This window comes from Ranitomeya variabilis, chromosome 6 (assembly GCF_051348905.1).
Source record: "Ranitomeya variabilis isolate aRanVar5 chromosome 6, aRanVar5.hap1, whole genome shotgun sequence".
Taxonomy (NCBI): domain Eukaryota; kingdom Metazoa; phylum Chordata; class Amphibia; order Anura; family Dendrobatidae; genus Ranitomeya; species Ranitomeya variabilis.
The window spans coordinates 523,821,615-523,965,793 of NC_135237.1; the positions used below are offsets into that span (position 1 = coordinate 523,821,615).

At 44.7% G+C, this 144,179-nt stretch overlaps 1 protein-coding gene across 6 annotated transcripts; it reads left to right on the top strand.

Annotated features, from left to right (window-relative positions):
• The first annotated feature begins 52,826 nt into the window (after positions 1 to 52,826).
• Positions 52,827 to 114,280, top strand: EMC2 (ER membrane protein complex subunit 2). 6 transcript variants are annotated; one of them, XM_077271077.1, is made up of 12 exons: positions 52,827 to 52,935; positions 56,282 to 56,324; positions 65,999 to 66,112; positions 77,518 to 77,582; positions 80,610 to 80,695; positions 82,926 to 82,983; positions 96,704 to 96,789; positions 96,948 to 97,007; positions 99,656 to 99,737; positions 100,504 to 100,614; positions 101,391 to 101,495; positions 113,614 to 114,280. In XM_077271077.1, exons 2-12 carry the CDS (start codon positions 56,285 to 56,287, stop codon positions 113,698 to 113,700), a joined length of 894 nt encoding a protein of 297 aa, XP_077127192.1. In that variant the 5' UTR covers positions 52,827 to 52,935; positions 56,282 to 56,284; the 3' UTR covers positions 113,701 to 114,280. The 6 variants fall into 6 exon arrangements, with proteins under 6 accessions (XP_077127192.1, XP_077127189.1, XP_077127193.1 ...); XM_077271074.1 differs by lacking the exon at positions 113,614 to 114,280 and adding an exon at positions 107,579 to 107,724; XM_077271078.1 differs by lacking the exon at positions 52,827 to 52,935 and adding an exon at positions 52,970 to 53,092.
• Positions 114,281 to 144,179: the final 29,899 nt, after the last annotated feature.

Consider the following 144,179-nt stretch of genomic DNA (forward strand, 5'->3'; position numbering starts at 1 on the left):
ACACATATAATCCCCCATGTATAGCAAGATGGTCCCACACATATAATCCCCCATGTATAGCAAGATGGTCCCACACATATAATACCACCATGTATAGTATGATGGTCCCACACATATAATTTCCCCATGTATAGTATGATGGCCCCACAAAGTACGGATTGATATATATATACACCATATATACTCGACTATAAGCCGACCCGAGTATAAGCCGAGGCACCTAATTTTGCCAAGGAAAACTGGGTAAGCTTATTGACTCGAGTATAAGCCGGGTATGTATTGTCCCCTCATTCTTATCCCGGTATGTGTAGCTCCCCCCATCCTGTCCAGCTCTGTATGGCTCCACCTGTTGTATGCATGGCTCCCCCGGTCACATCTTGTATGCATGGCTCGGCTCCTCCCCTCCCATCTTGTATGCATGGCTGGGCTCCACTGGGCTTCCCCGTCTGCCTCCATCCTCCCCCGTCCTCCTCCATCATACTTACCCTCTTTGCACCGTCGCTGAACGTCCCTGCATCTCTATCCGGGCACGTCAGCTTCTTCCTGTGCCAATTGGTGATGTGGTACCGCTCATTAAGGTCATGATTATGTGCTCCACACCTATGGGAGTGGCGTCACGTCCATATTCATGACCTTAATGATCGGTACCACGTGACCGCTTGGCACAGGAAGAAGCTGCCGCGCCGGGACAGAGATGCAGAGAGATGGAGATGCAGTGATGGAGGGTGAGTATTGATGTCATCTCGAAGCCGGCGGCTGGAGCTGTCACTGTGCTACTATTGCTGGCTCCCCGTGTGTCACAGCATTCAGATGATGAACGCTGAGTGCGTACGTGTGACCCGGTGATAATGAACCACCAGGGCAGTACAGGCAAAAAAAACTCCAACGGCCACGTCCTGGTCCGCGGACCGGTGGTTGGGGACCTCTGATGTAAGCAAAGGGGGCCACCGCCACAGTGCTGCTTACTGTGTAGTGGTCGGTTTCAGGTACTGCAGCTCTGCACCTATTAAAGGGGTTTTCCGCCAATTTGATATTGATGACTTATCTCCACTATAGACCATCAAGATCAGATCAGTAGTGCATTCCACACACGGCACCCCTACCGATCAGACATGTACAGCTCTGGCAGGGGTTGGATGTAAACAGTGTGTGGTGCTGAACATCACAACTTCCTATACTGTCTAGTGACCACTACCAGGTACTGCAGTTATGTTCCTATTTGTATACTGTTTACATGCAGCCTCTTCCACCAGAGCTGCAAACAGCTGACCATTCGGGGGTGTCAAATGTCGGACCATCACTGATATGATATTGATAACCTATCTTAAGGACAGGCCAACCATATCCTAAACATGGGAAACCCCTTCATTAACACACTTTTTGTTTTGTTTTAGCCAGTATATTTTTTTTCTTATTGATGTGGCTTTATATAACTTATGTAGAAAATAATTATTAAAAGAATGTATTTTTAGGCACTTTGATAACCAACCTTGCTAAAGCTGAACTGAGCATTGCAGCCCAAAGCTGTCAGTTTTACCTGGCTGGTTATCAAAAATACAGGGGATCCCAAGCCGATGAATACTCCCTTCAGCGGCAGCAGGCGTAAGCTGATGGGAGCAGTAGTCCCATCAGCCGATGCCAGTGACCCAAGGTAAACTTTTTAACTCCAATCACAGCTGTGGGCTCTGTTATTTGACAGCATGGAAATGGCGGTTGTCTGCCAGGCGGTGATGATTTTAACACCGATCAGAAGCAGTGTTTGCTGCCCCGTCATGCACATCACAGCGCAACAAATAACCCGAATAGTAACACGGACTTCCTGGTGAAGTCTGTGTTCGGTGTCCGTGCCCGAACAGTAGGTGTTCAGTTCAGTCGCCGAACTTTACTGTTCGAATTCGCATGTCTCTACCCAGCATGCCCGTGCATTCTATAGAGCTGCTGAGCTATCACTCACTGCGTCCTTAGGGCCTTGTGAATAGCAGTATCATGTCAAGTACAAGTCAGATAGCAAAACTAATTGACTGGCAGTGGAAGCTAGAGACCTAGAGGTTTACATAGCAGGCAGCTCCACACTTGACTGTCAGAAAGGAGAAATAAAAAAACAGACAATTATCCTCATAGCTCCATAGCTGCACAAAAAGTCTGAGGAATTAAACAGGACTGTAGATGCCACGCATCCCACCCAACAAAGGCATTGTACTTAAAGGGAACCTGTCACCCCCAAAATCAAAGATGAGCTAAGCCCACCAGCATCAGGGGCTTATCTACAGCATTCTGTAATGAGAAATGTGGAATGAGAAAAAGAGGTTAGATTATACTCACCCAGAGGCGGTCCAGGTACGATGGGCGTCGCGGTCCGGTCTGCGGCCTCCTATCTTCATAGGATGACATCCTCTTCTTGTCTTCACACTGCGGCTCCAGTGCAGGTGTACCTTGTCTCCCTGTTGAGGGCAGAGCAAAGTGCTGCAGTGTGCAGGCGCCGGGAATGGTCAGAGAGGCCCGACACCTGCGCACTGCAGTACTTTGCTCTGCTCTGCTGGAGCCGCAGCGTGAAGACAAGAAGAGGACGTCATCCTATGAAGATAGGAGGCCCCAGAACGGACCGCGACGCCCATCGGACGGGACCGCCCCTGGGTGAGTATAATCTAACCTCTTTCTCTCATCTTTCAGGATACATCTGGGGCTTAGCTCACCTTCAATTTTGGGGGTGACAGGTTTCCTTTAAGTTTTACTCAGGTCTCCAGCCACTATTCCATTATGTAGCCAGTTTAACTTGCTCATGCTGGGGAAAGGTCTTCTTTAAATCAATACTAAATTGATGTATGATAATAGTAGATGATTCCACAGGGGTTATGTGTAATTCCTCAACATTGGCTGGGATCCGATGCGCACATAATAGTGATAGAGGCATCTGGTCTCTTATAATCAGAGAACTTGTCCATCATAAACATAATATATCATTGGTGAGGCTTCTGACTGAGACTGTACATCTGTATGTAGAGGGCTTTGAACTTTATAGTCTGTCTATACTACAGTTTATTTTTCTCTGCAGAATCTGGAGTGGCCCAGGCACACAACATCAGATTGTAGTTTTGGGACATCTGTTCTAGGAATCAGCTAAACCTCCTGCAATCATCCATTTGTCACCTATCCTGGAGCAGTGTGGATGCACAGCACTTAGCTCCTCATTGTATTTACTAAATCGAGAGGAACCCTTGACCCCAGTGCTAAAAAGCACAGAAAAACATCATATATCATATATATGAGGAGCATTACAAGCTGAGTTTTGCTCTACACTGAGACACCTTAGTGTTGCAGCCATTTGCGCATTGTGCAGCTTTGGCCTCGGCTTGGAAAGAGTGAAGGCAATGTAGAAGGGAGCTGAGACTGACACAAAAGACCTGATAGCATCAGGCTTAGCTGGAAGCTAGATATTGGCACCCAGACAGGGAGTGATATGGTGCAATGAGAAACTCTCAAAAAGTTACTCCACCTTGTTAAACACCTCACTGGTGATACAGGGGTGAGTAGCTACCTGCACAGCAGCATAATACTTCTATGATCCAATCATATAATAATACAGTCTGGACTCCTGTGAAAAGGTTATAAATGTTTTTTTATGGGACAACTGCTTCAATATTATCATATTACCAATTAATCAGTAAGCCCAAAGCAGGTAGGTGTCACGCTGTGACAGTCTTAGGTAAGGAAAGGGGGCTCAACCTGTCCCTGGATCTCAGACCCTAACTATCCCTGTCCCGGGGATACTATTAAAGGTAGAGAGGCCCGAGTCTCCGACCTTTCTATGCTCCTGTTAATGTCCTCAGCTATTGAGTCGCCCGCCAGGGCTTGGGGTACTCGGTACTGGGTCCCGGTCATACTTAAAGGTGATGTCATGGTGGCTGTGACCCGGTCCGTGCCCTGGGACTCAAACTGATGGGGACGATCTTTTAAGGGGAATTGTGACTAAAGTCTATTGCTCGTGATGCCACCTGTGGTTCTCGGTCAGTAGGGACCGACGTCACTTGAAGGGGTCCTCTGGGGGGATGGTATGGTGGCTGGATGGTGATGCCTCCCACACATGAATCTGGGTCGCCAGGGCTCCCAAGGTGTATGGCAGGGATGATGTGTTGCCGGTGAATAACGGAAGACACGGGGTGGCAGTCTTTACCTGGTTTACTGGTGGTAGCAGGCCGCTGTCCAGAGTACCAGCAACAGGTACAGAAGGCGTCCAGGCAGCTTGGAAACAAGTGGAAATCCCCTTGGCAGGTCAGGTTGGGAGCCTTCCACTTTGCGCTCAGTATTAGTTCCTTGCTACCTAAAGTATCCTAACAAGGTGCTCATTCTTTCTTGTCCTGGGACAGTACCTGTATGGAAGGCAGCTTGAGCCATTCCTTCTGGGGTCTCTGCATGGTGACTCCAGGCTCCAGAATGCTGCTGCACCACAGGTGTTGTACGGGCATTTTACATATAGTCCTATGCCCTCCGGGTCTGTCGTGGACCTTACAGTTATCCACAACCTCGGGCTCCCAGTGCCCGGTTTCTGCGCTCTGGCTTACAGGAGGCCCACTCAAAGCCTCCCTGAGCTCCTAATCTCTCCTCTGCTCCTTTCCCTTCACTGTCTGCTCCAGATTAAACTTGTCCATCCTAGACATTTGCTCTCTCTGGTCTCCCTGGACCAACTGGCTAGCTCCTCCTCCAGACCAGGATGGATATAGGGAAGTTCCCCTAAAACCAGGTTTTGAGCTCCCCCTCCTGGCCTGGATTCAGAATGTGTTGTGTGTGCGATTTACATGCCAAAGGGATCTCTCTTGTTTCCCGGCATAGCACTACTGTGGTACCCTAACTCCTGGGGTGCCACACTATCCCCTCCCCCAGGACGCCTGGGATCGATATGGTAGTGTATATAAATTATACACGCAAGACAAACAGGGATAACAAAAATAAACTTACATACAAAAACACTCACCAAGTGTAGAGAGGAATAAAGGAAAGGATAGGAAAGAACAAACCAAATGGGAATAGGATAATGGAGAAAGCATACATCCAAAAACAGCAGACAACAATCTCCAGCAACAACTACGAACTCCAACTTCAGCACACCAACGCCATCAAGCCAGGAAGTAAACTTTCACGGGCATGGATGAGTAGGTCTGGCCAGGTTTTACAGAGAAAACGAGCAGGTCAGGAGCAGCTATGAGGTGAAGCTGCATGTCTCTAACCAGCATACAGAGAGTCGTTAACCTCTTCAGCGCCAAAGGAAATAATGTCCATTTATTATGAGGAACAAAACACACAGGCTAAATGGAAGCCCTGCAATTCACAGTATGTAAAGATCACCCAACCCCAGATCTCCTAGGACAACGTGACACATTCATGACAGTAGGCTCCTCTAGAGAGGTGCTTTAAGTTGTCTGGACACAATTTTGTTGGATTGTTCTTTTTTTGTAAGCATAAATATCACTTAAATAGCACCTATCACTGGACTTTGTTTATTTAACAGAGTACCTCCTCTAATTGCCACTACTCTACCAATTCTGGAACAGTTTTTCTTTTTCTTCTGTGCCCTCCAAAAGTTATTCTCCCCAGAATTAAAGATGCAAATTTTCCCTTCAACCAACTGGATATGCTTAATTGTAAAGTGCTGCGGAATATGTTGGCGCTATATAAATAAAAATTATTATTATTATTATTATATGCACAACAGAACTCCTCTGTGAGTGTTTGCCCTTGCCCAGAGCATGGCCACACCCTCAGAAAAGTTCTGTGTTATACACCCAGTTGGTTTCTAGGAAAATTTGCACAATTTTTACCCAGGGTAATAATTTTGGAACAGAGGGGCATAGAAGGAAAAGAAACACAGTTCTAGAATCAGTGGAACTACGGCAATTGAAGCAGGTGCTCAGTTTAAATAAAGAAAAAAGATCAAGTAAAAGTTTATTTTTAACATCTCTTCATATGATCTCTCACAAACTACAGTAGTGCTTACTACCACAACGCTGCCACCTTTATCATCTTTGCCTTTATTGGGAGATCCATGTTTTGACTGCAGATGCCACGCATGTATTAACTGCATGAAATTGCGTCTATTAGCATGTGGACCTGTGGCAGTTCAAACAGCAAAACTACAGCAGAAACCACCATTATCAACACGGAGTTTCTGCCGCAGATTCAGCTGAAAATACAGTACATTTTGGATTTTTATTTGACTTTTAATGTCAGTGTGGAAAACATTGAAGCTTTTTGTCACGGTTCCACCCCTCAGGGTGTCTGGGATGTAGTTACTGACAGCTCGGCCATCCAGTCTGGTACAGGGGCGTGCTGAGCTGTTGGTGTGTTGATTGACAGCTCAACTAGCCAATCTGTGACTGGGAGGCGTTGGCTGTCTCAGGTGTTCACTATCCCGGGTAATGGCCATGCCTACTTAACTGTGCATCTTCTCCCAGACCACTGCCAGAAGTACATTCTGTTTGTGAGGTTTATGCTTTGTGCTCCCTGTACCGTGAGTTCTGCTTGCTTGATCTGTTGCCTGATCTTGGACTTCTTTCTGACCATCCGCCCGTTTAACCCCTTCAGGTCTGAACCATTATCCTCCCGGTACTCTGATCTTGGTAAGTTACCTGACTACGCTTTTGTCTCTTCCTTCTGTTTATGACGTACTCTCCTGGCTTCTGACCTTTGACTCTCTGACCACTCTGACTCACGGCTTAGCCATGAGAAATGACTAGCGTCACACTTTTATCTGGACCACACCTTCCTGCTGATTTCCGTGTTTACAGTGTACAATGTTGCCATCTTGCCTCATTAAGAATTTTGACAATGTTTTGGCTCACCAGGTACAGTCAATCCTTCAAGGCCCAGGTCCAGGTGGGCACACATGCCATGGTGCAGCATATAAGGTGCCAGGATAAAAGGACTGGAAGCTCTTGAGGTTGCAGAAGGACAGGACACCGGAAAACAGGTATGGAAGAGGAGCAGGTAGTGGAAGCACAGGAGGCCGCAGGCAGACAGGGCACTAGAAAGCAGGTAGGGATAAGGAAAAGGTACTGGAAGCACTGGAGGTCACAAGCAGACAGGACGCTAGAAAGCAGGTATGGATATGGAGCAGGTACTGGAAGCGCTGTAGGCCGCAGGCAGATGGGACACCAGAAAGCAGGAATGGAAATGGAACAGGTTCTGGAAGCACTGGAGGTCACAAGCAGACCGGACACTAGAAAGCAGGTATGGATATGGAGCAGGTACTGGAAGCACTGTAGGTCACAAACAGACAGGACACTAGAAAGCAGGTATGGAAATGGAGCAGGTACTGGATGCGCTGTAGGCCGCTGTTAGACAGGACACTGGAAATCAGGTATGGATATGGAGCAGGTACTGGAAGCACAGGAGGCCACAAGCAGACAGGACACTAGAAAGCAGGTATGGCCATGGAGCAGGTACTGGAGGCGCTGTAGGCCGCAAGCAGACAGGACACCAGAAAGCAGGTATGGCTATGGAGTAGGTACTGGAAGCACAGGAGGACACAGGCAGTACACTAGAAAGCAGGTATGGATATGGAGCAGGTAGTGGAAGCACTGGAAGCCAAAGGCGGACCAGACACTAGAAAGCAGGTATGGATATGGAGAAGGTACGGGAAGCACTGGAGGCCACAGGCAGACCGGACACTAGAAAGCAGGTATAGATATGAAGCAGGTACTGGAAGCACTGGAGGCCGCAGGCAGACCGGACGCTACAAAGCAGGTATGGCTATGGAGCAGGTACTGGAAGCACTCTAGGCCACAGACAGACCTGACACTATAAAGCAGGTATGGATATGGAGCAGGTACTGGAAGCACTGGAGGCCACAGGCAGACTGGACACTAGAAAGCAGGTATGGATATGGATCAGGTACTGGAAGCACTGGAGGCCAAAGGCAGATCGGACACTAGAAAGCAGGTATGGATATGGAGCAGGTACTGAAAGCAGTGGAGGCCACAGGCAGACCGGACACTAGAAAGCAGGTATGGATATGGAGCAGGTACTGGAAGCACTAGAAGCCACAAGCAGACAGGACACTAGAAAGCAGGTATGGTTATGGAGCAGATACTGGAGGCGCTGTAGTCTGCCAGTAGACAGGACACTGGAAAGCAGGTATGGATATGGAGCAGGTACTGGAAGCACAGGAGGCAGGAGGCAGGCAGGACACTAGAAAGCAGGTATGCATATGGAGCAGGTAGTGTAAGCACTGGAGACCACAAGCAGACAGGACACTAGAAAGCAGGTATGGCCATGGAGCAGGTACTGGAGGTGCTGTAGGACACAAGCAGACAGGACACTAGAAAGCAGGTATGGCTATGGAGTAGGTACTGGAAGCACAGGAGGACACAGGCAAGATACTAGAAAGCAGGTATGGATATGGATCAGGTACTGGAAGCACTGGACGCCAAAGGCGGACCAGACACTAGAAAGCAGGTATGGATATGGAGCAGGTACTGGAAGCACTAGAGGCCACAGGCAGACCAGACACTAGAAAGCAGGTATGGATATGGAGCAGGTACGGAAAGCACTGGAGGCCACAGGCAGACCAGACACTAAGAAAGCAGGTATGGATATGGAGCAGGTACTGGAAGCACTGGAGGCCAAAGGCAGACCGGACGCTAGAAAGCAGGTATGGATATGGAGCAGGTACTGGAAGCACTGGAGGCCACTGGCAGACTGGACACTAGAAAGCAGGTATGGATATGGATCAGGTACTGGAAGCACTGGAGGCCACAGGCAGATTGGATACTAGAAAGCAGGTATTGATATGGAGCACGTACTGGAAGCACTGGAGGCCACAGGCAGACCAGACACTAGAAAGCAGGTATGGATATGGAGCAGGTACTGGAAGCACTGGAGGCCACAAGCAGACAGGACACTAGAAAGCAGGTATGGCTATGGAGCTGATACTGGAGGCGCTGTAGGCTGCCAGTAGACAGGACACTGGAAAGCAGGTATGGATATGGAGCAGGTACTGGAAGCACAAGAGGCAGGAGGCAGGCAGGACACAAGAAAGCAGGTATGGATATGGAGCAGGTACTGTAAGCACTGGAGGCCACAAGCAAACATGACACTAGAAAGCAGTTATGGGTATGGAGCAGGTACTGGAGGTGCTGTAGGCCGCAAGCAGACAGGACACTAGAAAGCAGGTATGGCTATGGAGAAGGTACTGTAAGCACAGGAGGACACAGGCAGGACACTAGAAAGCAGGTATGGATATGAAGCAGGTACTGGAAGCACTGGAGGCCGCAGGCAGACCGGACTCTACAAAGCAGGTATGGATATGGAGCAGAGGAACAGATACTGGAAGCACCCTAGGCCACAGTCAGACCAGACACTAGAAAGCAGATATGGATATGGATCAGGTACTGGAAGCACTGGAGGCCAAAAGACAGACCAGACACTAGAAAGCAGTTATGAATATGGAGCAGGTACTGGAAGCACTGGAGCCCACAGGCAGACCAGACACTAGAAAGCAGGTATGGATATGGATCAGGTACTGGAAGCACTGGAGGCCACAGGCAGACCGGACACTAGAAAGCAGGTATCGATATGGAGCAGGTACTGGAAGCACTGGAGGCCACAGGCAGACCAGACACTAGAAAGCAGGTATGGATATGGAGCAGGTACTGGAAGAACTGGAGGCCACAGGCAGACCGGAAACTAGAAAGCAGGTATGGATATGGAGCAGGTACTGGAAGCACTGGAGGCTGCAGGCAGACCGGACACTAGAAAGCAGGACTTATATATATCTTCACTTTTATTACCCTTCATTTTTATCCATATTTATTTTGGGTGGGATGCCTTTTTCATGATACATAGTATAAAATGAATTTCTTTGGTATGGGTTTTATATCCAGTCTTGGGGTCAGGGGTAAGAAGAACAGGGCGTGTGAATATGACACTAAATACTAGGAACAGACAGTAAAAATGCCGTTTGTTATAATGATGAATTGGTTATAAAAGGTTATCTGATAGAAGACAAACACACTATCTGTTGATGATTTGTAATATATGCCAAAATATAATAGAATTGTTATGGGGCTGAAAATATGGGATAGAGACAAATGTTCTTTATTAATTTGATGCAATGTCCAGATATTATACTGACTCTTCACATGTGTTCAAAAGTCTTTGAATTTTGGCTACAAAGGGGATGAAAGGTGAGGCTACACTTTTACTATATTTGTCTGTAAAAGGGGCTTGCCTGAATAACACAGATATTACACTGACCTTCCAGAGCTGTCCTTAAGCAAGGGTGAAGGATCTGGATCTCCACAGTAGTTCCCAACAAGATTACTGTCCTACTGTGATGCTACTGAGTCCAACATAAGGCAAAGGGGTGAACTGGTCACAGTCTAGGTCAGAATTAACAGAAGGTAGTGGATCAAGACAAAGGGGCAAGGCAAGTGGATGGTCAAAGTCGGGTAACAAAGATCAAATACTGGAACAGAGAACACAGCAAGTGCACACCATTTGAACAAACCTACAACTGGCACTAATTGGTGGCAGAGAGCCAGGTACATAGCCATGTAATCACTTGAATAGCAGGCACATGGAGGAAGCCCTAACTGTGCGTTGGTCAAAGCTGCATTACTAATGTGAACATTTTTGGCTATGTTATCACTAATAGTGATGAGCAAATATACTCGTTACTCGAGATTTCTCAAGCACGCTCAGGTGATAGAAGATTTAGGAGATTTAGTTTTTCTTGCCGCAGCTGAATGATTTACATCTGTTAGCCAGCATAAGTACATGTGGGGATTCCCGAGCAACCAGGCAACCCCCACATGTACTTAGCCTGGCTAACAGCTGTAAATCATTCAGCTGCGGCAAGAAGAACTAAATCTCCGAGCACTAAAAAATACTCGGAGGACCCCCGAGCATACTCGAGAAATCTCGAGTACCGAGTATATTCGCTCATCACTAATCACTAACAATCATCAGCACTTGTGTGGGCACTTCTCCTTTAATTTCCATGCGCCATATTTTATTATTTGGGTGCTACTGTAACTGTTAACCCCTTCCCGACCCATGACGCCACATAGGCGTCATGAAAACCCGTGCCAATCCGACCCATGACGCCTATGTGGCGTCATGGAATGATCGCGTCCCTGCAGATCGGGTGAAGGGGTTAACTCCTATTTTACCCGATCTGCAGGGAGAGGGGGAGTGGTGCTTCAGCCCAGGGGGGGTGGCTTCACCCCCCCGTGGCTACGATCGCTCTGATTGGCTGTTGAAAGTGAAACTGCCAATCAGAGCGATTTGTAATATTTCACCTAAAAAACAGGTGAAATATTACAATCCAGCCATGGCCGATGCTGCAATATCATCGGCCATGGCTGGAAAACCTGAAGTGACCACCCCCCACCCCACCGATCGCCCCCCCACCGCTCCGTTATGGGGTCCGGTCCCCTCCGTCCTGTGCTCCGCTGCCCCGTGCTCCTGCCCGCTCCCCCGTCCTGCTGTCCGCTCCCCCCGTCCTCCGATCACCCCCCCTGTGCTCAGATCCACCCCCCCACCACCCCTTCATACTTACCGATCCTCCCGGTGTCCGGCCGTCTCCTCGCTGGGCGCCGCCATCTTCCAAAATGGCGGGCGCATGCTCAGTACGCCCGCCGGCCGGCAGATTCCTTACAGGTACATTTTGATCGCTGTGGTAGGTTCTACCACAGCGATCAAAATAAAAAAAATAATAAATAAACCCCCCCCTTTATCACCCCCATAGATAGGGACAATAATAAAATAAAGAAAATATTTTTTTTTTTTTTTCCCCACTGTGGTTAGGGTTAGAACTAGGGTTAGGGTTAGAACTAGGGTTAGGGTTACGGGTAGGGTTAGGGTTATGGCATGTGCGGATTTGGCAGCGGATCTGCAGCGGATCGGCGGCGGATCCGCAGCGGATCGGCGGCGGATCGGCCGCGGATCCGCAGCGGATCGGCCGCGGATCCGCAGCGGATCGGCCGCGGATCCGCAGCGGATCGGCCGCGGATCCGCAGCGGATCGGCCGCGGATCCGCAGCGGATCGGCCGCGGATCTGCAGCGGATCGGCGGCGGATCCGCAGCGGATCCGCGGCGGATCGGCCGCGGATCCGCGGCGGATCGGCCGCGGATCCGCAGCGGATTGGCCGCTGCGAATTCGTAGCAGTTTTCCATCAGGTTTACAGTACCGTGTACACCTATGGAAAACCAAATCCGCTGTGCCCATGGTGCGGAAAATTCCGTGCAGAAACGCTGCGTTGTATTTTCCACAGCATGTCAATTCTTTGTGCGGATTCCGCAGCGTTTTACACCTGTTCCTCAATAGGAATCCGCAGGTGAAATCCGCACAAAAAAACACTGGAAATCTGCTGTAAATCCGCAGGTAAAACGCAGTGCCTTTTACTTGCAGATTTTTCAAAAGTCGTGCGGAAAAATCTCACACGAATCCGCTACGTGGGCACATACCCTTAGGGTTAGGGTTGGAATTAGGGCTAGGGTTGGAATTAGGGTTACGGGTGTGTTGGGGTTAGGGTTGTGGTTAGGGGTGTGTTGGGGTTAGGGTTGGGATTAGGGTTATGGCTACAGTTGGGATTAGGATTAGGGGTGTGTTGGGGTTAGTGTTGAAGTTAGAAGTGAGGGGTTTCCACTGTTAGGGCACATCAGGGGTCTCCAAACGCAACATGGCGCCACCATTGATTCCAGCCAATCTTGCATTCAAAAAGTCAAATGGTGCTCCCTACCTTCCAAGCCCCGACGTGTGCCCAAACAGTGGTTTACCCCCACATTTGGGGTACCAGCGTACTCAGGACAAACTGGGCAACAACTGTTGGGGTCCAATTTCTCCTGTTACCCTTGCAAAAATAAAAAATTACTTGCTAAGACATAATTTTTGAGGAAAGAAGAATTATTTTTTATTTTCACGGCTCTGCGTTGTAAACTTCTGTGAAGCACTTGGAGGTTGAATGTGCTCATCACACATCTAGATAAGTTCCTTGGGGGGTCTAGTTTCCAAAATGGGGTCACTTGTGGGGTGTTTCTACTGTTTAGGCACATCAGGGGCTCTGCAAATGCAACGTGACGCCCGCAGACCATTCCATCAAAGTCTGCATTTCAAATGTCACTACTTCCCTTCCGAGCCCTGACGTGCGCCCAAACAGTGGTTTACCCCCACATATGGGGTATCACTGTACTCACAACAAACTGGGCAACAAACATTGGGGCCCAATTTCTCCTGTTACCCTTGTGAAAATAAAAAATTGCTTGCTAAAACATCTTTTTTGAGGAAAGAAAAATGATTTTTTATTTTCACGGCTCTGCGTTGTAAACTTCTGTGAAGCACTTGGGGGTTGAATGTGCTCATCACACATCTAGATAAGTTCCTTGGGGGGTCTAGTTTCCAAAATGGGGTCACTTGTGGGGTGTTTCTACTGTTTAGGCACATCAGGGGCTCTGCAAATGCAACGTGACGCCCGCAGACCATTCCATCAAAGTCTGCATTTCAAATGTCACTACTTCCCTTCCGAGCCCTGACGTGCGCCCAAACAGTGGTTTACCCCCACATATGGGGTATCACTGTACTCACAACAAACTGGGCAACAAACATTGGGGCCCAATTTCTCCTGTTACCCTTGTGAAAATAAAAAATTGCTTGCTAAAACATCTTTTTTGAGGAAAGAAAAATGATTTTTTATTTTCACGGCTCTGCGTTGTAAACTTCTGTGAAGCACTTGGGGGTTGAATGTGCTCATCACACATCTAGATAAGTTCCTTGGGGGGTCTAGTTTCCAAAATGGGGTCACTTGTGGGGTGTTTCTACTGTTTAGGCACATCAGGGGCTCTGCAAATGCAACGTGACGCCAGCAGACCATTCCATCAAAGTCTGCATTCCAAAACGTCACTACTTCCCTTCCGAGCCCCGGCATGTGCCCAAGTGGTTTACCCCCACATATGGGGTATCAGCGTACTCAGGAGAAACTGGACAACAACTTTTGGGGTCCAATTTCTCCTGTTACCCTTGCAAAAATAAAAAAATCTGGGCTAAAAAAATATTTTTGAGGAAAGGAAACACATTTATTATTTTCACGGCTCTGCGTTATAAACTTCTGCGAAGCACTTGGGGGTTCAAAGTGCTCACCACACATCTAGATTAGTTCCTTGGGAGGTCTAGTTTCCAAAATGGGGTCACTTGTTAGGGAGCTCCAATGTTTAGGCACACAGGGGCTCTCCAAACGTGACATGGTGTCCGCTAATGATTGGAGCTAATTTTCCATTCAAAAAGCCAAATGGCGTGCCTTCCCTTCCGAGCCCTGCCGTGTGCCCAAACAGTGGTTTACCCCCACATATGGGGTATCATCGTACTCAGGACAAACTGGACAACAACATTTGGGGTCCAATTTCTCCTATTACCCTTGGAAAATTAAAAAATCCTGGGCTAAAACTCATTTTTGAGGAAAGAAAAATTATTTTTTTATTTTCACGGCTCTGCGTTATAAACTTCTGTGAAGCACCTGGGGGTTATAAGTGCTCACTATGCATCTAGATAAGTTCCTTGGGGGGTCTAGTTTCCAAAATGGGGTCACGTGTAGGGGAGCTCCAATGTTTAGGCACACAGGGGCTCTCCAAACGCGACATGGTGTTCGCTAACGATTGGAGCTAATTTTCCATTCAAAAAGTCAAATGGCACGCCTCCCCTTCCGAGCCTTGCCGTGCACCCAAACAGTGGTTTACCCCCACATATGAGGTATCAACATACTCAGCAGAAATTGCCCAACAAATTTTAGGATCCATTTTATCCTGTTGCCCATGTGAAAATGAAAAAATTGAGGCTAAAAGAAATTTTGTGTGAAAAAAAAGTACTTTTTAATTTTTACGGATCAATTTGTGAAGCACCTGAGAGTTTAAAGTGCTCACTATGCTTCTAGATAAGTTCCTTGGGGGGTCTACTTTCCAAAATGGGGTCACTTGTGGGAGCGCTCCAATGTTTAGGCACACGGGGGCTCTCCAAACGTGACATGGTCTCTGCTAGCGATGGAGATCATTTTTCATTCAAAAAGTCAAATGGCGCTCCTTCCCTTCCGAGCCTTACCATGTGCCCAAACAGTGGTTTACCCCCACATGTGAGGTATCAGTGTACTCAGGAGAAATTGTCCAACAAATTTTAGGATCCATTTTATCCTGTTGCCCATGTGAAAATGAAAAAATTGAGGCTAAAATAATTTTTTTGTGAAAAAAAAGTACTGTTTAATTTTTACGGATCAATTTGTGAAGCACCTGGGGGTTTAAAGTGCTCACTATGCTTCTAGATAAGTTCCTTGGGGGGTCTAGTTTCCAAAATGGGGTCACTTGTGGGGGAGCTCCAATGTTTAGGCACACGGGGGCTCTCCAAACGCGACATGGTGTCCGCTAAAGATTGGAGCCAATTTTTCATTCAAAAAGTCAAATGGCGCTCCTTTCCTTCCAAGCCCTGCCGTATGCCCAAACAGTGGTTTACCCCCACATATGAGGTATCAGCGTACTCAGGACAAATTGGACAACATCGTTCGTGGTCCAGTTTTTCCTTTTACCCTTGGGAAAATAAAAAAAATGTTGCTAAAAGATCATTTTTGTGACTAAAAAGTTAAATGTTCATTTTTTCCTTCCATGTTGCTTCTGCTGCTGTGAAACACCTGAAGGGTTAATAAACTTCTTGAATGTGGTTTTGAGCACCTTGAGGGGTGCAGTTTTTAGAATGGTGTCACTTTGGGGTATTTTCAGCCATATAGAACCCTCAAACTGACTTTGTATAGCATGCGGTTTTATTACTGTTTTTTTGCATCCACCTTGTGATGTTGTGAAACCACAGCCTTAGATAGCAATATCTCAGCTGTTGCTCTGCTGCTTGGATAAACCAACATCGATATGTACCACACGGAAAACTGCGGGTGTGCTGAGCTGTTGGAAAGGAATTCACAGAGGACAGTTGAATAGAAATAGATTGTAGTTTATTTCCAATGCGTTTCTAGGTCAAACGGACCTCTTCCTCAGGGAAACCACAATAAAGATACAGACAGAATCGATGTCCAGCTTAAATACAGGTGCTTCTCACAAATTTAGAATATCATCAAAAAGTTAATTTATTTCAGTTCTTCAATACAAAAAGTGAAACTCATATAGTATAAAGAGTCAATAAAAAGAGAGTGATCTATTTCAAGTGTTTATTTCTGTTAATGTTGATGATTATGGCTTCCAGCCAATGAAAACCCAAAAGTCATTACCTCGGTAAATGAGAATACTTTATAACACCAGCTTGAAAAATGATTTTAAAATCTGAAATGTTGGCCTACTGAAATGTATGTTCAGTAAATGCATTCAATACCTGGACAGGTCTCCTTCTGAATCAATTACTGCATCAATGCTGCGTGGCATGGAGGCGATCAGCCTGTGGCACTGCTGAGGTGTTATGGAAGCCCAGGTTGCTTTGATAGCAGCCTTCAGCTCATCTGCATTGTTTGGTCTGGTGTCTCTCATCTTCCTCCTGACAATAAGGTCAGGCGAGTTTGCTGCCAATCAAGCACATTTTCAAAAACTGTATTTTCAATACAGATTTTCAAAAACTGCCACCTAAGCACATAAAAATGTCCCACAACGTCCAATCTCTAACAGTGGAACTAATGGCTGCCATAGTACCCCCTACTCACTTTTTTCTCCTGCAATGAGTGGGTGCTGATGGGTGGCAATGACAGTTGTGGGACAAAATGGCCCCTATTATTCTGCTCCGATAAAACCCAGTTATAGGATGACTTTCATAGCAGGCCGTAGGTTTCTACACTATAATGCAATGCTCAAGTGAGATTATTTGCGTCGGGGATTTGTTTTTACGCCTTTCATTGTGCGGTAAAAATGAATCCTGATTCTACAGGTCAGTATGATTGGGGCTATACTAAACTTCCATTAAAGTTTTTTTTATTTAAATGTAGAAAAAAAACCTCAAACATTTGTAAAGAAAAAAAATTTGGCTTGTGTTGCCATTTTCCGAGACCCGGAACATTTTTTATTTTCTGTCGATTGATACCAATTTAGGGGAGATATGACTTTTTTACAGTGTTTTTACCGATTACCGATTGTCATAATTTATTTTATATTTTGATAGACCAGAATTTTAAGGATGTGGCGATACTAAATATATATTTTTCTTTTTTAAATTCTTTATTTTTAATGGGGTAAAAGGTGGGATAATTCAGATTTGTTTTTTATATTTTTAAACCTTGTTTGCATTTTTTAGTTTTTTTTAGTCTTTCTAAGGGACCTAAACCTGTGATCGTCTGATCGCTTAGGCTACTTTCACACTAGCGTTGTGCACTGCACGTCGCTATGCGTCGTTTTGAAGAAAAAACGCATCCTGCAAAAGTGCTTGCAGGATGCGTTTTTTCTCCATAGACTTGCATTAGCGACGCAGTGCGACGCATTGCCACACGTCGCAACCATCGTGCGACGGTTGCGTCGTGTTGCGTTGGTCCGTCGCCACCAAAAACATTGCATGTAATGTTTTTTGGTGCGTCGAGAACGTCTTTTCCGACTACGCATGCGCGGCCGGAACTCCACCCCCGCCTCCCCGCACCTCACAGTGGGGCAGCGGATGTGTTGAAAAATTGCATCCGCTGCCCCATTGTGCGGCGCTTGCACAGTATGCGTCGGTACATCGCAACGTCGCATTGCGACGTACGTCGTACGACGCTAGTGTGAAAGTAGCCTTATACTATATATTCCAATACTACTGTATTGCAGTATAAAGGAAAAATTTTGTTTTCCTATCAAAGCTCAAACTGTGGCTGAGCAACACAGGAGTACCAAGATAGTGGTCTTCAGAACCTACAGCAAGCCCCACCTGTCATGATAGCCCATCGGAGCCCCACAATTGCATGATGGGGTTGACGGAAGCTAGTAAATACGAGCAGTAGAGTACATTTAATATAAATGCTGCTTTTGAAGTTTGACTTTGGCACTTAAATAGTTAAGAGAAGCGACTGGTCTTCCTCACCCCTGGCAGCTGCTGTTAGATACAGATGCCGGATATGTAATATCACTGGCATCTACTGTGCGTGTGGAGAAAAGTCAGCTCCTGTGCCTCTTCTACACATGCGCACCCCTACAATCGTGTATATGTGCGTGAATTTGTGTTAAGCGGTTATAAGATGAAATGGTGCAAAGGGTGATTTATAAGAGGGCAATCACAGGAGAAGGACATCATAGTAACATAGTAACATAGTAACATAGTTAGTAAGGCCGAAAAAAGACATTTGTCCTTCCAGTTCAGCCTATATTCCATCATAATAAATCCCCAGATCTACGTCCTTCTACAGAACCTAATAATTGTATGATACAATATTGTTCTGCTCCAGGAAGACATCCAGGCCTCTCTTGAACCCCTCGACTGAGTTCGCCATCACCACCTCCTCAGGCAAGCAATTCCAGATTCTCACTGCCCTAACAGTAAAGAATCCTCTTCTATGTTGGTGGAAAAACCTTCTGTCCTCCAGACGCAAAGAATGCCCCCTTGTGCCCGTCACCTTCCTTGGTATAAACAGATCCTCAGCGAGATATTTGTATTGTCCCCTTATATACTTATACATGGTTATTAGATCGCCCCTCAGTCGTCTATTTTCTAGACTAAATAATCCTAATTTCGCTAATCTATCTGGGTATTGTAGTTCTCCCATCCCCCTTATTAATTTTGTTGCCCTCCTTTGTACTCTCTCTAGTTCCATTATATCCTTCCTGAGCACCGGTGCCCAAAACTGGACACAGTACTCCATGTGCGGTCTAACTAGGGATTTGTACAGAGGCAGTATAATGCTGTCATCATGTGTATCCAAACCTCTTTTAATGCACCCCATGATCCTGTTTGCCTTGGCAGCTGCTGCCTGGCACTGGCTGCTCCAGGTAAGTTTATCATTAACTAGGATCCCCAAGTCCTTCTCCCTGTCAGATTTACCCAGTGGTTTCCCGTTCAGTGTGTAATGGTGATATTGATTCCTTCTTCCCATGTGTATAACCTTACATTTATCATTGTTAAACCTCATCTGCCACCTTTCAGCCCAAGTTTCCAACTTATCCAGATCCATCTGTAGCAGAATACTATCTTCTCTTGTATTAACTGCTTTACATAGTTTTGTATCATCTGCAAATATCAATATTTTACTGTGTAAACCTTCTACCAGATCATTAATGAATATGTTGAAGAGAACAGGTCCCAATACCGACCCCTGCTTTACCCCACTGGTCACAGCGACCCAGTTAGAGACTATACCATTTATAACCACCCTCTGCTTTCTATCACTAAGCCAGTTACTAACCCATTTACACACATTTTCCCCCAGACCAAGCATTCTCATTTTGTGTACCAAACTCTTGTGCGGCACGGTATCAAACGCTTTGGAAAAATCGAGATATACCACGTCCAATGACTCACCGTGGTCCAGCCTATAGCTTACCTCTTCATAAAAACTGATTAGATTGGTTTGACAGGAGCGATTCCTCATAAACCCATGCTGATATGGAGTTAAACAGTTATTCTCATTGAGATAATCCAGAATAACATCCTTCAGAAACCCTTCAAATATTTTACCAACAGTAGAGGTTAGACTTACTGGCCTATAATTTCCAGGTTCACTTTTAGAGCCCTTTTTGAATATTGGCACCACATTTGCTATGCGCCAGTCCTGTGGAACAGACCCCGTCGCTATAGAGTCCCTAAAAATAAGAAATAATGGTTTATCTATGACATTACTTAGTTCTCTTAGTACTCGTGGGTGTATGCCATCCAGACCCGGAGATTTATCTATTTTAATCTTATTTAGCCGGTTTCGCACCTCTTGGGTTAGATTGGTGACCCTTAATATAGAATTTTCATTGTTTCTTGGGATTTCACCTAGCATTTCATTTTCCACCGTGAATACCGTGGAGAAGAAGGTGTTTAATATGTTAGCCTTTTCCTCGTCATCTACAACCATTCTTTCCTCACTATTTTTTAAGGGGCCTACATTTTCAGTTTTTATTCTTTTACTATTGATATAGTTGAAGAACAGTTTGGGATTAGTTTTACTCTCCTTAGCAATGTGCTTCTCTGTTTCCTTTTTGGCAGCTTTAATTAGTTTTTTAGATAAAGTATTTTTCTCCCTATAGTTTTTTAGAGCTTCAATGGTGCCATCCTGCTTTAGTAGTGCAAATGCTTTCTTTTTACTGTTAATTGCCTGTCTTACTTCTTTGTTTAGCCACATTGGGTTTTTCCTATTTCTAGTCCTTTTATTCCCACAAGGTATAAACCGCTTACAGTGCCTATTTAGGATGTTCTTAAACATTTTCCATTTATTATCTGTATTCTTATTTCTGAGGATATTGTCCCAGTCTACCAGATTAAGGGCATCTCTAGGCTGGTCAAACTTTGCCTTCCTAAAGTTCAGTGTTTTTGTGACTCCCTGACAAGTCCCCCTAGTGAAAGACAGGTGAAACTGTACAATATTGTGGTCGCTATTTCCTAGATGCCCGACCACCTGCAGATTTGTTATTCTGTCAGGTCTATTAGATAGTATTAGGTCTAAAAGTGCTGCTCCTCTGGTTGGATTCTGCACCAATTGTGAAAGATAATTTTTCTTGGTTATTAGCAGAAACCTGTTGCCTTTATGGGTTTCACAGGTTTCTGTTTCCCAGTTAATATCCGGGTAGTTAAAGTCCCCCATAACCAGGACCTCATTATGGGTTGCAGCTTCATCTATCTGCTTTAGAAGTAGATTTTCCATGATTTCTGTTATATTTGGGGGTTTGTAACAGACCCCAATGAGAATTTTGTTACCATTTTTCCCTCCATGAATTTTGACCCATATGGACTTGACATCCTCATTCCCTTCGCTAATATCCTCCCTTAAAGTGGACTTTAGACAAGACTTTACATAGAGACAAACCCCTCCTCCTCTCCGATTTTTACGATCCTTTCTAAACAGACTGTAACCCTGTAAGTTAACTGCCCAGTCATAGCTTTCATCTAACCATGTCTCGGTTATTCCCACTATGTCAAAGTTATCTGTAGGTATTTCTGCTTCTAGTTCTTCCATCTTGTTTGTCAGGCTTCTGGCGTTTGTAAGCATGCAGTTTAGAGGATTTTGTTTTGTTCCAATCTCCTCGCTGTGGATTGTTTTAGAAATGTTCTTACCTCCCTTCTGAGTATGTTTTCCTGGGTCTTCTTTGTTCGAGTCTAATGTTTTTCTTCCCGTCCCCTCTTCTTCTAGTTTAACGCCCTCCTGATGAGTGTAGCGAGTCTTCTGGCCAATGTGTGTTTCCCAGGTTTGTTGAGGTGTAGTCCATCTCTGGCGAGGTGTCCATCATACAAGTAATTCACACCGTGGTCCAGGAATCATAATCCTTGTTGTCTGCACCATCGTCTTAGCCAGTTTTTCGCATCAAGGATCCTGTTCCATCTCCTGGTGCCATGCCCATCTACTGGAAGGATAGAAGAAAAAACTACCTGTGCATCCAGTTCCTTTACTTTCTTCCCCAACTCTTCAATGTCCTTGCAGATTGTCGGTAGGTCCTTCCTTGCCGTGTCATTGGTGCCAACATGTATCAGAAGAAATGGGTGGACGTCCTTGGAGCTGAAGAGCTTTGGTATCCTATCGGTCACATCCTTGATCATCGCACCTGGAAGGCAGCATACTTCTCTTGCGGTTATGTCTGGTCTGCAGATGGCTGCTTCTGTGCCTCTCAGTAGTGAGTCTCCCACCACCACCACTCTTCATTGCTTCTTGGCTGTACTTTTTGCTGTCACTTGTTGCTGTGTACCCTTTACTTTTTGCTTGCTGGTAGTGCTTCATCCTTAGGTGTGCCATCTTCATCCTCTACAAAGATTTGATATCGGTTCTTCAGTTGTGTGGTTGGTGATTTCTCCATGGTCTTCTTGCTTCATGGTCTGAAGAATAGAAGGAACAAGGCTAAAAGAAAGACCAGCAATCCAATGGCTTGATATTATCAAGATAACGGCAGAGAAGACCCTGGTGGACCTATCTAGGCTTGCAGGATCGAGATTGAGCTGATAGCCATTAATTAACAATAATAAATTCAGTAGCTTATGGAATCTATTAAAGGGAACCTATCACCCCGTTTTTTAAAGATTAGATAAAAATAGTGTGAAATAGGGGCAGAGCTGGGCTTTACATTACTGCTTTTTTGGAGACTTTATTCCCCCGTTAGGCCGCCGAAATACCTTTGTGAAGTGGCAGTTTTGTCCTTTCACTCAAGTTGGTCAGGTCGGATGGGCGTGGTTAAATAGCGGTTCCTCCCCCCTGCTTCTCGGCGTGGCTTTCGTAAACGCGATCTGTGAATGGCACAGATCGCGCTTTTTCTTAGCAGTTGCGCATTGAATTTGCCTCCGGTGCCTGCGCATTATGTTTTGCCCAACTGTGGGCATAGCATATTTTACATCACTGCGCATGCGCAGGTCGTAACTTTAGCCTTGGTGCCCCGGAAGTGATCATATGGGCATAGTGTTTATCTGGATGCCGGTAAAGTTTTCTCAGCCCGAACTGCGATTTTGGCACCAAACTTACGCTGCAACTGCTAAGAAAAACCGCGATCTGTGCCATTCACAGATCGCGTTTACGAAAGACACGCCGAGAAGCAGGGGGGAGGAACCGCTATTTAACCACGCCCATCCGACCTGACCAACTTGAGTGACAGGACAAAACTGCCACTTCACAAAGGTATTTCGGCGGCCTAACGGGGGAATAAAGTCTCCAAAAAAGCAGTAATGTAAAGCCCAGCTCTGCCCCTATTTCACACTATTTTTATCTAATCTTTAAAAAACGGGGTGATAGGTTCCCTTTAAGATAATACGTTAGTCAATTTTTTTTGTACATTTTTGCCAAAAATGAAGACATTTTTGCATAGTGCAAACTGGACAATCCATACTCAAAAGAAAGCAGGTGCCTACTAAAGCTACAGGTGGTCATACAAGTAAATGGATGACCATGTTTCTGCATGGCTATGTTGAGTCGGTCAAAGACTGAGCCACTTCTAGCAAGCAACTAACTGTTCTGTCTACTAGGAGGTGCAAATGTGCTTTTCTATATTTCCTAGGAACACAACTAGTACAGTAGTATTCAAGTCTATGAGAAATATTACACCATGCATGTAATTTCGGCAGATTTAGTGAGTGGTTTGCTGTCCATGACTCATTCCCCAGGACTTGGCAGTCAAGCAACAGCTAAAGCTGTCTTCTGCCCCAAGATACAGACAGGTCTTTCCACCACATCTTATGACAAGTCCACCACCTCCACACAGACAACCCTCCAGACATCTTCTATCTCAATGCAGAGGCATATCCTTACTCCTCCAGGTGATCAAATTCCTGTTTTACCTGTGCTCAGACCATATGAACCCTGGTCTTTTATCTGAAGCAGTAAATCTTCACTCCCTAACTGACACAAAACCTGACCACTCTGCCCATTAGACAGCTTAGCGATGAAGGGCACTAGGGTCACTATCTTGCATCTGCAAGCTAGCACTAGGCTCCTCATGGGCCTAACTAGTCAGCCATACTTCTCCTGTGACAGTTTACTAGATGCCTCTTACTCTTTGATCCAGTTAGTGTTGGAGATACAATAGAGCTAGAATTGTGTTCCTATTATAATGTTTTGAGAAAGACTGGAGGAATCCAAGGAAAAGCGGTTTGCATGCTACTCCAGCGTAGGATGGTGTGGGGTGCTAGAGTCATAGTATCAGGAAAAGTGATGGTGGGTACATAGAGTTTCTCGTAGTAGACTTGGGACAAGAGCTGACAGAATGAGAGTGGAACCACTGAAATGGCAGAGATGACCTCCTAGTTCACTCTTTGTGCTGAGGAAGACTCCCGCAAACAGGATCCAGTGTAAGGGTACCGTCACACAGTGCCATTTTCATCGCTACGACGGCACGATTCGTGACGTTCTAGCGATATCGTTACAATATCGTTGTGTCTGACACGCTACTGCGATCCGGAACCCCGCTGAGAATCATACGTCGTAGCAGATCGTTTGAAACTTTCTTTCGTCGTCTAGTGTCCCACTGTGGCGGCATGATTGCATCGTGTGACACAGGTTGTATACGATGTGCGCACAGTAACCAACGGCTTCTACATCGCAAATACGTCATGAAATTATCGCTCCAGCGCCGTGTATTGCAACGTGTGACCGCAGTCTACGACGCTGGAGCGATAATCATACGACGCTGCAACGTCACGAATCGTGCCGTCGTAGCGATGAAAATGGCACTGTGTGACGGTACCCTAACACTCTGGCTGTAGTCGGTTAGAAACTTGTATTGTTCACTGAGGGTTTGGGGCCAAGAAAAACTCGAAAGAGAATGGCTGAGATGGCAACGTCTAGCAATCATGGAAGAACCTCGAAGCATTGAGTGTGGACCTGGTCTAGGGCCAGACACAAATAATGCCATGTGCATAGTACATTTTTGAACAGTCTGTTAACAACAAAGAATAGATGGTAGTCTTCAAAAAAATAGTAAAATGGTGGGGGGTTCAAAGTTCACTCTCTTTACCTGATTGCTCTCCAAATTTCTCCAAAACATCTGTACCTAGTGAACAGAACCTTAACAAAGTGCTCCGTCATTCTCCACCACCTGGACTGGTGGATTGATAATCATTTCATATAAACTCTTCTTCTGAGGTTTTCATTTGAGTTTTGCACCTGACAATAGTTTGCTATTGTAAGCAGATGAGCTCTGTTTCCACTAGAGTTTAGTCCTAAAACTTAATGATGATGAAGGCAAGTTGTAAGGAAGCCTCATTGACGTCAACAATGAGGTCATTTATGCAACTCAGTTTAAGACCCTTCATTGTATTCTTGCTTTTTCGGGGAAGGTTCCCAGGGAGGCGAAGAGTTTTGATTATTTTTTTGGTGGTTACGGGATTGTTTTGGTTACCAGTAACATGTGATCCTATATATACTGAGAGTTTTCATCTTCCAGAATGTAAAGTTTGTTGCTTACTGAAGCGTACATGAAAAGAGACCTTACAGAAGCCATTTTGTTCTGCAAGTGTAAATGTGGTTCCATGCTATTTCATTCAAAGCTCAATATATCTCTTTCCAAGAAGAAGTGAAAAGTGCACTGTCCACTTGAATCAAGGTAATCCACAGAGGATAGCTCCGGATAAAGGCCTCAATTGTGCTGTGTAGCATCTGTGTTTATTTTACCTATGTAATTGCATTAGCGCAAATGACAGTCAGGAAACATTCCCGTGTTTAGTTATTCTGTAGGCTGAAAAAATAATTAATTTGATTAAGAATTGTAATTTATATGCAATCGTATTATGTGCTACTGTCTGAAAAATAAAGGGCGTATCTACCATAAAGGATTGTTAACTATTTCACAGAAAGGTTACTGAATGAAAAACTCAATGGCCTGTATGGCATTTTGGCCTTGACTATATTTATTTGGATCCAGCATAAGTGAAAATATGACCACATACGACTGCCATAACGCAACATATCATCATACCCGGCTCCTTCTTCATACAGAAAAAGACCATCATACTGGTCGAAACGTTGGAATTAATCTGTTTTAAATTATGCCAGATCATAATAAATATACTTACCTGACAGCCTCTTTGCTGTGTGAGTTCTCCCAATAAAAGCCATAAGTCAAGCGGGAAGAGGCGGCGCTGTGTGGGGAATAGAGCTGGAGTCACAGAGGCTTCAGATCTACCCTAGTCCTTCAGCCTTAACTGCACATCCATTCAAATGCTGGTTTCTCCATAATCGAGGAATGGACTGACCACATAAAGGTAATGCTGGATTTGTCTTTGAAAGAGCTACATGTACATATAAATGTTTAATATATCAAGAGTGACAGTAAATTTTAATAAGCTTAAATTAAAAAAGTTAATCATTATCTAACAATATCCATATAAGAAAATGGGAATAACTCAAAAAGGAGAACAAGTAATTCCTTCACTTGCCTCAAGGGCATTACATTCAGCCAGCCTGACTTTTCTCCACACTGATGAGGGGTAAACAGCCTGAAACAGCTGTCTGTAGAATCTGTAGCTCTAAGCTTGATGTTTACCCCTGGTCATGTCGCAAGGCTCAATAAAGGGGTGGTCCGAAGTCCAAATTAATTTTCATCCTAAATGCCTATCTATTTAGTGCCATAATCTAAACTATTTTCAAATATACTTAAATTAAAAATTCCCTATCCTTCTCTAACTACACTATCTAACTGGTTTTCTATTTTTTTCCACTTCCTTTTTGATGATGCTTTATTTGAGAATCCCAGTGCATGCTGGGATAGTCAAATGAAGCGTCATGAGGGAGCAGACGCTGCCGTCACTGTTGCAGCCCCTGTCCCCTCCCTGAAACGAAGCGTCATCAGTGACACTCCTTTCAGGGGCTGGGCTAATTCCTGCGCCATGTGCAGTGTGCGATGTACAGCGCTCTCTTGGTAGTTGGCTCAGATCAGCAGTAACTAACCATCAACAGAGCGCGTTATCAGAATACCCAGCAATCAAAGATCAGCGCCGTCCCCACAAGTAATGTCACTGGTCTCTGCATGCTGGGTATTCTGACAACACACTCTGTTGCCGGCTCAGATCAGAAGTAACTAATTGGCAACAGAGTGTGTTGTCAGAATACTTGGTGTGCAGAGATCAGCGCTGCTTCCGCAAGTGATGTCACTGGTTTCTGCACGTTGGGTATTCTCATGACGCGCTCTGTTGCTGGCTTGTTACTGCTCATCTGAGCCGGCAACAGAGAGCGCGCTGTCATTGTGCACATCATGCAGGGACTGGCTCATTTCCTGAAACTAGCGTCACTGATGATGCTTCATTTCAGGGGGGGACAGAGACTACGGCAGTGGCCACAGCCTCTACACCCTAATGAGGTTTCATTTGACTATCCCAGCATGCACTGGGGTTCTCAAACAAAGAGTCATCAAAAATTGAGTGGAATAAAAATAGAAATACAGTTAGTGTAGGATTTTTTAATTTAAGTATATTACAAAATATTTTAGATTATGGTACTAATTAGATAGGCATTTAGGAGGAAAATAATTTTGGTCTTCGGAACCACTCCTTTAAAAGGTCAGACTTTGGCTTATAGGACCTACTTCTCCTAGGTAGTACTCGCAAGTTTTTTTCTTTCACTGAGGGCTAATTTGCTCAAGAAAAGTAGTATTTTTTTTCTTTTACCAAATATCAGTAATAATTGATTCCATTACATGCATTTTTCTCATTCATTTACTATAGGTTCAGATTTTTTTTCAGTTTTTGCTGTCCTGTTTGATACAATCCTTATACCTGTCTACTCTAATCACAGCATCTGCCAGACATGTGATATCTGTGAGAAGATTGTCAATTTTTATTAGTCTGGCTTTGCCAAACAAAGATGCATTATAATGTTTTCTATCATCAAAGTCCTCATTTAATTTATTGTGGCTTCAATGTGCAGTCATTCGATATGAGAAATACCTAAATATTGTGTAACTCTTTTTGTGAAACTCTGTGTATCAAACTAATTGAAACGATATGGCCTCACAAAATGATGAAGAATAGATATCTAGAGTGAACGGGATGTTAGTGCTGCTGCTTTTGTGGTTAGTTGCAAAAAGAAAACAAATATCTCTTAAGCGACTCAGCCTGCACACTGTGTGCATTTAGACATTCAATTAAATTAATGTAAATTTTAGACTTGCTATCACATTATTTGTAAAGGAGGATGTCACAATTCCTCTGCTCAGTGTGTCTTGGATGAGGTGGATGACAGTACAATCATCCAATCTGGTACAGGGGAGTGCTGAGCTGTCTGTGTTTTGATGGACAGCTCAGCCATCCAATTTGAGTCTGGGAGGTGCTGAGCTTCTTTCAGGTGTTTCCTGTTCCAGGTGATTATTCAATTACTTAGCTGAGCTGTCAGTCCCATATCTCTGCCAGATGTAGCATCTACTCAGTGGTTTGCCTTGTATTTCGGTGCTCTGTATGTTGATGTATTGCTGCATGACCTTGGACCTTGTTCTGACCTTCTATTTGCCTAGCCCCTTTGCTCTGATCCGCTATCTTCCTGGTATTTTGACTCCGGACGGTGTCATGACTTCATCTTTGTCTTTTCCCTTTAGTTTTCTTCATGCTCTTCTGGTATCTGACCCTGGAACAATTGACTACCCTGCTTTATGGCCTGTCCGTGAATAGTGACTAGCATTACATTGTAGTCACTAGTGTCGCAAAGGAGGGGGACATTCACTTTCTGCTTCAGATGTCCCAGATATTTTGGAGCTCACTTACAAAGCTGTGCAAATCACATACATCACAAAACATAGTACTCAATGTGTCTGCCATATTTTATAGAGAACCTGTCATTTTCATAAATTGGTAATTTTTTTAACCTAATGTAAATGCTGCTGTTCTCCTGAATCCGGAGATGTTTTTCTTTTGTTCATGCTCCTCCCCGTTACTGAGATATGACCCCCTCTTCCATGTATATAAATCTAGTCTTTTTTTAGCCAAGTCAGCGTAGTCCTCATCACTTTTCTATGGGAGGTTTCTTAAAGACCACACCCAGTTGGCTAAACAGACCAGATTTATATACAAGGAAGTAGGGGCCATATCTCAGGAAAAGACAAGTGCAGGAACAAAAAGTAAACAATGTCATATTCAGGAGAACAGCGGCATTTATATTAACTAAAAAATATATATATATGGTAAGTGACAGGTTCTTTTTAAAGGGGATCTGTGACTACTTGTGACATGACAGTTTTAGTACATGCTGGCATTACCCAGTGCCATTTGTTATAATTCTGCCTTGTGCCATTCCTCTGTTATTTCTCCTTAGTTTTTATAGGTAAATTGCTCACTGGGTGCTTCCATTACCCTTGTCAAATGATAAGCGTCATTGTAAGTAGAGACAAGCCCCAACTGGTAACACCCAGTTGTCCATATTTTCATAGCTTTCCAATAGAAGATAAAACATACAATTCTAAGAAAAGATTCCCCCATTATATTCTATATTAGATATATTCTTAGCCAATTAAGCACTCACCCGATAATTGATGGTAAAAAGTCCTTTATTTCTTTATACGGATAATATCATAAAGTGCAGGTGACAGGGGAATTTCAACAAGGACAGACAATAAACCTGACAGACTTAGGCTGTTTCGCACTTAGGTTGTGCTTCCACAGGTTCACTGAATTCAATAGACTCGTGGAAATGCAAGCTGGGCGTAAAACGGCTGTATTCCGTCAAACAAGGGGGAAGAAACTTAGCTTCAATTGATTCCAGACAGGTAACAACAAACGTCCTCCAAGAGCACCAGAGAGGAAGGAAGCCTACTGCTATAGCTCCAAGACTTCACAAGGGAAAATGTGAAAATCACAGGTGGCTCCCTGAAGCAGACTGAGAGTCTATAAATACCCAGGTCCAGGTGAGTCAATTAGAGCCGGAGGGAGGTTGTCACTGGGTCCAAAAGTCAGAAGGATTAAAAAAGTGTCTGCAAAGCCAAACGCAGAGACCTTCTGCAGCCGGATGCAAAGCGACTGTCTGTAGCATCTGACACACCCACGAAAGCACCACGCTGGAGCGATCCTAACAAGAAGTTTATAAAGAAAACCAGGTTTACTGACATGTATTAAAGATGAAAATTGGTGCCCCTGTTTTACTTTTGGAAGACATATTCTTAGATTTTGGTAGATTATCAAACTTCAAAATTAATCTAGATAAATTGGAGGCACTAGATTATCCATACTGAATAAGATAAGATAAATTCTCAAAGCCTTATACCCATTTATATGGACACAGATTACATTACGTTCTTGGGGATAAACTTTGCCAAAAATGGTAAGGTCTCATTGATCTGATTTACTCAAAACCATCGACATAATTAGATCCTGATCTGAAACATTCATTTATGGATTGGTGTCAAAAATTTAGTGAAAGGCATCCTTCTTCCTAAATTCAAATATGTATTTCAAATGCTACCTAAGTCTCTAAACAATTCTTCTGAAACGCTAGTTCTATCTTAGTTAATTGTATTTGGAACTATAGCAGACCATGCTTAAACTTTAATACACTCTCACCTCCAAAACTTCAGGGTGGAAAGGGTGCTCCCAACTTGTTATTATACTACATGTTCCAATCTTATTTAAAATGGTTGCAACTCATACAGAGAGAAGTGCACGCCCCCAATGATAGCAGCTCATACAGGGAGAAGTGCACGCCCCCAATGATAGCAACTCATACAGGAGAAGTGCACGCCCCCAATGATAGCAGCTCATACAGGGAGAAGAAGTGCACGCCCCCAATGATAGCAACTCATACAGAGAGAAGTGCATGCCCCCAATGATAGCAGCTCATACAGGGAGAAGTGCACGCCCCCAATGATAGCAACTCATACAGAGAGAAGTGCATGCCCCCAATGATAGCAGCTCATACAGGGAGAAGTGCACGCCCCCAATGATAGCAACTCATACAGGAGAAGTGCACGCCCCCAATGATAGCAGCTCATACAGGAGAAGTGCACGCCCCCAATGATAGCAGCTCATACAGGGAGAAGTGCACGCCCCCAATGATAGCAACTCATACAGAGAGAAGTGCACGCCCCCAATGATAGCAGCTCATACAGGGAGAAGTGCACGCCCCCAATGATAGCAACTCATACAGGAGAAGTGCACGCCCCCAATGATAGCAGCTCATACAGGGAGAAGAAGTGCACGCCCCCAATGACAGCAACTCATACAGGGAGAAGAAATGCACGCCCCCAATGATAGCAACTCATACAGTGAGAAAAAGTGCACGCCCCCCAATGATAGCAACTCATACAGGGAGAAGAAGTGCACGCCCCCAATGATAGCAACTCATACAGTGAGAAAAAGTGCACGCCCCCAATGATAGCAACTCATACAGTGTGAAAAGTGCACGCCCCCAATGATAGCAACTCATACAGGGAGAAGAAGTGCACGCCCCCAATGACAGCAACTCATACAGAGAGAAGGTGTACACTCCCCCAGTGATAGCAACTCATACAGGGAGAAGAAAGACATGCTCCTAGTGATAGCAACTCATATGATACCATACAATTCACTTTATTGATCCCAAGGGAAATTACAGTATCACAGCAGAAGAACATAGACATGAATTACAACATAACATTAGAATATTGCAGATATAATCTCATACATTCCTATTCATGACCGTGTAGTACAATGTGCCATTAGAACATCAATAATACACCAGTCACTTGGAGAATTTCATCCTTAGGTAGTTGTTGTACATTCCCATAGGAGTCAGCAGAAATGATTTTCCGTATCTTTGCTTCTTTCACCTTAGTAGGATCAGACGATTACTGAAGGTGCTCCTCTGCATCATGAACAGATCATATAATGGGTGTGCGCTATTGCTCATTATCTCCAAACACTTCTTCTGAATTGCTTCCTACACTACCTCTCAAAGGTGTCAAGATGGCGGCCAACCTCCGAGCTTGCCTTCTTGATAAGCATATTTTACTTATTAACATCAGACATTCTACTAACAACTTCATTAACATCAGCTTCATTAACCCCATCACTCCCCAAGCCTGTTTTCACCTTCATGACCGGGCCAACATTCTGAGAATGTTTTTTTCATAACATATTGTACTTCATGATAGTTGTAAAATTTCTTTGATATGACTTGTGTTTATTTGTGAAAAAAACAGATATTTGGTGAAAATGTAGAAACTTTAGCAATTTTAAAACTTTTAATTTTTATGCCCTTAAATCAGAGTTATGTCACACAAAATAGTTAATAAATAACATTTCCTACATATCTACTTTAGATCAGCACAATTTTTTTTTTGTTCAGAAGTTATAGGGATTAAGAGATGACCAGTGATTTCTAATTTTTTCAACAAAATTTACAAAACCATTTTTTTAGGGACCACCTCACATTTCAAGTGACTTTCAGGGGTCTATATAATAGAAAATACCCAAAAGTGACACCATTCTAAAAACTGCACCCCTCAAGGTGCTCAAAACCACATTCAAGTTTATTAACCCTTGAGGTGCTTTACAAGAATGTTTAGAATGTGAAAGGAAAAAAATAAACATTTCACCTTTTTCACAAAATTTTTAATTTAGAAACCATTTTTTTTATTTTCACAAGGGCAACAGGAAAAAATGGACCCCAAAATTTGTTGTGCAACTTTTCTGTAGTATGCCGATACCCCATATGTGGGGTAAAGCCACTGTTGGCAGGACTCATAAGGGAAGGAGCGCCATTTGGCTTTTTGAAGGTAAAATTTAATGGAATAATTAGCGGTTGGTTTGGTTTGAAGAGCCCCTGATGTGCCTAGACAGTGGAAACTAGATACTTCAGAGAACTTAACTAGATGTGTGGTGAGCACCTTCAACCCCCAGTTGCTTCACAGAAGTTTATAACATTGAGCCATGAAAATAAAAAAAAAATCAAATCACATAAAAAAAAAGTTTTCTAGCCCCAAATTTTGCATTTTTACAAGGGTAACAGGAAAAAATTACTGATACTCCATGTGTGGGCCTGAGATGCACACATATGGGATATCAGCATGGCAGATCCCCATGTATCAGAGTGCCAAAGAGAAGACTGCCTTCTCAGCGCCTGATGGGTGTTTCCAGCACACCAGAATGCCCTTCGGACTGCAGGCGTTCCCTAGCTACCTTTCAAATGGCGATGGATCGGATCTTGGCTCCACATTAGAAGTATGTCATAGCCTGCCTTGTTGACGTTGTCATCTTCAGCACTGACTGGAGTAGTCATCTACCAAAGGTACAGGCAATCCTGGATGTGTTAAGACAAGCTGTGTTCACCGTAAATCCAACAAAGTGTGCCATAGGGAAGGAAGAGGCCAAATACATAGGCTACGTCATCGGGAGAGGTGAAATCAAGCCACAGTTAAGCAAGATCGAGGCAATTCAGAAGTGGCCGCAAACGCTTTCCAAGAAGTAAGTGAGGGCGTTTCTTGGAATTGTGCTGTATTACTGGCGGTTTATCCCAAGCTTTGCCATAATTGCCGCACCAGTAACGGATCTCCTTAAGGACACCAAGTCAACGATGGTTAAATGAACTACTGACACAGAAGTGGCATTTCAGGAGCTTAAGCGGGCTCTGTGCAAGCATCCAGTTCTGGTCGCACCAGACATTAGCAAAGAATTTGTGGTCCAGACGGATGCTTCAGAAGTCAAATGGGAGCCGTGCTGTCTCAGGAAATAAATGAAGAGCATCCCATCCTGTATCTGAGCCGGAAACTCTCTTTCTGCGAGAAAATCTATTTGATTGTTGAGAAGGAGTGCTTAGCCATAAAGTGGGCTGTAGATACATTGAAATATTACCTATTAGGCCGAAATTTCAAACTAGAGTCAGACCATGCCTCTCTGAGATGGTTAAGAGAAAGGAAGGTTAAGAATGACTGGGTGGCTAGGTGGTTCTTAGCCCTTCAAGATTTCAGTTTCCACATAGAGCATAGACCAGGCAAGTTACATGGTAACGAGGATGCTCACTGTTTGGTGTCTGAAGGTTCCAAAACCCCCAGCTTTGGGCAGAGGGGGGATATGTGACAGGGTCACTGGCACTGTATGTGAGGGGAGATATGTATCATGCAGATTGCTATCTTCCATGATCTACAAACCTATAAGTTTCTCTCCAGCATGCTATGTGCTGAAGGCATTAATCAGCCATGATAAGGGACGGGTTTGTAGGTGAGTAGGTCAGAGATGGGCGGAAAGCCTACTCACCATATCTCCACCTCAAGGGTGTGGCTGGGATGTTAAATGTACAGCCACTGTTTTTTTCTCTGTGATGGAGCTGAAGACACATGGTGGTCTGAGTGGGTGAACCCCTCAGAGATAAGGAGCTTGCTATACATTGTCTTTTGTTTTCCCTTATGTCAGAAAGGCCACGTTTACTTTACTGAACCCTGCTACAGTTTATGCTGTCTCATAATAAACCAGCAGGTGATTTACCACAAGAGGCATTCCTGTGCTTACCAAGCTGCTGAGCGAGTCAACCCCTCACACTCTTTAATAAATATAAAAATTATAGTTACCTCCTCAAGCTTTCATATATCACTAACTTTGCTGTAATGTTATACTCTGCATTGATTGTTTTCTCAATGAAAACAACACTGAAAAGAACACAAAAGATGCCCTATAATTGTGAACTCATGGGAAATAGAAATACCGTTTTTTTTCGGACTAGAAGATGCACCGGACCATAAGACACACCCCGAATTTTCCAAAGAAAAGTACGGAGAAAAATTAAAGCGTCAAATGAGGGTCAGTTTTATAGTGCGAATTATTCAGCTTACCTGGTGGGTAGGGTGTTAAAGGGAGCGCTGGTGGAGCAGGTTTACAGGAAGTGTTTGGTGGTCTGGCTCATCCCAGGCTGGTGCAGCAGGTTCAGTGGTGCGGGGGCTCCGCCATTTTGTGAAAGCCTCCACACATCCATCTCAGGCTGGTGCACGCACTTTTGTAGATGCTCCGCACCGCCGAGCATGTACAAAAGTGCATGCACCAGACTGGGATGGATGTGTGGGGGCTCCGGGATTTCCACAAATGCCAGCGGAGACCCCGCACCACTGATCATCTGCGAAACTGCCGCGCATCAGCCTGGGATGTGTCTCCTGGTAAGTGCATCCGGCCTATAAGATGCATCCCCATTTCCCCAAAAAAAATTTGGGGAAAAAAAGTGAGTCTTATAGTTCGAAAAATAGGGTATTCATTAAATTCACAGATGTACTGCTCTATGTAAAAAGAGAAGGTACCACCATCACTCCGTGCTCTTGGTAGTCATGCACTTTTCCAACATGACAATGATCAACAACACACATCTGTTGAATTACTGAAGAGACCAGGGTGAAAGTGATTCAGTAGCCATGTGTTTCCTGATCTAAATCTAGCCAAATACCTATGGGGAATTCTGAAGAGACCAGTTGTCCTCACTCTCCATCCACCGTCCAGGATCTAAAAGAGGTCGATTGTGAAGAATGGAAAAAGAGATCTTACAATATGTCGCTCCCTTGTACATTCCAGGCTTAGAAAACTTAATGATATCCTTAAAAATCATGGAGGTCATACAAAATACTAGATGTGGTAGTTTTTGATGTGAGGTGCATTTGAAACGCCCGCTAGGGCCGTGGGGTACTTGGTACCGGGTTCGGTACTTAAAGGATGTGTCACGACGATGGTGAACCGGTCCGTGGCCCTGGGCGCCCAAGTAAAAGGGACAATCTTTAAAGGGGTTTGTGAAATAATAGAAGTGACGCCACCTGAGGTACTCGGTCAGGGGTGACCAACGCTGCTTAAAGGGGTCCTCTGGGGTGGTATTATGGCAGCAGGGATGGTATGGCTTCGCACAGCTGGGTCCCCAGGGCTCCCGTTGTGTTTCACAAGGATGGTGTGGTGCCGGAAATAATCGGAGGACACAGGGTTGCAGTCTCTTTACCTGGTTTACTGATGGTAGACAGCCTCAGTCCAGGGCACCAGCAACAGGTGTCGATGGAGTCCAGGCAGCCTGAAAATGAGTGGGATTCCCTTAGTCAGGTCAGATTGGGAGCCTTCCACTATGTGCTGAATAATAGTCCCTTGCTGCCTGTGGCTTCTGTCAAGGTCCTCTCTTATTCTCTGTCCTGGGACAGTTCCTGCATGGTAGGCAACGCGAGCCGTTTCATTGTGGTCTCTATCCACGGTGACGCCGGGCTCTGGATGTTGCTGTACCTCAGGATGTAATGTGGACAAGTCACTTTCAATTTCCTGCCCTCTGGTTCTGCCGTGGGATATGTAGTTCCACACAGCCTAGGGCTCCCAGTGCCCGGTTTCTGAGCTACAGCGTAGAGGGAGTTTACTCACAGCTCTCCTCTAGCTCCTGACTTTTCCTGTACTCTTTCACTGTTCCTTGTCTGCTCCAGACTAGCTAACTCCTCCTCCAGACCAGAATGTATATCTATCTAGGGAAGCACCCCTGAAACCGGGTTTAGAGCTCCCCCTTCTGGCCTGGAGTCAAAAAGTGTTGCATGTACAGATTACCTGTCAAAGGGATCCTCCGCGTTTCCAGGAATGGCATCACCCTCTCCGAGAGGAATGCAATACCACTGTGCAGGGGCACGTTGATTATAGTTTCTTTCTTGTCTTTATCTTGCCTGGGGCAAGCTTCTTTCCACACATTCTTGTACTTGGCGGGATTTCTGCTGTCGCTCAGTATCCCAATCTTCATCTGATGAGGTTGCTTCTGGTGTTAGGACTCCCATATCAAGGTCAACAGGTAATTTGCTAGGTCTTCCTCTCATTAACCCTAGAATGCATACCTGGGGCCTCGCAGGCCTGCCAGGTTACTTGTTTTCTATTTTCTGTAAAAGTACTTTAGTTAGAATTTTGAAAATCTAGGTAATCCTCAGGTATATAGTTGTTAGTAATTTCCAGTTATTCATATATTTTTATGTTACAGACATTTCGGTATAACAACCTTTTTTGGGACTACCCCATATTCACGCACCTGGGGCCTTTTAGGCCTGTACTAGGTTTACATGTGATACACAGATTTGCTTATCAAGGCAAATTACGGAGGCAATGATCCGATGTGGAATACGCTTTCTGGAACATCCAGAGCAAAGAGAAAAAAAAAGGAAAGCGCTGCTATATTTGTCCAGCAAAGAAGGAAAGAAAATCGGAGCGTTTCTGTTCTACTTGCGGACAAAATGTATGCAAGGAACATTCAGCCGAAAAAATAATATGCGAGAATTGTCGGTGGAATATGTAAAGTTACAAATAAATATTCCTGCACCAAGTTTGCTACAACCAAAAAATGTTTTCATAAAAAAAATGCATATAGAATGCCTATATTTGGCGTGCCCGTTTACTTACTTTTTTGTTGTTTAAGGCTACTTTCACACTAGCGTTAACTGCATTACGTCGCAAATCCGTTTTTTGCTGAAAAAACGGATGCGTCAAAAAAAGTGAAAAACGTATGCAACGCATACAGCATTTCGACGGATCCGTCGCAAATCCGCTAAACGTTTCCGTCGAAAATACTGGATGCGTTGCATACGTTGCATCCGTTTTTACCATCCGTTGCATCCGTTTTTACGACGGATCCGTTTTTAAAATGGGAGGCTCCCAAATTTGATTGGCTACTGGAAAATATGGAAAACTATATAGTTACTGTTTTTACAGCCCATCTTTGAGGGTTTTAGTTTTGTGGCAGCGATGGAAGGTGTTCTTGTGAGGATTGCTAGTTTGCTTACCGACGTTATCTTTGAGACGAATCGCCTGGATATCATAGTGCGGGAGAAGGAGGCGGCAGCGGAAAGACGTAGGATGCTTCTGCAGCAACGGAGACGGAGACGACTGTGGATTCATCCGCTAAATGAACTACGGATGATGATAAAGGGATCCAAACCCTAACCCTACCCCTAACCTCACACCTAACCGTTTAATGAACATTTTCTGACAGTCATAGTGCCACGTATTTCAGTGCCACGTACTATAAATACTATAACTACGTGGTTATACGTGGCACTGAAATATCGTGGCACTTAAATACGTGGCACTTAAATACGTGGCACTTAAATACGTGGCACTTATATACGTGGCACTTATATAAGTGCCACGTATATAAGTGCCACGTATATACGTGGCCATATATGTGGGGTTGAAGGCCCAGGCCAGGTTTATATAGATTTGGGGGTGTCTGGCCAATTGGCAACAAAATCCAGCTTCTGAGCATGCTCAGTGTAAAAAAACGTATTGCAGCGCTGCATTGCGTCGTACGACGTGTCCCGACGCATCCGTCGCTCATAGGCTTCCATTGTAGCCAACGACGCATGCCACAGGATGCGTCGCGACACGTTTTTTAGGCGGAGACAAAAAACGCTACAAGCAACGTTTTTTGCCGACGACGTATCGCCAAATTTCGACGCATCCGTCGTAAAACGTACACGACATATGTCAATCCGTCGCAATACGTCGCCAATACAAGTCTATGGGGAAAAAACGCATCCAGCAAAAACTTTTGCTGGATGCGTTTTTTCGAAAAAAAGACGTTTTGAGACGTAATGCAGTTAACGTTAGTGTGAAAGTAGCCTTATGCACATAATTATGCTTTGAAATATACACATCTTAGGCTGTGTTCCCAGTAGCGCTGGGGTTCGCCAGAAGGGGATCCATAATGGATCTGACCTCCTGGTATCTCCAGGATTCCGCCAGCCTTAGCTGGGGTCACCAGGAGGTCAGATCCATTACGGATCCCCTCCTGGCGGACCCCAGCGCTAGTTGGAATGCATCCTTACCTTGCAATTGTAAAATAAATTTTGAAAAGTATTTTTATTTGAGTTATTCCATGATAATTGTAAACAGGCCTAAAAGGCCCCAGGTGCATGAATGTGTAGATTTCTATGGGTATGCGTTCTAGGGTTAACCCCTTTTTGACCTCGGACGGGATAGTTCGTCCGAGGTCAGATCCCCTGCTTTGATGCTTGATGCAGGGCTCCGCGGTGAGCCCGCATCAAAGCCAGGACATGTCAGCTGTTTTGAACAGCTGACATGTGCCCGCAATAGCGGCGGGTGAAATCGCGTTTCACCTGCCGCTATTAACTAGTTAAATGACGCTGTCAAATGCAGACAGCAGCATTTAACCGGCGCTTCAGGCCGGACGGCTGGAAATGAGCGCATCGCCGACCCCCGTCACATGATCGGAGGTCGGCGATGCTTCTGAATAGTAACCATAGAGGTCCTTGAGACCTCTATGGTTACTGTTCCCCGGCAGCTGTGAGCGCCACCCTGTGGACGGCGCTCATAGCACACCTGCATTTCTGCTTCTGAATTACGTTTTTGGTCGCCGCAACATTGCATTAAAATGCAATAACGGGCGATCAAAAGAACGTATCTGCACTGAAATGGTATCATTAAAAACGCCAGCTCGGCACGCAAAAAATAAGCCCTCACCCGACCCCAGATCATGGAAAATGGAGACGCTATGAGTATCGGAAAATGGCACAATTTTTTTTTTTTTTTAGCAAAGTTTGGAATTTTTTTTCACCACTTAGATAAAAAATAACCTAATCATGTTAGGTGTCTATGAACTCGTAATGACCTGGAGAATCCTAATGGCAGGTCAGTTTTAGCAGTTAGTGAACCTAGCAAAAAAGCCAAACAAAAAACAAGTGTGGGACTGCACTTTCTTTGCAATTTCACCGCACTTGGAATTTTTTTCCCATTTTCTAGTACATGACATGGTAAAACCAATGATGTCGTTCAAAAGTACAACTCGTCCTGCAAAAAATAAGCTCTCACATGGCCAAATTGACGGAAAAATAAAAAAGTTATGGCTCTGGGAAGGAGGGGAGCGAAAAATGAACATGGAAAAATGGAAAATCCCAAGGTCATGAAGGGGTTAAGTAGGCTGGAGTGCAGTTGGTGGAATTCACTGGGATATGATTGTACAGATCAACCAAGTCCGACAACTTCTCTAGCCATAACTTCCTCTCTTCCAAAGGCAAAGTCTTCAACAGGTCAGTTACCACCTGGTTCATCTTCTCACACATGCCATTTGTCTGTGGGTGGTATGGTGGTGTCCTGATCTTCTTACATCTGTACAGATGACAGAACTCCTGGAACACTTCAGCTTCAAAGGCTGGGCCTTGGTCGGTGAGTACTTTTTCAGGGTACCCATATGGTCGACAAAAGTGTTGTTGGAATACCTTGGCTGCCGTCTTCGCTGTCTGGTCCTTGACAGGAACGACTACCAGGAATCTGGAGTAATGGTCCACTATGGTCAAAGCATAGACATAGCCTGACTGGCATAGAGTTAGCTTCACATGATCCAAAGCTACCAGTTCAAGTGGCTGTTTGGTGACTATGGGCTGTAGGGGTGCTCTCTGGCTGTCACGGTCCTTTCTGCGCAGGTTGCATGGGCCACACTCTCGGCACCACTTTTCAATGGCTCTTCTCATGCCAATCCAATAGAACCTCCCACGAAGTAGGACCTCTAACTTCTTCCATCTGAAGTGTCCTGCTCCATCGTGGTACGCTTCCAAGACCATTGGCGCATCTTGTCTCGGGACTTCCACCCGCCAGACTAGCTCGTGAGTGCGTGGGTCGATATTCCTCCGACACAGCTTACCGTCGTAGATAAACAATTTGCTCTTCTCCTTCCACAACTGTTGAGTCTCTTGTGGAGCATCTGGACCAGGGTGTGAATCAGCTTGGGTCAACAGCTCTTTTACTAGATGGACTGCTGGGTCGCTATCCTGAATTTCTGCCCATCCATGGTGGGGCAATGGGTTCAGCGTGGCTTCTCGCCTGTCATTGCACTTATTCTTCACATGCTGGGTTGCCTTGGGGCGATAGAAAGCTAGTAACTCAATCTCTTCAAGTGCTTCCGGATCTTCTTCCACTTCTGGGGTAAATGGGGCATCCTGCACAGCGGATCGGTATTTGCATTCTTGTGCCCCACACGGTACTTAATGGTGAACTTGTAGTTGGACAAGCGGGCCATCCATCGCTGCTCCAATGCACCTAGTTTTGCCTTTTCCAGGTGGGTCAGCGGATTGTTGTCCATGAAAACAGTGAACTTTGCTGAAGCCAGGTAGTGCTTGAACCACTTTGTTACCGCCCAGACGATGGCGAGGAACTCCAGCTTGAAGGAACAGTAGTTTTCGGGGTTTCTTTCAGTGGGACGAAGCTTCCTGCTGGCATAGGCAATTACTCTTTCTTTGCCTTTCTGCACCTGGGACAGCACTGCTGCCAATCCTATGCTGCTGGGGTCTGTGTAGAGTACAAACAGTTGGTCAAAGTCAGAGTAACCCAGTACCTCATCTCCCATGAGAACCAACTTCAACCGAGTGAAGGATCCTTCCAGCCTGTCGCTCCACTCAAACGGAGGACCCTTGTTCTCGGTCTTCTTGGATTGGCCCACTATGAGGTCTTGCAGGGGTGTGGCTATCTTAGTGAAGTTCTTAATGAACCTTCGGTAGTAGCCTACCAACCCGAGGAACTGCCGTACTTCCTGAATGTTGCTGGGTTTCAGCCAGTCCCTGATCACGGTGACCTTGTCAGGGTCTGGTGCCACTCCTTCAGCGCTTACCACATGGCTCAGGTACTGTACTTTGGGCTTTAACAGGTGGCACTTGGACGCTTTCCCTCAGGCCAAAGTTAGACAGAGCTTCAAACACCTTGGCCAGGTGCTTCGGGTGGTCTTCATATGTCTTGGAGAAGATGATGACATCATCCAGATACAACAGGATGCTTTCAAAATTCTTGTGCCCGAGACAGCACTCCATCATCCTCTGAAACGTTCCTGGTGCGTTGCAAACTCCGAATGACACGTAGTTGAATTTGGAGAGGCCCATCCGTGTCGTGAAGGCATTCTTTTCTTTATCTGCCTCTGCCACGGGAACCTGACAATACCCACTAGTGAAATCTAAGGTGGAGAAATAGCAGATTTTAAAGCAGCTAATGACTCTTCAATTCTGGGCAACAGGTAGGCATCATTGTATGTAATACGGTTTATCTGTGTTACAGCCACTGCTGCCGCCGCTTCTACAGCCACTGCCGCCGCTGCCGCCACTTCTACTCACCTCTCTGGGCATCGCGTTGGTTCCTTCTCGTCTGCAGACGTCTCCACTGCTGTTCCTGCTGCTGTGTCCACCGCTCCGCTTTCTCCCCACCACTCTCATCGTGTCGCTGCCGTCTCCTCCATTGCCGCTGCTGCTGCTGCTCCCGGGCTTCCTGTGCCGTCGGCTCCTTCTCACTCCAGGTCTCTCACTGGTTTATCGATTTCCTCTCCTGCCACTGTACGGTCACAACAATCTGCCTGTAGTCAACACACATCCTCATTGCACCATCCTTCTTCCTAATGAGGACTAATGGAGCTGCCCAAGGGCTACAACTGTCTCTGATTACCCCAGCCTCCTTCATCTCTCGTAACATGCTCTTGGCACATTGGTAGAGAGCTGGAGGTACAGGCCAGTACCTTTCTTTAATAGGCGGATGATCTCCAGTGGGGATATGATGTTGAACCCCTTTTACCTGCCCAAAATCTAGTGGATGTTTGCTGAATACCCGCTCATACTTATGGACCACCCGGTAAGCCCCATGTTTTTGGTGTGAAGGGGTAGAATCAGTGCCTACATGTAACTTCTGACACCAATCCTCCAACTGTACTGCAGAGCCATTGTCCTCTGCGTGGTCGGACGGGTCCAAGGGTTCTGTTGCTTTTATTGCATTATCATTAACAGTGAACAGTTTAGCAAGTGTGGCATATCTGGGTAAGTGGACCTCTTTCTCTCCACAGTTAAGGAAGCGTACTGGTACTCTCCCCTTGCGGACACCAACGACCCCTCTGGCTGTCAGAATGGTGGGTCTACTATCTGAATACACAGGTTCTACCAGGGCCTGGTAGTCTTAACCTCTGAGGCCTATTGCTGCCCGACACCAGAATAACATTTATACTCTTGGGGGGTATTGCAATGGGGATTGGATCACTCACTGTGACACGGCCAACTTCTCCACCAGACAATTCTACCTGTTGTCTCTGCATCAGGGCTCTGATTTCTTTTAGTACGACACGTTGCTCACTGGAACCAGCAGCTTTGGCCACCTGTTGTAACAAGACAATAACCTCGGCAAGACTGTTTTCTATGACATTAGTACCTAAGGTCATCATGGGGTTACATTCTCGCCGGTCAATATCAACAATCACCAGTACTTCGGCTTTCAATTCTACCTGCCCCACCTTAATGGTTACCTCCTTGTACCCCACCTGTGGCAAAGGCTGACCTTACTGGCTACTATTGTCAAATCACTATCTGGGCCACGGGTAATATCAGAGTCAGCCCAGTAATGTTTGTAAAGAATGTAAGGCATAGTTGTCACCTTAGAGCCGCTGTCCAGTAAAGCGTTCATCGGGATACCGTCAATCACATTGGGGAGGACTGGTCGTCCTTCGACGTACTTGGCTTGCCAGCTTTGTGGGCCTGGTTGTCCTACTCCTGGGGGTTGACCCTCTGCCCCAGGGGGTCGCTCGTTTAAATGGCAGAACCTTGCAATGTGTCCCACCTGGTTTCAGCGGCGACAAATGACGCGTCCATCCTGATGATACCGGTCGTTGTCTCTTCCTCTGATGGGTGGGATCCTGTCCTGTCATCGCCGGGGACGTCATCTGGACTGGAAGCCAGCTGGATCTTTTCCTTCAGAGACTCCTGCAAGGACTGCACAGTTCTGGCTAGTGCAGCTATGCTTTTAGTCAGTTCCTGGACATGGAGGCGCAGTTCTGCTGAGGGATCATCGTCCAGAATCTGTGCGTCGGCCTCAACGGGGGCCTGATGAAAGGATGCCACCTCCTGGTGGTACGTGATTGCTGGATGCTTAGGGGGCACTGTGCGGCTGGGCTGTGGTTCATGCAGCACCCGGATGGCCCTGTCTTTAAATTGCAAAGTCCAGGTCAGGGTTTTGCAATGCCAGGATACGCAGCTGTGTCCTGTGGGTGCTGGACAGGAGTCCCTTAATGAACTGCTCCTTTAACAGCTTGTCCCCATCCTGCACGCTGTTCGGGTCAAACTGCTTAATGGCCCACAGTGCCTCCTGGAGATTAAGGGCATAGTCCCGTATGCTATCCTGTGCTCTTTGTTTGCACCCAAAAAAACTCATCTTAATTTCTGCAGTAGTGCGGGTGTCAAAAGTATATTTCAATTTGGCTAATATCTGCTCCACGGTTCCTTTTTCAATGTCCAGCTAAGATTTTACCTCCCTTTGTGCTGCACCAATTAGTTGACCAGTTAGAATGCTGACTTTTTGATGTTCCGTCAGGGGGCATATGTCAAATAGGCTGCAGAGCCTTTCTTTAAAGTCACTCAGCATGTGGGACTCCCCTGTATATTGTGGCAGCCAGGCCGCTCCCGGTATATAGGGCATGGATAGCGGCATTATGGGAGCTGTAGCTGCGGCAGGGTCCGGCCAGTTTACAGGAGCGGCGGCCACGGCGGGGCCTGGTGCCATCGTAGGGCCTGCAGCTGCGTCCGCTGCGGGGCCTGGTTGCATCAAGGGGGCTGCGACCGCTGCTAGATCTCCTCCCGGGTCGGACACATCTCTTCCCCCGTGCTAACCTTAAGCAGGCTTGACGTCCCGTCACCGGAGTCTGCAGCTGTTCCTCCTACGCTTGGTACGGTGCTCCTCCCGGTTCTCTTTCCTGAGCTTCCGGCTTCTTCACTTGCGGATCTCTCTGCACGGCGCCCGTTTCCTCTTTGCCCTCTTTTCTCCAGGCTCCACCCACGAAGGTACGCCTCCTTCTTCTCCTTGCGCTCCACGCGGTGCGGCAATGGCGGCTCACAGACAAATTCAATGCAGTCTACAGGTGATTCTCAGGGTTTCAGTTCAGCGAGCGCAGATTACTGACGTAGCTGATGAACCTGGTCCTGTGAATTGATTGAAATCAACTCTATGCAGAATAGAATTGAGATTGACCCCATTATAGTCATTGGGCTATTTTTACTTCAGCTTCCATCTCATTTGTAACTCACAGTGCACAGGTGTGAACGGTCTTACTGTCACACTGTGATGGTCTTTGGTAAGGAGGGGGGCCTCAAACGGTCACTGGAACTGGGACCCTACCTATCCCTGTCCTGGGGGTACTCTTTAAGGTAGAGAGGCATGAGTCTCCAAGCTTACTATGCTCCTGTTCAACCCTGATTTGTCCTCTTCCCCACCCCATGAGGCATATCACAGAAATGTAATGTAAACAAGACACAAAGACAAAACAGGGATAACAAAAAAACTCTATCATACAAAAGCACTAGCCAACAATAGGGAGAATAGGGACAGGGAGGAATAAACAAAATGGGAAAAGGGACCAGGAGATAAACACACATGTGCTACAGCAAACTACAGATCACTACTACAACTCCACTCCAACCACTTAACTTTAGCACTCGGCACAGGAAGACAAATCTTTCACCTGCAGGGACAAGGACTGGTCAGTTTTTATAACAAGCAATAATGACCAGATCAGAAGCAGCTGAAATGGAGCTGCATGTTTCTGACAAGCATAGAAAGGGTCGTTAACCACTTCAGCACCAGAGGAAACAAAATCCATTTAATTTGGAACACAAATCACACCATTTCTAAAGAAGACCTGTGATTCATTACCTGACGTGACCATCTAACTCCAGGTCTTCCATGGGGACTTGACATCCTCGTGACACTTACCACAGTTTGGTGTCTGCTGTATGAAGCAGGATGGCAAGGAGATTTAAAGATTTTGTACAACTTCTTAATGTAGACTTTACTCTTTACCATGGCTGTTTGTATTGGCCTTTTGTAAAGCAATTATGGAAAACCTCAAATCAAGAAAGTCCTAATTCTGCCTGAACACATGTTTGGAATAGAAAGTGTATAAGATGTGACGGCCATGAATCGTTACCAGTAGGATAAATAAACAATGGCTATATTCCTACACATTTTGGACAAGAAGATTTTGGCAATGTGGCCAAATACATAGAACTTATAAATACAATAAAACATTGTAAGTACATTTACAGTAAACAGTACCATATGTTATGTGCGTGGCTGGTAACAATGTTATTTTGGCGTTTCATAGGCCGTCCTGCATAGCAAACATGGTCAAGGAATAAATGACTATAAATCTAGAATCTGCGAGGTTCAGTTTATTGTGACGCCTTGAATGGTAAAATATTTTAGCCTCATAAATCAGCAGCGACGCTCATCGGTTCTGTACCGCTGTAATGTTTACTGATGTTTGGTAAAAGGAATATTGGGTTTATAGCCCACCGGTGAGGACAGATTGGCCGATATTGTTCACGTGTAATATGTTGGTTGACGGTCGTGATATTACCTTTTATTTGATGACACTGATGATTACTGGCTGTACCTGCACAGGGAAGAAAAGCGGGGTCTCTGTTCAGCAATTTGTGATGCAATGGTGACAGGCCAAGTCTATGTGTTGAGCTGTATTCTTCCAATGTGGAAGCGACATTTGTGGCAAACACTTGGCAACTATCTTTGGCAACATTTAAGTCATGCATTTACTTAATAAAAAAATGTCTTCTGCTATTCCTGATACATGAAGTGCTAGTGAGAGCATGAACTTATGCATCATTTATTTTGATAGTTTTGAGCAACGGAGGGACACGCAACAGAAAATAAGTTTTCCTATGATTTGTAGATATCATAAGTGGTGATGAGCGAACGTGCTCGGATAAGGTGTCATCCGCCATGCTCGGGTGACTTCGGCGTGCTCGAATAATATGTTCGAGAGCCGCGGCTGCATATCTTGTGGCTGTTCAATTCTAACATGTTTCGCCGAAGACACTCGGTTAGTATCCGCTCGGGTAACACCTTATCCAAGAACATTCACTCATCGCTACCTATGATATCTACAAACTACGGTATGATATTAATGTGGTTGTCCTTTGAAAACAGTTGGTGGATGTCCGACTTCAGGAACCTGCACGGATCAGCAAAACAGGGAAATCATCGTAAAAGTATGGGGAAGCAAATTGGACGCCCAAGCGCCGCTCTATTCATTCTCTATGGGGCTGTTAGAAAAAAACGAGCGCAGCATTCAACAGTAGTGATGACTTGAGTAGTGATGAGCGAGTATACTCGTTGCTCGGGTTTTCCCGAGCACGCTCGGGTGGTCTCCGAGTTTTTGTGACTGCTCGGAGATTTAGTTTTCATTGCCTCAGCTGCATGATTTATGGCTGCTAGACAGCTTGATTATATGTGGGGATTCCCTAGCAAGCAGACAACCCCCACATGTACTCAGGCTGGCTAGCAGCTGTAAATCATGCAGCTGTGTCAACAAAAACTAAATCACCGAGCACTAACAAATACTCGGAGACCCGAGCAACGAGTATGTGCTCAGATGTCTTATCTGAGCGTGTTTGGTGTTATCTGAGCATCTGGCAGCACTCATATATTATGTTCGAGTCCCTGCGGCTGCATGATTTGTGGCTGTTAGATGTTGGAGTTGCCTGTCTGTTAGGGAATCCCTACATGTGTTGTGTCTGTCTAACAGCCACAAATCATGCAGCCGCAAGGACTCGAACATAATATACGAGCACTGCCAGATGCTCGGAGCTTAATGGGGAATCATTGGAGCAGCGGTGGAACATACGATACGGACTGCCGATCCATTCTCACCCTGAAGGACACTGCTTTGTTTTCATATCTCAACCCAACCCAACCCAACCCAAGAGAGCAGGCCCCAACCACAGATCTCCGCGCTGACGATCTGGCCAATTACTTCAAAGAAAAAATTGACCACATTCGACAGGAAATCATCTCCCAATCTCTTCATACCATGCACTGTCCTACCTCCCCCACTGCATCTAGTTCACTCTCTGACTTTGAACCAGTTACTGAAGAAGAAGTAAGCAGGCTCCTTGCATCTTCTCGCCCGACCACTTGCACCAGTGACCCCATTCCGTCACATCTCCTCGAGTCCCTTTCCCCGGCTGTCACCTCTCACATAACAAAAATATTCAACCTTTCCCTCACTTCCGGTATTTTTCCCTCCTCATTTAAGCATGCCATCATACATCCATTACTTAAAAAACCCTCCCTCGACCAAAACTGTGCCGCTAATTATAGACCTGTCTCTAATCTTCCCTTCATCTCTAAACTCCTGGAACGCCTGGTCCACTCCCGTCTTACCCGCTATCTCTCAGATAACTCTCTTCTCGACCCTCTTCAATCTGGCTTCCGCTCTTTACACTCTACTGAAACTGCCCTTACTAAAGTCTCTAATGACCTACTAACAGCTAAATCTAATGGTCACTACTCCATGCTAATTCTCTTGGATCTCTCCGCAGCATTCGACACTGTGGATCATCAGCTCCTCCTCACCATGCTCCGCTCCATCGGCATCAAGGACACCGTTCTCGCTTGGTTCTCCTCCTATCTCTCTGACCGATCCTTCACTGTATGTTTTGCTGGTTCCTCCTCCTCTCACCTTCCCCTTACTGTTGGGGTTCCTCAAGGATCAGTCCTAGGCCCCCTCCTCTTCTCTTTGTATACTGCCCCTATTGGACAAACAATCAGTAGATTTGGGTTCCAGTACCATCTCTATGCTGATGACACCCAATTATACACTTCTTCTCCTGCTTTCACTCCGACCTTCTTAGAAAACACCAGTGATTGTCTTACCGCTGTCTCTAACATCATGTCCTCCCTCTATCTGAAACTGAACCTGTCAAAAACTGAACTCCTCGTGTTCTCTCCCTCTACTAACCTACCTTTGCCTGACATTGCCATCTCCGTGTGCGGTTCCACCATTACTCCAAAGCAACATGCCCGCTGCCTTGGGGTCATCCTTGATTCCGAGCTTTCATTCACCCCCCACATCCGATCACTGGCTCGCTCTTCTTATCTGCATCTCAAAAACATTTCTAGAATTCGCCCTTTTCTTACTTTCGACTCTGCAAAAACTCTTACTGTTTCACTTATTCATTCTCGTCTGGACTATTGTAACTCTCAACTAATCGGCCTCCCTCTTACCAAACTCTCCCCGCTCCAATCTGCCTGAATGCTGCTGCCAGGATCATATTCCTCACCAACCGTTACACCGATGCCTCTACCTTGTGCCAGTCATTACACTGGCTACCCATCCATTCCAGAATCCAGTACAAAACTACTACCCTCATCCACCAAGCACTCCATGGCTCAGCACCACCCTACATCTCCTCTCTAGTCTCAGTCTACCACCCTACCCGTGCCCTCCGCTCCGCTAATGACCTCAGGTTAGCATCCTCAATAATCAAAACCTCCCACTCCCGTCTCCAAGACTTTACACGTGCTGCGCCGATTCTTTGGAATGCACTACCTAGGTTACTACGATTAATCCCCAATCCCCACAGTTTTAAGCGTGCCCTAAAAACGCATTTGTTCAGACTGGCCTACCGCCTCAACGCATTAACCTAACTATCCCTGTGTGGCCTATAAAAAAAAAAAAAATCAGGTTTCTTGCATCATGTTCTCATACACTTTATGCAGTTAATAGCCTCTGTGTCTGTACTGTTACATACTTAGGCAGTTAACTGGTTCATGCAGCTTTACATGAACACCCGAGCCTTACACTATGGCTGGTCCCAATAACTAAAGCAATTGTTACCATCCACCTCTCGTGTCTCCCCTTTTCCTCATAGTTTGTAAGCTTGTGAGCAGGGCCCTCATTCCTCCTGGTATCTATTTTGAACTGTGATTTCTGTTATGCTGTAATGTCTATTGTCTGTACAAGTCCCCTCTATAAGTTGTAAAGCGCTGCGGAATATGTTGGCGCTATATAAATAAAAATTATTATTATTATATCTCCTGTACATCATAACTACCGTATTTATCTATCAGATATTAGAGAGGAAAAAATAGATAGGTAAGACACACAGTAGATATTAGCCATAACAGCGCAGTATGTGAGTGCAAGCCATAGAGTGTAAGAAACAGGACAAGCCATGGACTTTTACACCCCCACTTTGAGCTTGCTCACATGAGTGTATAACACGGCCAAGCGCTATCTGATGTTTTATTGGATAACACTCAGATCAATGTTATACTATGGGGCAGTGTAGGTCTGTGGCTTTTTCTACATACTGGATTGGTCTGTAGAAAAAAATTGTAGCATGTTGCAGTGGCTCCGCAATTCAGATCACATGCACCCATTCAAGTCTATTGGTGCATGAGAAACATTGGACTGCACTCGGATGTCATCCTAGTGCAGTCCAATATCCGTGGACAATGGTGAAGATAGAGAAATCAAGCTCTCCGTATTCTCTGTACCTGTGCTCTGACCCTCACATGTGAGAGAATCAGATCACAGTAAGACGATACTCGCCTAAAATTCGGAGCAGAGTTCAAGCCAAGAGTAATTAACACAATTGAGCCGATTTTCTCCCTTGAGAAAATATACGCTCATCTGATCCCGGCCTTTGGATGTGACCCTATCCCTGTTTTACACTTGCATTGGCAATGCAAATGTGCATTTGCTAATAAAGCTTATTTGAATTGAAAAAGACAGAGTCATTTAAGTGCCGTGATCCAGCCTGGAAGTTAGTTCAGGCACCATCAGCCTCTCTGCGATGCGATCGCGGGCAGATGATTGGTTGCTGTGACAGCCGGGGGGGGACGGATGAACACCCCAGCGCCTGTCATGTGATCTCTCCTGTGGCTGGGCATCATAGAATTGTCTGATCTTCACTATATACAGCAATACTATGGTAATAATAATAATATAGTGATAGGAGGTTCAAGTCCCCTAAGGGAACCAACATGGTAAAAAAAATACAATTTTTTAAAAAATATATATAAATTGGAATTACCCCTCTTTCCCAGATAACAGTAAAAAATATGTATTTTGTACTGCTGTGTCCAGAAAAATCCAATCTATTAAAATATAAAATAAATTAGGCTGATTGGTAAACACTGTAACGAGAGAAAAAATTCAACCACAACTGCATTTTTTCGGTCACCGCAATAATGCTAAAAAAATGTAATAAGAAGTGATCAAAGCACAGTATGTACCCCAAAAGTGTATAAATATAAACACCAGCTCGCTACCCACATCAGAAGACCCCAATAAAGCTAAATTGATGGTAATATAAAAAGTTACAGTACTGAGAAAATGGCGACACAAGCACATACTTATCTTTTAACAAAATTCTGAATTTTTTAAAAAGTCAACGAAAAAGTAAAAAAAATACAAGTTTGGTGTTTCTATAATCTTACTGACATGGAGAATCATGTTTCCAGATAATTTCTACTGTATAATTACGCCCCAATAATAAATCCCCCCAATAAACAATGGCAGAGTTGCATTTTTTTTCGCCATTTCATCACATTTGGAATTATTTTTGCCATTTTCCCTTACTCTCTATGGTAGAACGAATGGTGTCACTCAAAACTACATTATATCCTGCAGAAACCGAGCCTTCATAGGTCTATGTCACTGCCAAAATAAAAAAAGACTAGGTCATTTACCCCTCTTCCTGACTATGCACATTTTCAGGTGTTTTTTTCTGCACATGTGGTTTTAAAGAGCAATAAAAAAAAAAGTTTTCTTTCAAAAATTCAAATTATTATTTTTATTTTTGGTCTGTTATTTTTTTTGTTATCATTTATATAGCATTAACATTTATTTTACATATTATGCCACCCATAACGTTATAAAACACCTTTTGGGGGCGCAATTTAGTATTGGAATATTTATATTTTCATCTTATTTCCCCTGTAACCGAGGCTGGTATATTAGCCCCAGTTACAGGGAAAATCCAGCCTCCTAGCTGCACAGAAGAGCTGCCTGGGGCTCCTGTGACCCTGCAGCTCCTGCTTCCTCTCTATACAAAGCGATCACAGAACCTTTGTCACCTCGGGCAGCGATTCCTTGTACTGAAAACAGTGATGGAGAAGTGTAGCGCCTCCACTGCCGCAGGGCTGAGGGGTACCCGGTACCGGGCCTCTGAGTCTCTGCTCTGGGGTTGTCACGGTGGCTAGACCCGGTCCGTGACCCTGCTGAGGGGCGTACAATGATAGGTGGTGGTATGGTGCTGATGTTATGGTGCGGTGTAGTGCCGGTCGCAGTCAATAACGAGGACACCAGGTTGCAGTCTCTTTACCTCTTTACTGAAGGCTTCTGAGTCCTCAATCCGGAATACGGTTAACAGGGCTGCGCAAGTCCGGCCGGTCCGATGGCACCTCCAGAGTTCCCTTTGCAGGTGGAAATCTGTGCCTACCTTCCTGCGCTTGTGTGTTGTGGTCCTCCCCTGCTGTGCTTACAGGATAGCACCCACAACTGTTGTGTCTGTTTCTCATGTTCCCTCACAACTCGATTCTCGTCTTCTCCCTCTACGTCCCCCTGATCTTACGGTTAGGACGCACCCGTATGACGGGGAGGCTCGGAGCTCTTCCGGGACTCCAGCATCGCCCCACTCCTGTTGTTACCCCCCTGTGTCTTCCTGGGTCTGGGTGAGACAGCCCGCCTGTAACTGACTGTCCTGCCGTAGGTTTGAAGTTTGGCTTGGAGCTCTATACTTCCTCGGCGTTCGGCCACCGGCTACGCGCCTCAGTAGGATGTTGCCTCGTCTCACAGCACGACTCCTACTGGTATTCTCCTTGTTGCGTTGATCTCGTTTCTCACTCAGCACAATAAACTTCGCTTCTTATCCTTCCTTGGGGTACCGCCGCGATGAAGTGCAGGCGCGGTCCCGTAACGTTCTCTGTTCGCTAGGCCTCTGTCAGGATCTATTATAGATTATATTATATAATATATAATATTATTATTATATTATAGATAGATCTATCATCTATCTATCTAACATCTATCATCTAACATCTATATATCATCTATTTATTATCTATCATCTATCTATCATCTATCTATTTATTATCTCTTATCTATCTATCTATCTAACATCTATTTATTATTTATTATCTATCTATCTATCTCTCTATCTATCTATCTCTCTATCTATCTATTATCTATCTATTATCTATCTATTATCTATCTATCTATCTATCTATCTATCTATCTATCTCTCTATCTATCTATTATCTATCTATCTATTATCTATCTATCTATCTATCTATCTATCTATCTATTATCTATCTCTATCTATCTATTATCTATCTATTATCTATCTATCTATCTATCTATCTATCTATTATCTATCTATCTATCTATCTATCTATCTATCTATCTATTATCTATCTATCTATCTATCTATCCATTATTTCTCTCTATCTTCTGTACATCGCTCATAGTCTCTACGCTTCTCGCTGCCATGGTTACACTGCGCAGGTGTTCCGCCCTCTCTCCGCCCCGGATGACGTCACACGCACAGTACGTGCTTGCGTAGCTTCACCTAGTGACGTCAGTCGTCGCCTCCCGGCTTCCTCATTCACCAATTCTCCCCGGCCGGCTAGTAGTAAGTACAGACCGGTAGTAATGGTGTCTGCCTGAATGATACAGAGTGTGGTGAGCACGCAGGGTAGCGGGTGTACTTTACACTGGGCGCCGCGGTGTGCCGCGTCCTGATAGACAGGAGCCACACCGGGCCGACCCCGGAGCGGTGACCGCTGCAGGTGAGACCACAGCTAGTGAAACAAAACACCGAAGGGAGGCGAGGAAGGCAGTCACGTGTCAGCTGTGAGCAGCTCTGTTTGTAGCCTCCAGTCAGATTCGAGCTTACATTGGTGGATGGAATATGTAAGAAGTGATTTGATTGGTTGCTTTCATTCCTTATATCAGCCAATCGGATTCCAGCTCTCATTTGTCACCTGTCTTTGTGAAGCTAAAAGACGTGTTCTGATTAGTTGCTATGGAAAATGCTCTTTGTGGCTCTAGTTTTGATGGTTGGTCTGTGGGGCCGGTGCAGACCAGTTCCAGGAATGAATGGTGACTGTTAGTTGTATTGCACTAAGTATACTGATGGTCACTGAGAAACTACTACATGCACATGTGAGCGCGGCTTTGGGGATGTCTCACGGCCTCTCATCCCTTGGCATCACAGACTTGGCCCTATCCTGGATCTCATCATACCTAACAGACCGGACATTTAGCGTCTCCCACTCACACACCACCTCCTCACCTCGCCCCCTATCTGTCGGAGTCCCACAAGGTTCAGTCCTAGGGCCCCTGCTCTTCTCTATTTACACCTTTGGCCTGGGACAGCTCATAGAATCTCACGGCTTTCAGTATCACCTCTATGCTGATGACACACAGATCTACATCTCTGGACCAGATATCACCTCCCTACTAACCAGAATCCCTCAATGTCTATCCACTATTTCATCTTTCTCCGCTAGATTTCTAAAACTTAACATGGACAAAACAGAATTCATCGTCTTTCCCCCATCTCACGCGACCCCCTCAACGAACCTATCCATTACAGTAAACGGCTGCCCACTCTCCCCAGTCCCACAAGCTCGTTGTCTCAGGGTAATCCTTGACACTGATCTCTCCTTCAAACCACATATCCAAGCCCTTTCCACTTCCTGCCGACTTCAACTCAAAAATATTTCACGGATCCGTACATTCCTAAACCAAGAATCTGCAAAAACCCTAGTCCATGCCCTCATCATCTCTCGCCTTGACTACTGCAACCTCCTGCTCTGTGGCCTCCCCTCTAACACTCTCGCACCCCTCCAATCTATTCTAAACTCAGCTGCCCGACTAATCCACCTGTCCCCCCGCTATTTCCCGGCCTCTCCCCTCTGTCAATCCCTTCACTGGCTCCCCATTACCAAGAGACTCCAGTACAAAACCCTAACCATGACGTACAAAGCCATCCACAACCTGTCTCCTCCATACATCTGTGACCTCGTCCCCCGGTACTTACCCACACGCAACCTCCGATCCTCACAAGATCTCCTTCTCTACTCCCCTCTTATCTCTTCTTCCCACAATCGTAAACAAGTTTCTCTCGCGTATCACCCCTACTCCGGAACTCTCTACCACAACACATCAGACTCTCGCCTACCATCGAAACCTTCAAAAAGAACCTGAAGACCCACCTCTTCCGACAAGCCTACAACCTGCAGTAACCACCGATCAACCAAACCACTGCACGACCAGCTCTATCCTCACCTACTGTATCCTCACCCATCCCTTGTAGATTGTGAGCCTTCGCGGGCAGGGTCCTCTCTCCTCCTGTACCAGTTATGACTTGTATTGTTTAAGATTATTGTACTTGTTTTTATTATGTATACCCCTCCTCACTTGTAAAGCGCCATGGAATAAATGGCGCTATAAAAATAAATAATAATGGCATTGGTCAGGGCTCAGGCCTCGCACGTGTGGAGTCCCAAGGAACCTGCTCACTGGTGTGGGAGGTTCAGTCGAGTGTTCGGCCCACCTGAATGACAACCAAACGGACCCCATTTGTAGTGAGTCAGGCGCTCACAGAACAGAATATGGAGTTACAAACGGCAGTGTGTACCCAGCCTTAAAGGGGTTGTCCACTTCTGGAAAGCACATCTTGAAAGGGGTTTTCTCATCATTAAGGGTACGTGCCCACCATCCTGAGGTAGACGCGCCACATGTCAGTCGGTGGTCCGCAGGCGCACATGCACGCATAGTGGACATGGTGTTTCTAGAAATCCCATCCACTATGCTGTAACATCTGATCGTGGCATAAATACCTGCAGCCGTTCCTGATCGTGAGCACATACCCTAGTGGGTAAAACTGCAATGTTCTTATAAAAATGAGCATCTGTAATTTACCTGTGATTAGACATCCTCTCTTCTCAAAAATCGGATTCTATTGTGTACATCTTGTCGCCCAGGGTTACCGGTCACTGCAGACTATCAGCGGTGGCCGTTCTCTTTGATATAGAGATTGTATGCGCGGCTGTGAATCTGGTCAGATCCCTGGATGTCATTCTTTTCCGTCCCTCTTCTTTTCTTCCATGCTGCAGCATCTGAGTACTGTTAGATCGGGCCATTGGGGAGACGGTGCCGGTGGTACCAATAAATCAGGAGCACGTTCTATTGAAGAGAGATTAGAAGACCCCTCTTGGCTCTGCTGTGCAGAAAAACAGTAAAAAAATCAAATGAAGATCATCCTGCTCTTACCTCCTGAACCTTGTGGTTTGATTCCTGGTGGTCATCTGAAATAATGTTTCCTTGTGCTCAATTTTTTTTTCTTCTCTTTACGACATTTACAGTTGGGGTTAATTCATTTTATTGTACAAGGTATTTATGAACACAGTGATACCAAATCTATATTTCCTTCTGAACTGGAAAAAGGGTGTGTGATTCAGATGTGTATGTGTATTTTTTTTTTTTTTTTTTTACCATTTCTCTACACTTTTAAAGTATTTTGTTTTTCATCGTGAGGATTTCTATCACTTGCACTGTATATTGCAGTACTACATTATTTGCAATATATTGAAGAAATGATGTGACCTCTTATGAAGCCCAGTCTCTACACAGTGCAGGAAGCTGTGGTGTTCCTGGTCTGTACTCTGTGTACATCCGGCTGTAGCTGGAAATAACTGATTGGTGGGGTGCCAGGTATTGGAGACCCGCTGATCTGACATTGATCGCCTTCTCTATCAGGGCTGTGGAGTCAGAGGTTTGGCTATGGATAAGTCAGTGGAAATAAGTTATCACCTATCCCTATGGTTAAAGTCCGACCTGTTGCAAAATGTCCTGTAGATAAGTGAGAAGTTTTCCCTAGACAGCCCCTTTAAAACCATAGTCCTGGACAATCCCTTTAGGATGTTATTGTATACTTTTGTATTGTAATATAATTTTTTTTTATGTTACAGACAATGGCCAAGGTCTCGGACATGTACGATGTGACGTGGGAAGGTATGTTATATAAATATTGTGAACATTGTGATTTATTTATTATGCTGTGCTTATACAGCGCCATTAATTCTACAGCACTTTACAGACATTATCATCGCTGTCCCCATTGGGGTTCACAATCTACATTCCCTATCAGGATGTCTTTGGAGTGTGGGAGGAAACCCATACAAACTCCTTGCAGATATCGTCCTTGGTGGGATTTCAACCCAGGACCCTAGCGCTGCAGTGCTAACCACTGAGCCACCGTGCTGCCTAGTAGTTTCAAGACTTGAGCTATGGCCGACTCTTTTCATATCTAAACTGAGTCCCAAATTTTGCTTTTTCCTGGGCATTTTCAGACTGCATGAACTTCTAACAAGCTGCACCCCCCCACACTGGTGCGTAGTCTGTACACAGACGCACTGGTGCATTGTGACTGATTAGCCATGTGCAGTAGTCGGGTGTGAGTTTGCAACACAATTTGTAATGTAGCTTTTCATGTGACCCAAGATCCACGTTAGACATAATTCTCGCTGGCATTTCTTCCTTGGAGTGTTTGTATCGCCATAAAACAACCGATTCATGGACTATCACAGGCCCTCTCCTCATTGTGTAGCCACCTTTATGGAGTAATTTATCATTGCAAGGGCACCAGTTTTGTGGGAACTAAAAGTGTTTGTGCTTTCCACATATACAAAAAAACAAACAAACAAAAAGACCTAAACTTTATTCGGTCTCACATGACAGCACCACGATAGAGGGGATCTGCCCTTCAAGGACAGGAAACCTCTCCCACACATCAGTTGGTTTCCTGTCCTTGATGGGTGAACCTCTTCAGACATACCTAGAAGATTAATCAGATTCCCGGGCTCGGCTGGTCGGTTCAGGCAGCGGGGGCCCCTGCCTTGGCCATTGCGGGGTCCCTGGAAGTGCCACAGTGGGTCCAGGGTGGACCGCACGGTAGTCGGAGGAGCAGGTGGAGCGGTGTCCAGGGAGGGGATTACCAGCTCCGGATGGTCGGCGCCTGAAGACAGGTGAGTATGCCTGAAGATTGCTGGCGGCGTCTCCTGCGTGGTGCGCTCTGGAGTGGGCGGGTCCTGTAGTACGTCCGGGTGCTCCAGTGACTTGTCCGGGGCGGTGCTGCGTGACAGGTCCGGCCCTGATAACAATGCGGGAAGTGGCCATGTAAGTGAGAGTCTGGATTCTGCAGGGAGGTCCAGTCAGGAGCTCCAGCACAGTGAACGATTCAGCAGCCCCCAAGGAAGATCCTTCGGCTGAGATGCGTCCCCCTCGTAATCCGATACCTATTAATTTGATTCGCACTGGTAAGTGATCCCCGTGAAAGTTCACTTGGTGATTGTAGTCTTCCCCTTATTTTTTTTTTCTCCTGATCCTGCCAGGGAAAGAAATTTGCAGAGAAATTAAGACATAAGGAGTGTGCACTTTGCAGGTCCCCCTTGCCGCGCTTATATCTAAAGAGGTTATGTCAGTCTTGTGTCCAGCAGACGATAGCAGAGGAGACGCCTAATTTCGCTACAATTTAAGGGAAATTATTAGGACTGAAGTAAAGGAGTCCATCATGTCCATGTCCAAGGGGAGACCCATAAGGGGAAGGAAAAAAGAAGGAAGACCAGGTCCCCCAAATCAGACTAAAGTGACTTTGTTAGGGGTGAGGATTCTTTTGGGTCATCTTCATTAGCGTCTTCTTCGGAAGACAACTCTGGCCGCTTTTGTTTCCCTATAGACCAAGTGGATAAATTGGTGAAGGCGGTCAGGAATACTATGGAGATAGTAGAGACAAAGTTGGAGTGATCAGTTCAGGATGTCATGTTTGGGGGACTGGACCAGAGGAAGTGCAGGTCCTTCCACTTGAATGATAAGATCCACTCTCTGGTACACCGTGAGTGGAAGAGACCAGAGAGAAAAGGGTTCCCTTTCCCCAGTATTTAAAAGGAGGTATCCCTTTGGCGACTCAGTGTCAACTTTTTGGGATAAGGTGCCGAAACTTGGTGCGGCTGTAGCCAAGGCATCAAAAAAATCCTCTTTGCCCTTTGAGGACATGGGGACTGTTAAAATAAAAAAAAAAAAAAAAAAAAACACTGGATAAGAAGGTGGACACCTTCCTCAAGAGCACCTGGGAGATGTCGGCAGGAGCTCTAAGGCAAGCAGTTGGGTTTACATATACGGCTAGGTATATGATGATCTGGTTGGGTTGATTAGAGACTCAACTGAAGGATGGGACTTCTAGAGAGACTATTCTGGACTGGTTACCAATGATACAGGGTGCCTCAACGTTCTTATCAGATGCCTCAGCTGACTCGGTCTGGTTGGCATCAAAAGCTGCGGCCCTCTTGAATGCAGCTCCGAGAGTGTTGTGGCTGAAATGCTGGCCTGGGGAGATTCAAGCCAGGTCTAAGGCTACTTTCACACATCAGGTTTTTTGCATCAGGCACAATCCGGCCAATGTTGGAAAAACCGGATCTGGCGAAGATTGTGAAAAACTGATGCAACGGATCAGTTTTTTTCGATGGATCCGGCTAGCATATCTAGATTATTGGATAAAAAAAAAATTCGGAGCATGCTCAGTTTAAAAAAACGGAATTCGGCGCCAGAAACCATCATTTTCCGGATCTGGCACCTTCCGTCTCCCATAGGCTTCCATTCTAGCAAACAGCCGGATCCGGCGCTTCCTCCTTTTTCGCCGGAGATAAAAAAACGTTGATATGGATGTTTTTTCCAGAAACCGGAAACTGCAGATTTGCCGGATCCAGAGAAAACCGGACGAAACGCAATGTCATCCGGCACTAATGCAAGTCTATGGGGAAAAAAACTGGAGCTGGCTGCAACATTCGCCGGATCCGTTTTTTTTTTTTTTTTAAATTTAGCGGGATTTAACCTGACAGGGAAAACCTGATGTGTGAAAGTAGCCTACACTTTGTGCTATTTCGTGCAAGTGGGAGTACCTGTTTGGGCCGGTCCTAGATGAGCTTCTGGAGAAGGCAGGGGATAAGAAATTTCCCAGTCTGTTGGTTCCCTCCCAATAGGTCGGATTCTGGAGTTCCTTCAGAAAGTGCTTGAGATGGGTCTATTCACAAGTACTCTCAAAGTCCAGGTATCAGCCTTGGGAGCCCTGTTTAGCTGTGATTTTGCAGGGAATTACTGGTTAGCTAGATTTATTAAGGCGTCAACTAGATCTAGGCCCATACTTAAGGAGAGAATAATGCCATGGGACCTGAACTTGGTCCTGACAGCTATGAGAGGTTCCCTGTTTGAGCACATTGAGTTAGCCCCAATAAAGGTGCTTTACCTTAAAGTAGTCTAGCCCTGCTGGTAGCATGAACATCAGCCTGAAGGGTGAGTAATATTCAGTTACTTTCTAGGCTACCACCAAATACCCAGTACCTGGAGGATGAGGTTATTCTTAAGCCAGATCCATCTTGCTTACCAAAGGGTAGCCTCCAAATTCCATAGGCTGCAGGAAAGAGTTTTCCCTTCCTTCCTTCCCAATCCTAAGAACCAGAAGGAAATGAAGCTTCATACACTTGATGTCAGGAGTTACCTGTTAGAGTACTTGTCAGTCACTGATCCTTGGAAAAAGGATAATTCCTTATTTGTGTCCTTCCAGGGGTCTAGGAAGGATCTTGGGGTGTCAAGAAGCACTTTAGCTAGATGGCTTAGGGAGGCTATATCATTAGCTTATACGTAAAGTGGCAAGACAGCGCCAGAAGGTCTGAAGGCTCACTCCACACGGGCCATTGCAGCCTCCTGGGCGGAAAGATCGGAGGTCTCGAAGTAGATATGTAAGGCAGCTACATGGTCTTCCCCTTCCACCTTTTATAAACATATGCTGGATATGGCTGCCTTTTCCGATCTCACATTTGGGTTAAGGGTGCTTCAGTCCCTCCTTAAATTTCTTGTCTCTCTGTAATTCTCTCGTGGTACTGTCATGGTAGACCGAATAAAGTCTTAGCTATGTACCGTCAGGTCTGTCTTTTCATCGTGACACCTCACATCTATGGATTAGCTGGTTCCGTATCGTGCCTCCTGGTGAACCGTGTGGACGGGGGAACGCGTCGAGGCTGGAAGCTAAGTTTGGGTTAACCCCCAGCTTTGTTTTTTCTTTTTGACATCAGTGTTCACTAATTGTGTATCCTTGTGAACTATTGTGGACAATTGATGTTCTTTGTTTGATCCGTGCTGTTAAGCTTTTTTGTGGCCCCCTGACGAAGGCTGACGCCGAAACGCGCGTCGGGGTCGGGCGCATCCAGGAGACGGTCTTTACATCATCCACAGGTAATGGTGCATGTGGCTCTAACCTTGTTATAACACATTAACAGCAAGCACTGTATGCACCTTATTCTCAGAGCTTTCATTAGCGGTTGCTACTATTTTCAGTAACCTCGCACTTGCACCTTATTATGTTTACAGTGTACCTCCACATACACACGTGCCGCACTTTTCCCTGTGGTTATTTATTCATTATTTATTTTCTCTGACGCCCATGACGGCACCACGGAGAGAGGGGATCCGCCCACCAAGGACAGGAAACCTACAGATAAAAAGGCGGTACCACTCTCCCGCATCAGTTGTTTACTAGAGAACGATGGGAGACTATGAACATAGACTTTATTTAACATTACTTAATTGAGATACCGCGTGACTATTTACACTATTAGCATAAGGCACTATATTTCTGTGCACACCCAAGAAGTGAAGGGAGGGAATGTACGCTTCCGTTCCGAGTCTCCGACTGCCTTTCCCGGATGGAAAGTGATGTCGTCACAACCATTAGGAACCTGGTGGCTTCAGCCACTGATCTGAGTGGTGGCGATAATGGTGGAGGATGAGACCATGTCGGTCTGTGATCGGTCAGCTAACCAGAGTTTGTTCATACGTTTTTAGTTGCTGGCCGATTGTTGTAGTTGATATCGTTCATTTTCATCCACTGAAGTCTATTGTCTATGGATGCCTTTAGACAAATGCAATTAAAATGGTGTGTGGTCATAACCAGTTATCACCTTCTCACCGGATGGGTGATGCCTAATTGACCATGGCCCCTGTCACCCGAAACATCGCTCAGCGATCAGCAGGTTATTGCCTATCCTTGCGATACGTGTTTCTCTTTGCACCCCCTTTTAATTTGTCATTGGAGCCAAGTGTTCCTGTATTTGGGGGAACGTTGAGCACGATCTGTCGGCTTAATGAGTGGTATTCCAACAGCTGATCGATGCGACCACCCAACTCTGACTGTCGTAGCCTCCACGAGATGTTGTGTGCCCTTGTATAACTGCAGTTATTTGGTGATAGCGACGACTCCTGTAAATGGTAACTTGACAGCTACATTGCTCATCATCCATCGTGTTTCAGAACTGCAGACAAGGACTTTTCAGATAATTTTTTTTCTTTTTTTTTTAGTTTTTTAGGCAAGGCAGCAAGTAAAACACAAGCTAGTATTACAGTCGGTGAGCGGACTGAACAGTGCGACCTCTGTATTGGTTTACCATCTGCTGGTATAGGCATTTCCACCCCTCGGCATCGGCCCGCAGTCCAGGAACAGGTGATCTATATTAAGCTGTCACTAGGAACATCACAACCAATAAACTTTTATTCATCCTAAAAATTCCCTGAGCCTTTAACTACAGCTGAAAAGACCAGAGATGTTTTTTTTCCACAAAAGAGCTGGAATAGTCATGACCAGATAAAACACGCCGGGAGCCAGGCTAAATATCTGACGTGAAGCAGCAGTGTCCAAAAGGAAGTCTGCAAGCACTAAATCTTCTGCGTGGGACATCACCAGGACTTCCATCTGAAAGAAAATACGGGTTTAGCAAATCCCCTAATGCCGTCCTAAGTACTGGCGGCAATTAACATGGTTGTTTTTGCTCTAAATGTCGTTCTAAAGTTAGTGTGGGTAACAAATCCACCATACAACAAATGTCTCTGGCGTGATCGCTCCGTACCTTGCTTCGTTTTGCATTGCACAAACTTGAAGGGTCACGTCAGGTAAGAGGACTGCGAGAACTAGTAAGAAAGCCCAGCGATGCCCCGTCTTCAAGTGGTTGTCAAGAATAAAGTGACTACTTTCTTTAAAAAATTTGTTGTGCTAAACTGCATTTGAACAACTGTCCTGCGAAAGGCTGTGATCTGTGTGGAATCCTGGCAGTAAGTGTTCACTTTCCCTGCAGCACCCCCAATGGAGGAATAGAGCATTGCGCCATGCTTATTGAAATCGCCAGGTTGTTTCTGTAATATAGGACAGATGAAGTCCTCCAGAGCAGCCAATCTGGCCCCAAGATGAGGGTGCTGAGCAGAGAACACCCCTAGTATTATTCCGTACTCCCTAATATGGTGTATGAAAATGGTGTTTCTACGCTGGACCATCTCCTGTTATGCTGACTTTCGCTCAACTCCTTCTTGGAGGGGGCATAATATACTTAATTTATATAGTTTTTCTATAAATTATTTTTTTTCCCCATTTAGAAAGGAGATTCTTTATGTAGACTGGCAGAACCGCAGGAGGGATTATTGGGCAAGGGTCGCACTGCCACTTTCTCAACCTCCGAGGAAATCTGTCCAATTATGCTGATCAGAGATTGATCAGAGTGGGATCTCGAGGTGGAAAGAAAGAAAAATGTTCATGCAAATTGTTCATGCTGAGATTTTTTTTTTCCTCGGAGTTAATGGGTCTCAAGGAAAAAAATCTGACTTGGGACAGTCCCATGCAATACCATAGGGACAAGTGCGAAAGGGTTATCTCCAAACCCGGGGCTTACAGCATGGTGTTAGCTGCATGTTAGGGGTCAGCTACTGAACCTATGACATTAGGTTCCCATAAGCTGTACTGCATTTCTAGTTTTTTGTTGTTTTTTTTTCCTTCAGGGGATATTTGGGGAATTATAAAAGGGGTTTTCCACCCTTCTCCTTAAGTTTATCTGGTCCTGAATTGCAAATAGGGTTCACAAGCTGACTTATAGTTTTCCCAGTGCTCTTCTATTCCACTGGCTGTGTCCCTCTCCGGTCTCGTTTCTGTCTTTACCAACGTGTTGGACTTGTCCTTTCCTTTTTCTACCAACGAGGTGGACTTGTCCTTTCCTTTTTCTACCAACGTGTTGGACTTGTCCTTTCCTTTTTCTACCAACGAGGTGGACTTGTCCTTTCCTTTTTCTACCAACGAGGTGGACTTGTCCTTTCCTTTTGTCTACCAACGAGGTGGACTTGTCCTTTCCTTTTGTCTACCAACGAGGTGGACTTGTCCTTTGCTTTTTCTGCCAAGGAGGTGGACTTGTGCTTTTTCTTCTCTACCAACCAGGTGTGACCACTGCGGCTAATAGATGGAACCATAGATGACTATGTGCACCGTTATTTATTTATTTTTTGCCATATGTAAACTTAAAGGGGTAGAAAATCCATTTAATATGCCTTTTGGAAAAAGTAGAGGAAGATTAGTAAAAATAAGCCGTGCGTCTAATCTTCATGGTAATGAGCTCCTGATGCTCGGGGCCATAGACATAGTATTTCTATACCACGCTCCACCCTTTTTTTTTCTTAGTGCAGATGTAGCTTACCTCCTTTTTGCATCTGAAGGTTGAATTTCCCTTGGACGAGAAGTTTTTGGGTGTTTAGTCTGCATGACTTTCTAACACCTTTTTTTTTTTTTTTTCCCTATCCACTACAGATGTTTCATTAGACAAGCGCTCACACAGTAGAGCGCACTGGCTAATAGAAGGTGTCAGAAAGCTATTCCTCTGAGAAATAATCCTTCTGTCTTTCGTTTTTCCGGATTTACCAGAATTACTAATTCCACATTTGGGTGACAAATGTGTAAAGAGCAGAGCGAGAGCAGCCCGATCGCCCGGCCCCGATAGTTTATACTGGTGTGGGGATTGCAGCCGGCGCCAAGTTATTGGTAGGTAGACAGCGTTGGCCGGCTGAGGGCTTCCTTTCTGCGTGTTTGGCCGGCTCGAGTTTTCTGATGTATTCACGCTCGCTGATATCCATACTGCTCAATTAGAATTTTCCAGGATCCTTATGTCAAGAAGCATTTGTTCTCCGCGGCTCACACGAAAGATGACCCAAGGGTGGTTTTGGTTGAGTTAAAAAAAAAAAATTAATTGTAAAAACACTGACAGCTTTATGGGAGACGTGAGATAGCTGCTGGCAAGTGAAGGCCTTGTCGGGCTTGTTAGTCTGGTGTTACCGTGTAGTCTGCACATGGAAAATCATTTTCTCTTCTCTAATATTTCAGAAGGACGCTCAGTGTCTGCTGCCTTTTCATCATTCCATTTTCCCAATGTTTTTCTTGTTTTTTAGCTGTATGTTTGAACATGTAAAATTAGAATATTTTTGTATCCATCATACAGTGCCTTGTAAAAGTATTCATATCCCGTAACCGTTTCCACATTTTTTTCATGTTACACCCACAAACTTACATGTATTTTATTGGGATTTTATTAGGTGTTGTTATCAGACAATGCTTGTGTGTTAATGCTGTCTTCGGCGTGCTCGATTACTATGTTCCAGGTGCCGGGGCGCCATGTCTCACGGCTGTTGGACAGCCACAACACATGCAGGGGTTCCCTGTTTCTTAGGACATGCAGCCACGGCGACTCAAACCTAGTGTCTTCAGCACACGAGCATGCTTGGATAACGCCTTATCAGGTTCCTTAACCAGTAAAAACGTCTCTTTACCCTAATTTCCTACAAATTAAAGTGCTTTTGGAACACGTACTATTCTAATGCATCCAGGAATCAGCCCAATTTGTGTCCTTTGAAACATTCAACCATTCTCCTTTAGTGGGCTGTCCAGCTTCAGCATTCCTCCAGTATTATTGGAGCTAGAACCTCCATTATTCCCTCGCTTTCCTGCATGCAGTACTCCGCCAATTGTCTACTGAATTGACTGCCCACATCAGGAAGTCCAACTCCCAAGTCTGTGTGTAATCTGACAGAGAAGAGACATCATGGCCGTCCACCACTTACTGTAATCTGTCTGTGTCTCTGCTGCACTTGACAGCCAGCAGTAGATGGGCAAGTTGCTCGACAGGTAAAAAATAAAAGTGCAGATAAGTGGGTAAAAAATAGTTTTGTGCACAAAAAAAGTAATTGGGGATAAAATGATGTAAAAACATGCAACACCTGCTGATCGGTGTGTGGGTATCATTCTTTGCCATTTTTCCTTTTTTTTTTTTTTGTGGTTTCACTCTGTTGAACTCTTTTGTTTTGTTTAGAAGTTACTAAAAAGCGAGACATCCAATGGCTGGTGCTTGTCTGGAGTTTTGGCCCCATGTACCCCACCACTCCATCCATTTCTAGGGGACTGGCGAGCTACGAATAACCCTGCAAGGCCTCCATTGCCAGAGCGCCCAATTCATCATTGCATTTGCTCCAAGTTTTGGTGTTTTTTCGCCTATTTTTTTATTTATTTATTTTTATTTGCACCTTCTTTTATTTTGCGCCTTATTGCATCCCCTATTATCAGCAATGGGAAGTAAGTGTCCGAATAATGGAGGACGGACATACTGCATGAAGCTAGGAGTAAGGCCCCACCATTGACTCTATAGAAAAGTGCTGGAGTATCGGGGAAATTCTAGGATAAGAATCAAGTGCCGGATTAGTGGACTTTTCTCGTGCCTTCTTTTACTGTGGTGTATTTTCTAAAAACCTCTGTGATACAACAATTGACATTTCCATTTCAGAAATGCGTGACAAGATGAAGACCTGGCGGGAGGAAAACTACAGGAACAGTGAGCAGATCATTGACGTCGGCGAAGAGTTGATAACGGAGCATGCGTCCAAGCTTGGAGACGATAGTAAGTTTATTATATCCACTCCTTACGATGCTTGCCGGTGTTGGGAACACCTGCTCAGCCCTAATATCCCACAGGGGACTCCATTTTTTTTTTCGATTGGTGTCAGGAGAAGTTTATATAGGAACGAAGTTGTGAGCAGCCCAGAGCTTTATGTGCGGTAATAAAAAGTGTGTTTCTCATTACCGTCTATGGCTGCGTATCTCTCCAAATGCTTTTAAAAGGGATGAAATTTGCAATTTTTTTATATACCTGTGTATGCCGATATATAATATTTTATAATGAAATTCTGCCGCTTCCAATCACAGTATTTGAGGACTAGTGTAACGGAGCGCACAGAAATTCACCCCCTGCCTTTTAAAGTCAGCGAACCCAGAAATAGGGCCCCCACTATCTGCAAGGTAACGTTGACTTATAGGGCCACACTGGGGAGTTACCCCAAATGCTAAGACTGTGATGATGCAAAACGGAATGGCAGGTCAGCCTGGGATTACAGTTCTCCATGTGCTGCAGCAGTGCAAGAGGGACTCGTGTGTGCGACCCATAGGGATTTATTAAATGCAAGAATGTTATGTCTGTAAAAGGATAATAAATCATGACAGGCTTAGGCTACGTTCACATTTGCGTTGTGCGCTGCAAAGCACAACGCAAACAAACGCAGCAAAACGCATGCACAACGCTGCGTTTTGCGCCGCATGCGTCCTTTTTTTCATTGATTTTGGACGCAGCAAAAATGCAACTTGCTGCGTCCTCTGCGCCCGGACGCGGGCGCCGCAGGGACGCATGCGGCGCAAAACGCAAGTGCGACGCATGTCCATGCGCCCCCATGTTAAATATAGGGGCGCATGACGCATGCGGCGACGCTGCGGCGCCCGACGCTGCGGTGCCGACCGCAAATGTGAACGTAGCCTTATATAGTATCTCTACAGCTACATAATGACTCTCCCAGGCTGCCCAGGTAACACCTACTGACAATGTCGCATGTTTACCGAGGCAGATGGATATGTATATATATATATTTTTTTCTGTTTACACCCACAAACTTAAATCTTTTTTATAGAATTTTCAGATTATATATTTTTAAAACGCTTCGAAAACCGTGCATCCATGTCCTTACACTTCACAAATACTTGCTACTTGTGTTTGGTATATGACATAAAATCCCAATAAAATACATATGTTTGTGGATGTGACGTGGAAAAGTCCGCAGGGTATGCGTCAATACAAACAGAGTGATCTATTTCAGGTGTTTATTTCTGTTAATGTTGATGATTATGGCTTACAGCCAATGAAAACCCAAAAGTCATTATCTCAGTAAATTAGAATACTTTATAACACCAGCTTGAAAAATTATTTTAAAATCTGAAATGTTGGCCCCTGAAATGTATGTTCAGCAAATGCATTCAATACTTGGTCCGTGCTGCTGCTGTTGAATCAATTACTGCATCAATGCGGTGTGGCATGGAGGCGATCAGTCTGTGGCACTGCTGAGGGGTTATGGAAGCCCAGGTTGCTTTGATAGCAGCCTTCAGCTCGTCTGCATTGTTGGGTCCGGTGTCTCTCATCTTCCTCTTGACAATAGATTCTCTATGGGGTTGAGGTCAGGCGAGTTTGCTGCCAATCAAGCACAGTGATACTGTTGTTTTTAAACCAGGTATTGGTACTTTTGGCAGTGTGGACAGGTGCCAAGTCCTGCTGGAGAATGAAATTTCCATCTCCAAAAAGCTCGTCAGCAGAGGGAAGCATAAAGTGCTCTAAAATTTCCTTGTAGACGACTGTGCTGACTTTGGTCTTGATCAGAGGTGTCAAACTGCATTCCTCGAGGGCCGCCAACAGGTCATGTTTTCAGGATTTCCTTAGCATTCCACAAGGTGCTGGAATCATTCTGTGCAGGTGATTAAATTATCACCTGTGCAATACAAGGAAATCCAGAAAACATGACCGGTTGGCGGCCCTCGTGGAATGCAGTTTGACACCTCTGGTCTTGATAAAACACAGTGGACCTACACCGGCAGATGACATGGCTCCCCAAACCATCACTAATTGTGGAGACTTCACACTAGACCTCCAGCAGCTTGGATTGTGGCCTCTCCACTCTTCCTCCAGACTCTGGGACCTTGATTTCCAAATGAAATACAAAATTTACTGCAACATCTGAAAACACCTTGGACCACTGCGCAACAGCCCAGTTCTTTTTCTCCTTGGCCCAGGTAAGACGCTTCTGGCGTTGTCTATTGGTCATGAGTGGCGTGACACAAGGAATGCGACACTTGTAGCCCATGTCCTGGATACGTCTGTGTGTGGTGGCTCTTGGAGCAATGACTCAAGCAGCAGGTTGCTTGTGCACCTTTTTTCTACTATCCTTTTTCCTTCCTCTCAACTTTCCATTAATTTGCTTGTAAACAGCACTCGGTGAACAGCCAGCTTCCTTAGCAATGACCTTTTGTGGCTTACCCTCCTTGTGGAGTGTGTCAGTGACTGCCTTCTGGACATCTGTCAAGTCAGCAGTCTTCCCCATGATTGTTGAACCTTCTGAAATGAGAGTAAAGACTGAAATGCTTGATTTGCTTGAAATGCTTAGGAAGCCTTTGCAGGTGTTTTTTTTTGTTAACTATTCTAATTTACTGAGATAATGACTTTTGGGTTTTCATTGGCTGTAAACCATAATCATCAACATAAACAGAAATAAACCCTTCAGACTGTAGAGGGAGTTAGTGGACAATATACCACATGGCCTCCACCCAACTTCTCTTGACTGTGGTGGAGAATGGTATGTCCTGATGGGCATAGGAAGCCAGCGGTGGCACCCACACCAACCTAACAATTATAACCTACCCATTAGAAAGGAGATGCTTTATGTAGACGGGTAAGCATCTTTAAATAAAAGTTGTTCCACTAGGAAATCTTTTGTCCATTATGTCTCTTATCACATTTTTTTTTAGGGGTCTGGTGTTGTTCTGCATTTTACCCTCAATGGGTTGTTAGAAAAAAAGCTTACAGAGAACTGGATTAGTTTCCTCTACTGCAGGATGCTCTCGGTCCATGCGCGTGTCCTTCTCACTATAAAGATACTCAGATATTTCTTAATACAATGTCTGCCAAAAAACTCACAGCGGAGTGCAAAGACCTAACAAAAAAATGCAGGTTTCGGCAACCGCCATTGTTTTCAATCGCCCCTGATCCATAATATATGGTCTGGATGGGTAGAAAAATGCTGTTGGACATGAGTTTAGCAAGAGTCTTACGTTTTGTTTTGTATTTGTGGCATTGTACATACCTAATGGAAAACAATATGGGGCATCCGTAGATGGCAAACAGGTGAATTCTAGTGATGAGCGAGTGTGCTCGTTACTTGGGTTTCTCCAAGTGTGCTCTGGTGGTCTCCGAGTATTTCAGCGTGCTCGGAGATTTAGTTTGTCGCCTCAGCTGCATGATTTGCGGCTGCTAGACAGCTTGAATACATGTGGGGATTCCCTAACAAACAGGCAACCCCCACATGTATTCGGGATTTGGATGGTTCACCCCGGGTACCTTTACTTCACCTGTGGGAAGTTATACCATCTAGCTGCCATACCATCACCCCACGGGACCCCTTTAAGCAGCGTCGGTCCCTACTGACTGAATACCATAGGTGGCGTCATGAACAAACTTTATTCTTATACTTCCTTTAAAGAACTTTCCCTTTACTTGGGCGCCCAGGGCCACAGACTGGGTCGCAGCCACTGTGACGGGCGACTCAACTTGGCGTCACGAACAGGATATACCCGGGGGGCAAATTGCTTTGGGCGAAACATCCTATAACCCATGTATTCAAGCTGTCTAGCAGCCGCAAATCATGCATCTGTTTCAACATAAACGAAATCTCCGAGCATGCCGAAATACTCGGAGACCCCCCGAGCGTGCTCGGAGAAACTCGAGTAACGAGAATACTCTCCTCACTAGTGATTTCCTGTCATGGCTCCGTGCACGGACCTCCTGCTGACTCTGTGATAGACTTGTGCCTGTACTCAGCCAAAAACATGGAGAGGAGGGATAGAGCAGCAATATTGAGGCGGGGTGTGTGTCAGACTACCACATACTCCCTGTGGACACTGGAGCTTCGGTGTAGTCAAAGACCACAACTCTGTCGTAATTTAGCTTAGCTAAAAAGGCTCTTATCAGGATTGGTGGAAAATAAGCAGATGTCGATACTGATTTGCATATATTTTCTAAGGCCAATTTAATACTTCATTCGTGGTGTGACCACAGATCACGATGGCCTGATCGGCTGCATGCCTCCTGATCCAGCCTCCTATATGCTGTTTAATTTGGGTCAGGAAATCCACCGCTGACCTGGACACCGTTGCCCGTGCTCGGACCATTAACGTGAGACGTGTGAAACCTGCCTAATTATAACATGAGTGGTGAGACGTGTCCCTTACAGCCTAGCGTTCCCACTGGACCCCTCGCTGTTCTCCAAATTGTAATTTGTTTGCTGTGTAAGATCTGTAAAATATCAGAGACGTCAGCTCGGTATTGGCTGGCGGCACAGTCATCACGGTGGGTCATGTAAGCAGGCGCTTGCAGGCCTTGTTAGGTATTCCCTCTTTCACGGTCGTACCCCCTCGCTCGGTCTCCACAGGATTCTGTTCTGCTGATAATTAGGTCTCCTGTAAGCCAGGCGCCTTCCAAGAATAACATATTCCAGGAAATGGTCACCTAACGTATAGGAAATCCGACCCACTTTGGCACGGCACTATTATTTGGTACCTTTAAACAATATTAAACTGAGTTCCAATAGCAAAAGCTCATTTATCTTTCGAAGCTGTGAACTTTGGCAGTGCAAAAACTTTTTTTTTTTTCTTCTTTTTTTTTAAGGTAAAAAAAATTGTTGCTTTTGCGGTTTAGTTTGGAACCAGACGAAAAATGTTGATTTACAAGTACAAGACTGATTTGAGTCCTGGAGCTTTTCAGCACAGGTGGATTCAGACGCAAATTCTAATGTCCTCTAATCTATCACGACCAGTTAATCAGCTCATATATAGATTAATAAAACATATATATTTATAAAAAAAAAAGCATCAGCATGCCAGCTGTGTACATTTTAATCCCAAAGGCTACTATAAAAACCAATATACTGGTATGAAAATAAAAAATTGAGAATGAAAAGTTTGGAGTGGTAGCATAGTGTTTAGTCTGTACAGTGCGCAAATTATTATTGCCGTCAGCTCCTATTAGCACCAAAACATAAGTAAAATATTTATCTAAAATTAAAGCAGCACTCCAGTATCTAGTTTTTTTAATTTATCCTTTCACCAGGCTCCTACTACTATTACTAGTAATACTAGCTGGTGTTACCTTATTTATTTACTTCTTTCTATCTGAAAATTAATGGTATTACTCCCCTTCATTTGGGTACTGTGATCTCATTGAGACAGTTTGGGAATTACATAATTTTATGCTCTCTAAAGGGGGCCATAATGTCAATATGAAGAACAAAAACTCTTATCACAGTTTCTGATGATGATTAGACAGCTCCTGTCACAAAGTTCTAATGGAAAGCACAGTTCAGCCTCCCTGACTGAAAGCTTACAATCTTAGCTTATTTATTAGACTATGGAGAGGATAGTCACACTGTTGTACTGGCTCTAGCTGTCCATGCGATGCTGTGCTGATAATTTAAAGAGCACAGAGAAGCAAAACGCTGATTTGAAATCTAGTCATCAAGATGGAACCTGAAAAGAAAGAGGAGGCGAGCGTTCCATACACTTAAATTGTAAAATCAACTTTAGGCTCGCATATAAAACCCAGTGTGATCCAGCTAATTGGAATTGCGGTTGATTGAGAAGAAAAGAGCGGCGCCGAAATCTGGTACCTGGCCATTTACACAGGCTTACGGTATAAAACATTTCATGGGGGCGCAACTTTATTCTGTATTGTGGGAAGTGCAGGGCTTGATAGACAATCTAGTGAAGGCTGCACAGAAAGAGAAAATTCACTGTATTACTTCTTTAAAAAGAGTAACAAAACTGGTGACCATGAATAGTAAAAGATTTTTTTTGAGACCTAATCAGCATATTTGAAGGGATAACTTGCGTTACGTGTGTACACTTTTGCCCACTTTATTAATGGCTACCTCCCTTTCATGATTGCAGTTTTGTGGTATGAAAATTAGACCTGTGACCCCAGAATGCAGCATAGAGTTGTGTGATCGAGTTTTCTGGGGACCAGCTTCATCGTGAATCTACATTAGAATGGGGAAAAATCAAGTGATCTGAGCAACTTCAAATGAGGCATGGGTCATCTGTGCTAAACCAGCCAGGGCCATTATAGAAAAACTACTACTTGGGCAGTTTTTTTTTAATCTAATTTAGGTGTATAGATTATATCAAGAATGGTGTGATCAAGGAAAAATATCTAGGTAAAGAGGAACCCCTAGTTGTAAATAACTCCATGACGAATAGTTCAGAGGAAGATGTGGAGAATCGTTCTGACAAGCAGTGGCGGTCAAGAAAATTGTGGCAATATACACTGCTCAAAAAAATAAAGGGAACACTAAAATACTAGATATCTCTGAATGAAATATTCCAGTTGCATATTTTTATTAATTGCATAGGGGAATATGTTCAGAACAATAAAACATAACAATTATCAATGTTAATCAAAATGAATATGCCATGGAGGTCTGGATTTGGAATGTTACTCAAAATCAAAGGGGAAAATCAAATTACAGGCTGATCCAGCTTCAGTGGAAATGCCTCATGACAATGAAAAGATGCTCAGTATTGTGTGTGTGGCCTCCACGTGCCTGTATGGCCTGCCTGGGCATGCTCCTGATGAGGCGGTGAATGGTCTCATGAGGGATCTCCTAGACCTGGACTAAAGCATCCACCAACTCCTGGACAGTCTGTGGTGCAACGTGACGTTGGTGGATGGAGAGAGACATGATGTCCCAGATGTGCTCAATCAGATTCAGGTCTGGGGAATGGGCGGGCCAGTCCATAGCTTCAATGCCTTCATCTTGCAGGAACTGCTGACACTCCAGCCACATGAGGTCTGGCGTTGTCCTGCATTAAGAGGAACCCAGGGCCAACCGCACCAGCATATGGTCTCACAAGGGGTCTGAGGATCTCATCTCAGTACCTAATGGCAGTCAGGCTACCTCTGGTGAACACATGGAGGGCTGTGCGGCCCTCCAAAGAAATGCCACCCCACACCATTACTGACCCACTGCCAAACTGGTCAGGCTGAAGATTGTTGCAGGCAGCAGATCGCTCTCCACGGCGTCTCCAGACTCTGTCACTTCTGTCACATATGTTCAGTGTGAACCCGCTTTCATCTGTGAAGAGCACAGGGCGCCAGTCGCGAATTTGTCAATCCTGGTGTTCTGTGGCAAATTCCAAGCGTGCTGCACGGTGTTGGGCTGTGAGCACTACCCCCATCTGTGGATGCCGGGCACTCAGACCATCCTCATGGAGCCAGTTTCTAACCGTTTGTGCACACACATGCACATTTGTGGCCTGCTGGAGGTCACTTTGCAGGGCTCTGGCAGTGCTCCTCCTGTTCCTCCTTGCACAAAGGCGGAGGTAGCGGTCCTGCTGCTGGGTTGTTGCCCTCCTACGGCCCCCTGCACATCTGGTGTACTGACCTGTCTTCTAGTAGCCTCTGGACACTACGCTGACAGACACTGCAAACCTTGCCACAGCTTGCATTGATGTGCCATCCTGGTTGAGCTGCACTACCTGAGCCTGTGGGTTATAGAGTCTGTCTCATGCTACCACGAGTGTGAAAGCACAACCAACATTCAAAAGTGACCAAAACATCAGCCAGAAAGCATTGGTACTGAGATGTGGTCTGTGGTCCCCACCTGCAGAACCACTCCTTTATTGAGTGTCTTGATAATTGCCAATAATTTCCATTTATTGTCTATTCCATTTGCACAACAGCATGTGAAATTGATTGTCAAACAGTGTTGCTTCCTAAGTGGACAGTTTGATTTCACAGAAGTTTGATTTACTTGGAGTTAGATTCTGTTGTTTAAGTGTTCCCTTTATTTTTTGAGCAGTGTACATTGTCGGTGTGCCAAGTAATGTGTCTGAATGCACAGCTCCACGTTCCTTAGCATGGAAGGGCTATATCAGCAGATGACCAGATCAAGCTTTGTTGCCGTCTAGGGGGAAAAGAAAGACCAGGCCTCAGTTGGCTGCAGAGAGCAAAAATTGGATTACTGAGCAGTGGAAATAATGTACATGCTCCGATCTATGTTACACCATGCTTAATGAAAGGTCAGAATTTAGCTCTAGAAACACAGGTAGATGAACCCATTTCTTAAATATCAGCAATTCAAGCTGGTGGAGGTAGAATATTGTTGTTGGGGGTATGTTGTCTTGGCACACTTTTAGTTTTCTGATACCTGTGAATGGTTTTGATACCAAAGGCTTCCTGAAGCATTGTGACTGGCCAAGTTCATAGCTTCATGGAGGGGCCGTATAGTATTAGATTATTTTTGCATTAGTTAAGTGACCGTGATGTAATGGTCTGGTCAATACAGTGATGCTCTGAAATTATAAATCTCTCCTAAATCACACTGACTGACATTCTGTACTATCTGCCTGTGCTGTATGCAGTTTGGTGTATTTTTCTGAGCACCATCTATTTGTAAGAGCTGACTGGGAGAAATCTTTCACAAGCAGGAGGCAGGGAGACTGATGAAACTGTATCAAACTGTGCGTTAAGACACTGCAGCATAAGAGGAATGGCAGAACTGTGTCACTGATCTTTTCACTGGTTGCCATTATATAGGAGATTCCATCTCCTTGGCCCCCACCTCCCTCCACCATCGTGCAAAGATAGAGACCTCATAGAAAATCTAGACTGCTTTAAACGATTTGTACCAAGATAAGTTATCCCCTATGCTTAGGATAGGTGATAACTTGGTTATCATGGCGTGGGGTCATCCTGTGGCACCTTCATTATTCCTGAGAGTGGGGATCTGCAAAGTCCCATCTGAACTGAGGGAAGGTCAGACACATAGGCCATTACTCTAGTCATTGTCTATTCCTCTGCCAGAGAGAGAGCAGCGCTGCACCTTCTCCATAGACTTTTATAAGCAGCAACTTGAATCAAATTTCTCACCGAGACTCTTCACTGAAAGCAGATTCTACCAGTGACACGAGAGTGAATGCTAAGTTGGGAGAAGAGGTATTTTTATGTAACAAGATATTTTACAAAATTCATCTTCGGTTGTTCTCCTCATGGGGAAAAAAAAGACCAGTCTTTCTGAACTGACCTTCCAATATTGCATTAAAAGGGAATAACTTTACACAAAGGTTCTGGAACAATAAACCTTATTTATTTGATACATAAAACTGCTCCACTTTGTGTGGGGAACATCAGATGTGAAGGGGCTTATCAGTCATACTATAGAATGAACCGCTGGGGGGAGGCTCCTGCTGCAGTAATTGGTGAAGAGAAAGATGAGGGGAGACCAGGCTGATTTCTTGGGACACAGAGAATCTTTCTTTGCTTAATTGTAAGATGAGACAATAGGATCAAAGCAGCAATGAGATTAAGGAATGAATTGCAGGGATGTTATTTTTACTTTTTGTGCATTTTCTATGTTTAGTGTAAAATTCTTTACAAAACCTTCTTTCATTTTTGGTAAGACATGGAAGCACAGCGAGCCTTTTTGCAGGCAGCATAGATCTTGCCAACCATCATTTTTCTTTTTTCTCTCACATTGTAGCCATTCCTGAATATATACATAGATGTGAATGGCAGATAAGGACCCTCTCGCTGCCCCGGCTGCATATTTTCCTAACTTACACTAACACCATAGATCCTACTTGATCTTGGACTTGATTTCCTTTCCCCTAAACCTCGCTGTTTCCAGCTCGTGCTGTATTACTGTATTTTTCCTTTCGGTGTTACTTTTAGTTTGCCATGGGGTTTGCTATAGTAGTCGGTGTTCAGAAGTGAATTCCTGTTCCAGATCAGTGTATTTTTTTTTCTTAGCTTTTCAACTCAATTTGTTTGTCCCATATGTGCTAAAGTTATTCTGCCTGGTCCTACCCCAAAAATGCAGGGCACAAAATGGATAAATAACACTTGGCTGGAGCTCATGCTGCGTTATAAAAGGTCCCCCTGTGCTTTCTATACTTTCAGACAGCCTGATATAATTTCATAGAGAAAGTGATCGACAATCTGCAAATTACGTTATGTAAAAAAAAGTCCTCCCACAAAGAAAAAATCACCCAAGTGCAGCTACCAGGTATCTCTGTTCTGTGTAACTTTCTGTCCACTGCCGTTTGTCAAGTGTAATCCTTCTCTAGCTGCAGAAACAGGAATATAAGCAAAAGGAGGTTCCAGCACCTACTGTGCTGTCTGAATGCTGATTTGAAGAGGAACCTATCACTCAAAAGGAGGGGATGGCAAGTTACAGAACATTGGGACAGTTAAAGAAGTACTCCCATCAAAGATTGTATCCTCTTAATATATTGCATATTACATAGCACTGTGTACTTACAATTGCTCATTTTGCCTTTCTGCCAAGATAATTTTTCTCTCCTCTATGTAGAAACAGGAAGTCTCTTGTCCCTGTATTTGTCTTCCACTCATGACCCATATGCTGTGCGCCCCTTTCTGCCAAAGACTTTTGCAGTGACTCATGACTCGCACAGAGAAAATTGACCTCCTGTTTCTACATAGGGCCTAGAAGGATTCAGCTAGTCATGTCTTAGGCTTAATGGAAAAGAGATGAATTATCAGGGTAGAAAGGCAAAAGGAGCAATTGTAAGTACACAGTGCTATATAATATGATGACTGCAATATATTAAGAGGATAAAAACTTTGATGGGAAGAGGAGGCTTCTTTAAATGGACAAACGCGATTCTATGTGCCCCAAAAGCAGCTTTACCTTGTTAAGGGCAGTAGGACCATGTCTTACTACAGGTATAGTTAAAATTCCATTTAATGGAGGGTTCGCTTTCATTTAGGACAGTAACTTGGTAATAATTTTTTTTTTCTTGGTGGATTAATGGCTTTTTAGTTATTTATTATTTTTTTTTTCCTTTTTGTGGTCCACAATAATTGTCCTTGTCCTGATTGCTTGATGTTCTGAACAAGCAAAGCTGCAGTGTAAAGCATGGCTCAACTACAGCTCAGCCTGAGCCGGTGATGACATCGGAGGTAGATTTTAGACAACCACCGCAAACTCCCTTTAATCGCTCCTCCATCCTTCCTCCTTCTTGATCTCCCCATACTCTTCAGTGGTCAGTACCTGGTTTACATCTGGCGCTTATGTTTAGGAAGCCTCTTTCCTATGATATGAGGTTGTGGTGTGTGATCCCTAGTGCCGCGGCCACCGCAGAGAATTTCTCTGGAGAGACATTTCCTTGCTGACACTCTTCATTTCTGTCTTTTCTGGACAGTATGGATCATACATGAACAAGTGATGGTTGCCGCCTTGGATTGTGGCCGTGATGACGTAGCAATGGTAAGTCGTGCGTAGATTTTATCTGCGCTTTTTCCGATAATGTCGTCATGTGCCGTCAAGTGTTGTCCAAAGCGAAATGCTAAGGGGTCTTCTCCTTCGTCAGACTGTTAGATGACAATATGTCATTTTTTTATCTTTCGGAGATGGACCTGTGGGACCCATCATAATAATTCTACCAATTACCTCCAATTGGAAATATAGTATAGTTCTTCTGATTTGCTATGTCTCTTACTATGTGCAGGGCATTGCAATAGCTTAGGTATCCTTGGTTACGACCTCTCCTATCGTAACAGTTAGTGGTCGTAACCATGGATACGTAAGCTACTGCAATGCCCTGCACATGAGGTAAGCAACATAGCGAATCAGAAGAACTATACTACATTTCTAATTGGAGGTAATTGGTAATATTATTATTATTACACCTACTTCATATTGGGATATAATCTTGGAGATGGGAATACCCCTTTTTAATGGTGTTAGGAGATATATAGAGTGACACTGTGCAGTCAGTGTGATGTCTGGGCAATGTTCTGTTGGGTCGTGGCATTGTGTGAATGTTATTTTAATATCTACGTCCTGCCTAAACATTACTGGTAGAGATGAATTAATAAATTCACCGGACCCCGGCCCAGAGGCTGGCGGGCGAGGAGCACTTGGATCCGTTGGCATCCCTGGGTCCTCTCATGATTAGTCAGCTTGGCCCAATGTCCTGTTGTATTTCTGTGACTGTAGATTGCAGAACCTGCGTGCACTATGCACACTGTCAGGCGTCCCCTACTATCCCAGATTCAGCAGGCGGTCACGTGCCGAGCAGCAATTGAGAGAAGTGCAGATTAGCTTTGCATCCATGTGACTACGACTATGCAAATCCTGTGTTTGCGGTCAGGTGGCTGCCCACTCGAGCTGGAAATGGTGGGAAATCTTGACAGTTTGCATGTTGCACATTTGCGAGTTATAGCAATCTGCCGTCACAGAATGATTGCAGAAATGTTATCAGTCCAGAAAACACTTTTACTGTTGTGGCTGATCTTTGTACCTGTGATATATTCATTCCTGACAAATTACTTTTCTGCACAATGCTTTTTTGTTGTTTTTGCTTTTTCACCCCTCTGTAATTCTTTTCTGTTGAGGGCCATTCAGTTTAACGTCTCGCTATCGCTGCCATGTTTTAGGTCTCTCCGTTCTCCGTAATCTTGTGAAATGCAGCTGCAGTGGAGATTTTCTCTCGGCATCTCAGTATAACATCCCGCACATGTTCTCGGACATGTTCCTCGCTCCTCCGGCATATGCCGCGCTGGGTTTGTTTAAGTTTGTGTGGTTATGTCATGCATATTTATCATACCTCTTCATCATCGTACACTGAGGTTTTCTGTTCTGCGTCCAAGAGTGTCCGAGATTTGTTTTACTTAAAAGCCATCCAAACGCTTCCAAGTTGTTGCAGATGAAGAACATTTTCAGCAATCTCAAGTGTCAACAGAAATGCAGGAGCCCAGTGTAAAAGTGACAGGACACACAAACACTCTAAGATTTACCTGCATGACATGTGTGGGCAAAGGAAAAACCGCCTGATAGTCTGAAAATATAATTACCTGCCTGTAATACTGCCTGCTGCAGGAAACCTCCCCCCAATACTGCCTGCTGCAGGAAACCTCCCCCCAATACTGCCTGCTGCAGGAAACCTCCCCCCAATACTGCCTGCTGCAGGAAACCTCCCCCCAATACTGCCTGCTGCAGGAAACCTCCCCCCAATACTGCCTGCTGCAGGAAACCTCCCCCCAATACTGCCTGCTGCAAAAAACCTCCCCCCAATACTGCCTGCTGCAAGAAACCTCCCCCCAATACTGCCTGCTGCAGGAAACCTCCCCCCAATACTGCCTGCTGCAAGAAACCTCCCCCCAATACTGCCTGCTGCAGGAAACCTCCCCCCAATACTGCCTGCTGCAAGAAACCTCCCCCCAATACTGCCTGCTGCAGGAAACCTCCCCCCAATACTGCCTGCTGCAGGAAACCTCCCCCCAATACTGCCTGCTGCAGGAAACCTCCCCCCAATACTGCCTGCTGCAGGAAACCTCCCCCCAATACTGCCTGCTGCAGGAAACCTCCCCCAATACTGCCTGCTGCAGGAAACCTCCCCCAATACTGCCTGCTGCAGGAAACCTCCCCCCAATACTGCCTGCTGCAGGAAACCTCCCCCCAATACTGCCTGCTGCAGGAAACCTCCCCCAATACTGCCTGCTGCAGGAAACCTCCCCCAATACTGCCTGCTGCAGGAAACCTCCCCCAATACTGCCTGCTGCAGGAAACCTCCCCCAATACTGCCTGCTGCAGGAAACCTCCCCCAATACTGCCTGCTGCAGAAAACCTCCCCCCAATACTGCCTGCTGCAGGAAACCTCCCCCCAATACTGCCTGCTGCAGGAAACCTCCCCCCAATACTGCCTGCTGCAGGAAACCTCCCCCAATACTGCCTGCTGCAGGAAACCTCCCCCCAATACTGCCTGCTGCAGGAAACCTCCCCCAATACTGCCTGCTGCAGGAAACCTCCCCCAATACTGCCTGCTGCAGGAAACCTCCCCCCAATACTGCCTGCTGCACCCCTTCTAACAGCCATCCTGCCTTTAAAAAGTGTCTGTTACCCTGCTCAGTGCCTCCCTGTACACCCATATAAAATGGTGCCTGCCCCGACCGTCCACATAGTGGCCCCTACCTCTGCGTGGCTCCGGCGCAGTGCCGTGTAATGGTGAACTGAGCCCAATGTTAAAAAAAAAAAAATATATATATATATATATATATATATATATATATATATATATATATATATATATATATATTTAAGTAAAAAGAAAAAAAGAGAAGATGTGTATTTATAGATGTATTTTGTTGTTGCTAAGTTCTACCTGCCAATGTCAGTCTGTGCTAAATGTTTTTTTCTTTAACCCCTAATGGTAAACAAGGCTGCTATGTTCTTTAAGGAGATGTCTGTTTTTAATGCTGGCCATTAATCCGTGCCCACTCTGCTTGTTTGAAGTCTTGTCTACAAGAACTACGAAGGCAGTTTCCTGGCAGCCACAGGGTAAAGAAACTCACTGGCATGAGATTCGAGGCCATGGAAAGGTAACATAATGGATGCCACGTATTCTTCAGATGTCCGATCTTCTCTTTGTGCTGCCGCTTGGGGTATTTCATCGCTTCTCTGTGTATTTGGATCGTTCCCCATACACTGATGATGACTTTGACAGTATAAGATGATTTTTGGCAGCAGGGAAACTTTCGCTTTAGCTACCTATATTCATGCTGTATACTGCTAGGCAGAAAAGTGCCGAACGGCAACTCGCCTTGTTCTCCCGCTACTGTCACCTGGAGAACGGCGGACACAAAGGGGTTTGACCTGATGACTCCTCTTAGGGATAGGACTGCCCTTCTAAACAGCGTATCGGATACCCATCACACGTTAAGGGGGTTGTCCTCTATTCATACAACACCTTCTCAATCAGCATTTTTGCCCCCACTAACATGTGCTCAACACATATGCTCAGCTTCAGTGGGAGAATGGCCACGGAGGTCACTGTAAGTGTTATTTTATGGGGGCAGTTGTCAGAGTAGTGGACAAACTCCTTTAATTGATTTTCAATTTTTAGTAAGAAACGTCACCATATTTGGTTTTTTTAACATATTTCTAGTATTAGTTATACATTTCTTACATAAGGATATTTTGCTCCATTATTTTGATTTAATTGAAGTTCCCTTTTTTTCCTAGCCTATTTCACTAAGTCGGTTTACTAGTTACACCCTTGAAAAGTAAGCCTAGGCCTCTGCAGAGACATGCCTTGACTATGCTATAAAGGAGTTGTTCAGGACTTGGATATTGATGACCTATCCATGACTCATCAGTATCGGATCATTGGGTTCTGACGGGGGCAGGATATACACAGAATACAGATCCAGCACACCTCCGCCCCATACACCTTGTCGGGATTGTTCAATGGTATTTTTGCACAAGTCCTATTGAAGTGAATGGAGGCCTGAGATGCATTGGAAAAGTCACTACACAATGTATGGAGCTGACTGCGGTGTCAGATCCTCACCTCTCTGGTATGGATCCCATGCTAAGGATAAGTTTATTAATATGCAAGTCCTAAACAATCCCTTTAACAGGGAATTAAATGGAGCATCACTTCCTAAGGCCTCTTCAGACGTTCGATGTTCTTGTATGAGTGCCAGCCATCTTTGGTTTTCACAGATGGCACTCGTACCTGTAATAGTCCATGGGGCCATTCACATGTCTGTGATTTTTCGAGAACTATGAGATCCGTGGAAAATAGCGGAGACATGATTAATACGAGGGTCAGATCAAAATTGCCAATGCAAGTCAGTGGGTCCGTGAAAAAAATAGACATTGGTTTCAGGGCACTGGCGACAATCAGCAGCCTCTTCACTCTCATTTTTTTCCAAATGAAACGGACACCCTGAAGAAGTGTGTGTTCCAGAGGTCTGGCTGCTTCCAGAGGTCTGGCTGCTTCCAGAGGTCTGGCTGCTTCCACGTTTCTCTGGCTGCTTCCACGTTTCTCTGGCTGCTTCCACGTTTCTCTGGCTGCTTCCACGTTTCTCTGGCTGCTTCCACGTTTCTCTGGCTGCTTCCACGTTTCTCTGGCTGCTTCCACGTTTCTCTGGCTGCTTCCACGTTTCTCTGGCTGCTTCCACGTTTCTCTGGCTGCTTCCACGTTTCTCTGGCTGCTTCCACGTTTCTCTGGCTGCTTCCACGTGTCTCTGGCTGCTTCCACGTGTCTCTGGCGAGATCCCATGACACATGTCACACGAGACCTGGGAAGCCCGGCACCAGAGGGGAGTACAGTGCAGGCGGTTATTATTCTACATGGGGAGTATTTTTTCTTTTTTTTTTTTTCTTTTGAGATACACGGGACCTAATTTTTTTTATGGTGGTTTTTTATTCCGATTTTTTTTTTTTGCTAATATTGAATTGTGTAAAGTTGAGAGAAAAAAGGGAAATTTAGAGCGGCCCGACATTTAAGATGTTGGGAGATCCTTAAGTAGTTAACAAAACCAAAATAATCAGATGTCTGATTGGGGGCTTCTCGCCCCTCGCCGGTATGGTGACGTGCCCAGCACATAGACTTGCCCTTGTTCCTATCTCTCGCTCGCAGACATATGGCGCAGACTCCTGATTACCATTTACATGGAAACCTGAACTGTGTATAAGTGTTTGAGGAGCGGAGTATATCTCTTTACGCTGACTCGCTGGGTTGTGTTTTTTGTTTTTTTTTTCTATGGATGTTTTCTGGAACTCATTTTCCATACGCGGTTTTCACTTTCCTTTTTGGAACAGGTATGATGATGCTCTCCAGATATATGACAGGATATTACAAGAAGATCCAACCAACACAGTAAGTCAAATATTGTGACTGTTCTCGGTAATTTGAGAGAAGCCGGCTGAATGCATGCTCTTGGCTAAGAAAATATTGCTCCAAATCATTCTCGCTCTCCCACAGGGAAATCTATTTCTTTTTAATTATTTTTTTTTTCTTTTATTAACTTGGACATATTGTTTTGCTCGCACGCTAAATACCAGAGAAGCACAGAAATTAATAGCTTTCCTTGCTGGAGCGACGGGCGTTGGAGAAACTTGCTTTCCGCATGGACCATTGCGCTGATGGGACTTTTGGAATATCGCGGCCTGTGCGGGGTTAACTAGACCTTTAATATTGAGACGTGCGTTACACAACGACTTCATTTATTCAGACCTCCCAGGATTAAATAGGACATTATTGGGCGCCCTCCTCATCAAGAAAGAGATCCGTCCTCCTGATGACATATCCAGCCAGTGCTCTCGAGGTTGTCGGGAACACTCCACCTTTCCTTCCTACTTTACATCATGTCCTGCGATATTTCTTTAATGGGGGCCTGTCTCATGGATTGGCAGCACTAACACCTCCACCATCACATTACTTATAACCCTACAGACATGGGTTTTATGTTAACTTTTGCAAAAAAAAGACATCACCAGAATTGCTTATTAAAAGGGTGTTCTCAAGTGTACAAGTTGTCCCCTATCCACAAGACAGGGAATAACATTGATCGCCCTGGGTCTGACCGCTGTGGCCCCCATCAATCCCGAGAACCAAGGCTCTGGTGAGCCTCGACTGCATGGCACGGTGGTCAGTTATGCTTATTCTTAGGCTATGTGCACATGTTCGGAATTGCCGCCGAAATTTCCACTTCAATTCCACAACTCCCTGCTGCGGGAAATACGCATGCGGAATTGGCATGCGTATTCCCGCTAAACACAAGCGTAATTAGCTTGCAGAATGCTAGCGTTTTCCAAGCGATGTGTAGCATCACTTGGAAAACTGATTGACAGGATGGTCACACTTGTGTTTGACAAGTGTGACCAACTTTTCACAATTGACACTGCCTATATAAATAGTATATAATATAATATCAATAGTAAAAAGATATAATATTAAAAATAATAAATAAAAAATCGTGATTCTCACCTTCGGTGGCCCCGGCAGCCTTCCCGCTCCTCGCGATGCTCCCGCCAGCTCTCGTTCCCAGTGATGCCTCGCGACAATGACCCCAGATGACATAGCATCGCACGAGACCGCTATGTCGTCACAGGTCATTGCCGCAAAGCATCACTGGGATCGGGAGCATTTCTAAGGCCTGGGCTGGATCCGGGGGCCACCAGAAGGTGAGTATATAACTATTTTTTATTCCCAGGACCTGGAGGAGAGTCTCCTCTCCTCCACCCTGGGTACCATCCGCACATGATCCGCTTACTTTGCGCATGGTGGGCATAGCCACATGCAGGAAGTAAGCCGATCAGTGCATTCCTATGTGAGCGGAATCCCCGCTATTCCGCACAAAGAATGAGCATGTTGTTTATTTTTCCGCGATGCGATTCCACCACAGAGAAATACGCAGCATTAGCACAGCATTGCGGAATCCCATTGAATTCAGTGGGCTGTGTTGTGTATGCGTTTTCGCGTCTAAAAAAATGCTTACAATCCGCGACGTGTGCAAATGGCCTTAATGGGACCGCCACCGATTGCCAACCGCTGCACTCAACAGGTTTTCCCATTGCAATGAATGGAGCAGCAGCACGTATTATCGTGTTCTCCGTTCACATGGGGTTGTGAAGCCCTGGTACTTGGGATCAGTGGGGGCTTCGGAAGTTGGACCTTAGTGATCGGAGTTATCTCCTAGGGGGTAATGTTCAAACTTAAGAACACCCCTTTAAATCTCACTTCTGTAGCATGACCAGTGAGGCCGGTTGTAGATGCACCTTCCAGTTCATGCGCAGTGACACTAGGCTGGGACAAGGAAACCTGGCTTCACTATGCATTTAACTTCTAGTTTAAAGGGGTTGTTCATGATTCTGATATCCCCTTCTCAATCCTTATGTTTCACCCTAATAAAATATCAAAACGTATTCTCCCCTCCGGTGCTGGTGCTGTTCCAGTGGTATCGGCACTGGCTCTCCCAGGGCTGGCTTGACATTATGTCACACGATCCCTGCGGCCAGTCAGCAACTGTATTGACTCTCCTTTCACTATCCTCTCTCCAAATAGAGAGGATAGTGAAGGCAACTCTGATTGGTCACAGGGATCATGTGACACTAAGAAAAGGTCACATGAGCCCCTGGAGAGCCAGTTCTGACACTGCTGGAACAGCACTGGAACCGGAGGTGAGTAGAATTGTTACTGTTTTAATGGGGGAAATGTAGGAATTGAGTAGTGGACAATCCCTTTAACTAGAAAGTCAGACTTTTGCAGAATTGGTGTTTATAACCATTTGTTGCAAACATCCTTTTTGTGTGAAATCCATGTTATTCCTGATTCTTTATTCCCACTCCTCAACGCCCTGCCATTCTTCATTTAGCTGCTATTTAGTGCACTGCCTCCCATAGGTGTACAGGGTTGTTTTAGGTCCCCTTGCACTAAGGAACTAAAATAGTTATGTGGTGAATTCTGGAAGACTCATTGCATAGCATGTTGGGAGGTAGGTACAGTATGGGAATTTTACTTCACCTAATCCTCCCTTTTACGTGACATTATTGCAACGCAGTCCCTCTATTGTCTATGGTACTGCTGGAAATAGCCAAGAGATTCTGCGCGGTCAGCAAGTCAATACCTATGGTCGGGATAACATCATTAACAGTTGAAGGAGCCCTTTTTTAAAAAAAACTTTTCATATGGTTCCAGTGTGGTTACAATGAATATATAATCAGCTATTGATCCCCAGCTCGTGTCTCGCTGGCCACGCTTTCCACTAGCCTCCTCTTTTGCTCTTCTGGAGTGCTCGGCCTATGACCACTACATATAATCGGTGGCTGCAGCTGTAAAGTGTCGACCACTTTGGAAGAGGCGACTGGCGGGGGACAGAACCAGGGAGATTGAGGAATCGATATATGGATCAGTATGTGCTATTTCTTATCATTGTACCACTCTGGGGCCATGCGTGGACAAAGAAAAGGGCAAAAGAAAATCCTTATTTAATTACTTTTCCTCCAGGAGGATGAAAGTTGGCTCGCTAGTGTCACCTATTGGAAACAGTTACTCTAAGTCAGAGTCCAACTCTTTAAAGGGAATCTTATCAGTAGGTTTTTGCTATTTAATCTAAGAGCATCCTAATGTAGGGTCAGAGAGCCTGATTCCAGGGATGTGTCAGTTTCTAGGCTGTGTTTCTGTGGTTTCAATACGACCAGCGTTTTATCAGCAGGATATTATCACTGCAGGACTATCTGCCATGTGTCATGAGGTCCAAATAATCTGTGTAAGCCCAACCCCACCACTGCTTAGCAACTTGCTGCCAATCAGTGATGTGGGCGGGGTTACACAGCTCAGCATTCATAGCACCGCTAGATCACCTGCTGGGTAAACGGGGATTTTTATCAAAACTTCAAGCAGACCAGTAAGTGACACATCACTGGAATCAGGGTCACTGCCCCTACATCATGCTGCTCTCACATTACGTAGCAAAAAATTGCAAACTAAGTCCGTTTAACAGATCAGTAAACCAAATCAATGAAGTATTTTCATCTGCGGATGGCTTTTACGGAGGTTCCCGACCCTCGTCGGTATGAAGAAATGCCCAGCTCAGAGACTTACCCTTGTCCTCTCCTGCCTTCATGCTGATCACCGAGACCCCAACTGTTCTGGGGAAAAAAGGGGGCACCTAAGTCCTCGATGGAATAAAGCAATGGCTGCCACTTAAGGGCTCCACTTCCATTATTCCATAACGCCCCTTTAATAACCTCTATCCCGTCTGGCTGATACCACGTCCATGTATTTTCTTTTCTACCATAATCTAAGCAGCTCCATGTGTCGGCACACACACAAGTGATAGTCTGCGGTAGAAGCCAAGATAAACTCTGCAGAAAGCTGGGCTTCAGATCCCGGGCCCTGGGAGCCCTCCCCCGCCGCGCCGGCCCCAGATGGGAACACTTAGCAGGTAGATGATCTATAAACAATCCGAATACCTGACCACTTATCAGAGCCTTTCTATTCGGCCTTTCCTCCAGCGTCAGCGCTGGCAGAGGAGGCTTCTTACCATCTATGGAGAAACGTGTCGTAGACTAACATATAAAGCGTCTGCACAAGAATGCGTCCAGTGTGAACACTTAGCAGGGTTTTCATTAAGAATGGCGATACTGGAGCGAAAGCTGCCAAGAAGCGTAACTGCAAACCATTTACAAGAACAGTCCGTGCCAGGCAAATATTTATTGTGCCCGTACAGATCCAAAATCTCAGCCTTCCGCAGCCTGACTGGTGCTCAGGACCAGCAGAGCATAGTGATATGCCTGTTCACTGCTGACTCCAAGCCGCAGCACCGGAGCCAAAACCTGCTCACCGGGGTCCCACCAATAGGTCTGGAAAAGCGCCAACCACCCTTTCCCCATAATGGAGGAGAGGGAAACATAGAATTAAATAGAATCTGTCACCATGTTTATCTGAGAGCAGCTTAATGTAGAGACAGAGACCCTGATTCCAGCGATGTATAACTTATTGGGCTTCCATCTGTAGTTTTCATAAAATCCCTTTTTTTCTATACTGCAGATCTAGCAGCTCTGTGAATGCTGAGCTTTGTATAACCCAACACTGATTGGCAGCTTTCTGCCTATGCACAGTGTACACAGGTGAAGCCAATCAGTAATGAGGACGGGGTTACACAGGAGGACTACATGGCTCTAGACACCTAGTCCTGTAGTGCTAATTCTAACAACAAGGAGCCCGGTAACTGATACACTGCTGGAATCAGGGTCTCTGCCCCTACATTATGCCCCCTACTAATCAGATGGTGGCCGACCCCCTACTAATCAGATGGTGGCCGACCCCCTACTAATCAGATGGTGGCCGACCCCCTACTAATCAGACGGTGGCCGACCCCCTACTAATCAGACGGTGGCCGACCCCCTACTAATCAGACGGTGGCCGACCCCCTACTAATCAGACGGTGGCCGACCCCCTACTAATCAGACGGTGGCCGACCCCCTACTAATCAGACGGTGGCCGACCCCCTACTAATCAGACGGTGGCCGACCCCCTACTAATCAGACGGTGGCCGACCCCCTACTAATCAGACGGTGGCCGACCCCCTACTAATCAGACGGTGGCCGACCCCCTACTAATCAGACGGTGGCCGACCCCCTACTAATCAGACGGTGGCCGACCCCCTACTAATCAGACGGTGGCCGACCCCCTACTAATCAGACGGTGGCCGACCCCCTACTAATCAGACGGTGGCCGACCCCCTACTAATCAGACGGTGGCCGACCCCCTACTAATCAGACGGTGGCCGACCCCCTACTAATCAGACGGTGGCCGACCCCCTACTAATCAGACGGTGGCCGACCCCCTACTAATCAGACGGTGGCCGACCCCCTACTAATCAGACGGTGGCCGACCCCCTACTAATCAGACGGTGGCCGACCCCCTACTAATCAGACGGTGGCCGACCCCCTACTAATCAGACGGTGGCCGACCCCCTACTAATCAGACGGTGGCCAGTCCCTTGGCTGCTGCAAATTCACCGTGGATAGAGGTGGAACGGACACTGTAGTGGCCATTATCAGGTATTGCAACTCGGCTCCTGTTAAAGTGAATGGAAGCTGAGCTGCAGTACCCAGGAATGGCCACTGCACAGTGGGTGCGCTGTGCTGTTCCTGACTGTGGTCATTACACTCTGCCCTTTTGGCTGCTGCAAACTGCTTGATTAATGGATATGCTGAGTGATGGATCCTCTTTAAAGGGGTTTTTCGAGGATGTAAAATAAGACCTCTGCTCTCCTCCGATGTTGGTTTTAGTATATAATTGCTTTCGGAATGAAATGACATTGCTGAAAGCATTTTTTCTTGTGACTAGAGATGAGCAAAAAGTCTCTGACTGGTCCGGCATCCAGCTCGGTCCTCCCGCGATGCTGTGGCTGATGACCGGTCCGTCACGTGCTGTTAGTGGGCGTCATCATGGTGTCCTTTGTTTTAGCCGCTGTGTTCTTTCTTGCACAGAATCTGAATCTGGCACAGCCCTGAATATGAGTCTCCTGAAATCGCCCATCACTCTCTCCCATGCCTGCGGCCTCATTAGCTGCTAACACTTACCATAGCCTGATTGCTGTGTATATAAGCGGCTCCCCGCACAGACCAGTGAAACGGATCCTCTCTCTGCTGTAATTTAGGGTGAAGGATTGTTAGTCTTGGAGCGCCTGCAAATACATTCCGCAGGCCGCGCAGCCAATAATAAACTACTTACGGGAACTGTAAATTGATTCTGACAATGAATGTAGCACCGAATCCTCTCAATAACCGAATCCACAGGCAGCTGTAGCCACCGCCAGTCCTGTTACTGGGAATGCTGCTCTTCTCTCACCGGCCTTTAAAGATCCCACATCAGGTTTACGCGTCCCAATCTGAGGGAAATATAACATTGGGACAAACTCGGATTCCAGCGCTGGGTCTCTTACTGGGCCGCTTTCTGTAGTTTTGATGAAATTACTGTTTTATCTGCTGCAGCTGTGCTAGTCTTCTCAGTGATCATATCGGTCTCACCCTGCACCATTGATTGCACTGAGCGTAACAGAGAGCTGACAACCAGTGGCAGGGGATGGGGGAGACATTAAGAGGGATGCATAGGAGAGGCTCAATATTAGGAAGACAGAGCTACAGTGAATACAGGTGTTTAATTAAAACTACAGCCACAGTGGTGGAATCAGGGTTTCTGCCATAGTGTTTTGTTGCTAGATGAAAGGATATCTTTAATCCTCCCCATCATAGGGTTAAAGGGCTTTTCCCCTTTCAGAAAACGTTTGGTATAAGCTTCGATAGTTATATAAAAACCAAACTGAGTATTGCTTACATTCCCCGGGTCCAGCGCTTGCTCCCCACCACTGCCCCGGTCGGTTGTTGCTCCCCGCCGCTGCCCCGGTCTATGTTGTTGTTCCCCACCGCTGCCCCGGTCTATGTTGCTCCCCGCCACTGCCCCGGTCTATGTTGTTGCTCCCTGCCCCGCCCTATGTTGTTGCTCCCTGCCCCGGTCTATGTTGTTGCTCCCCACCCCTGCCCTGGTCTATGTTATTGCTTCCTGCCCCGCCCTATGTTGTTGCTCCCTGCCCCGGTCTATGTTGCTCCCCGCCACTGCCCCGGTCTATGTTGTTGCTCCCTGCCCTGCCCTATGTTGTTGCTCCCTGCCCCGGTCTATGTTGTTGCTCCCCACCCCTGCCCCGCCCTATGTTGTTGCTCCCTGCCCCGCCCTATGTTGTTGCTCCCTGCCCCGCCCTATGTTGTTGCTCCCTGCCCCGCCCTATGTTGTTGCTCCCTGCCCCGCCCTATGTTGTTGCTCCCTGCCCCGCCCTATGTTGTTGCTCCCTGCCCCCCCCTATGTTGTTGCTCCCTGCCCCGCCCTATGTTGTTGCTCCCTGCCCCGCCCTATGTTGTTGCTCCCTGCCCCGCCCTATGTTGTTGCTCCCTGCCCCGCCCTATGTTGTTGCTCCCTGCCCCGCCCTATGTTGTTGCTCCCTGCCCCGGTCTATGTTGTTGCTCCCACCCCTGCCCCTGTCTGTTATTGCTTCCTGCCCCGGTCTATGTTGTTGCTCCCTGCCCCGGTCTATGTTGTTGCTCCCTGCCCCGCCCTATGTTGTTGCTCCCTGCCCCGCCCTATGTTGTTGCTCCCTGCCCCGCCCTATGTTGTTGCTCCCTGCCCCGCCCTATGTTGTTGCTCCCTGCCCCGCCCTATGTTGTTGCTCCCTGCCCCGCCCTATGTTGTTGCTCCCTGCCCCGCCCTATGTTGTTGCTCCCTGCCCCGCCCTATGTTGTTGCTCCCTGCCCCGCCCTATGTTGTTGCTCCCTGCCCCGCCCTATGTTGTTGCTCCCTGCCCCGGTCTATGTTGTTGCTCCCTGCCCCGGTCTATGTTGTTGCTCCCTGCCCCGGTCTATGTTGTTGCTCCCTGCCCCGCCCTATGTTGTTGCTCCCTGCCCCGCCCTATGTTGTTGCTCCCTGCCCCGCCCTATGTTGTTGCTCCCTGCCCCGGTCTATGTTGTTGCTCCCTGCCCCGGTCTATGTTGTTGCTCCCTGCCCCGGTCTATGTTGTTGCTCCCTGCCCCGGTCTATGTTGTTGCTCCCTGCCCCGGTCTATGTTGTTGCTCCCTGCCCCGGTCTATGTTGTTGCTCCCTGCCCCGGTCTATGTTGTTGCTCCCTGCCCCGGTCTATGTTGTTGCTCCCTGCCCCGGTCTATGTTGTTGCTCCCTGCCCCGGTCTATGTTGTTGCTCCCCACGCTGCCCCGGTCTATGTTGTTGCCTCCCGCCGCTGCCTCGGTCTATGTTGTTGCTCCCCGCCCCTGCCCCGGTCTATATTGTTGCCTCCCGCCGCTGTCTCGCTCTGTGTTGTTGCTCCCTGCCCCGGTCTATATTGTTTCTGCCCGCCGCTGCCTCGGTCTAAGTTGTTTGGCTGCATATCGGCAACTTGTGCTGTCTGTATAGGCAGAGCCACAGAGCGATTAGCTGCAGCGCTGCTGACATTTGTAGTTTTTTAGTCTGTTTTTATATAACAGCCGTAGCTTATACCTAAAAGTTTTCTTTTTAATAAAGTATTAATGAAGTTTAGTATTTTTAATGGATGAGGCTTTTCTTTTTGATAGACACATTTAAAGAGATCCTGTCACCAGGTTTGTCCAATAGGAGATACAGCCTCCACCTTTCAGGGCTGATATCCATATAAGCCCCCAACCCGACCTGAAAGATAAGAAAAAAAGCTTTTATTATACTCACCTGCGGGGCGGGGCGGTCCGAGGGGTGTCCCTCTTCTTGCGATGGCGTCCTCCTTGCTTCATGTCCCTACATCATCCACAGTCTCCCGGCATCGCTCTCCTGCGCAGGCGCACAATTCTCTCCCCTCCAGGTGTTCTGGACCAGTTGAAGCGTATACCACACGAAACGGCTGTAGTCCATTAACCTAACCAGTTCGTCTTGCAATTATCCTGCCCTCTGTAACCATGTCCACAGCACGTTGTTACAATAAAGGACAAAGGTGTTTTTTTTTACTGGAAGACTTGTTTGGTGCTGCTATTTTCTTCCTGTTTGGATTTCCACTCATGTTGTTTTTCAAGCAAGCACGCCTTATTCCTGTGGATTACCATTTGGTGGGGTTGTCGACTCAGCTCATCCTACTGGACTCTGCTAAGACTGCTCAAACAGTGAGTACTCACCTGTTTCTTAGTGCCATTCAGCTTTTTTTCTTGTTTTTTAATGGGCTGGACCAAGAAGAGTGCCCCCAGGACTGCACCGCCTCGCCCCCCAGGGGAGTATAATAAAGGCTCTTTTTCTTGTCTTGCAGGTCGGGTTGGGGGCAGATATACAGCTGGTGACAGGTTCCCTTTAATAGTCTCCAGTGTATCCTCTATACTGTTAATCGAAATCCGGCAACCCCTTTGACACTTCCTATCACTTTTCAGCCTGTGCTGTGTGCACTTGGTGTAGTCAGCAGTAGTGATGAGCAAGCGTGCTGGGATAAGGTGTTATCTGAACATGCTCTTGTGCTAACCAAGTGACTTTGGCGTCACTTATATCCGAGTCCCTGTGGCTGCATGTCTCGCGGCAGGCAATCCCTGCTGTCGAACAGCCCGAAACATGCAGCCGCCAGGAACTGGACATATTATTCGAGCACGCTGAAGACACTCTGTTAGCACCGAGCATGCTCAGATAACACCTTATCCCAGCACGTTCGCTCACATAATGATCAGAGGGCAGGTATAGTTTTCAGACCAATGCCCCCCGGTAGAAAACACGTAGGGTTTCATTGAATGACATCATGCAGAGATTGAAATTAATGAGGGATATTGAAAGTCTTATTTCTTATAACTCTGAGCTGTTAGGGTACATTCACACTGGTCGTATTTGCAGAAAATTGCCAAACGCTGGTGTCATTGCAGAGATGCTACAGATTTGATGCACATTTCACCCCCTTTTTTTTTCTCTTTAGATGAACGCCTCTTTGTTTTGTTACTCGCCAAATTAAGATAAATGATCAGCTCGGCGTTCCCTAAACTGTTGGGCTATGGTGTTGGGCAGACAGCGCCGGTAACACTGACTCCGGCAAGCTAGCGGTGGAGCAATCCCACGTAATGTGCTACTGGACAGTCGTCAAAACAGTCTGGTCCAGTCTCCATGACAAGCCCTGTAAATCATCCTAGATCCTGATACATTACTGGAAAAATCACTTAACCGCACGACCAATTAAATCCTCCGCGCGCAGCGAGCCGAGGGAAGAGGGATTTTCATTCTAAGGTATTTTTGTAAGTTAAATCCACATGGCCAAGATGTCTGTAGCTGCAAAAATGAAACCGTGATCCGGTCCAATTTGTTTAGCCTGTTTACATTCCCAGCTATTTATACGTGTGTACTTACATTGGGGGTAGTATTCCCAGGCCGAGCTGTAAAAAGCTAAAACACAAGTCTTCTGTATGGTGCGTGTATGTGGTATTAGTGCCGCTGGTTGTCTGTGATTGTGATTGGAGAGAGGGGTTTGCTGCTGTTTGTTTTTTTTATTTTACCCAGAAATCATGATCCCCTTGTCCCTAGGCCATGTCTGGTATTTTATGTTCGCATAATTCATGGAAGCTGCAATACCGGCCTTTGCCTAGGAGTAAGAGTGGCGCTATTTCTGCATCATCTTTGTATTCCACCAATATATTCCAAAGCACTTCTATAAATCAGAGGGTACACATACAAACAATATCAGACATTATAGAGTAACACATAGGTCACCAATTCAGAGAAGAGGAGTGAGCGCCCTGCGCATACAGCTTACAATAAGGGCCAGGCATCATTATAATATGTGACGCTGCATGAGGTGGTCACCAGCCAGTATCTGTGTATATGTGAGTGCATGACATGTGGGGGAAACGGATGATAGAGAAGACCAGATTCCGAGGAGAAATGTAGTAAGAAGATATTAAGTAATGTTGGATTAGGCCTGACTAAAATGTTGTATTTGTAGGATACTCTGAAAACTAGGTATACTGGGGATTAATCGGAATGTCTGGGGTAGCGCATTCCGGAGAACTGGTGCAGCCTGAGGAAAGTCTCGGGAGACAGATTAGAAGATGTTAGTCTTAGTTCTTAAACAGAACAGAGAGCACAGGTAATGATGCGATGCAGAACTATGGAGAGCACAGACAGGGTGGTAGATGGAGATGAGGGGGGAGATGTAGGGTGGTGCAGCACTGTGGAGAGGACAGGTAGGGTGGTAGACAGATATGGGAGGAGATGTAGGGTGGTGCAGCACTGTGGAGAGCACAGAGTGGTAGACAGAGATGATTGAGGAGATGTAGGGTGATGCCGCACTGTGGAGATCACAGGGTGGTAGACAGATGAGGAAGGAGATGTGGGGTGGTGCAGCACTGTGGAGATCACGGTGGTAGACAGAGATGAAGGAGGAGATGTGGGGTGGTGCAGCACTGTGGAGATCACAGGGTGGTAGACAGATATGGGAGGAGATGTAGGGTGGTGCAGCACTGGAGAGGACAGGTAGGGTGTTAGACAGATATGGGAGGAGATGTAGGGTGGTGCAGCACTGTGGAGATCACAGGGTGGTAGACAGATATGGGAGGAGATGTAGGGTGGTGCAGCACTGTGGAGAGGACAGGTAGGGTGGTAGACAGATATGGGAGGAGATGTAGGGTGGTGCAGCACTGTGGAGATCACAGGGTGGTAGACAGAGATGAAGGAGGAGATGTGGGGTGGTGCAGCACTGTGGAGATCACAGAGTGGTAGACAGATATGGGAGGAGATGTAGGGTGGTGCAGCACTGGAGTGGACAGGTAGGGTGGTAGACGGATATGGGAGGAGATGTAGGGTGGTGCCGCACTGTGGAGATCACAGGGTGGTAGACAGATATGGGAGGAGATGTGGGGTGGCGCAGCACTGTGGAGATCACAGGGTGGTAGACAGATATGGGAGGAGATGTAGGGTGGTGCAGCACTGTGGAGAGGACAGGTAGGGTGGTAAACAGATATGGGAGGAGATGTAGGGTGGTGCAGCACTGTGGAGAGCACAGAGTGGTAGACAGAGATGATTGAGATGTAGGGTGGTGCCGCACTGTGGAGATCACAGGGTGGTAGACAGATATGGGAGGAGATGTGGGGCGGCGCAGCACTGTGGAGATCACAGGGTGGTAGACAGATATGGGAGGAGATGTAGGGTGGTGCAGCACTGTGGAGAGGACAGGTAGGGTGGTAGACAGATATGGGAGGAGATGTAGTGTGGTGCAGCACTGTGGAGAGCAGAGTGGTAGACAGATATGGGAGGAGATGTAGGGTGGTGCAGCACTGTGGAGAGGACAGGAAGGGTGGTAGACAGATATGGGAGGAGATGTAGGGTGGTGCAGCACTGTGGAGAGCAGAGTGGTAGACAGATATGGGAGGAGATGTAGGGTGGCGCCGTACTGTGGAGATCACAGGGTGGTAGACAGATATGGGAGGAGATGTAGGGTGGTGCAGCACTGTGGAGAGGACAGGTAGGGTGGTAGACAGATATGGGAGGAGATGTAGTGTGGTGCAGCACTGTGGAGTGCTAGACAGAAGATGTGGGGGATGTAGGGTGGTGAAGCACTTGATGAGCACAGTTAGGGTAGTAGGGGGAGGAGATGTTGGGCGGTGCACTGTGGAAAGCTGTGTTTGAGAAGTTTATGTTCTATTCTGTATGGATGGACCACCAGTGCAATGACTGGCAGAGGGTGGATGCAACTGTGTAGCGGCTGTACAGAAATGAGCCTGGCTGCTGCAGTCTGGAAAGATAGAGTTTAGTAAGAGGGAGATCAATGTTTAATATAATTATAATAGTGATTTGCAGTAATCCAGTAATCTGAGTTACAGAGGGTTTTGGCATGGCTACGTAAGAAAAGGGCATTTTCTGGAGACCCCTGTGATCAGTGGACCTTTTTCCCTACTGTCCCTTTGCAGAGCTGCACCTTCCATAGACGGTGGCCATTATCTAGTTTACGATACGTCTTTGGTGTCTAGATTTTCAGTTTTACTTAGAAATGTAATGAAACCATTTAGAAAGCGAACAAGCATGTACAAGACTTTACAGCAGAGCTGAAGAAATCCCACTTTGTCTGTTCATGTAGATTATTTTTTTTTCTATTGGCCACTAACTCTTTTGATATCTCATTGCCGGGCCAGTGAATGGGTCAGTTGGCTGCTTAAGTCTCCGGTATTATGTCCGTCTCTGGCTTAGTGCTATTACAAGCCCCTTAAATTTCCTCTGGGGCCAGTGAAAGCTTTATCCCCCTGCAGAGATTATTGCGGTGACAGGAAGGAGCGGTCCAGCCGTGAATGGGACCCCAGGATTAGCCTTCCCCGCTGGTTTGTAATTACTCCATTCTGACGGGACACTTCTTTGGATGAAGCGATGCATGGTGTCGGTATCAATAGGCGGGCATACGTAATGTGATCGCTGGATGAGTTTTGCATTGTGTCGGTGGAACAGCATAGCGTGTGTTTATATACTCCGGCCAAACACTGAAATTCCTCTGGCATTGAGATAATAATTTGCACAGGCAAATTGCTTTCTTTACCGACAGTCTAATCCTTTCTTAATGTCAACCTATAGGCGACAAGAAAGAGGAAGATTGCCATTCGCAAGGCCCAGGGGAGAAATGCCGAGGCAATCCGAGAGCTGAATGAGTATCTGGAACAGTGAGTGTTTTACAAGGGGATTTTGTTTTGCACTTCTGCTATATATTATTTTTTAATTAAAATGGAATTTGCATTTAATTTCGCTTCTTGTCTACTTCCAATAATCTATCCTTTCCCACCCTTCCCATATTCCTCATTCATCTGACCTTCTCGTTCAGATTCGTAGGTGACCAAGAAGCTTGGCACGAGCTGGCGGAACTTTATATCAATGAACTTGAGTAAGTCACAGATTTCCTAGAAGATGATCTGTAAGATCCTTATATCATGATCTTGAATGTATCACCTAGCCACAGGATCGGTGGGAAGTGTCAGATCGCTGGAGGTCACACAACCAACAGTGATCAGGGCGGTCCTGGCCGTATCGTCAGTCCTTACGGCTTAAATAGTCATGATGGTGAACATGCTAGATGGTCGGGTTCCCCGCAATCAATGGGTGCAGACACATGACGGTATCATCCCCAACACAGACAGGCCACAAAGGTCAATACAACTGCAGTCCTTATACCAAAAGTAATAGTGCCACAGGAATATATGAGGCTGTAGGGCACGGTCTTGTGAATGTGCCCGTACAGTAATCATCTATCCTGTGGATAGGCGGTTCCTTATTCCCATCTCGTACATTTATTTATACATGCTATTAATTTACACTATCAGTTGGACCTGCATTGATCTTGAGAACAGGGATCGTGGCTCGGTAGGCCCACTTGCCATACAAATGAATGGGAATTCCACCATCTTTCCACTGGCAGCAGCGTACGTCGGGGCCCAGCTATCCTATCTTGCGCAGACTCCATAAATGTATGAAATGGGAAATAAAAATAAAAGATTCACATCTATTTATATGTGTATATGTAATATTTTGTATCTTGTATTTTTTTTTTTCACTAGCTGCAGTCCAAGCGGAGTATTACCTACCCTGGTTGAGTGCGGAGTCTCTGCCCCTGCCTCTGTTTTTCCACATTGACGGCGCTGCGGCCAATCAGTGAGCTCATCGTTGTGCCACTGACCTCAATGGCTGCAGCAAAAAAGATACCAGAGTACCCGTGCTGGACCCGGGCAGGATAAGCAATACTCTGTCTGTTTTTTATTGTTCTCACAGCCTTCGAAAGAAAGTTTTCTGAAAGGAGCGAGACAACCCTTTTTAAGAAAACCTTAAAATTGTATCCTGGTCGTATGATGGGCACAAAGGTACCAGCTTTGTGGTTCTGTGTAAAATCTCACCCACACCCTGCGGAGAGAACCTGCAGTGTAAAGCGACCGGCGCTGCTGATCCGCAGATTGTCCATTTTTGCTGTGGATTTTTCACTGCAATAGGTGATAATTCTGCAGCCTTTCCTCTACGATATCCTCGGGGAAATCTGCACCACTTGGTGTTTTTTCTGAGGATCGTCTGTCTGCTGCAGAGATTCAGCACCAGGAATGAATCGTACATCTGTGTTCCCATCACTCCACCAGGACTGGCTTTTATCCACTGGAAATACACAGTATATGGTCCTGCTGAATGGTGGAGAGGAGGAATAGATGCAGAAAAATTATATTGAGAATTGTATATTCCTTTATTGTACAATAGAGTAATCTTTACTGTCTAATTCCAGAACACTACTTTTACAGGGGTTGTCAGATTAGAAAAACGTGGCTCTTCTCTTCCAGGAACGGCGCCATTAGCTGCTTCTGGTACTAGAATGGGACTGAGCTGCAGTACTGCAAGCAGCCTACAGTCAAGAGTGGCGCTGCTTTTGGAAAGGTCAACCTTTTCTTTTCTCAAAATCTTGTACACCTCTCTAAAGGATGTGGACATGTTTGTGGGCATATATTTTTTTTCTTGCTTGCATTTATGTTGGTCTAAAAATAAATTGGGTCCTGTCTCTGAAGATGTGCACACGTCTTTTTACCAGTCTTATTTTATTTTTCTGAAACCTTTTATTAAAAAAAAAAAAAAAAGTAAAAAAATCAAATTTCGTAATTGCTCAGATTTGCTAAATCTACATTTTTATGGGTCATTACACCCAGACGTGGTTGCGGTGGGCTCACAATCATTGGACCGAAGAGAATTAAGGGGGTCAGCAAAAATTAGCAATATTTACCTGCGGCCGTAGTGGTTTTCTGGTGGTCATTATCATGTGAAACATGGTCACCAGTCTAATTGGAAGTGCAGCTGCAGGGAGAAAATGAAGTGTCAGGCTATGTGCACACGATGCGGATTTGCTGCGGATCCGCAGCGGATTTTCCCACGCAGAAACGCTGCAGATCCGCACTGTGATGTACAGTACAATGTTAGTTAATGGGGGAAAAAAAAGCTGTGCAGACGGTGCGGAAAAATCTGTGTGGAATTGCTGCGGATTTCAAAGAAGTGCATGTCACTTCTTTTGTGCGGATCTGCAGCGTTTCTGCACCCCTCCATGTTAAAAATCCCCAGTGGCAAAATCCGCAGCAATTCCGCATAAAAACTGCACAAAATCCGCATAAAAGCCACGGCAAATCCGTGGCTGCGGATTCTGCCAGGAGATGCGGATTTTGTGCAGAAAATTCTGCACCTCTTTTTCCTACGTGTGCACATAGCCATATTCTCCCTGGAGATTAGTGCTACACCTGCAGATGAAAAGCATTTTCTTGCTCACTGGTTCCCATAAAAAAGGTCAGTAGCTGCTGGTTGTCTGAGTCAGATGCCCTCCTGATATGACTGCAGGGCCCAAAAGTCTCCATACAATGGCGACACGGCTTCATTAATTTTCTGCTGGCAGGAAAGTCAACAATAAGTTTTTTTCCCTTTATGAAGCCCATGAAACTTGCACACAAGTAAATTGATTTACATATAATTTTCAACAATGATTTTTGGTATTTATTTTTCCACTTTCTTCCCATGCAGTTATGCAAAGGCTGCTTTTTGTCTGGAGGAACTCATCCTGACGAACCCGCACAACCACTTCTACTACCAGCAGTTTGCTGAAGTGAGTGTTCACACAAGGCGATTTTTGCACCTTTTACATATCCGAAAATGTATGTCAGACCGGCCTGGCGGCGGTAACCCTTTTACCTGATTCATGATTACCTTTGCTTCTTTTTTTGTCTAATTTTGTTCTTTCTTTTTTTCTTATTTTATTTGCGCCTTCTTTAAAATATACGCTATTTGTTTTCCTGCTTGTTTTTTTTTTGTTTGTTTTTTGTTTGTTTCTTTTTGTTTACCCTTGGGGACAGTGGGAGTTAGGGTTTCCAGGTGTGTTTGGCAAATTCATCAATTATGACTTTAGGAAAAAAAAAAAACCGTGCACTTTTTAATTTTTATTTTTTTTAACAAAATTTGCGACATTTAAGCAGAACGTGCAAAAATGGTTATAGACAAAACTAAAGCGCCAAATTTATGGACCCTCGCACCATTTTGAGGAATTTAGCACAAAAATGTAGCATAAAATAGTTACTGAACAAAACACACAAGATTATTCTGGGCCTATGTTCACGTGCAAAAAATGTCAATATGCACTAATCTGATTGAGCATGTAATTTTCAGTTGGCACCTACACCCGTCCACCATGGAGGAGTACAACTGTTGACTGAACGTCACCTCTTTTCAGATTTTTTTCTCTATTTAAGGCGATGAATTTCTGCTTTTCCTTTTATCAGAGGGACTGGTAACAGCAGTGTCCGACCTGCTGCATAGCGCGTCAGTTTTCCATTGTTTTATAGACCCTTATTGTTGCGCGTGTCTTTATTTTACAGGTGAAGTACACTCAGGGTGGACTTGAAAACCTCGAGATGGCTAGGAAATATTTCTCCCAGTCTCTGAAGCTGAACAACCGCAATATGAGAGCTTTATTTGGCCTTTATATAGTAAGTGACTAGGACGCTCTGATGAACTGTGAGCAGATAGCCGCCTTCTATATTACTCCTATTTCCTTTACTCCTTTCTGTTTAATAAATATTAATAATTTCCCTTCCGTTCACATTTGGGCTAATAGCTTGTCCCATCTTTTCTATAAGTTAAAGCTCCAGCACAGCGGGGTTTTTTTTTTCCAGCGATGGAGTGGCGCTTTAAATGTAAACCCCCCTGAGGTTACACCAGACCGACTAATCAAAAGCGGAGTTGGTGGTGCCGACCAGTAGGAGGTGGGTCACATGGCTCTGGTCCAGCAGTCATGGAGTACTGACCTGGCCGCTAGACAAGAGTCCTGCGAATCAATTCTCATCTCATGTTCTCACTAGTAATAACAATATTTGGGGCAGAACTTGGCTGATAATGTTGAGTATATTTGGCCGTTTGCTTATCAAAATGGACCACATGGACCATTTATATAGTCACTATAGGTGCACCAGGGACTTCCACCCCTACAACCATCAGGGCCTAATGGCCAATGCTCTGGAAATTCAGAGTATTTTTAATTATTATTTTGCAGCACTTTGGGAAAGAGACACCAGGAGCAGTGACCCTGTCACTTCTTGACGTTGAGGATTAGTGGGGATCCCAGACTCGGGGATAATTCTGCTCGTCCATGAAATGTTTTGCAGCCCATAATATTTCTGCAAAGTGCCACCAGAAGACCTTGGACTTATTGTACTTGGAGGTTCACCTCATAAATTACAAAATGACCTCTCTTGTCTCGTTGTAGTCATCACTCCACATCGCAGCTAATCCCAAGGCCAGCGCAAAAATGAAGAAGGACAATGTGAAATTTGCTACATGGGCAGCTAATCAAATCAAAAAAGCTTACCAGGTACATCATCGCTGTATTCCTTATCTTCATTGCATGAATTGACGTACTCTTCTGACTTTCTACGTTCACTTTGCAGTTGAACAATTTTGATATTTTTGTTCTTAACTAGTAAAAGTTTAATGGGAATGTCTGGGATTTAAAAAATAAAGTAAATTAAAAATAAAACATCCAAAAGGACAAGATGCACTATATTGGAAAAATATTGGGACACTTTTCTTAGATTTCCTTTTTTAAGAAAAATGGACCTCAAATGTTTAAGAAAATCACGTAGTACTCTTCCTCCTTGGTTCCAGTGCCGCCTCTTTGCTGCTCCACCCTTATGACTGCAGCGGAGACTGCTTACATCATCCTGCAGCCAATCACTAAGCTTAAGCAGCTCAGCCCCAGCCTCTAAGTTCAGTGATTGATGGCAGCGGTGAGGTGCACTCTCGACGTGACGTCACCGCTTCAGCCATAACACTGAGACTGGAACAAAGGTGGAGAGCCGGCACTGGACCCAGGTAGGGTAACTTATTGTGTTTAAAAAAACAAAAGTGAAAAACCCCTTTAATCATTGGGTTCAAGTTTTGCATTCTGACCCATTACTTTCCTGACTGCTGCTGCCAATCACTGGTCTCATTGTCCAACAATTGGCTGCTGATGCCCGTAATTGGTGGCATCCTCCACATGAATAATGTCTGTGCCGGAATTGTGAGGACCACCAGTGTACTACTGCACCATGTACAGAGTTGCAATATCCCAGCTCCATACACTGTCTACTTCCAGCAGCTTCTAGATCTGCCAATAGCTGATCCGCAATTGTTTGGTGTCGGGTCCTCCATCTTATGTGGATAACTGAACCGTCAGTCTCGGTGTACACCATGTTGCCTGCAAATGGAGCGTATTGTCTCCCCTTACACTTATTACATACATCATTGTGACGATGGTATAGTACCAGCTACCTCATGTAATAATTATGGTTGTATACAGATACAGTGGCTTTCAATAGTGTTTAATCCTCCCGCATTCTCCTATTAGCAATTTTTGCATTTTAGTACCTCACATCCTGGAATTTCACAGTTTTTTAGGGTTTGCATTAGTTCATGTAAAAAACATATCTACAACTGTGAACGTTTTTTTTTTTGTGTGAAGCAAACAACAAAACAAAATAACTGAGAATTTCAGTGTGCATAGCTATTTATCCCACTAAAGTCAGTACTTCATAGATCCTCCTTTTGTGGCAGTTTTGCCCATTCCTCAAAGCAAAACTGCTCTAGGTGTCTCAAGTTAGATGTTTCCTCTGGTGAACAGTAATCTTCCAAGTCTGACCACGGATTCTCAATTGGATTAAGGTCTGGACTTTGTCTAGGTCACTACAAAACATTTACATGTTTACCTTTAAATGACTGGAGTATGCTCTGGGTTATTGTCTTTTTGGAAGGTGAACCTCCGTCTCCGTGTCAAATCACTGACAGACTGAATCAGGTTTTGCTTAAGAACATGCCTGCATTTCCACCATCCATCTTCCTCTCAACTTAAACCATTTTCCCTCTCCCTGCTGCCGTAAAACATCCCCACAGCATGATGCTGCCACCACAGTGTTTCACTGTAGGGATGGTGTTCTTGGGTTGATGAGCTGTGTAGGTTTGGCGCCAGACATAGTGTTTTCTGTGGTAGCCAAAAAGTTAAATCTTAGTCGTATCTGACCACAGCACCTTCCTCCATACATTTGGGGAGTCTCCTGTCTTTTGGCAAACTCAAAATGAGCCTTAGAATTTTTGTGTGTAAGTAAAGACTTTTTTTCCCTGCCCACTCTTCCACAAAGACCACCTCTATCGAGTGTACGGCTTATTGTGGCTGTATGGACAGATACTCCAGACTCTGCTTGGGATCTTTGTAGCTCCTTTACTATTGCCTTTGGTCTTCGGCTGAGCGTTTTGGTGGGCGCCCTCTCTTGGAAGGCTTGTTGTGGTAGCATGTTCTTTCCACTTGATGATAATGGATTTGATGGTGCTCGGGGGAATCATCAGAGATTGGGATGTTTTGTTTGTTTTTATAACCCAACCCTGACTTGTTCTTCTCAACAACTTTGTCCCTGACTTGTTTCGAGATCTCCTTGGTCTTCATGGTGTTGTTTGGAGAACTCCTTGGTCTTCATGGTGTTGTTTGGAGATCTCCTTGGTCTTCATGGTGTTTGGTTACTGGTGCCTCTTGTTAATGGTGTTGCAGCCGCCTCTGTAGCCTTTCAGAAAAGGTAGTGTATATACTGACAGATTAGTGACACTTAGATTGCACAGAGGGGGACGTCCTGTCACTAAGCATTGGCACTTTTGAAGGTAATTGCTTAGATCAGGAAAGATATATATCTTGGTACCGTGTTAGCCAGTAGATAGAAAAATATTTAGAACTGAGAGTCCTCAGTGGTTGATACCTTTTAATGGCTAACTGAAAAGATGGTAACAAATTGCAAGCTTTCGAGACTACACAGGTCTCTTCATCAGGCATAGACTAATTCGTATCGAATTTGTATTAGTCTATGCCTGATGAAGAGGCAATTTGTTACCATCTTTTCAGTTAGCCATTAAAAGGTATCAACCGCTGAGGACTCTCAATTCTAAATATTTTGCTTAGATCAGAAATTTTTAGAAGCTTCATAGCAAAAGGGTGAATACATATACACGTGACAATTTTTTGTTTATTGGATCACATATTTTTCTCACTTCATTAGACTGATGCATCACGAACAAGTCGGATTAAAAAGCCAAGAGGGTGAATACTTTCGCAAGCCGCTGTATTTGCCTCACTCCTTTATGTGATGCACATCCAACATTGGTCATTCCTTCTTCGGAGAACTGCTTGCTTTTTGGCATTCTTGGTCAGCGGTTTTGCGTGCCTTAAAAGAGGGAAACTGTTGGCTACGAGATGCCCTATATTATTACTTAGACATCACTTTAATGAGATCCCATTCACTTTTTATTTTTCCAGTCAAACACTTTTTTTTTTGGACAGGTTATTGAATTTTAATACCCCCGAACCATGTTTATAATTGTAGATGTGGCGGAGCTGCGATCATTTTGGTGTAACCACTTCAGGTTGCTCCTTGTGATTAATGTAGACAGACTAATTGCTTGTCAGAGAAAATGACCTCCGTCAGCTGGTTGTAAGCCGGTGATTGGAATTATGTTTGACATCTACAATATATAAGAATTCTTCGAGAGCAACTCGTCCAAGTACAGCTAAGTCCCGGCGGCCCAACTTTACTAGAAACTTGGATTTTGCCGATTCTAATATAAATATTGTTTTTGCACACTGTCTTTTTAATCAGCATGTGGATCTTTTGGCTTCTAGATACCATCTTTTTACACTCCTCAACAGTGAAATTGCAATAGCAAAAAGGAAAGTTGTGAGATTATGGAAATCGCAAATGGTGGAAAAAATGGAAGCAAGAATTTTCAAACATCTCAATTTATTTAGTATTGAGTATGAGTCACCTTCAGAAATCCTGCACTTACGGTATATCCTTGTCTGCCATCAATGAGGTTATTAATGGTTGTCTAAGGAATGTTCTGCCACTGAATGCACTTGGGCAAATCATCAAGATCCACTGCTGGCAGCTCCTTTCCACCAGCTCAGTCTTACATTGATTTGTTTGCGAATCCAGTGGTAAGGCCATTTTTCCAAAATATCCCAGGAACTGTTTTTCAATATGGCAACACCAGGCCGCTTATTGCTGTTGCTACTTTGAGCAGCCTAAACGTACTACAATGGCCTGCAGCGTCACCGGACTTGTCTCATATCGAACACATCTGGGACATCATTGGAAGACAATTACAAAGGAGCTGCCAGCAGTGGGTTTTGATTATTTGCATTCAGCGTGGCAGGACGTTCTTCAGACAACCATTAATAACCTCATTGATAGCAGCTAAAGCTCTAAATGTCGGGATTTCTGCACTTTGCGCTCATACTCAATACTAAATAAATCAAGTTGTTTTTCTATTTTCTATTTTTTGTCATCATTTGCATGTCATTAACATGTCTGTGTCCTGTGATTACTAGATCTCCACTACTTTAGATTTTTTGTGTTGCAATGTCGATGTTGAAGTGAGTTTACAGTTTTACACTAAACCCTATTACATACATTTTTTATTTGGACTCTGATTCGAAGCGAAACAACATGGTAAAGACATTGCATCCAAGGCAAATGCCAATGGTCTAAAATTAGGCATAAATTTAACAGATAATCCCAAATTTGTAAACTATTCCCTTTTCATAGGGTAGGGGATAACTACCTGACCACTGGGAACCCCATTGATCTTGAGAACGGGCCTGGCCTGGCATGTATGTTTTCTCCCTAGGAAGAAGAACGTACCGTAAGCCACTGCCAGAAACACCTCATGGTGGTGGCGATTTATCGCCCCAAAAAAACAAAATACAAGTTGTCAGGTATTGCAGCATGGCTACATTTAAGTGAAAGAGGCTGAGCTGCAGTACCACACATGACCTGTAGGCAGTGGTGGCACTGTTTCTGGAAGAAATCAGATATATTTTTCTAATCCTATATAGTCTCTAGAAGTCGGGTCTTTGCTACTACAACTTCAACTCTTTTAGGAAAGCTTTCTGCTACATTTTGCAACATGTCTGCAGGGAGGGATTTGGCCATTTTCAGCAAAGGACATTAATCTAGTTGACAGATTGTATTATATCGCTACACTTTTTACTCCACCGTTGACCCATCGCAGGTACACAAGGCAAGTGTACTATACCCCATAATAGAAATAAGTTGTAGAGTTCATGGCTCTGGAGGCTCATGATTCCTCCCAACACCATGGAGAAGGTGACTGATGCTCCGAATGGTTGGACTGGGACTTCCTCGTTCCATCTGACGCTGGTCTTTTTCTTCACTTTTTCAGTTCCACAATCCAGTCACCTTTTAGAATTAATAAAATACGAAGCTTCATCACACAGATGATCATCATGTCACAAGAACGAGGCAAATCGTAAATTTTTTCCATTGGAGTTCAGATCTATTCACTTCTGTCTCACCCTCATTGATCTGATCGGCGGGGACGAGGAGTGTCTGACCCCCATTGATCTGATTGGCGGGGACGAGGAGTGTCTGATCCCCATTGATCTGATTGGCGGGGACGAGGAGTGTCTCACCCCCATTGATCTGATTGGCGGGGACGAGGAGTGTCTGACCCCCATTGATCTGATTGGCGGGGACGAGGAGTGTCTGACCCCCATTGATCTGATTGGTGGGGACGATTGATCTCATAGCCAATGATTTTTTTTTTTCCTACACCAGATACAGCCCCACCTCTGTTGAAAAGCTGTGTTTGACATTACAGATCACCACCTTCCAATTATCGTATATACTCGTGTATAAGCCGACCCGAGTATAAGCCGAGGCACCTAATTTTGCCATGAAAACTGGGAAACTTATTGACTCGCGTCGGGTATGCATTGTCCCCTGGTTTGCATGGCTCCCCGTCCTTTTCTGCATGGCTGCCCGTCCCTGCGCGCCCTCGCTGCTTCTTGTTCCGGTGCCAACAGTTCTTCCGGCCGAGCGATCATGTGTCCCCGCTCACTAAGGTAATGAATATTCACCTCTCTCCACGCCTATGGGAATGGAGAGAGGTGAATATTCATTACCTTAGTGAGCGGGCACCCGTAATAGCCCGGCGGCTGTAACTGTGCGCGCTATAAGAGAAATTAATATTCATTGTCAGTGCAGTGAATATTGATTTCTCTTTAGCAGCGGGCACAGGCTTTAACCGCAGCAGCCGGCTCCTGCCTCTGTGACCCGCTGCTCCGCCGCTCCCCCTCTGTGACCCGCTGCTCCGCCGCTCCCCCTCTCCTGCCGTCTTCTGTCACAATGACTCGTGTATAAGCCGAGTGGGGCGGTTTCAGCACAAAAAAATGTGCTGAAAAACTCAGTGTATATACGGTAGGCTGCAGTAATACTCGGCCAACAACACTTTTTTTAAATTTTATTTCTGTTTCCGCACAACCCACATTTAAGATCAGCATTTCTTTAGTTAACTACATTTTTTAAAAAATATATTTTTAGCAATATATATATAATTTTTTTTTTTTTAATGTAGCACTCAGAAATCCGACCTACTTTTTTCAAACGTCCCAGTGATTTTATCAAAAGATTCCCAGGAATTACGGCCGCTTTTTGTATCAAAGCGGTTTCTGGAAGGAATTGAAGCTCCCGTGGCAGCAGATTACGACCGTTCCTGTTTGCCTGGGAATTGAAGGAGAGCGTCAGAAGAAAAGAGGTTCTGTTCTCCTTCAGGCCGAGCGTGCTTCGAGTTTATCAGCCAGCAGAGTGGAAATAAAGAGTAACCCGTGTCGCTGGACAAAGCCTTTTATCTGAGCCGGCGGCAGCTGTGGGAGTATTGTAGGTGCATTACACCTAGAGCATTCAGACACGTCTGATAGAGCCATTATTAAGGCACCGGCGGCCGCTGCTCTGAAGAACAGATACGCCATCTCTGCCATTATGTGGTAGATGTAGGTGATGTATGGGGTGGAACACGGCAGCCCCATACGTAGTAGCCTCTGCCGAGTACTGTGAATGTGGGATAAAGTGCAGTACTCTGCAACAACCGACAATCAATAAGTAGTTTTCACATGACCGATTGGGGTGCCGGACCCCCATTGGTCTCATATACATGACCTATCCAATGGCCATCAGTTGTTAAAGTGGTATTCCCATCTCCAAGATCCTATCTCAATATGTAGTAGGTGTAATAATATCAAATACCTTCAATTAGAAATGTAGTCTAGTTCTTCAGATTCACTATGTCGATTGACTGATGCGTTGACTACCCACTGTATGAGTAATTTTCATCAAGACTTGGATGAAAAACACAGGCATGTCTTCTGGCCTTTTTTTTGGATCAATGGACATAAGCAATCTCATAGAACAAGAACCCTCTGTGTTCTATTTGTGAAATACACAGAACACATATGTGACTCATGGACGTCTGAGGCCTAATGCCAAAGATTATGCATTTTCTCCCTTTATTAGTCTGAAGAGTCTCTGAAAAATGGAATCTATCACCAGGTTTTTATCAGGTAGTATAACCCGGCCCCACCACTGATCCGTAGCCATCTGCCTATGCACAGTGTACATAGAAAGCTGCCAATCAGTGATGGGGGTGGGGGTTATACAGAGCTCATGAATATGGAGGACTACTTTAAGCAGATTTACCAGTTCCCTAGTGATATATATGTGTGTGTGTGTGTGTGTGTATGTGTGTGTATATATGTGTGTGTATATATATATATATATATATATATATATATATATATATATATATATATATATATATATATATATATATATATATATATATATATATATATATATATATATATATCCAAAAGTATTGACATCCCTGCAATTCTGTCAGATAATACTCAGTTTCTTCCTGAAAATGATTGCAAACACAAATTCTCTGATTATTATTATCTTCATTTAATTTGTCTTAAATGAAAAAAACACAAAAAGAATTGTTCTAAAGCCAAATTGGATATAATTCCACACCAAACATAAAAAAGGGGGTGGACAAAAGTATTGGCACCGTTTGAAAAATCATGTGATGCTTCTCTAATTTGTGTAATTAACAGCACCTGTAACTTACCTGTGGCACCTAACAGGTGTTGGCAATAACTAAATCACACTTGCAGCCAGTTGACATGGATTAAAGTTGACTCAACCTCTGTCCTGTGTCCTTGTGTACCACATTGAGCATGGAGAAAAGAAAGAAGACCAAAGAACTGTCTGAGGACTTGAGAAACCAAATTGTGAGGAAGCATGAGCAATCTCAAGGCGACAAGTCCATCTCCAAAGACCTGAATGTTCCTGTGTCTACCGTGCGCAGTGCCATCAAGAAGTTTAAAGCCCATGGCACTGTGGCTAACCTCCCTAGATGTGGACGGAAAAGAAAAATTGACAAGAGATTTCAACGCAAGATTCTGCGGATGTTGGATAAAGAACCTCAACTAACATCCAGACAAGTTCAAGCTGCCCTGCAGTCCGAGGGTACAACAGTGTCAACCCTTACTATCCGTCGGCGTCTGAATGAAAAGGGACTGTATGGTAGGAGACCCAGGAAGACCCCACTTCTTACCCCAAGACATAAAATAGCCAGGCTGGAGTTTGCCAAAACTTAACTGAAAAAGCCTAAAACGTTTTGGAAGAATGTTCTCTGGTCAGATGAGACAAAAGTAGAGCTTTTTGGGCAAAGGCATCAACATAGTCGGAGTTTCCCTGATGTTTTGGGGTTGCTTTGCTGCTTCTGGCACTGGACTGCTTGACCGTGTGCATGGCATTATGAAGTCTGAAGACTACCAACAAATTTTGCAGCATAATATAGGGCCCAGTGTGAGAAAGCTGGGTCTTCCAGCAGGACAATGACCCAAAACACACTTCAAAAAGCACTAGAAAATGGTTTGAGAGAAAGCACTGAAGACTTCTAAGGTGGCAGCAATGAGTCCAGACCTGAATCCCATAGAACACATGTGGAGAGATCTAAAAATGGCAGTTTGGAGAAGGCACCCTTCAAATATCAGGGACCTGGAGCAGTTTGCCAAAGAAGAATGGTCTAAAAGTCCAGCAGAGCATTGTAAGAAACTCATTGATGGTTACCGGAAGCGGTTGGTCGCAGTTATTTTGGCTAAAGGTTGTGCAACCAAGTATTAGGCTGAGGGTGCCAATACTTTTGTCTTGCCCATTTTTGGAGTTTTGTGTGAAATGATCCATGTTTTGCCTTTTGCTTCATTCTCTTTTGTGTTTTTTCATTTAAGACAAATTAAATGAAGATAATACTACCAAATAATTAGTGTTTGCAATCATTTTCAGGAAGAAACTGAGTGTTATCTGACAGAATTGCAAGGGTGTGAATACTTTTGGCCATGACTGTACACACACACACACACACACACACACACACACACACACACACACACACACACACACACACACACACACACACACACACACACACACGTATGTGTGTGTACATACATACATACATACATACATACATACATACATACATACATACATACATACATACATACATACATACTAGAAGTTGGAGACCGGTGGAAGACCATACGACTGCAGGACCAGATTAGGCAGGGCTTGATTGTCTGCTGTGTGGACACACAAACCTGACGTCGCTTCATTTTTGATGCTCTAGAACAATTTACAAAATGCGTTGCAAAGATTGGTAACATCTCTTAAAGGGTTTATCTGGGATGTTGCTTACTATTTTTTTGTTTCGGGCTAAGAACTTCCTGGCAGGTACTTGCTAACAACCTGCCTGTTCTGGCTCAGATTGGTCAGGGACCGCTCGTGCTGGCGATTCTTCTACTTCTGGTGATATCACGTCAACAGACCAGCTTCTTCTCTTCATGTCTGCTCAGTAGTCGATGTCATGCTGATTGACAGCCGACTCAGCTGGCTACCTATCAGCATGACATCGGCAGACAGGAAATTATTCTGGGGACTCACCGGCAGAGATCGTCGCTGGGCAGAACGAACAGGTAGTTGGCAACTACTTGCCTGTAAGTTCTTACCCTCATACAAAATAATAACCAAACTCCCGGATAACCTCTTTAACGGCACTATAGAACTTTGGAAAATCTAGTCTAGACATGTGAGAGATGATTTCGCAGAACCCTGTAGCGCACATACAATGCCGCCATGAATTAATCTAAAGCCTGCTGTACAATTACAAGAGAAGACCGAAAGCCTTGCCAGGACCGAAACCAAATCTCGCAGTCCAATAAAACAAGATATGTGTTGTAGCCAAGAAAGGAAACAAATAGCTGCAGTCTAATAAACTGCGATCCGTGGTGTAACCAGGACGTGGGACCGAGCAGATGCTTTTCCGTGCGCTCGTCCAATTCTTCCATTATTAAGTGATGGTGAAGACCTCAGCGGTACTTACCTTATCAAGCAGCGAGCGTGTAATAAAAGAGAAAAGCTGTTCCCGGCCAGTGATTGATCAGGTCGCGTAGCTGAAGGTCAGAAACAGGTTACCGGCAACTCCCAGCTCCTCGGTGGAACTGTTTCTTGATCACATAATCCTTCCCCACACATCGTACCAGACTTACTAAATGAATGGAAGTTTTAGGGGGGCGGCTCATAAATCACAGCTGTAATATTCAGCCTCTCTTGGTCTAAAGTGAACATTTAAACACTTAATACATTTTCGATATGGTTTCTTTCCCTGTACCAAAAGCAAATTGCACAAGTGTTCTCTAGAGAAATTTTCACTTTATTGCCTGTGTATTGCAAATGCGCCTTTCACTGACAAAAGCCAGCCTTTTTTACCTGCTTTAATATGTGCCGTGTAATCCGGCCGATGAGGGATGGAGGTTGTCAGGGCCGTTAGAAAACTCATTTTAAAAGCAGCATGAAGCACTCAGCAGCTTCTCCATTCAAAGGGCTTCAGTCAACTCCCAGAGCTGCCTGGCGGGGTAATTATAGGAAGATCTAATTGGCCGGACTTAATTTCTTCCTGAGTAAATGCTCCGGAGTGGAAATTAAACCTTTAGTTTAATGGTGTACTGGACTGTTAATCTTTCCTAGCGCTGCTGAGCTATCCAGTGGAGGATAATGGCTGCTCTTTGGCCCTTTTCTGTTGCGTAAGTTAAGTTTTAGGCCATTATTGTTGACCGTTTCTACATTTATTGGGAGAAAATGTTGAAAGAAAACAACACGTTTGCTTTTTTGCTACTTTTATTTTGAGTGGCGCTACTCGCTTCTAGGGGTCTACATTCAGCCGTTGCTGGTGGGGTGCTCCCAACGTCATTGTGTCTAGTTTTTTGAGATCTTCTTTCAACGCTTATGACTAGTGTTGAGCAACTCTGTTCGGAATCGGTCGCCGAATCTGAATTTGCCATATTGGTACCCTAATCGTGCCGAATTTGTTTGATCAGTTCCAAACATATTCATTCTTTTCTACTCCCATTGACCCCATTGACGTTCCGATAATATTGCAAGAACGATATTCGCAGCCGATCGTAATAGGAACCAAATTTTTTAAAAATTCTCTCAACTCTACTTATGACAATACCCATTTCAGGTAAGCTACATTTACTCTGAAAGATGATATATGGGCGTTATTATCCTCACTAATATTGCGCCATTAATTCCACTGCACTTTATAGAGCTGATCATCACTGTCCCCATTAGAGCTCACTATCTATATTCCCTAGCAATATGTCTGTGGAGTGCAGGAGGAAAGCCACACAAACACGGAGAGAACATACAAATTCCTTGCAAATGTTGTTCTTGGTGGGATTTGAACCCAGGACCCAAGCGCTGCAAAGTAAAAATGCTAACCACTGAGCCACCGTGTATAAGGCGGCTTATTCACAATCATCTTTCCGTGTAAACAGGTTGCTGATGAATGGGCAAAATGCTTGTTAAGCTGTGTCGTTGTATAGTGCTGAATATCATCGGCAGCGCATCATCCTGTGTAAACAGGACTCTCGCTGCCGAGAGCGATTGCAGCTCATGTTCATTGAGCGATCTATTACAGAGCGCACATCATTTACTTTGCTCTATCTCTGTGAACAGGCTTTTAATTGCTCAATAATCAGTAAATATTTAACGCTGCAAAATCGTACATTGTAAATGGACCTTAACCCCTAAAACTCACTGTTACCGCTCTTGGAAATTTATGAATTAATTGACCACTGATTGTAACCGTCACCCTTCACAGTACTGTCGATATGAAGGCTCCACCATTGTTTCCAGTCTTTGTAGTGTATTGGGAAGAGTATCGAGTTTAGTGTGAACTATGAGACTTGCAGAGACACCGTGCAACTGCAAACTGGTCCAGGTCACTATGTTTACATCCTAGCGGTCAGTCACAGTAAGTGAACGCTTCCCTCTCCCATTGTGCCTGTATCATGCAAGACAATATAGTGGACAACTGGAAACTTTTCAGAAAAAAATAAAAAAAAAGATTTGATTGGAGATCAGTATTATCATCCTAGGCCCCAGCAAATGTTTGAATGTTGAAGTCCACTCAAGCGGTTCCATAAAAATAGCTTCGTTCTGAGCTCTTGCAAATGTGAATTAATTAATAATTCTCCTTCTTCTCAGCTTGCAGGCCGTACCATGACGGACTCGCAGATGTCTCTAAAGGCAGTAGAAAACATGCTGGAAACTTTACAGATTACACAGTCCTAAAATCTCAGTGCTGCCACCTGACGAGACGTTCCATTAACCCATCTACAGAGCATCGCGTGCCCGTAAGATGTACGGAGCGGGAGCAGAGGGATTTATACAGTCCGCTTCGCCAAGACCCAGTGACCTCGCTGCGAGTTGAAGATCGACGACTGTTTCTTTTTTTTTTTCTTGTCCTTGATTTTACTAAAGATAATCAGACACTATGTTTAAAAGTCCACTTAGAAATTGCTGTGAATCACAGAACCATTTTATGACAACATAGTGTATACATATTTCGTGATCAGAATATGGACTGCGATCCAAGGACTGGCCATGGGTCTCCTGAAACAAATTTGACATCTTCATAGGCACGTATGAGGCTGCGGAGTTCAGGCCGCAAGACCCCCGGCCGGTCCATTGGATCGTGAAACATAAATCTTGGAGTCCAACCTTACAAAGGACCTTCATCTTCGGTCTTCAGACAGCACTACTATGAAGATGGTGGGGGCATCAATTTATCATTTTAAAGACGTGAATCACAAAAATAATAGTTTATTTAATGTTCACAATTATGATAAAATCTTGCTTGCACCCCCAAAAATGAGTCTAGTTACTGCCTTATTTTGCCAATCTTCACGTGCTCTATTGTACTCGGTTTACTCACGACATACCAATTAGGCACTTCATTTCTTTGGACCTGTTTTACATTTTCATTAGGCTGACTAGGTGTACTAAAAATGGCTAATTTAGACATTCTCATTCTAAAACTCTATGGTGTGATAAAGTTCACATGATAAACCCGTCGCCATAAACCATCTACAAAACTTTATAGGGCTGGACTGGTTCAGTCAACCTTAAAGGAACCTGTCACCCCCAAAATCGATGATGAGGTTAGCCCCCGATGTTACCTGAAAGAGGAGAAAAAGGTTATATTATACCCACCCAGGGGCGGTCCCGCTGCGGTCCGGTCCGATGAGTGTCTCGGGTCCGCTCCGGCGCCTCCTATCTTCATTCCATGACGTCCTCTTCTGGTCTTCACGCCGCGGCTCCGGCGTACTTTGTCTGCCCTGTTGAGGGCAGAGCAAAGTACTGCAGTGTGCAGGCGTCGGGCCTCTCTGACCTAACCGGCGCCTGCGCACTGCAGTACTTTGCTCTGCCCTCAACAGGACAGACAAAGTATGCCGGAGCTGCGGCGCGAAGACCAAAAGAGGATGTCATGGAATGCAGATGGGAGGCGCCGGAGCGGACCTGAGACGCCCATCTGACCGGACTGCCCCTGGGGGAGTATAATCTAATGTATTTTTTTCATCTTTCAGGTAACATCGGCGGCTTATCTACAGCATTACAGAATGCTGTAGATAAGCCCCTGATGACGATGAGCTTACCTCACCATCGATTTTGGGGGTGACAGGTTCCCTTTAAAGGAATTATCCACTGCTAAACACTTAAAATTAAAACAAAAAATATATATACCTACTGATACACCACTACTGCTGTAAAAGGCCCTCACTGTTTCTCCTGCTCTTTTCCGTCAGGGGTCACCGGTGCAACGAATTACACTGGGTAATGAAGATTTTGCTTCCTGAACACTATTTAGTGTATTTTATGTAATTTGAGTTGCTGGTTACAAAAATCACCTTGAAATTTTCCTACCACATACCATTTTTTCTGAACTCTTCTGTTTGAGGGATTGTTATTTTTTTCCATATTTTCAGGCTATGTCTTGTCTACAATATATGTGCTGTTATGTAATTTATAGGCAAGCAAAAGCATACATTTCTTGCTTTTCATTGAAGTTGCAAAACTTCAGTGGAATTGTTACAGACTAGGCACAACTAGACAAGTCTGGACACTGCCGGCAGAGGCTGTAAAAATCTGCTTGCAAAGATTTTAAAATCTAAACAGCTATAAACTTCTGCAGTACTATCTGATATGGCTAAAATGTCTTGTCTATGTCAGAACAGTCGTGATACCTTCTGTTACATTGGTGGAAAGTACACGCTTAAGCCTCAAAGATGCATAATGACAGCTCTCATCATGAAAACCTATGAGCTGTACTTTGGAGGCAAGATTGGTGAGCAGTATTGATGAGCAAACGTGCTCAGATGTCATCCGTGTACTTTGTCCGTGCTTGGATAAGATTTTCGTGTCCGTGCGGCTGCATGTTTTGCGGTGCAACACATACGGAGATTGACTGTTCGTTAGGCAATGCCCCCATGTGTTCCGGCTGTCTCCTGCCACAAAACATGGAGCCGCAGGGACACGAAAATATAATCCGATAACAGCCGAGCATTCTCGGATAACACGTTATCCAAGCACGTTCACTAATCACTAGTGAGCAAGACCAATTCTGGGTTCCTCCCATCTGTTGTGCAAGATTGGCTGTTGATCTTAGAGGGTGGCTGAGAGGTTTTCGCAAGTCCATGCCTTTTGCTTTCCCAATGATATGGAAAGAACAGAAGGATCATGTGACCAACGTTACTTCTGTCTAACGTCTCTGTTTTTTCTGTTAAGAATAAAAAAATACATTGAATATCCCAATCTAACTTCAGCTATGAGACCAGTGCCACATGATGACACTCTTCCCGTACTGATGCTACCGGAGACATGGAGCCTAGAGGAGGCAGCCGATGAAGATGTTGCAGTCCATGGGTCAGAGATGGTGAACTATGCTGATTCAGACTTTGAGCTACAATGTCTGGTGAACCTCATAACAGCCAGAACAGAATGACTTGGTCCGGGACTTGCGATTGTCAAAAGCAAATGCAGAGTTAGTGGCTTCAAGACTTCAGGGATGGCAATTGCTGTCACCTGGTACAAAGGTTTCTGTCTTTCAAAGCCACAAAGATGAGTTAAGTTTTTTTCAACAGGTTGACAACCTGTGCTTCTGTACCACATTGATGGGTTGTGAGCGTGAGCCAAATCCTTGGCTTCTCTTTGACTCGAGCCTCAAGGCAGTCTTGTTAAACAATGGTAATGTTCATCCTTCAATACCAGTTGGCTATACTGCACCCATGCAAGAAGTATAGTGACGAACATGGCGAACTGTTCCACCAAGCTATTGCCATTGTCCATTAATACTAGCTGACTATTAGCTGGACACTAATACAGGACGCACCGGACGTTGAGTGCAAATGAAAATCGTCGGTAAAGCACTTTTGCTTCAGTTGAACCTAATGCTGCTCGTAACGTTTACCATAAATGCTTCATAATCAGTAAAACTTAGTCTGTATCATGTACAAATTTTGAGATGATCAGAAATTATATTTCTGCTTCGCTCAATGGGTTTATTATAATTACCTTAAATTGTCAAGAACAAAATTTTCGAAAAAAATTTTAGTCCAGTGTCACCAGTCACATTGTCTGTCCATTCTGTGTGTGTTACATAGGGTGAGACCTGTCACTCAAGGTGTGGGGCATGTACAAGTGGCCAGGGATCGGCCTCTTTGTACTCGTCTCTCTCGCGACTCTGTCCTTGACCGGTTTTAAATGTGTAATGATAAAGCCAATATCTGATACTTACTGTCAGGGCAAAAGAAGACAAGATTGAAGGTAGGTTTTAGTCACTATGATGGTCAACTACCCTTTTTTTGTGTGGCTTTGTTAGCTACTCTGCACCTGAGCCGAGAAAGAAGAATTGCAACTTGTCATTTATTAATCCTTATCTCGTTGTCCGTCTTTCTCCAGGGCAGGATGTACTACTTATTTAAGGTACCTCCATTACTGCTTAGTAATCGTGAAAGCTATGTACTTGTATTTTGGCCAAAATAAAGCCATTTGCTTTTCCATTTTTTTGTGTGTAGGGAGGGAGAGGTATTTTGGTATGTAATGGAAGATTTTGTGATGTTTGGCTCTAGACCTGTCACAAGTGCATTAAACCCAAATAAGAAATGACAATATAGAGATGATATATGCTACAAGTTGGTCAGAGTTCAGATATTCGCAGTTTATGATGTTACTAGATGGTAGCCTGATTCTAACGCATCGGGTATTCTAGAATATGTATAGTTTATTTATGAAGATTTTAGAATAATGCAATTTATACACAGGATTCGGCCGGCCGTGACCAATTAGCGACGCGTGGTTCAAATCCCGTGCCAATTTGCAGCCGAACTGCGCCTGTCGCTGATTGCTCGCGGCCGGCCACGTAGTATATAGCACATCCACGTAGTATATAGCACATCCACGTAGTACATAGCACAGCCACGTAGTATATAACAGCCCATGTAGTACATAGCACAGCCACGTAGTATATAGCACAGCCACGTAGTATATAACAGCCCACGTAGTACATGGCACAGCCACGTAGTATATTGCACAGCCCATGTAGTACATTTACCGATGCTCCTCGCGCGCTCCGGTCTCAAGAGTGCATTGCGGTCTCGCGAGATGATGTTGCGGTCTCGCAGGCCGACGGACGGTGAGTATATAACGATTTTTTTTAAAAATTATTATTTTTAACATTAGATCTTTTTACTATTGATGCTGCAAAAGCTGGTCACACAGGGTTAATACCGCGGTGTAACGCACTCTGTTAACGCTGTCATTAACCCTGTGTGAGCGCTGACTGGAGGGGAGTATGGAGCGGGCACTGACTGTGGGGAGTAAGGAGCAGCCATTTTGCTGCCGGACTGTGCACGTCGCTGACTCAGCGACGTGGGATTTCCGTGACAGACAGAAAGACGGAAGTGACCCTTAGACAATTATATAGTAGATAATCTGACGGTAAAATCTTGGCTGATTTCTCAGCCACATGAAAGACCTGGGGGCTAGATGCCATGTGGGGTTCTAGAGTCTGTAAGATGTGTTTTTTTTTTTTCTTTTATCTTGAACTGTTAGGTTCACAAGGCTTAAGGAAGCACTCCTCCTCTAAAGCATTTAACATTCCTCTCTTCAACTCCTGACCCAGCTCTTCCCTTCCACATGGACTTATATAGTGACTTATGCTTAGAGGGAATCAGCTAGTCCATGTGATGTGATGTCATAGACCTAATGGAAATTAGAAGAATTAGCTGGGTAGAAAGGCAAAATGAGCAATTGTTAGCACACAATGCTATATAATATGATTGCAGTATATTAAGAGGATAACAATTTTTATAGGATGAGTGCTTCTTTATACAATATAGTACTACATAATTGTACTTAAAGAAGGGGCATTTAAAGGAAAGCTCCAAATTTTCCCCTAATTATGAGGGTGGATAATAACACCCATGATATAAAACCCTAGTGGTTTATTGCCCCCTTTAAATTCATGACGGACCTCACCACCAAGCAGTAAGCTGAATGGGATCAATCACAACTGTGTCCTGCCGTGGAGGAGGGTTTCTACATCAGTGGACTGTCTTAATGGGGTTGACCACTAGTTGGGCAACCTTTTCTCATTCCCCCTGTTTCTCCTTTTGTAAAATAATAAAACTTATACTCTGCACCATTACGGCAGTGTCGGGGCTGGGTCTCCCGGGGATCACGGTAGAAAACAGCAGCTCATTTCCTCAAAATATGTGTGATAAACCCAAAGGTGGGTAGCGTGAAGGCAGCGCTGACACCTCTGGAACAGCAATGTTGGAAAGTAGAAGTGTTATTTTACTAAATGGAGGCCCGATGCTATCGGGAGGGCGGTAATATCACAATGGGGCAGGCTTTGCAGCGTTGAGAATCTCTCCCCCCCCCCCCATGTGCTCACCCACCTATCCACTGTTTTTCCCCATGTCCTGACTTCTCCCGTCTGTGCTCTCTTCTTTGACCTGTCTACCCCATGTGCTATCCCCTTCGCTGTCTTTCTCCTTCCTGTGCTGTGTAAAATTGTCTGTGTATGACCATGTACAGAACATACCACAGCTCCTGGGCAGGGGAGGAAGCAAAAGACAATACTGACATTACAGCCTGAGATGGCAGAGGATACATTTTGTGAGGTAAAAATTGTTTAAAAACAGTCAGTGAAATATTTTACCTCACAAAATGAATCCTCTGTGATCCCCTGCTGTAATGTCAGTATTGTCTTTTGCTTCCTCCCCTGCCCAGGAGATGTGCTATGCTCCGTACACAGGTAGACCCAGACAATTTTTAAAATGAGGCTGGTACCACCAGCAGTTTCCATATTGAGACACCCATCACTTGGGTGTCCCAATATAGCGGTCGGTGAACTTCTGCCTCTTGGAATTCTGGGATCCGGACACATCTGGACGGAACAGGATGTGAAGACATTACAAGGTAAGTAAGTATATATTAAGATAAGGAGGAAACCTAGCGATTCATCAGGGGTTTTCAGACAACCCCTTTAAAATAACGTTCAAGCTCCAAGGAAGCTGAAGTACTTTTGGAAATTGCTTCTAAAAACTACCACTTTTCTGTACTTCATAATGCTAGTGTTAAAACAAAAAATATATATTTTTAGATTCATGTTTGTATACATGGAGACAATCGGTTTGCAGTGTGTTTCTCCCTCATCATGTTAAACCCACTTTCTTTGACCTGCTTGTTTATGTAGCTGCAAGCTCTGAGCTCACTGGGCATTCCCTGTGTAGCTGCTCTTCCTCCTCCTTTCTCTTAATGTTCTAGTTCAATCCTCCCTTCTTCTTTTCTGACACTGACATACTATAACTGGAAGCTGGGATTTATGGGAGAAGATGCTGATCAAGAATTCACTGAGGTAAATACCATGCTACAGGAGAGACAATCGTTATCCCATTCTGATCACAGATTCCGGAGTTGTGCTCAGAAGTAAGAAAAAGTTTGCCATTGTTGACAGTTTTTCTCTGAATGTTTCTGTTAAAAATGCAATATAATGCTAATCATGTTTTTGCATTTTTCCAAGTTCCAGGCCAGGCCACTATCCATTTTCTTGACCATGTATATTTTCAGGTCTGATCGTACATGTGATATAATTCACTAATTGGTAATGCCTCGTTTTTATTTTCACACTTTTATTTTTTTTGATATTGGGATGGGAACAAGGGTGGTTGGATAGTGACAGCAATTTGAACTTGCAGCGGCTCCCTGCCCCCCCACTTTTTATTTTTCACTCGTAGTGCTGTCAGCTCAGCTGTACTTCCCTACCCACACTGGCTGCCTATGAGATTGAAGCTGAAGAAGAGTTTAGTTGTAATCCAGCACACCTTTGCGGCTGAGCTGACAGCACTGTGAGAGGAGAGCTGCAGATATGTTTGGAATGAGACAAATCTCAACTCTGCTGTACTGTTAGTTATAATCACACACAGCTGACACCTTTTTTTATAATAAGTTCTGGATTCTCAGGGAGATCTACGTCTGGCCCATAGATCTTAACAGTTGAGGAGTGGCTACTTCATCTGGTGGGACAGGGCTCAGGATTCTTCTCTGCCACCTCATGGCTCAGTCAGTGGTAGGATCCTCACTTACTGATACTTCTGGTAAACCCACAAGATGCATCATAAATATGTAATGTATGAACACCCCATAGACATGTTCTCGAATCTCTACCACTCAGCCATCATATCTACTCCTGTATTAGAGAGCGCTCTTTGATCCATGCACACCCCTGGATTCCATGTTTACATACCACATGTGAGACCTTCGGTCTTGTTTGCCTTTTTATCTTGATTTTTCTCCTGTTCAAAGCTGTTAATAAATACTATAGAACCAAGCAGAACGCAAAATGATATTGTGCGATAAAAACTACCTACAACAAAGATGTACCAGCTAAATCTAAGGTCGGGACCAGATGTTCCAACACAAAACCAAGATCTCTAGAAACCTTTCAATCTGCACTTCAGCATCAGGCATCTAGAATATCGCCAACATCTGCTAGAATAATCGTCTCCCCTGCCCTAGGTGTAAAGGTAGATTTAATAGGCTTCAAAGGGAACATAAAGCACAGAATTTCTCCTCCACTTAAACACGATTTACGGCCATCTTAGTATTTCTTCTCCAATCGCATTGCATCAAGTGGTATATTAAAATGGTCTCTTGCAGGTTCAATGGAACAGCGGTGGAAGGGTAGACACATTATGAAATCTGATACGTTGCACCAAACCTTCTGCACCTTTTTAAAGACGCTGTTTAAAGAGCAGCTCCTAGGAGAGCGACACAACCTGGCTATGGAGGCTTAATTGCTTGCACTCAGCAAATTTAGCTATGGCGCGGAGTAGCGTCACTCATTTTTTCTTTTTTCTTACCAAGTTTAGGAAAAACATTTTCAGATATCCTATTTGGGAGTTTAAGAGTTAAGTCTGCTCTGCTCAGACATTTATTTTAATTTAAAAAAATGCAATTTTTCATCTATGCGGCTGACAGCATGTAATCAGCTTGTAGTTGTCAAAAAGGCATTGTGCAAAGTGATCAATTCTTTTAAGGGTTGGTATGTCTTTAAATTAACAATATTATGAGGCGAAGCGTGTAGTATTGGTCAGAGTGCATTGCGACAAATTACGTTAATTATTACTCAAAGGACGTGTGATAGGAAAGTCAGTTGATAAATGTATTCTTAGGCTGGAGAATGGGAGAATACCTAATATATTTCAAGAAATACCTCCACTTTTACCGATGGGCTGTGTCTGGTATTGCAGTTTAGCCTCATTCACTTTAAAGGTAATTTACAGACTTAAGATTTTTATGGTCGGTTTTTATGGTCGATCCTTATTCATTTCAGATAATTGAGCAATCCGGCACCCCTATTATCTGTTTTCAGCGTCGGATGGATGTGAACAGAGCCAAATGGCCTAGCTCTGTTCACTGTGTAGTGGCCATTCCCAGGTACTTCAGCTCAGCTCCTATTCACTACAGATGGAAGCTTACATGGGCTTGGAGCAGTGCTTTCACAGATCCAAGATGGAAAAGAGAGGGTAGTTGCCTATGCGAGTCGCTCCTTTCATGACTCTGAACGAAACCCAGACAATTACAGCTCATTCAAACTAGAACTGTTAGCACTAGTCTGGCCCATGATAGAAAAGTTTGCGGAGTACCTATCAGGATCAGAAGTACAGGTGCGCACGGATATCAACCCTCTGGCCCATTTAGAAAGCGCAAAATTAGGGGCCGTGAAACAACGCTGGGTTGCTCGAATGGCTGAAAATACCCATGCAGATGCATTATCCAGAGTCCCCTATGGGCAACCCAGCCCTAACCGAGATGAAGAGCTGGAGGCTGATGAAGTGCTGATCTTCCATGAATCTGCCAGGATGTTGGCGGCTTCGAGGGAACCAGACCGGGCAGAAATTCTGGGGGGAGTGTTGGAACAGCCTCATGAACAGTGGGTACTGATTCAGCAGGAAGATGAAGAGCTCGCCTGACTTCGGCAATGGGTGGCCCTCAAACAACTGCCTACACGAGAGGAGAAAGAGAACCTGTCCCCTGCAATGAAACAGATTCTCCAGCAATGGGAAAGGCTCCACCTAAAAGATTGTTGAAGAGAAAAGTCCAGTTACAACAGGCCCTATCTGTCACTTGGAAAGTGGTGATTCCTGAAAATCTATTACATCAAGTGGCCACAGAGGCATATGAAAAAGGGGCTCACTTTGGTCCAGAAAAAACCTTCCATTTGCTGTAAAGACTATTGTATCAACCACTGTTAAAAATAAAGGTGGAAGAAGTCTGCCGACTCTGTAGGAACTGTGAGCTGGTCAAACCTCCGGAACAGAGGGCCCCCACACAAACCATTGTAACCTCCACTCCGTTGGAAGTATTAATAATTGATTTTTTAATAGGCCTAGCCCATCAAGGGTATGAACATCGTTTAGTAATGGTCGATCATTTACTAAGTTTGCAGTAGTGACCCCGACTCGATACCAAACTGCTGAGACATCAGCTTATGCCATCTGTAAAAACTTCATTCAAGTGTATGACTGCCCAAAAAGAATTCACTCAGACCAAGATGCTTGCTTCTTAGGGCGAGTTATGGAAGAACTACGTCAATTGTATGGAATTGAGAAATCTCGGACGACCCCTTATCATCCTCAGAGCAATGGAGCATGTGAATTCTTCAATCGAACTCTCCTACAAATGTTAAGAACCCTAGAAGAGGATTGTAAGGCTTGTTTGCCAGACTATGTGGCAGAACTAGTGTGGGTGTGTAACAATCAGGTACATTGCACCACCGGATACACAACCTATACTCTTCTTTTCGGTCTGCCAGGAAAAGAGATCACTGAGTTGGAGCTGGACCCTGAGGAGGACTACCCAAGGACGGAGGTGTCAAGCTGGGTCCGAGAGCATAGTCATAGACTACAGACCCTACATCGTCTGGTGCAGATCCATTTTTGAGTGTTGGAACAGCCAGAGACTGCTCCTTTATGGGGGACAGCTCTACAGATAGGCGACAAGATGTTGATCAGAGAGAAGTGTCCTTGAAACAAATTAGATCATCGATGGGACAAGACACCGTACCGCGTACGGCGACAAGTCAATTGTGAAGGACCTGTTTATGAAGTCCAGCCCGAAGGTGATGACGATACTTCTACTCGCATTGTACACTGAAACATGTTACGCCCTTGCATGTCTAGAGATCCCATGCGAATAGAGAAAGAAAAGCACGATGCCCTTGGGGATCCTCTACCCATTGCCAGTGATGAAGATGATGACGAGTACGCTGTACCTACAGGGATAGAATCAGAAAAAGAACAAAAATCGGAGACTCCAGAGACTCTGGAAATTCCTACAAGGACTGTTTCTCCAGGGCAGAGCGAACCCACACCTTTGTCTACACAGCCTAATTGAAGTACTCAAGCAGAACCAGCTGAAATTTCCAGTTTACGAAGTTCTGAACTTTCGACAGCAGGAAAAACCCCTAACCAATTTGACCAGGAAAATTTTGCTTAGCAACAAGTTGTTCGAAACATAAAAGAATGTCAACACCTCTTGCAGGAACTCTCCCCCGTGGAATGGCGAGCACAAAGAGAGGGGGAATGTAAGGGGGAGAAACTAACCAAGTTTGCCTCATCCAAAACAGGTCCAGAACCATTGGGTCTGTCACCTAGGATACAGGGGGGAGAGCTTGTAGTGTCAGAGTGTTCCCTGTGGTCAAGAGAAGGGGGTGTGACTAAGCAGACAGTTAATGCACATGCAGAAATTCAAACAGTTCAGGCGGGAATGGCACGCGTGGGAGTCCTGTCAGAAAAGATCAGCTGTGAGGCGATGGGGCGGTGCTGACTGGAGCCGGGGACGAGAGGACTGGCTGACAGTATTCTACAGATGGGGTCCCACTGACACATCGGAGATACCGCTGTCCACGCTAACATCGCTGTCCAGGCTAACATTGCTGTCCCCGCTTACATCACGGACATTTACGAGACTGCTGACGAGGCCGACTACGTTAACAAATCCGTCCTGGCCGGTGACCGTGAGAGGCCAGGTCTGTGTGTGGGATACAGGCACTGAGCAGTACAGCGCAGCGGACCGAGCTGACTATTATAAACAGTGTCAGGACAGTGTCATAGGCCCTGCTGGTGTAAAGACTCTCACTGCTGAGAGGAGAGATTATTTCCCTTCCTTCATCCGTTGAGGCCAGTGCCTGTGCTGGAGCCCCAGACTATCGCCGCCATCATTAAGAGAGGGGGAGGACACCACCATCGCCGGGGCCACAACAGGACAACGCCATCGTCAGGACTATTGGAGCACACCGGCATCGTTAGGGAAGTTTTCAGCCATTCTCCCCAGAACTGTGATAAATCCCCTTTGAGCATAATCTAATGGTCTCAGTCGCGGACAGGAGCACATCCGTGACAGGAGCCCAAAGTGTTAAGTGCATAGTTTACACTTTTTTCCCTTTTAGAATATTCTGTGTTAGGAAATTACTTCATACCCGGGGTTGTATATATCTCCCTGTGAGGAGTTACTGTTTGTTAAATAAATCCCCTTGTTGACCCTTGATCTGCCTCTTTGTCCGTGCTGCATCATGTAATCTGCTTAAGGTAAAGATATGCCCAATTTTTTAGGAAATTTCAGACAAACCCTTCGAGCTCTGCATGGGACAAACCAGAGCAATTGGAGAGGTTCATGTCACAGTGTCGTTGACCGATTTCTATGCTGCTTTTATTCTCAAGACCTGTTTTTTTTATAGAGCTGCATGCTTTTGACCATAGTGGGCATTCCCTGTGAAGCTTACCAAGAAAGTGGGAGTAGGTGCAGGGCTGGTTTCATAAAATTAATGCCTTGAGCAACAATTAAAGTGTAACCCCCCCATAGGGAATTAATTATACAGAGAAGAGCACAAGGGCTCCCTTTGAGGGGGTATCCTAATACCTATAGATCCCCTTTGACCTTTTGATAATTGAAATTTAAGGTTTTTTATTCCACAATAAACTTTTATAACTTACCCATTGGCTAGGTTATCAGTGATTAATTGCTATGGCCCCACTGGTCAATAGAACAGGGGGGTCACAACCCATTGTTCCTCTTCCAAAGGTTGAGGAGATGTGTACAGCAGCAGTTGAGCATGCATCCCATTCAATATCGATCTGCTTTTTCTGGCTTTCTTGCTTACGGAGCTGCAAGTTTTGAGCTCAATGAACGTCCCTTGTGAAGCTTAGTAAAAAAAAAATGGGAATTTGTAAATGGCCAATTTTAATAAAAAAAAAAAAAAATAAGGCTTTGGGTGGTGCCTCAACAATGGTGAATTATATGCAAAGAGAACGGCACAGTTTGATGGGGGTTTTCTAATACCTGCTGCTCCTTACTGCGCTAATGGAGGCTCTCATCCTTGTAAAGAACTTGTTTTACCTATTGATATGAAGTAACTTGAGTTGAGCGAATTTTGCAAAATTCGGTTCGGATTACGTTCGCCGGCAAGTATTGTATTTGCAATATTCGCCGAACATCATTGGAGTCATTGGGAGTAGAATTGAGCGAATGTGTTCAGAACTGATCATCAAGCACAAATTTGGCACAAATAGAGTACAAAAATGGCACGAATATGTCAAATTTGGATTCGGCGATCGTTTCCGAACATATTTGCTCAACTCTGGAAATAACATTAGACATTGGCGCTCCTTCCGGATCATTTCAGTTAACCTCTTCATCATCGCAATCAGGAAGGAATACCATAACGTCTTATACCACCATAGGCACAACATGCCTGAAATCTTCCCTCGTGTTTACCGGAGAAGAGAAGTTGTTACAAGGAGTTTTAAAAAAATAAAATAAAATAAATTTGGAGTTTTAAAAAATGTAAAAAAAAAAAAACAATTTTTTTCAGGCACAGTAAGGCAATATATATTTCTAACAAAAAATAAACTATGTAAAAAAAAAAAATTTGGATTTTCTTCTATAATGTCAGATGGACATCAGTTACCACCGGGCGATGAAAATGTATTTGGGGGCGAAAAAATAGGTAAGTAACTTGTTACTGAAGCTTTATAAATCTTCACATGATGGCTTGGTAAATAACAGCACAGGGAACCACATTCAGGCCCCAGGCTAAAAGCCAACTTCGGTGGAGGTCCTCTGAAGGAGGTAATCGGTGATCAAGGAACTCGGCCAGAACAATTAAACAAACACTGCGATAGAGAAAGCCAAGAAAATCCCACCGCATCTTCACACAAAGTCTTAGTACTCTAAGAAAGCGATGTAATAAACCTCTATCACACACGAAATCACTGGTCCCGGACCACTCGCATGTTATTGTGGGACCCGAAGGACATATGGAAAATATTTGGAAAAGTCCAATCAGAAATCATTCTGGTAAATCTTTTTTAATTTTTTTTTATATTTAGCTGCTTTCTTTTTCTGCTGTACATACCTAGGTATATATTTTTTTACTTTTAGTAAGACTAAAGACAATTATAAAAGCAGATTGGAAACTTTAAAAATGGAATTACACTGCCATTCCAACATGGATTTTTCAAAGTAAGGACACCAGCCTCTTCAGGGATAAAAGACGCATTTATTCCATTCGTGATTTATTTATTTACTTTTGTGCAGACTACCATATTTTTCAGTCCGAGTGCATCTGAGAAAACATTGGATCACACCTGGACCTGTATTCTATACGGCCGTGTACAGTACATGTCCAATTTTAGCCCTCAGAGAATCTGCCCGATTCAAAACATTGCGACATGCATAATTTGCATCTGTACATGGGATCGCACTCAGCCATGCAAGTCAGTGGGTCTGTGGAAACCATCAGACTGCACTCGGATGACATCTGAGTGCAGTTAGACTTTTGCATAATTAATGACACAATGGAGAAGTTGGATATATATATTTTTTTTTTCAAATGCAGAAAATGGCAGCTCACCACAAAAAAAGGGTTTCCAAACCATCCCGCTCCTTACGCATACTCCAATTACAACGTAATTAATCAGCAGGAGTGGAATGGACATTTAACCCAATGTGGAAACAGAGAAACAAATAATATAAAAACTATTTGTGGGTTAAAATGACAATAGTGATAAGATGTATATCACTCTCGTGGTTAATAATGATAAATGATGAGTTCATACCATTAAGCCAAATGTCTAATATACCGCTCAATCACCTATTTTTTTCTTTACTCTTGCTATTTTGGGGATTACATGTATTCCTTTAGGCTATGTGCACACATTGCGGATTTGCCTGTGGATTTTTGTCAATAATTCCACCATCACCATATCTTCCTTGTTTAAAAAAAAAAAAATCAATATCGATGAACTCACTACTATACGCGGTAGAGAAAAAGATTTGTTCCTTTTCACAACCTGTAAGGGTATGTGCACACGTTGCGGATTCTGCTGCGGATTTTTGGAAAATCCGCAGTGCAAAACCACTGCGGTTTTCACTGCGGATTTTATCACGGTTTCTTCTGCGGATTCCTCTGCGGGTTTTCAACTGCACTTTCCTATTGGTGCATGTTGAAAACCACTGCGGAATCCGCAGAAAGAATTGATATGCTGCGGAAAATAATCCGCTGCGTTTCCGCGCGGATTTTTCCGCAGCATGTGCACAGCGTTTTTTTTTCCCATAGGTTTACATGGTACTGTAAACTTTGGGAAAACTGCTGCGGATCCGCAGCGTCAAATCCGCTGCGGATCCGCAGCAAAATCCGCAGCGTGTGCACATACCCTAACATGTCCACCTTATTTCCTTTGTTCTGCTCTCCTGTTCCTATTGTTGATGGTCCATCCTCGTTCTTCTAGTCTGACAACTTTCTTACATTCTAACCCCCAATTAAGATACGAACAATTCCTCCCAGTTCTGGTGATTTCTCCTATGGGAATCACCAATCTAATATATTTTGGATGACAAGAAGGCGCATGAAGTAGCGTATTCCCTCAATGGTTTTCTATATGTGGTGGTAGTAATTTTTTTTTGGTACTTGTACTAGGCCTAATATTAAAATCTAAAAAATGAATACTGTTATGGTTTATTACTATTAAAATATAACAAAAGTTCCGATACGGCTGATACTGGTCCTGGCCATTTGATAATAATATCATCAATATATCTGCTGTACCAGACAATGTTCTCAAAAAGAACATTTTCCCACTAAAAATCCCCATAATGATATTCATACCAAGCCATGAAAATATTCACTATCGAAGGGGACACCTTGGACCCCATTGATCCTCCGGTTATTTGTAAATAATATTTTTCGTCAAACATAAAAAAAATTCTGAGTCAAGAGAAATTCCAAGGCTATTATGATGAATTCTATTAAAATGTTGGAATAATCACTGTACACATCTAAAAACCACTACCACATAACGGCCCAGAGCGCCAAGTCGTGGGATAGACAAATACAGGGCAATAAAATCACATGTAATCCACATGTACTCAGACTGCCAACAAAGATCATCTAGGATTCTAAGATTGACAAAATATCATGGGTATCTCACAAATCGTGACAAAGCAAGAAGTCCATCAATATAAATGGCCACATATGCTCTTCAGAATCGATTCACTCAAACGGCAGACGAGACGGAGTAGAGTAATTCATGAAACCTAACTTTTTATGACTATGGTTAAACAGGTTCTGCTCAAAGTACACAATAAAGAGATATGAAATATAACATGCCCAGGGCCAGGAATAAAGGTTTATACCTCACCCGATTCTCATAGTGGACCAGAGTCTTATGACAGAACAGGACAATGTGGCCAGAGGGGTGAACCGATAGCCTATTGCCCCCTGTCATGCCCAGTACAACTCCTACCATGACAAGGGCAAAACCCAAGTGTAACCTATCAACCTGTGAGATATGTCCAAAAAATAGCCCTCTCTGCATTTCTGCCTCAATAGCGAGGCCTCATCAGGGCAGTGCACTTGCAAAAGAGAAGGATCAATTAGATCCAAATCTATGGGGTATATAAATGTACATAACAGGGCACAGCAGTGGCAGTAAACCCCCTAGAAGAGCATGCAGAGTGCTGTGCAGCATTCAACTGGCTATTAGGACTACTAGGACTAATATTAGACTCCTACTCCATGTTGGATGCTTGAACAGTAGCAGACATAGACTGATGCACACCCTACTGAATTGTGCAGATGTATTTAATAAGCACACGCTCATTGGGACAGATTATTGTTCAGGAGGGGGAGGAGGTGAGCTGTGACATCATCTATTGTGAATGCTAGATCACGTGGTATGTACTGTATATAGAGGTATCAAATATTGTACAGAAGGAGGAGGTGAGCTGTGACATTCTCTGTTGGAAATCATGGAGCTTCAGTTATCTACTATATTGAGTCATGTACAGGAGAGGGAGGATGTGAGCTGTGACATCAGCTATTGTGGATGGTGGATCCTATGTTCTCAGTCATTGTACAGGAGGAGGAGGTGAGCTGTGACATCACATATTGCAAATGATGGATCCTCAGTTATCTAGAGTATATAGAGGTGCTCTTAGTGATTGTACAGGAGGAGGAGGTGAGCTGTGACATCACCTATTGTAAATGATGGCTCCCCAGTTATTTACTGTATATAGAGGTTATCAGTGATTGTACAGGAGAAGAAGGAGGTGAGCTGTGACATCACTTATTGTGAATGGTAGATCTGGTATTATCTAATATACAGTAGAGACCAAAAGTTTGGACACACCTCATTTAAAAATTGTTCTGTATTTTCATGACAATGAAAATTGTAAATTCACACTGAAGGCATCAAAACTATGAAGTAACACATGTGGAATTATATACTTAACAAAAAAGTGTGAAACAACTGAAAATATGTCTTATATTCTAGGTTCTTCAAAGTAGCCACCTTTTGCTTTGATGACTGCTTTGAATACAGAAAAATCTTTAAATGAGAAGGTGTGTCCAAACTTTTGATCTGTACTGTACATAGAGGTGTTATCAGTTATTGTATGGGAAGGGAAGGTGAGCTGTGACGTCATCTATTGTGAATTATAGATCCCATATTATATACTGTAGAGAGGTGACACCTTTCATTAAAATTCTGTCTGTGATGATCATGAGACTTCTGAAAATACTTAATTAAAGAACAGGAAGTATGAGTCTAATATCAGCCCTAGTGGTCAGTGTGAAAATTGCAACATTTCAGATTTAGTTTTTAAATATTGAATGTGATATAAAAAAATAGAAAAAAATATAAAATATTTTAAAAAATATTTAACATAAAAACTATTTAAACAATAGCCATTCTCTGACAACGCATTCCCTTTAGTGCAAACATCACAATCCTGCTCTTTCTGTCACTCATTATGACAGATCCATATGCTTACCTGGACGCAGTGTAGTTTCTCACGTATCCTATTAATCTGAATTCCTACAGCCATTCAGGCGACTAATTATCAGATATGTCATTAATCATCGAAAACAAGGCAGTGGCGATATTTTCCAGCAACTCGAAATAGTCACAGCTTTGCATCTAATATTTTATAACGTAGATCTCACGAGTCACGACTTAAACACACACAAAAAAAAATCACAGATTTGTGCGCCACCTAGAGTATGAAGTATGGATTACATTTTTATTTTATTTTTTTTTTTAATACATATAATCCTGATTTTCGGTTTCCTACATAACACAACACTTACACACTGCAAAATAATACATTCTTGTACATTGGCTCTCAGTAAAGCCTGCATTTATGGGTAGGTAGGAACCTGCTGTAATTAAAATCACCACATGTTGAAGGGCGGAGTGTTCATGACAATTGTAGTGACAATTTTGACTTTATGGGCGTTTTCCAGAAACCAGCAATAGTGGATGTTGCTGAGTGAAAATTGCAAACTGTCTTTGTAGTGACCAGTACATTATGCCCAACCCGTGCTTCTGGAGTCATGCATCCGTAAATTAGGCGGGCTCTCATCACTACAGAAATGCCAAACACGTGGGCGCTAAATGTGGTTTACGCACACTGAGGCTCAGAAGGGACGGGGGCATTTGGATTTGGGAGCAGAGCATGTGCTAAAAAATTTTTGGAGGGTGAGGAGCCATTTCGCTTTTCCAGAGCCTTTGTGCTACCAGTAATGTGGAGGACCCCTATATCACCGTAAACAGATGATGGACCTGAGTGGGGACTTGCTTTTTTGTGGATTGAGTTGGAACTTTTATTGGGAACATTTTACATAACCGTCATGATCACATTTATCTGGCGCTCTACGCTGACCACTTACATCGGCGTTTCCATCTAAATCCCCAAGTGACGTGACAGATGAAACCCCCAGTGGATCCATTCACTATAATGAGGCAGCAGAGTTACTCTGGACTCCGTCTGGCCTCTGTTCAGTGGTGTCCTTCTTTTCAGAATAGCACAAAACTCTCAATGTCAGAATACATTAGAGAGAATTTGGTGAGGGGCTTTATCGGAAAATCGGTGTCTCCTGCTGGGGCAGATTTCATCTTTGTCAAAAAGAAGAATGGGGAGTTACGTCCTTGTATTGATTATCGGGGCCTGAATTCCATCACTGTCAAAAATAAGTATCCTCCGCCGCAAATCTCCAAGCTCTTTGTTAGACTGCTGGGAGCTAGGATATTTACCAAGCTAGACTTGCGTGGGGCTTACAATTAAATTCTATACACGAGGGGGACGAGTGGAAAACTGCTTTTAATACCTGAGACGGTCATTACGAGTACCTAGTAATGCCATTCGGTCTCTGTAATGCCCCGCAGTCATTCAGGATTTTGTGAACGACATCTTTCGGGAGTTGTTATCCACGTCGGTGGTGGTATAGCTGGATGACATTCTTATCTGTTCTCCGGATATCGACTCCCACTGCAGAGATGTACTGTATGCAGGGTCTTAGAGCTCTTGCTTGCTAATTCTCTTTATGGTAAATTGGAAAAATGTGTATTTGAGCAAGAGTCTCTACCATTCCTAGCGTATATAATTTCTGCCAAGGGTCTAGTTATGGACCCTGCAAAGTTGGAGTTGGTTTTGAACTAGCAAGAACCTCACTCTCTTGAAGCGGTGCAGAGCTTTATGGGGTTTATTAACCCTTTTCTGCCATCCGACGTACTATTCCATCCATGTGATCTGGGCCCTAATTCCTATAGATGGAATAGTACGTCACATGCGATCAGTCGCGCTCACTGGGGGGAGCACGGCTGGGTGTCAGCTGATTATCACAGCTGACACCAGGTACTAAGTGCCATGGGAGGTCACGGACCGCTCCCGGCATTTTAACCCCCGAAACACTGCGATCAAACAAGATCGCAATGTTCCGGTGGCATAGAGAAGCATCACGCAGGGAGGGGGCTCCCTGCGTACTTCCCTGAGACCCTCAGAACAATGCAATGTGATCACGTTGTTCCGAGGGTCTCCTTCCTGCAGGCCCCCATATGCAACATGGCCACGGGTCCTTCCGGGTCCTGCAGGGAGGTGGCTTCTTAGTGCCTGCTGAGAGCAGGTGCTGAGAAGCCTCCTATACTGCCTGTCAGATCGCTGATCTAACACAGTGCTGTGCAAAGTGTCAGATCAGCAACAGTTATGTCCCACCCTGGGACAATGTAAAAAAGTAAAAAAAAAATATTATATTGTGTAAAAATATATTTTTTTAATGCCTAAATAAAGAAAAAAATGAAAAATAAATATTGTTCCAATAAATACATTTCTTTATGTAAATAAAAAAAAATAAAAGTACACATATTTAGTATCGCCACGTCCGTAACTACCCAACCTATAAAACAGTACCACTAGCTAACCCCTTCAGTGAACACCGTAAAACAAATAATAAAAAACAAGGCCAAAAACAACGCTTTATCATAATACCACCGAACAAAAAGGGGAATAACACGCAATCAAAACGACAGGTATTGCTGTAATCGTACTGACCCGAAGAATAAAACTGCATTATCTATTTTACCACACGCGGAACAGTAAAAAAGACCCACCCAAAAGAAATTCATGAATTGCTGGTTTTTGTTCATTCTGCCTCCAAAAAATCGTAATAAAAAGCGATCAAAAAATGTCATGTGACCTCTCACTGTGTCAACTCATGGCAGATAGTCTAACTCCACTATAATAAGATGGAATGAACATTGGATCACGCCTAATTTCAATATTAAACAATCGATATGATGAGGATGGTTTGCCAGCAGGATAGGGTTATGTTTTGTTCCTTTTGTTTTTTCTAAGGCTTTAGTATAGGTATCCTAGACAATTTGTGATACTTTTAAGATTTGTATGACCCGTTCCATATACTATCATCTGCATTGGCAAAAAAAAACAAACTTATTGTATACATTTGTGATTTTCTTGCTAAATGTGACAAATATGTTTATGGTGATTCGGTCATACGCAAAATATGTATATTTTGTTTTTTAATAAACGAATAAAAAAAAAAAAATGTCATGTGCCCGAAAATGATGCCAATAAAAACGTCAACTCTTACCGCAAAAAACAAGACCCCACATGACTCTGTGGGCCAAAATATGGAAAATGTATAGCTCTCAAAATGTGGTGATGCAAAAACAATTTTTTGCAATAAGAAGCGTCTTTTAGCGTGTGAGAGCTGCCAAACATAAAAACCCGATATAAAAACCTGCTATAAATAGTAAATCAAAAACCCCCTTTATCACCCCCTAAGTTAGGAAAAAATAATAAAATAAAAAAAGTGTTTATTTCCAATTTCCCATTAAGGTTAGGGTTGGGGCTAAAGTTAGCGTTAGGGTTACGATTGGGATTAAGGTTAGGGTTGGGATTAAGCTTAGGGTTGGGATTAGGGTTAGAGATGAGTTGGGGTTAGGGTTGCAGTTAGAATTGGAGGGCTTCCACTGTTTAGGCATGTCAGGGGCTCTCCGACATGGCATCCAATCTCAATTCAAGCCAATTCTGCGTTAAAAAAGTCAAACGGTGCTCCTTCCCTTCCGAGCTCTGCTGTGCACCCAAACAGTGATTTACCCCCACATATAGGATATCAGCGTACTCGGGACAAATTGTCCAACAACTTTTTGGGTCCAATTTCTCCTGCTACCCTTGTCAAAATAAAAAATTGGGGGCAAAAAAACCCTTTTTTTTACAGCTCTACATTATAAACTTCTGTGAAGCACTTGGGGATTCAAAGTGCTTACTACACATCTAGATAAGTTCTGTAGGGGGTCTAGTTTCCAAAATGGTGTCACTTGTGGAGATTTCCACTGTTTAGGCACATCAGGGGCTCGCCAAACACGTCTGCATGTGTTGTGTGTCTGTCTAGCCTTGGGACTGTACATGTAGGCAGGCAGCTAGAGGCAGTGGGGGTAATTAGTCGTTGGCTTAGCATCTGGTTCCTACATGTGTGCGGTTAGCACAGTAGAGTTTCAGAGCAAGCACAACCCTAGTCAGGGTATTACACAGAACATTTGTTCTGTTTCTGTGTACGAGTGACACAGCTCAGTTGCAGAGCATCCCTATTGTTTCTGTGTGTGAGTGACACAGCTCAGTTGCAGAGCATCTCTTTCGTTTCTGTGTGCTAATGACACAGCTCAGTTGCAGAGCATCTCTTTCGTTTCTGTGTGCGAATGACACACAGTTTTTCATCCCTGCACGATGGACCCTGGGTTGCAATTGCGCTTTATGATTTATTTTATTTAGCGCAATCCGCCAACCCTAACAAAGGTCTCATGATGACCCTCTAAAAATTATGACCAAAGGCCGCATGCCTTGCGCATTTTAAATTAGGCATATAATATGTGCCTGCAAACTTTCCGGTATTAATAGGAAAAAGAAAATATGTTGCTCTGAAAAGGACTTTTAGGTTGCAGTAGTAGTATACCTATAGAAGGACTGTAAAGGAATAAACCCTGCCTATATGCCTCTAATCCAAAACCTGCCCTCCACCAGCTATTCCTGTTGTGAAACATGTGGGGTGGGGACTTGAGCATGGCACTCGTGCACCCACGATACTCAATTGAGTAACAAGTGTACCCAAGCACTCCGATTTTTGATCAAGTATTGAACAGTGGCGAGAACACTTGCTCATCACTGACCAAAATATAAAGTAAATTAATCCGGAAAATGGCAACAAAAGCAATGTATATATATATTTTTTTTACATATTTCAGATTTTTTTTCACCTCTTAAAAAAAAACAATAGATGTTTGGTATCTGTTTACTAGTAAAAAAAAAAACAACTAAAAAAACAATTGTGGAATTGCACTTTTTTTGCAATTTCAATGCCCTTTGATTTTTTTTTTTCTCCGATTTTCCAGTACACTGTGTGGTAGAATGAATGGTGTCGTTCAAACGTACAACTTGTACCCTCATACGGCAATGTGGACAGAAAAATAAAAAAAAGTTATGGCTCTTGAAAAAAATGTTATATACCACAGAAATGTACCCCAGATGATGAAATAGTGTATGGCTGAGAAATTTAACCCAGAAAAAATGTAAACCGCTTTTTTTGGAGTGTTACTTATCATAAAAATGTATCCCAGACCACAGAATACTGTATGATTGAGAAATTTTACCCAAAACATTTTTTGAACTTTTTTTGGAGTGATAGATATCAAAGTAATGTACACCAGACCATGGAATACTGCATGGCTGAGAAATTTAACTCAGAATTTTTTTTTAACCCTTTTTTTGGTGTGTTAGATATCACAGAAATGTACCCCATTTCTCATTTGTTCCAGAATTGTTTTGGATCGCGGCATGATGTCTAGTTTTTGAGGATCTTTTGGTCTACTTCACTTTGTCAGGCAGGTCCTATTTAAATGATTTCTTGATTGATTACAGGTGTGGCAGTAATCAGGCCTGGGTGCAGCTAGGGAATTCGAACTCCGCTTCCCAAAAATATGACAAACCACAGTCAATTTATGTTTTTTTTGGGTGGGGGGGGCAATCACTTGCTCACATAGGGCCCTGTAGGTTTGGATTTTTTTCCCTTAATAATAAAGACTTTCATTTAAAAACTGCATTTTGTGTTTACTTGTGTTATCTTTGTCTAATATTTAAATTTGTTTGGTGATCTGAAACATTAAGTGTGACAAAAAAGCAAAAGGATAAGAAATCAGGAAAGGGGCAAACACTTTTTCACACAACTGTATATTGCGTAGCACCTCTGTATTGAAGTATATAATAAAAATCAAAGTTACATATTCTCAGCCTTCTTTCTGTCTGGTTCCTAACATGAGGTAATTGGGAGGGCGGATGGGACATATGAGGTTTCAGCCTGCACAGCACAATATTGTGTCTCTAGTTAGAGCTGAAGTTCTACTATTCCTCCAGATAAACACAGCCATCCATTTTGGATATTAAATTTAGTCTTTCTCATATTTTTCTCTTTCTAGTGGAAATGATTTTTGTCAATGTATGGTTCCCATTTGGCATGTGCAATATTTATGATGGCACCTAAGCTTGCTTTTTGCTGCATTTTGTGTGAGCTTTGACTTTAGCCAGTTGTGGAATGGAAAGAAAGCTAATTAAGCTTGACTTGTTGGCAAATAGGTTGTATCTTCGCGTTACTTACACTTCCATGTTCCAAAAATACCAAAGAGACCTGTTCAGTTTGTCTGAGGTTATTAAGTCTTCACTAGCGTAACATAAACATCTCTACCTAGAAAAGACTAGATCTGATTGGGAACGGTTTTACAGCATCCACAGGATAGGTAATAAATGTAGGATCACAGGTGGTCTGGGACACCCAAGAACAAAGATCCCAGATTATCCAGTCTAATGCAAATGTAGATCCAACACTCTATTCACTGGTTACACTTATATACACTCTACAGTCCTATAGATCCATAAAAGTTAACTCCTTCCTGACATCCACCTATCTGTGTGGGGTACATCATCTGAACTGAGCCCACTGCATAGTCAGCACCTGCCTCAAACAGCTGCATCTGCAGAGTGCTCCGATTGCTGTTGTTTAACTACGTTTGTACTGTCCATCAATGCAGTGTAAGCAGCTTGTAATAGATTATGTAGCTGTGGCGTAGGGAAGCTGACTGTAGGCCACAGCCAGACTCCACATAGAGAAGAGAAACATGGTTTATTACAAAGTTTACCTTCTCGATCTCTGTATGCACAGCTCTGAATTAGCTCTGTGTATATACAGTTGTGTGAAAAAGTGTTTGCCTCCTTCCTGTTTTGCCATGCTGGCTTTCAAAAATAAAACAGACCCCATGTCATTTTTTAAATTTATTTATTTATATCGCAGGTGCCAGCTGATGAATATTCCCATCAGCGGCGCTTGCTCTCGCTGTTATCAACAACAGCAGGCGAAGGCTGGTGGAGTAGTACTCACATCAGCCAACGCCTCTCTGACTGGCGTTAATCTTTTTACCACAGCTCTCTGACTGGCGATAATAATCTTACCACCAATCAGAGCCACCGGTGTTTCTTGACATGCAGATGACAGCGTAGGAAAAACCCGATGTTTGGGGTGCCGAACCCAAACAGTAACATGTACTTCCTGGAGAGGTCCATGTTGAGGGCCAATGCCCGGACAGTAGGTGTTCGGTAAAGACCCCAAACTTCATTGTTTGGGTTCGCCCATGACTAGGAATGGGCGGGCAGCCACGCGTGTGGAGCGCCCCCACTGCCGCAGGGCCGAGGGGCACCCAGTACCGGGCCTCTGTGTCTAAGTTCTGGGGTGGTCACGGTGGCTAGACCTGGTCCGTGACCCTGCTGAGGGGCATCCAGCGAAGATAGAACGTGATGATGTTGGGGTGTGGGGTGAGATGAATAACGAGGACACAGAGTTGCAGTCTCTTTACCTCTTTACTGAAGGTCTCGAGGTACTCAATCCAGAGCACTGTTAACAGGGCTGTCTGAGACCGGCCGGTCCGAAGGCACATCAGGAGTCCCATTAACAGGTGGGAATCAGCGTCTACCTTCTAGCGCCTGTGTGTTGTAGTCCTTCCCTGCTGAGCACCCCGGGATAGTCCTCACAACTGATTCTGTCTGTCTCTGATGTTCGTTCTCTCCGTCCCCCAGATGATATGTGTTGTGAAATTGGATTTTGGGCTCCCCCGGTGGCCACTGGTGGAATTGAACTTGTGTGCATCATCCCCTCTGTTCACCTGTTCCCATCAGGATGTGAGAGTCGCTATTTAACCTTGCTCCTCTGTCACTTCCATGCCGGTCAACATTGTAATCAGAAGCCTTTCTGTGCATGTTCCTGCTTCTAGACAACTCCCAGCTAAGTCGGACTTTTGTCCTTGTTTGTTTTTTGCATTTTGTTCCAGTTCACAGCTGCAGTTTCGTTTCTGTGTCTGGAAAGCTCTTGTGATCTGAAATTGCCACTCTGATGTTATGAGTTAATACTAGAGTCTTAAAGTAATTTCAGGATGGTATTTTGATAGGGTTTTCAGCTGACCATGAAAGTGCCCTTTCTGTCTTCCTGCTATCTAGTAAGCGGACCTCGATTTTGCTAAACCTATTTTCATACTACGTTTGTCATTTTCATCTAAAATCACCACCAATATATGTGGGGGCCTCTGTCTGCCTTTCGGGGAAATTTCTCTAGAGGTGAGCCAGGACTGTATTTTCCTCTGCCAGGATTAGTTAGTCCTCCGGCTGGCGCTGAACATCTAGGGATAAAACGTAGGCACGCTACCCGGCTACTGTTAGTTGTGCGGCAGGTTTAGTTCATGGTCAGTTTAAGTTTCCATCCTTCCAAGAGCTAGTTCATATGTATGCTGGGCTATGTTCTCTTGCCATTGAGAACCATAACAGTTTGACCGGCCTACAAAGGGTTAAATTAATTGGCAGAGAAAGGAGAGAAAAAAGAAGTCTGCTGAAATTTTTTTTTTTCCTTCAGTTCTGAGTGTGCTTTCAATTGAATCACTTGCAAGTCTGCCTATATTGCAGCCTTCCTCTCTCTCTCTCCTTCTAATCCTGGAATGGCTCTGTGTTCACCTGTTTAAAATGGATATTCAGAGTTTAGCTGCAGGTTTGAATAATCTCACCACGAAAGTTCAAAATTTACAAGATTTTGTTGTTCATGTTCCTATATCTGAACCTAGAATTCCTTTGCCTGAATTTTTCTCGGGGAATAGATCTTGCTTTCAAAATTTCAAAAATAATTGCAAGTTGTTTTTGTCCCTGAAATCTCGCTCTGCTGGAGATCCTGCACAGCAGGTCAGGATTGTGATTTCCTTGCTCCGGGGCGACCCTCAAGATTGGGCTTTTGCATTGGCTCCAGGGGATCCTGCGTTGCTCAATGTGGATGCGTTTTTTCTGGCCTTGGGGTTGCTTTATGAGGAACCTCATTTAGAGCTTCAGGCGGAAAAAGCCTTGATGTCCCTATCTTAGGGGCAAGATGAAGTTGAAATATACTGCCAAAAATTCCGTAAATGGTCTGTGCTTACTCAGTGGAATGAGTGCGCCCTGGCGGCGAATTTCAGAGAGGGTCTCTCTGATGCCATTAAGGATGTTATGGTGGGGTTCCCTGTGCCTGCGGGTCTGAATGAGTCCATGACAATGGCTATCCAGATCGATAGACGTCTGCGGGAGCGCAAACCTGTGCACCATTTGGCGGTGTCTACTGAGAAGACGCCAGAGAATATGCAATGTGATAGAATTCTGTCCAGAAGCGAACGGCAGAATTTTAGACGAAAAAATGGGTTGTGCTTTTATTGTGGTGATTCAACTCATGTTATATCAGCATGCTCTAAGCGCACTAAGAAGCTTGATAAGTCAGTTTCAATTGGCACTTTTCAGTCTAAGTTTATTCTATCTGTGACCCTGATTTGTTCTTTATCATCTATTACCGCGGACGCCTATGTCGACTCTGGCGCCGCTTTGAGTCTTATGGATTGGTCCTTTGCCAAACGCTGTGGGTATGATTTAGAGCCTCTTGAAACTCCTATACCTCTGAAGGGGATTGACTCCACCCCATTGGCTAGTAATAAACCACAATACTGGACACAAGTAACTATGCGAATTAATCCGGATCATCAGGAGATTATTCGCTTTCTTGTGCTGTATAATCTACATGATGTGTTGGTGCTTGGATTGCCATGGCTGCAATCTCATAACCCAGTCCTCGACTGGAAAGCTATGTCTGTGTTAAGCTGGGGATGTAAGGGGATGCATGGGGACGTACCTTTGGTTTCCATTTCATCATCTATTCCCTCTGAGATTCCTGAATTCTTGTCTGACTATCGTGACGTTTTTGAAGAACCTAAGCTTGGTTCATTACCTCCGCACCGGGAGTGCGATTGTGCCATAGATTTGATTCCGGGTAGTAAATACCCTAAGGGTCGTTTATTTAATCTGTCTGTGCCTGAACATGCTGCTATGCGAGAATATATAAAGGAGTCCTTGGAAAAGGGACATATTCGTCCTTCGTCATCTCCCTTAGGAGCCGGTTTTTTCTTTGTGTCTAAGAAAGATGGCTCTTTGAGGCCGTGTATTGATTATCGGCTTTTGAATAAAATCACGGTTAAATATCAATATCCGTTGCCACTGCTGACTGATTTGTTTGCTCGCATAAAGGGGGCCAAGTGGTTCTCTAAGATAGATCTCCGTGGGGCGTATAATTTGGTGCGAATTAAGCAGGGGGATGAGTGGAAAACCGCATTTAATACGCCCGAGGGCCACTTTGAGTATTTGGTGATGCCTTTTGGCCTTTCAAATGCCCCTTCAGTCTTTCAGTCCTTTATGCATGACATTTTCCGTGATTATTTGGATAAATTTATGATTGTGTATCTGGATGATATTTTGATTTTTTCGGATGACTGGGACTCTCATGTCCAGCAGGTCAGGAGGGTTTTTCAGGTTTTGCGGTCTAATTCCTTGTGTGTGAAGGGTTCTAAGTGCGTTTTTGGGGTTCAAAAGATTTCCTTCTTGGGATATATTTTTTCCCCCTCTTCCATCGAGATGGATCCTGTCAAGGTTCAGGCTATTTGTGATTGGACGCAACCCTCTTCTCTTAAGAGTCTTCAGAAATTTTTGGGCTTTGCTAACTTTTATCGTCGATTTATTGCTGGTTTTTCTGATGTTGTTAAACCATTGACTGATTTGACTAAGAAGGGTGCTGATGTTGCTGATTGGTCCCCTGCTGCTGTGGAGGCCTTTCGGGAGCTTAAGCGCCGCTTTTCTTCCGCCCCTGTGTTGCGTCAGCCTGATGTTGCTCTTCCTTTTCAGGTTGAGGTCGACGCTTCTGAAATCGGAGCTGGGGCGGTTTTGTCGCAGAGAAGTTCCGACTGCTCCGTGATGAAACCTTGTGCTTTTTTTTCTCGTAAATTTTCGCCCGCCGAGCGGAATTATGATATTGGGAATCGGGAGCTTTTGGCCATGAAGTGGGCTTTTGAGGAGTGGCGTCATTGGCTTGAGGGGGCTAGACATCAGGTGGTGGTATTGACCGACCACAAAAATTTAATTTATCTTGAGTCCGCCAGACGCCTGAATCCTAGACAGGCGCGCTGGTCGTTGTTTTTCTCTCGGTTTAATTTTGTGGTGTCATATCTACCGGGTTCTAAGAATGTTAAGGCGGATGCCCTTTCTAGGAGTTTTGAGCCTGACTCCCCTGGTAATTCTGAACCTACAGGTATCCTTAAGGATGGAGTGATATTGTCTGCCGTTTCTCCAGACCTGCGGCGGGCCTTGCAGGAGTTTCAGGCGGATAGACCTGATCGTTGCCCACCTGGTAGACTGTTTGTTCCTGATGATTGGACCAGTAAAGTCATTTCTGAGGTTCATTCTTCTGCGTTGGCAGGTCATCCTGGAATCTTTGGTACCAGGGATTTGGTGGCAAGGTCCTTCTGGTGGCCTTCCCTGTCACGAGATGTACGAGGCTTTGTGCAGTCTTGTGACGTTTGTGCTCGGGCCAAGCCTTGTTGTTCTCGGGCTAGTGGATTGTTGTTGCCCTTGCCTATCCCGAAGAGGCCTTGGACGCACATCTCGATGGATTTTATTTCGGATCTTCCTGTTTCTCAGAAGATGTCTGTCATCTGGGTGGTGTGTGACCGTTTCTCTAAGATGGTCCATTTGGTTCCCCTGCCTAAGTTGCCTTCTTCTTCCGAGTTGGTTCCTCTGTTTTTTCAAAATGTGGTTCGTTTGCATGGTATTCCGGAGAATATCGTTTCTGACAGAGGAACCCAATTCGTGTCTAGATTTTGGCGGGCATTCTGTGCTAGGATGGGCATAGATTTGTCTTTCTCGTCTGCTTTCCATCCTCAGACTAATGGCCAGACCGAGCGGACGAATCAGACTTTGGAGACATATTTGAGGTGTTTTGTGTCTGCAGATCAGGATGATTGGGTTGCTTTTTTGCCTTTAGCGGAGTTTGCCCTCAATAATCGGTGTCAGCTCTGCCACCTTGGTGTCTCCTTTTTTCTGTAATTCGGGGTTTCATCCTCGATTTTCCTCCGGTCAGGTGGAATCTTCGGATTGTCCTGGAGTGGATGCTGTGGTGGAGAGGTTGCATCAGATTTGGGGGCAGGTAGTGGACAATTTGAAGTTGTCCCAGGAGAAGACTCAGCTTTTTGCCAACCGCCGGCGTCGGGTTGGTCCTCGGCTTTGTGTCGGGGACTTGGTGTGGTTGTCTTCTCGTTTTGTCCCTATGAGGGTTTCTTCTCCTAAGTTTAAGCCTCGGTTCATCGGCCCGTACAAGATATTGGAGATTCTTAACCCTGTGTCCTTCCGTTTGGACCTCCCTGCATCTTTTTCTATTCATAATGTTTTTCATCGGTCATTATTGCGCAGGTATGAGGTACCGGTTGTGCCTTCCGTTGAGCCTCCTGCTCCGGTGTTGGTTGAGGGCGAGTTGGAGTACGTTGTGGAAAAAATCTTGGACTCTCGTGTTTCCAGACGGAAACTCCAGTATCTGGTCAAATGGAAGGGATACGGTCAGGAGGATAATTCTTGGGTGACTGCCTCTGATGTTCATGCCTCCGATCTGGTCCGTGCCTTTCATAGGGCTCATCCTGATCGCCCTGGTGGTTCTGGTGAGGGTTCGGTGCCCCCTCCTTGAGGGGGGGGTACTGTTGTGAAATTGGATTTTGGGCTCCCCCGGTGGCCACTGGTGGAATTGAACTTGTGTGCATCATCCCCTCTGTTCACCTGTTCCCATCAGGATGTGGGAGTCGCTATTTAACCTTGCTCCTCTGTCACTTCCATGCCGGTCAACATTGTAATCAGAAGCCTTTCTGTGCATGTTCCTGCTTCTAGACAACTCCCAGCTAAGTCGGACTTTTGTCCTTGTTTGTTTTTTGCATTTTGTT

Bases quoted from the DNA above. Each gene is read 5' to 3' on its own strand.
- EMC2 (XM_077271074.1), top strand. From the start codon at position 56,285: ATGGCCAAGGTCTCGGACATGTACGATGTGACGTGGGAAG. The intron at 66,113-77,517 runs GTAAGTTTATTA...TTTTCTGGACAG, and splicing joins GTCCAAGCTTGGAGACGATA to TATGGATCATACATGAACAA. The intron at 77,583-80,609 runs GTAAGTCGTGCG...GCTTGTTTGAAG, and splicing joins GCCGTGATGACGTAGCAATG to TCTTGTCTACAAGAACTACG.